The sequence below is a fragment of the Phyllostomus hastatus genome, unplaced genomic scaffold, assembly GCF_019186645.2.
Source record: "Phyllostomus hastatus isolate PE091 unplaced genomic scaffold, TTU_PhHast_1.1 phas_contig_113, whole genome shotgun sequence".
NCBI classification, from domain to species: Eukaryota; Metazoa; Chordata; class Mammalia; order Chiroptera; family Phyllostomidae; genus Phyllostomus; species Phyllostomus hastatus.
The window spans coordinates 9,788,457-9,902,911 of NW_025333530.1; the positions used below are offsets into that span (position 1 = coordinate 9,788,457).

The window sequence follows — 114,455 nt, forward strand, 5'->3', positions numbered from 1 at the left end:
GGGCCCACCCCCAAACAGATATCCAAGGGGAAAGGAGGGCTTTCCCCCACCCCATTATCTTGGAGCCTGGCTTGTGCTCAGCGCAATACTTCCTCCTGCCGCCATCTTGCCTGCGGGCGGGAAATCTGCAGCGCGAAAAGGACGCTCCCCAGAAGGGGAGCGGTGGGGGTGGGGCGTTCACTGCGTTACCCGGGCACAGTGGCCTGGCCCGCTGCCCCTCGGGGTTCACGGTCTCCTTCAGGGGTAGCTCCCCTCCTCTGCCCTCTGCCTGCTCCCAGTGGCCTGGCCAGGCTATTGGTATCATGACTGCACTTAATCATTATATATTGTGATACATTTAGTTCTTTTAACATGTGGCCTTGATAATTTCTGTACATCTCAAGAATATCTAACTTTAAACATTTATGAAATAATAGTTTTTTATGTAATTATTTTTTATGACGCAAATATGCTTTCGGATCTATGTCATAATAGGTTATTTTCCTGAAAAGTGGACTCTGATATAAATATGTGCCCTTTAATATATTCTTGACATTTAATTTAGAATTAGTAAAATGACTTTATAAAATAGTGAATAAAATTATCTGATTCTCCTTGAAGTATCTAATCTATCACCCCAAAAATGTAATACTTTAAAGATGTAAATAAATATAACTAATTAAATGTGCTCTAAGATATTTAGATTTAAACTTATTCTCTTAAAAGCCTAATTTTGTGATCTTGGAGACGTTATGAATATTTCTGAAAATTAAATATTTTCATCTCTCTAACAAGGGTATTGTAAACAATATCTAAAATGATGTTATGAGAATTGTATATAGATGACATAGAGTGTGTTTTTAGAAAATGTTAGTTTTTAACTAATAACAGAGTACCTATAGCTTCCCTTAGAATATCTTATACCAACAAATCTAAAAGAATTTACAAAGAGTTAATTCTGGAATGTCTAACCTAAACTTCATATTTAGATTTTGAGATTGCTATATGAAATTTTCTGTTGCTAAAAACATTTATATTTGTGAGAACAAATTGCCCTCTCTAAGATAATCAAATAGGTATTTTGATTATGTCATTCTACTTTTGGAAAAAATGAATATTTATGGAGAGTAACTGACTTGCAGAAAAATATCTCTAGTGGTTTATTAACCCCATTGTAGTTTGCTTTTAGAATATTAGTGCTGTTTGAAAGCAGAACAACAGAGTAAATGTTTCATAAATTTGCAATAAAAGATTAAATAATTACTATTCATGAAACAAAGTGTTTGAACTTGATTGTTGACAGCTTTTGTTTTATGTGTTAAACTGTTTTAATACTTTAGTCTGCTTCACTAAAAGCCATCTCAATTTTTTGGTGGGAGGGGCAACATGCCTAGTATAAACAAATGATTGTGTATAATCTTGAATCCTTGCCTTACTCAGATTTTAACTGCCTCAGCATTCCTATAATGATGATGTATTACTCTCTAGGTGGAATTTCATGTCAGGTTGATGTGTGTGTACCTTTTAAAGAGAGATTGTAGAATCACAGCCAAGTTATAACAGATTTGTTATACTCTTCCTCAGGGATCAAGAAAATTTTTAGAAATTGTGAATTTTTTATTTCACAAGAATTTCAGTATGTTACTCCAAAAATTATTTATACAAATAACTTGTTATGAAGTTATTGAACCATATCAATTTCCACAATATTTTTGTATTCTCTACTCCCTTGAAATAGACATAATTCATATTTTCATATAAAACAACTTTTGCCTTAAAATGTAATGGAATATATAATGATGTTGTATATTACATAACTCTTTATATTCGTCCCATATGAGGGGGCATCCCCCCAAAACTGGAACTATCTTCTGGAGGGCAGGCTCCTTATAGTACAGGCTTCCCCTGCAGGTGAGTGTTCTAGGAACCCATGTGTGTTAGTGTATGCGCTGGCATTGTTGTGTGAAGCTGCATTCAGTTTCAGTGAAGTTTTCTGAAGGCTCTTTCAACACATTTGCCCACTTCACAATGAGTGATTTATGAGCACACCTACCCATACCACACTGAATGTTGATCAATTTTTGACCCAAAATGGCATGACCCCCAAAGCCCCACCTTCCATGTTCACCTGATCTTGCACTGAATGACTTTTTTTTTGTTTGTTTCCTGGGATGAAAAAAGTCCTCAAAGGGAAACATTTTACCGATGTGGAAGAGATGAAACAAAAAAGACAGGAGCAATAAAAGGCATCAGAATCAACAAATTCAAAAATTGTTTTGCACAGTGGTAAGAAGTCTCGATAGGTGTGTTGCATCAAATGGAGAGTATTTTGAAGGTGACTGAAGATTAAACATTTAAGAATAAACATACAATTTTTATATATAGATTCTGTTTTTGGAGGGTCTCCCTTGTACAACTCATTGGTGTTCATTGTATTTACAGGGTTGTGTAGCCATCACCACAATATATTTTAGGACATTTGTCACCTCTCAATATAGATGCTACTTTCATATAATTGAAGCCAGGAAATTCATAGTCCTGTGTTACTATTTCACTGTTTCACTGTATTCTTAGTTGTTTTTAAGGTCCATCCATGCTGTGGTGTGGACTGGTAATTCATTTCTTTATTAGTAAGTCACAATCCATTTTATAGAGATACCAGATTCTGTTGTTCCATTCATCCCACAATAAACATTTGGGTTTTCATCTAGTGTGTATTATGTGTAACTCTGCTAGGAACATTTGCATAAACATCTTTGTTTTATTTTTTTATTCTTTGTAGAATCATGTTTTAATTTTGGGGAGACATATAGGAAGGCAATTGCTGAGTCATATGGAAACTTTATATTGTGTTATTTGAGGAACTGTCAGATGTTTTCCAATATGGCTGCACTGGTTTACATTCCTACAACAGTGTATGAAGATTCAAGTTCTCCTCATCTTTACAAACAAATGTTATTCTCTCTCATTTTTATCACAACCCTTCTAGTCTGGGTGAAGTTATATCTCATTGCAATTTTGAGTTGCATTTCCCTAGAGATCAATGATGTTGAACATCTTTCCATTGCTGTATTGCTTTTTCCAAGTTGTAAGCAGCTAAGGCTCTAGGCACTCTCACCATTGACTTTAAGAAATTGTAGACTTAGCTATTGGTGAAATAACACACTCAACCTTCTCAACCTCAAAACAGCATAATATCCTTGTTCAGGATCAGAACTCCTCTCAGAGACAGTGAATGGACAGCATGAAGCCAACCTAATCATGTGAGGACCATAAGACAGGAGAGTCCTGTGGATTCAACCTGTGACAGGGACTGCAGCCTCAAGGCTCACAGAATATTTTCTGGGATAGTTCTAGAGTGTCCTTGTGAGCATGTCTCTTCCTCAGTCATCCATTTATACAATACCAAGCTCAGCCTGTGTCTTCTGATGCCTAGCCAAGGCCACTTCCCTGGGAACCAGGACTTGGATGGAGCCTGGCTGTAGCACCCTCCACTGCGGTGCATCTTCACTAACCTCACTGCCCACTTGGACTCCTGACAACCACATGACAAAGAATGCAAGTGGACATTTTATGATAAAATCCCTGCAAAGGGGAAGAAACAAACCCAAATAAATGTAGAAATAGAAGCGCTGATGCAAAAGACTGATTAATATCCAAAAAAGTCTGAAACTTTTCTTATTTGTCAATACTAAAAATTTATTTTAACAAAACAAGTCAGAATTTTTGGGAAATATGACATTTTTTTCAAACATTTAAATGGAAAATTTTATGTCCAGGAATACTGGTTGCAAATATAGTCATCCCTCACTATATCACAGCTCATGTATTGCAGCTTCACTGTATCATGAGTATTTAAAATATATATATATCTGGACTTCTGGCCCAGATGGAGGCATAGGTAGACACACTGTGCCTCCTTGCACAACCAAAACAAGGACAACAAAAATTTAGAAACAAAGTAACAACCAGTACTGACAGAAAATTGAACTGTATGGAAGTCCAACAACCAAGGAGTTAAAGTAGACACATTCATCCAGATTGGTAGGAGGGGTTGAGTCAGGCAGCTGGGTGGAGAGGGGTCGGGGCAAAGAAAAAAATGGTGCCTGGTGGACCCCTGGGGTGCAAGGTGGCAGCTGGCAGACCCAGCAAAGCAGCAGATTGTGGACGGGTGTGGCGCACAAGGCAGCTGGCAGACCTGGGTGGTCCCATTTACGTTCAGATAAACCAGGCAAAACTGGGGAACAAGACAGACCGTACAACCCAGGATCCCAGCGGGGGGAAATAAAGCCTCAAAATACTGTTTGAAAACACCTGTGGGGCTTGAGGTGCTGGGAGAGACTCCCAGCCTCACAGGATAGTTCATTGGAGAGACCCACAGGGTCCTAGAATGTACACAAACCCACCCACATGGGAATCAGCACCAGAAGGGCCCAGTTTGCTTAGGAGTGGTGGCAAGAAGTGACTGAAATCCAACAGAGAGCAGAGCAAGGGCCACCATTCCTCTCGAACCACCCCCCCTCCACATACAGGGTCACAACCCAGTGACTGGGTTGCCCCCCACTGGTGAACACCTAAGACTCAGCCCCTCACTATGTCACAGATGCATCAAGACAAAAAAAAAAATGGCCCAAACAAAACAACAGAGCAAAGCTCCAGAAAAAAAAATAAAACTAAGCAATGAAGAGATAGCCAACCTATCAGATGCACAGTTCAAAGCACTGGTGATCAAAATGCTCACAGAATTGGTTGAATTTGGTTGCAAATTGGATGAAAAAATGAAGACTATGCTAAGTGAAATAAAGGAAAATGGAATGGACCAGAAGGAAGAACGAAACAACCAAACAGAAAGGAATGAAGAAACAAGAATTCAAAAAAATGAGGAGAGGCTTAGGAACCCCCAGGACATCTTTAAACATTCCAGCATCCAAATTATAGGAGTACCAGAAGGAGAAGAGGAAGAGCAACAAGTGGAAAGGTTATTTGAACAAATAATAAAGGAGAACTTCCCCAATCTGGCAAAGGACATAGACTTCCAGGAAGTCCAGGAAGCTCAGAGAGTCCCAAAGAAGTTGGACCCAAGGAGGAACACACCAAGGCACATCATAATTACATTAGCCAAGGTAAAAATGAAGGAGAGAATCCTAGAAACAGCAAGAGATAAGGAGACAGTTACCTACAAAGGAGTTCCCATCAGACTGTCAGCTGATTTCTCAAAAGAGACCTTCCAGGCAAGAAGGAGCTGGAAAGAAGTATATGAAGTCATGAAAGACAAGGACCTACATCCAAGATTGCTCTATCCAGCAAAGCTTTGATTTAGAATGGAGGGGCAGATAAAGTGCTTCTCAGATAGGGTCAAGTTAAAGGAGTTCATCATCACCAAGCCCTTATTATATGAAATGTTAAAGGGACATTTAAGTATCTTAGCTAAGTATCTAAGAAAAAGAAGATAAAAAATATGAACAGTAAAATGATGACAAACTCACAGTTATTAACAACCACACCTAAAACAAAAACTAATGAAGCAAATAAGTAGAACAGAAACAGAACCACAGAAATGGAAATCACATGGAGGGTTAGCAACACGGGAGTGGGAGGAGGAGAGAGGGGAAAAGGTATAGAGAATAAGTATCATAGATGGTAGGTAGAAAATAGACAGGGGGAGGGTAAGAGTGGTATGGGAAATGTAGAAGTTAAAGAACTTATAAGTATGACACATGGAAATGAACTAAAGGAGGGGAATGAAGGGGGCAAAATGGGACAACTGTAATAGCATAATCAATAAATATATTAAAAAATAAAAAATATATCTAATTCTGCATCATGGAGTTTTCACTCTATCATGGGATTTTGTGGTATATAGGTATTTATATAATATTTTTGATTTTAATTATTTTTGCCTAAAATACAAAAATATAAAAAATGCTAATTCAAACATATTAAAAGAATATTAAATTGAAATAAAATACAGTATGTATTTCATCAGCAGATGAATACCTAACTGTACACAATGGCAATGCAGGACACCACTACTGCTTGCGCAAGATCGTTCACAGCACACTATTGGCCGATGGAATGGAAGGTGACCAACCACAGCACTGTGTTCCGTATCCTGGGTGCTGATTGCCTCAGTGACCGTAGGATCAGTCTGTTTGCTCTCCTTCACTGTGCCCATACGTTCTGCATCTCTCCTGGTTCACTTCACATCGACCTGATTGCTGTGCATAGTGTTGCTCTGTGATGTTTCGTTTTTGTGAAATTTTCATAAAAGTTTGAATTTATTTCAAACCCTATGATGCCACCCAAATGTTCTGCACCTTCTAAGTCTTGTGGCAATGAACCCAAGCACCAGAAGAATATGCTTACCATCAAAGAAAAGGTGGAACTTCTCGACATGTTAAAGGAAGGCAAGAGCTACGCGGCTGTAGGCCACCATTATGGGATCAACGAATGTACTGCTCACTACATAAAGAAAGACGAGAAGAATATTAGGTCTATGGCAACAATGACTTTTAACAAGACTGCAAAAAGGGTGGTCACTTCCCTCAATAAGGTGATTGTGAGGATGAAGTCTGCATTGGTCCTGTGGATAAATGACTATAAGAAGAAGAATATCTCACTGGATACCAACACCATCCCGATGAAGGCCAAGAAACTTTATGACAGTTTTGTGGAAAGCACAGATGTTCACGACAGTGATGAGAATGAAGATGAGGACGACGATGCAGAAGCAGGACTGTTGAGTGCTTCTCCCACCACACCAACCCTATTCAGTGCCAGCAAGGGCTGGTTTGACAAATTTCAGAGATGCTTGGACTCAAGAGTGTTTCTCTGCATGGAGAAGCTGCCTCTGTGGATAAAAAGCAGCGCCAGCAACTCCCCATAACTATGTTCACCACTTGGACAAAGAGATCAGTTACACCTATGCCTTTAGCGGAAGTAGAAGTTACAGCCCAGGGCAAAGATACTGCACCACCTGATGAAGCGCCTGATGAATTGGTGCCTTCAGAAGAGCTGTACTGCTTTTCTCGGCTGTGCAGTACATTCATCTCATCATCATCGGTACTGCACAGCTACATAATTCATGATCTTCATCATTCAAGTTGTAGTATACTTCACTGGTGAGTACCCATATAGAATTTTCTATGTTGTTAAAATTACGTAGCTTTAAGAGTGTAGAAAGTGTTTAAGGGCATATGAAGTATTTATAAGAGTGTGGGAAAAGTTAATAAGAGAGTTGGAAAGGTTTATAGGAGTGTGGGAAGGGTTTATAAAGCCTTAAAATATACATAAATAATAAAATAAATATAACGCCACTACTTCGTGGATTTTCACCTATTGTGGGGGTCTCTGGAATATAACTCCCGAGATAGGTGAGGGATCACTGTACATTTTGCATATGAGCAAAAAAGAAGTAAAAATATATAACATACTGAGATATATTTTAAAACAAAAACAAATTAAAGGTGTTAAGACAGTTTCAGAAACCAAACAGAACAGCCAAAAAATTCAATGTACAGTGAATGACAATCATAGTATCAAGGAGTCAGTCCATAGGTGTGTGAATAGAAACAGCAGAAAATAACTGGGCTTCCAGAGCTTAGAACCTGGGGAAGTGTGTGCCCTGTGACCCCTACGGGGTACTGTGAGAATGCCCTTCAGTTCCTACACAGGTGCTCAGTGAGGATTTTTCATTCAAAGGAGCCTGGTCTAGGGGCTGGACCAGGTGCCCACAAACGACTCAGTAGATGTGGCTTCTCTAGCCTAGCAGAGTGCCTTGAGCAGGTTCTTCCTCCCACAACTCTCCCTGGGGTAAAGCTGACCTCCATCCTCCTCAGTCTGGGTGTGAGCTGAGCTCCAGCATCAGAGCTCAGGGACAGGCTGGTGGTCCCTAGAGGGACACATATTTGCATGGAAAGCCCCTCCTCTGGCAGAGGCCTGGGACAGCCAAGCCCAACTGTGGGTCTCAGGGTCTGCACATCCTGTGGTCTGGTCTCTGCTCCACCTTATGCTTCTCTCTCACTGCATAGGCCTCAGGGACAAGGTCTTAATTCTCCATTTTATTTCTTACATGCTTATTTTCCCAAGAAACTTTACCCTGGTTCCTGCTCCATCTCTGACAAGTGTCTTTGTTGGCAGTTTCCTCTTTCAGTCTGTGCTGCCTCAGTCCCCCTTCCCCTCTGTATCTATGGGAGCAACAGCCAGGCTCACATGCACCATGAACACCGGTGTCAGTGTTTGTGACTTTGCTGGAAAGTGGTTTAAGCAGAAGCCTGGGAGCCCTTCCCAGTATCTTCTGTCACTTAAATCAGACTCAGATAAGCAGTTGGTCTCCAGGGTCCCTAGCCAATTCTCTGGATCCAAAGACACCTCAACTAACTCAGGTGTTCTGCACACCACTGGGCTGCAGGCTGAGGATGAGGCTGACTATTATTTTGATATATGGATTGGCAACTCTAAGACCCAACAGTGTTTTAGATACACAGAAAAGTGACAAAACCTCCTCTCTGCTTTCTGTTTTATGTGCAGGTGCACTTGCTTGTGGCTCTGACCAAGTCAAGCTCAGCAGTGACTTGTGTTGTCAAGATCTTCATTCAGGATCTGTTTTTCCATGGACCAGCAGGTCCTGACAGTGTGACACCCTTTACTTTAGTCCAACTTTTAGGTTGATTTATTACTCATGTATTGTCACTTTGTTCATGTTTGCACAGGCAAAATTTTGTTGCTCAAACAAATTTCCAGTGGAGACATTGTATTTGAAGAAGTCAAAGCAGCTTGTTTCAGGACATGCCCACTCTGATTTTATTACCACTTTTCTTCTACTCATTTTGGGCTGTTTGTTGTTTTTTTAGATCCATTAGGTATAAGGTTAGATTGTTTATTTCAGATTTTTCTTGTTTCTGAGGTATGCCTGTATTGCTATGAATTTCCCTCTTAGGACTGCTTTTGCTGTGTCCCATTGACTTTTGGGTTATGTTTTCATTTTCATTCGTCTCAAGGTATTTTTTATTTGTTCCTTGATTTCATTGATAACCCATTCGTTGTTTAGTAACATGTTATTTAGCCTCCATGTGTTTGTGTGTTTCTCAGCGTTCTTCTTATAACTGATTTCTAGTTTCATGTCTTTGTGGTCAGAGAAGATGCTTGATATGATTTCAATCTTCTAAAGTGTATTAGTTTATTATTGATCAGTAGGTGACTTGTTTTATGGCCTAACGTGTGGTCTATCCTAGAAAATGTTCCATGTGCACTTGAAAAAATGTATATTGTGCTACTTTGTGAGGAACTGCTCTAAAAACATCAATTAAATCTATCTGGTCTAATATGTCATTTAATGCCACTGTTTCCTTATTGATTTCTGTCTGGAAGATCCATCCATTGATATCAATGGGGTACTAAAGTCCCCTACCATGACTGCATTATTGTTGATCTCTCCCTTTATATCAACCAATATTTGCTTTATATATTTAGGTGCTCCTATGTTGGGTACATACATGTTTTTACAAGGGTTATATCCTCTTGTTGGATTGATCCCTTTATCATTATGTAATGTCTTTGTTTGGTTCTTATTATAGCCTTTGTCTTAAAGGCCATTTTGTTAAGTATTGCTACCTCAGTTTTTTTTTTCCATTTGTTTCCACTTGCATGAAGTATCTTTTTTATTGAATTTATTGGGGTGACATTCACACCACCATGCAGATTTCAAGTGTAGAACCGAACAAAACATCATCTGCAGACTGCATTGTGCATCCACTGTACAAAGCAAAGTCTTCTGTCCCCATTTATGCCCCCTTTCCCCACCTCCACTTCCCCCCACCCTGTTTCCCTCTGGCTATCACCACCCTGTTGTCTATGTCTATGTAGTACATATATGTGGGTTTTTTTGTGCATAATCTCTACACCTTTTTTCATCTAGCCCCTTAACCTCCTCCCCTCTGATAGCTGTCAGTTTGTCCCATGAATCCATGCCTCTATTTTGTCAGTTTATATTGTTCATTCAATGCTACATAAAAATGAGATTATATGGTATTTGTCTTTCTCTAACTGGCTTCCTTTTGAACCAGCAACCCTACTTCTGGGAATGTATCTGAAGAAACGCAAAACACTAATTCTGAATATATGCATGAAATATATTTATCTTTTTGCATCCCTTTACTTTCTGTCTGTTTGAACTATCTGAAGTGTTTCTTGTAGTCAGCATATGAGTTGTTTACTAATCCATTCAGCTACCCTGTGTCTTTTGACTGGAGCATAGTGCATTAACATTTAAAGTGATTATTGATAGGTACATAGTTATTGCCATTTTATTATTCGTATTTCCTTTTTTTTCCTTTTAAAGAATTCCCTTTAATATTTGTTATAATACTGCTTTGGTGGTGGTGAACTCCCAATTTTTTCTTGTCTGGGAAACTGTTTACCCTTTGATTCTAAATGATGGATTTGCTGGGTTATCTTGGCTGTAGGTCCTTGCTTTTTACCATTTTGAATATTTTGTGTCAATCCCTTCAGGCCTGCAAAAGCTTCTGTTGAGAAATCAGCTGACAGTCTTATGGGAGCTCCCTTGTTGGTAACTGTCTTTCTCTTGATGCTCTTAAGATTCTTTGTCTTTAAATTTTACCATCTTAATCATGATGTTTTGCAAGGGCCTCTTTGGGTTCATCTTGTTTGGGACTCTCTGTTCTTCCTGGACTTTTATTGTATGTCTATTTCCTTTGCCAGGTTGGGAAGTTTTATTCAAATAGGTTCTCAATTTCTTACTTTCTTCTTCTGGTTACCCTATGATGTGAATGTTGTTATGCGTGATGTTGTCCCAGAGTTTCCTAAACTAACCTTATTAGTGACATTGAGCATCTTTTCATCTATTGGTCATCTGTATGTACTCTTTGGAGAAGTGTCTATTCAAGTACTCTGCCCATTTTTAAATAGTATTGTTTATTCTTTTGGTGTTGAGTTGTATTAATTTTTAAAAATAAATTTGGATATTAACCCCTTATTGAATGTGTCATTGACAAGTATCTTCTCCCAATCAGTAGGTTGTCTTTGCATTTTGTTGACAGTTCAGGGAAAAGTAATGTTAATGACTGAACAGCTGAGAAGTTGAGCTGTGAGCAAACTTTAGGAAAATGTTGTATTTATGGAAACTAAAGGAAAGGTTAATTATACAAAAATATTTTTCTACACTTTATCAAAGTTAACATGAGCCATGTGTCAAAGATAAAACATTAATTCAGAGAGCATGGAAGCCTGTAAACTATTATTGAAGAAGGTTCTACAGTCTTTTCATAAAACCACAGAAGTCAGCGTGTTGATGACAATGTAAAAGCCACCTTCTTAGTGGGCATAAAAGTTTTATGAAGTAGTTCTCAGTCCTGACTATCAGAATCATCTGTGATGTTTCCTAAGCATGAAAGCAGCAGGGCCCCAGCCCAAACCTAACAAGGCCTTGCAACTGTTTTTTAAAAGGGAGATAGCTGATTCTGGATTGGTGGCCCAGGTTAATAATCACTTAAGTGCTTTGAATTAAAACAGGTGGGGAAAATAAAAACTGAGAATAAACATAGTTCTTTGAAAACACCAATTAAAACCATTCCTACAAAACACACAAACAATTCTAGGCTCAGATGGCTTCAATGCTGAATTCTTCCAGACATTAAGGAAGAAATAGCTATATTTTATCTAAACTCTTTCAGAGAACAGAAAATGGGAGAGCAGTTCCCAAGTCAATAAGGCCAGAATAATCCTGATGCCAACCTTGACAAGGACAATATAAAAAAAAAAATTAAACACTAATATTTCATGAATATACATGCACAAATTATAAACATGTGAAAAATAAATCCCATATACATATAAATTATATCATGATCAAATCGTTTACTCTGGCAATGCACAGTTTAACATTTAAAATTAATAAATATAATTCATACATGAACAGGAGGAAAAGGCCCATATAATCATTTCAAGATAGAAAAACATTGGATAAATTTCAACATCCATTCATAATTTTAAAACCTTTTGCAAACTAGAAATAGAATTAGTCTTTATCTAATAAGTGGGATTTACAAAAAGCCTATAGTATACTTACTAGTAAAATATTGAAAACTTTTAGCCTGATATTAGGAGACAAGGAAGCCCACTATAACCACTTCTACTCAGCATTTTATCAGCATTTTATAGGAAGTGTGATCAGGCAAGAAAAATGAATGTTATATAAGAACTTGAAAGAAATAAAAGTAATTCACAAATAACATAATTGGGTATATAGATAATCTAAAAAACTACTGATAAACTAGTATAATTAATAAGTGAACTCATCAGTCTTTGGATACAGAGTTGTTATAAAAACATCACTTTGTTTTTACATACTAGCAACAAAAACTAAAATGGAATTTTAAAAGCAACATTTACAAAAGTTTGAAAACATCCAGAAATAAATTTTATGGAAGGTATAGACAACTTTTAGCAGAAGTTGAAGAAAACCTAAATAAATAGAATATACCATGTTCATAGATCAGAGGATGGTGATTCTCTCCAAATTATCTATAGTCATGTAAGAATCTCTGGAGATTTGTGTGTGCATGTATGAAATTGACAAAATGATTCTAAAATTTATATGGAAATATGAAAGACAAAGACTAGCCAAGATGATCTAGGAGATGTTCAAAACTGGATTAATTTATTGTACTGGAAATCAAGACATACAAAGCTTCTCTAGTTAAGACACTGTGATACTGGTACACGCAGACAAATGGGCCAATGGAACAGACATGACAGCCCAGGAACAGACCCCTCCGTAGACGCTTGATCTGTGACAAGGGCATAGCACTGGGAACTGGACAATGTTTTTAATAAATGGTGTGGGTCAACTAGCTAATTGTGAAATGTAAAACAGTAAAACTTCTTCATGACCTTGGTAATAATTTCCTCAATGGGGCACAGTAGGCACTATGAAGGAAAATATTCATAAATTGGACTACCTTAACAATAAAAACTTGTTTTCATCAAACTATATCAAAAGTAAAAAACCAGAGTGGGAGAAGATATATGCAATGCATATAACCAAAAGTTTACATAACCAGAATATATTTTTTATTCTTATAAATCAGTAAGACAGTAAATCCAACAAAAAAAAAGTGGGCAAAAGATTTAGACAATAGCCAAAGGCCACTTAGTATAAAAAGAGATGCTCAGCATCACTAGCACCTGGGAAGTACAAATTAAAACAATACCATCACACATTTACCAGAAAGATAAATTTAAAAATATTGACAAAAGACATCTGGTCAAGATGGAGGCATAGGTAAGCATGCCTCTTGCCTCCTCATACCACTACAGCAAAAATTACTACTAGACTATAAAACATGTATCATCCAAAATTGTCAGAAAAGTGAGCTGTATGGAAGTCTGATTACCAAGGATTTAAAGAAGCCACATTCATCCAAACAGGTAGGAGGGGTAGAGAAGCAAGATGCACAGAGACAGGAACTGGGCAGTCCCACATCCATGTATAGTACATAAAAATAAGGAGGGATGCCTCAAGAGCGAGGGATTCCAGCCCCAGACCAGACCACCCCTGAGGATTCCAGCCCAGGAAGGTAAGTCCCCATACTTCTGACTGTAAAAACCAGTTGAGGGTTGGGGCACCAGAAGAAACTGCCGTATTCTGAAGAGATTCTTCTTCAAGGGCCCACAATGGACTTAGGACTCACACAAACCCACCCCCTCTGGGATTCAGCACCAGGGCAACAGCTGGAAGGGCATGTGAAGAGAAATGCCACTTTAAGTGACTGGCAACAGGGTGAGTGTTGAGAGAGAGCTTCCTCCCGGGCAAAACTCCACAGGCCAGGCAGTGGCACTGTCCTCCGAGCTCTCCCCCATACAAAACCACAGAGCAGTGACACAAGGTACCATGCTCTGGCGATTACCTAAGGCTCAACCCCATACAACTTAGAGGTATACTTTTCTACAATAGGCCACACTACTAAGACAGGAAGTCAAAGCAGCTCTACCTAGTACACAGAAACAAACACAGGGAGGCTGCCAAAATGAGAAGACAAAGAAATATGGCCTAAAAGAAAGAACAAAACAAAACTCCAGAAAAAGAACTAAATGAAATGGGGATAAACAACTTACCAGATGCAAAGTTCAAAACAGTTACCAAGATGCTCCAGGAACTCACTGGGTACTTAACAGCATAAAAAAGACCCAGGCAAAAATGAAGGTTACACTAAGTGAAATGAAAAATTTACATGGAACCAACAGTGGAGGGGATGAAGCCAAGAATCAAATTAACGATTTGGAACACAAGGAAGAAAAAGCATTAAATCAGAACAGTAAGAAGAAAAGAGAATCCAAAATAAACAAGGATAGGCTAAGGAGCCTCTGGGACATCTCTAAATGTACCAACATCCAAATTATAGGGGTACCAGAAGAAGAAGAACAGCAAGATTGAAAAAATAATGAAAGAAAACTTCCCTAATTTGGTGAAGGAAATAGATATGCAAGCCCAGGAAGCAGAGAGTCCCAAACAAGATGGATGCAAAGAGGCCCACACCAAGACACATCATTAATTAAAATGCCAAAAGCTAAAGATAGAATCTTAAAAGCAGCAAGAGAAAAGCAGTTACCTACAAAGGAGTTCCCATAAAAATTTCAGCTGACTCCTGAAAAGAAACTTTGCAGGCTAGAAGGGACTGGCAAGGAGTATTCAAAGTGATGAAAAGCAAGGACCTACAACCTAGATTACTCTATCCAGCAAAGCTATCATTTAGAATTGAAAGGCAGATAAAGTGCTTCCCAGATAAGGTAAACTAAAGGAGTTCCTCATCACTGAGCCATTATTATATGAAATGCTAAAGGGAATTATGTAAGAAAAAGATCAAAACGATGAACACTAAAATGGCAATAAATTCACAACTATCAACAACTGAATCTAAATAACTAAGCAAACAAGCAGAACAGGAACAGAATCATAGAATATGGAGATCATTTGAAGAGTTATCAGTTGGGGGAGAAGGGGGAGAATGGGGGGCAAAGGTGTAGGGATTAAAAATCATCAATGGTAGGTACAAAATAGACAGGGAAAAGTTAAGAATAGTATAGGAAATGGAGAAGCCAAAGAATTTATATGCACAACCCATGGACATGAACTAAGGGGGGGGGGTGGCTGCTGGAGGGAGTGGGGGTACTGGGTGAAGGGGACAAAAGGGGGAAATTGGGACAACTATAATAGCATAATCAATAAAATATTTTTTTAAATAAAAATATTGACAAATCTTGACATGAATATGGGCAACTGGGACTCTTATAAACCATTGATGGGAGTTTAAATTGGTATAAGTGCTTTGGAAAACTGTTTGGCAGTAGCCAATAAAGACATATCTATCTATTCCCATGATCCAGTAATTTCACTCACAGTTACATACCAACAGAAATGCATTCCTGTGTGCATCAAAAGACACATATATAAATGTTCCTGGTAGCAGTGTGGGTTGTGCCAAAAACCGGAAACAAACAACTAGTGAATAAATTCTAAGGTTATTCATACAATAAACTACAATAAACTAAGCAGTGAAAATTATAAACTACAGCTACAACTAATTTCTCTTTCTGTCCTATCCCTGTTACATCCCAGCCCTTCATTCAATACTAGCCTTTAGATCACTCGTTATTTAAATTGTTCTGTTCTATGTATCCACTTCACACCTCCTTCTTGAAGTGGGTAGGGTAAAAATGAGCTTATATGCCTCATAGTTAAGAGGACTGAAATTCCAGTTAAGCACAGAGAGTCTAAACCCAGTCTCAAGAGAATTTATTCTAAGGTCAAGTACCCTGCCCAAACTCTTTAATCACTTTAGGTAATCATCACATGGGTTTCTTCCCCCTCCACCACTTCCTCCTCCAGCCCTCCTTCTTTTTACATCCTTTAAACACGTAAAAGCCCTTCTTAACCTGAGGCAGTTTGCGAACTCTGTAAGAAACCAGACTACCTAAGGCAGCCAGCTGACTTGAGGAAAAAGAAATTACTTCTCAGTACTCCCCCTGGTGGTTTCAGTGAATCTCAACCTTATAAACTACTCAAGCACGGAACACTAGATGCCCATCTGTTCCTGTCTTGGCCAACCGTACATTTCCAGGAGGTGACCAGGAAATAACTAATGTGGAAAGGCACAAAGCAAAAGACTTTACAAGACTATCAAGTACAGCAAAGCAGTTGTTAAATGCACAAGTGAGACCACCAAGGGTTAGTGTCCTAGCTCCACTACTTAGGACACCTATGACCTTGGACAGACCACAGTCCTCATCATCCCAGCGGTGTTGCAGTAAGTAAAATAATATACTGTGCACAGTGCTCAACAATGACAGGGATTTAAGAGAGACAAATGGTCTATAATTTTAAACAGTAAAAGGTAAAATGGGTAAGAAAATTGATCAATTTCCCATGAAACAAATCTCTGCAGTGAATTTTAAAACACAAACATACCTCTGAATATGTGGGAAAGATCACCAAACCATTAATTTAACCAAAACATAAAAAATTTAGTTAAAGCCCTGGCTGGCATAGCTCAGTGGATTGAGTGCGGGCTGCAAACCAAAGTGTTGCAGGTTTGATTCCCAGTCAGGGTACATTCCTGGGTTGCAGGCCATGACCCCCAGCAACCACACATTGATGTTTCTCTCTCTCTTTTTCTCCCTCCCTTCCCTCTCTAAAAACAAATAAATAAAACCTTAAAAAAATTTAGTTAAAATTTCTTTTTGTCTTCTAAATTTGACAGATTACAAAGTGGTTACATGCAATACAACTAGCAAATGACATAAAAATTGGTCCCCTCTAGGTACCACTCAAGGACTGACTGGTGCTGCTCTCATTCCATCCCTCCCCATTAAGCTTCTGACCCTTTAATCTAACCCTTGTTTCTTTTAAAAAAGAAAAACTGAAATATGGCAAATGCTTACCGAATTCATTCATTTCCAAAATAGAAAAGGTGTATTTAAATAAAGGCCATACTGCACACCAAAGGTGAAACAAATACTTTTATTGCACATTTATAAAATCTGCATAGTTGTATCAAGTATTCTTCCCTCCCACACTTCCCTCATTCATTGTAAAATTTCATTAAAACACCCAAGCTGCAGCCAAAAATGGTCAACGGGATATTCCTCTCTCTACATACACATATGTAGAGGGTTTTTTTTTTTCTTTTTACAAACCCATATCCCTTATTCTTTCAAAACAAAAAGGGAAAGGGCAACCAAATGTTCTTTCGGGCTAGCAGTAGCCTCTGACAATTTTCACACCCTAGAAAATTTTACCTAAATGATTAATGACAAAATGCAGTATCATTAACCATAACTTTGATCTGTTTCTATGAGTCTGTTTCTGTTTTGTTTGATTGGGTGGTAGTGGGAGGGATGGGTGAAGAAGGAAAAGGGAAATACAGTCAATAACATTGGGGTAAGTTTATATGGTGACAGATGGGTACTAGACTTAGTCTGGTGATTACTTCGTAAGGTACAAAAATGCCATATCACTATATTGTACACCTGAAACTAATATAGTATTATACACCAACTAAACTTAAATTAAAAAAATAAAATAAAGGCTCCCCCACCAAAAAAAACAAAAACAAAAAAACACACTACCTTTAGTCAAGTTTCACAATGTTATTCCATCTAAAGTCCTTAATGCTTTCCTTTCTTTCACTCAGGACTGAGCATGAGGTTTTTCTGGTTTATTTTAAAATATAAAATAAAAGAGAGAGAAGAAAGACAGGAGAGGCAGCTTTCATTTGACTTTTCAGCATCTTACTGCCACATGACTTTAGTCTATCCAATGCAAAGGGCAGTGGTGTGTCGGCACCCTGGTCTGTCATCTCCTGCCCAGGGCCAGGCGAGGTTTACGTTTTTCATCTCTTGCAGTTAAGAATTTTCAAATGTCATCTGTATTAACTAGTAGCTATTCATCTGGTTCAGGTTATGATGAATCACCCTTTTACTTTGCTGTCAAAAATATTTGTGCCTGAAGGATAATTTAAAATGTGGTAAAAGGCTAAGAAAAGCCCAAGCATTCTGGTAGGTACAAGAGGACATTTCAGGTCTTCTGCATAACTCAATACTTTCATACACTGGCTCCTGCTTTTTCCAGTAAAATTGCTTTAGTGATTCTGTTCCTAAAAAGTGCAATTTTATTTTCAATCCTTTGTTACACACACAGCATGGCTGGGGTCTAGATCTGAATCTTACTTTTTCACCTAATACCTTTCCCAAGGTAAACACCATGATAACAGACTTCTGTCCAACAGGGAGGCAATCAAAGGACCAGGATGGTCCTTGAACATATGCCGGCTTATTTCACTGTCACAGCTGAAATCCCTTGAATTGACTCCATGACAGCGGCAAATCGGCTGCAAAGGTCATAGGGAGAATTGGGTCGAATAGTTGGAGGCTCCTTCAAGACAATGATTTCTGCAGAAGGATCTAGAAGCCTGGGTAGAAACTCCCCTAAGCACAGCTGCAGATTTTCTGTGGAGAGAAAACAGATGGTTACATATACAGCGCGACAGAAGTCTGAGTAAAAGCTAAGTCTGCAACTGTATGGGAAAGCCTTCCATATAGCTGATTGCCAAACTCAAAGCATTATTCTGGTCAGCTAACAAGTGATGACTCCTCCAGACCAAATCGGGAGCAAAGACCTACTTGCCAAATATACCAAACCTTTATTTTAGGCCATTGCTTTAAACCATCTGACATATGGCAGACTAACACTATATACTGACTTCATTATGGACAGGTCTTCTAATCAATCATCCTTTTAAACTTTGAGAAAGTATATTTAATGCTCTGTGTCATAAATATAATGGTGCTATGTTCTTTCAAGTGATTATAATACAGTGTGTACACAGAGCATTAAGTAAAGCTATACATCACACATGGTCTAAACAAAAACTGAAGACATTAAAAAGAAGTTCATACCTATTAATTATAATAGAATTTTTAAATAACTATAAACTTGAACACTTGAACAGGTCAATGAAATATCTTTACATCAGTGAGACTCTAATGAAAAGATTATATTAGAATATACACCAACTTTCTAAGTCTACCAAACTCACTTAAAAATAACTAGTTTTAGGCTCCCTCCCTAAAATATGTTGAACAAGGAAGAATATTCCATTTACTAATTTATTCATCTCAAAGGCATCATATGACTATGTCATGCTACTTCATGCCAGAGGAAAATTTAGTGATGGCACCATAATCAAGCTACATAAACAGATTTTGATTATCTTTTTTGATCTTCACCTGAGGACATGCTTATTGATTTTTAGAGAGAGAGTAAGGGAACGAGAGAGAAACAGAGAGAAAGATCAACTGGTTGCCTCCTGTACACACTCCAACCAGGGATGAACCTACTACCCAGACACGTACCCTGATTGGGCATCAAACTCATGACCTTTCAGTTTACAGGACAATGCCACACCAGCCAGAGCTAGATTTTGATTTTTAAACTATAAAAAGAGACTTCAGATTTTGGCAAATGAAATTCCTGGAGAGCAGTGGTGTTTTCAAACAGCATTTCCTGGTCTTCTGTGAAGATGCTTCAGCAGCCACCAAAGAGGTAAGGGGTTGTGGCGGGGGTGAAGAGGAACAGAGGCCCAGTCTCCCATCCTTTGTTTTAATAGAGCAGATCCACTTTTAACTCACTTATATCCCAGGGGGTTCCAATAACCCCTTTAAAAATCTTGGCAACCAGTGCTAAAAAGTGCTACAATTCTCAGAAGCCTTAAACAATATACCTGCAATATCCTGCCCAAGGTAAGAGCACCAATGCTTTCTCATGATCTCAATAGCATCCAGGTCATCCTTGGAGATGTCATTATTGATGATAAGGTGAATACAGGGAATGATCAACTCATTCATAACATTAATACCCTCTGTTACAGAGTGGTCATCATTTGTTTCAAAGAGAGAAGCCGCTTTGGCATTCAGCTCCTACAAATAAAAGCAAAAAAAAAAAAAAGTCTGAAAAAGATAAGTATCTATTTTAGAAGATCCTAGCAAGTGTTGCCAAACTTTACTGCACATTAGGGTTGCCTAGGGAATGTCTTTAAAAATCACTTTGTACCCAGGTCCCATTCTATAAGCTGATGTAACTGGTATGCAGGGAACCTGGGCACTGGGATTTTTTTCAAAGTTCCCAAGGTGATTCCCATGCAGCTAAGCCTCTAACCCACTGGCTTAAACTTACAAGATTGTGCCTAACACCTGCTTCCACTAAAAGGCCTATTCAATGGTTCTCAATCTCCACTGAGCATCAGAATCACCTGCAGAAGACATGCAGATGCCCAGCAGCCAGTTTACCTGCCTGGGGAGGGTCTGTGCATCATCACTGTGTGGATGTTCCCTAGGGGATTCTGACCCACACTGAGGGTAGAGAGCAAGCAATGGAAATTACCTAAATCACTACTGCTGCCTACCTGCGGAAACTGAGCAGGATATTCCACAGTAATCTGCATTTGGTGATTTAAAAAATAAAAGTATGACTCTAATAAAATTCAGATCCATCAAATATATAAGCCCCTTTTCTTCAACTTCAAAACGCCCTGCCACACCTATAACTAATACAGAAATCAAAGTATAAATCAGAAAATGAAGCTCTTAAGGTCACTGCATGTCATGACTTCATCTCCTCCATTCACAATAAGGCAGCGGGGGGAATGGGGGTAAACGCTGGCCTGGCTGCCCCCGTGAGGCCAGTGCTGCTGGTGTCAGGGAAGGTGAACACAAGTACACTCCAAGGACAAGCCCCCTCTTCACAGTTTTCAGAAGGACAAGCACCTCTTTAAGCCTGTGGGTCAGCAGAGGGGATATGGGTCTCCTCTCCCATGTGGCTGTCAAATGCAAAACAGGCCAGGAGGCCTCCAGTGGTGTATGACAATGATAATAACAGAATGGCCAGACCAATTCTTGTGGTTCATACCTTAAAAAAACCTGGAGTCTCTTTAGAAGTCACTAAAGCTCTCATCCACTAGTAAGAACGCATAAAAAAATACTGTATTCCTTCTACACACATTTATTATGTGCTTACTATCTTTCAGACACAGAGGAAACAGCTAAGAAAACTTGTGCTCCAGGAACTCACAATCTAATAGGAACTCACGATGTGACAAAATGCAGGCATACATAAAAGGCACAAAAAAAGGAACAACATTTACATCCTAACTTCTATCAGGGATTGAAGAAGAATGATATTCACTTAAGTAATTGAAAATCATCTGTTTCAATGTTAAAATCCTCTTGAGAGTTTGGAAAAATCTAAAACCTGTTGGAGATTATGTTGTTTTTTCAAATTATATTTCTTCATGGCTTCAAGGAGCAGAGGTAAAGACAAAACAATAAAGACAGCAAGGCCTTACAAACAGTACAAACCAGAAGGCATTTTCTCCGGTACAAAGCAATCACAGATTCCTTCACCCCCCGGCGGGGCCCTTTTGTCAGCAGAGTCGTGTTGCTCTGGTAAGCGTACACCAAGTAGGAAAGGGCCTCTTGGTACCTTAGAAAATGGCAGATAAATGACAGCTGAGTGCTCCTTCTCCAGAATCCAAACCCAGACTTCACTGTTCCCCCAGACAAGCATTCATGTGGCTGCAGTTCTGGAAAAGTCTTAAAGGTGGAGGTGGTGCTGGGAAAAGCCTGAGAATCTGAAAAACTGCAACCAGTCTCAGCTCTCCTACAAATTGGCCCAAAGCCCAAAACAAATCATAAAATCTCCCTGGGCTTCAGTTTTTCTTAACTCTAAAACAAAGAAGTTGACTAGATGCTCACTAACTCTGAAACTCATTTTCTGAATGAGTTTTCTGATGTCATTTATCACAAAGAAAATCTGGCCATTATCTCTCTCTACTAAAAAATCTATTCTTATGTAAAGGATGAAAAAACAAGTGTGACATCCAGAGCAAAACTAAGTGCAACACTGGGAAAAGTAGAGGCACAGTAACATGTGTGATAGTGGAGGTGATACATGCCTGTGGTTCTCAGTACTCCTTGATGGGTATCGATCAATAACAGGGTCCCGACCCATAACCTTACTGACATAAAAGGTCAACATACTTTCCTTTCTGATAGAGTTCCAGGCCTGTTAGGAGATACACAGACACCTTTCGAAACAAACTATAATCTTCATGCCACTTCTGAAAAGGAATAACTAACTATTAGTGATTATGACCACAATAAACTATTTCTCTACTTTCCACCACAGTATGTTTTAAACTCTATACAAATATTGAGCACACATGGCCAGGCACAAAAGCAGTAAACACAAAAACTTTCAGATAAAAGCATATTCAACATTTAGAGTAAGTCTACTATTGACCTCAACTTTTAGTGTCTTGTTCCTTCCACTGAAGAACAGAAATATGAGGGCAGACCCAAAACCCCCCAGAATTTATTTATAAAAAATTGTGTATTTATTCTTACATATTTTTCAACTTCAGTCATCTTCAAAGAACTCTCCATTTGATGCAATACACCTATCGAGATGTTTTTTCTACTGGTCACACAGTTTTTGAATTTGTTGATTTTGATGCCTTTTAGTGCTTTTGCTGTTTCTTGTTTCACCTTTTCCATGTTGGCAAAGCATTTCCCTTTCAGGACTTTTTTCATCCAGGTAAACCAAAAAAAGTCACTCAGGGCAAGATTGGGTGAATAGGGAGGACGGGGCACGGGGGTCACACTGTTTTTCATCAAAAACTGCTAAACATTCAGAGCTGTGTGGGCAGGTGCACTCATAAATCACCCATCGTGCAATGGGCAAACATGTTGGAAGAGTCTTCCGAAAACTTCACTGAGGCCTAACACAGCCTCTCACAACAACACCAGCTAGTACACTCACACTGATGGGTTCCTAGAACATTCACCTAGTCAGGGGACACCTGTACTACAAGGGGCCTGCCCTCCAGAGGATAATTCCAGTTTTGGGGGATCTCCCCCTCATATGTATTTCATACGAACTTCAGAATTTATCATCTGAATTGCCAGCACACATGTCACAGTCATTCGGCTCTGGTGTAAATGGATGATCTCTCCAGCTCTGATGAAACCATTCAGGTGTGAGGAAGATAGAAGGACAAGGCCACCCCAATCACACAGGACCACACTCAAACTCAGTAAGTGTGATGGGCACCCCTAAGGTGGTAGGTGACACTGTTTTATGTACAACACATTTTTTTAAAAATGGTGTGGTTATATGTGCATTTTTAATGCAGAGAAATTTAATCTCCAATAGAAATATTAGAAAACTATATTATTTAAAACAAACCCAAACCATGAATTAAGAGTTTTGTTGCGTAGAATCAGGCTAAAGTACATATTTAAGAAAATGAAGTTTTGATTCACTCTAACAGAAGAATGGAATGAAGAAACCTGCTACTTTGAAGGTAAGAAAAGATCATTTATCCATTCTTACCCAGTTTTTTTTTTTTGGGGGGGGGGTGGGGTGGGAAAGAATCACAGAATTGTTAATTTTGCCTCAGAAATTAATGTTTGTGGCTTTGTAGATTTAAAGGAAAGACTTCACCTTGTACTCCTCCATATTCATGTCATCTGGACCGATCTCCTTCAGTTTAGCTTGGGCCACCTTCATGATGCTGATTGATCTATGCGACAAAGTTCAGAAAGCAATGAAAGGACACAGTGTGCAGCTTCCCTACCAGGGAGTGAGTCGAGCCAGACCTAGGAGTGGGGGCTCCTCTGGGGATTCCCTTCTCACCTTTCATCATAGCTGAGGTTTTTATCTGCAAACTGTTCCAAAAGGGTCCGCTCTACTACCCTTTTGGGAGCTTCATTTTGGAAAAAGTAGACCAGCACATGCTGCAGTCGAGGATCACTATGCGAGGTGGGGCTCTCTTTGGCAAGCTGGTAGAGCCTGGAGTATTCCTCATGGAATGCCTGTCAGAGACAACTGCTGGTTAGAAAAGGGTGCACTCTGGGCTTCTGTGCACAGAAATTGATCCCTGAGGGCTACAGAGGTTTTTGTAACTCTAAAAAGACTTCTAAGAAATTCTTATTGAGAGATTACAGAGGCAACTATGGCATCTGTAAGGTGTTTGCACATCGTGAAGGATGAAATTCCTCTAGCATTCTGGCACCAAAGACATACTATATTCATAAGAAACATTTTTCCATAAAGTTCTCAGAAAAAAAACAAACACCGAATTTTCATTATTTCAGGCAATCCTTGAGTCACCCAGACCCGAATTTTTAAAATCCACATAAATGCAATTTATTCATGTACTTTGAATTTTATACAAGTACCTTAAAAAGCAAGGCCTACTTTCTTATATTACAGCCCCAAATTACAAAGGCAACATCTCAATAATGGCTTTATTAACAGACATTTCCGAAGAACACAGGCCCTCCAGTGCGGGTGGGACACAGGACGGCACTGCTCCTCAAGCCACATCAGTGCCAGCAGGGGAGGTACGGTCACGTGATGGGGCAGCTTATTCATCAGTTGGACAGGGAAGGGAGTTTTATGCTTTACTTCAGTGAAGAACATTTTTAATCCTATTGTTTAGCATCTAATAGAATTACTGCCTCACTATTATGACACCAGTGGTATAAGAATGAGAAATTAAAAAACAGGCCTGGCTGGTGTAGCTCAGTGGATTGAGTGATGGCCTGAAAACCAAGGGTCACTGGTTCAACTCCCAGTCAGGGCACATGCCTGGGTTGCCAGCCAGGTCCCCAGTAGGGGGCGTGCGAGAAGCAACCACACATTGATGTTTCTCTCCCTCTCTTTCTTCTTCCCTTCTCCTTCCTCTAAAAATAAATAAAATCTTTTAAAAAACAAACAAAACAAAACAAAACAAAAACAAACAAACAAACCCCCCACGCTGAAATACCTTTATAAGCCCTGCTTCAGACCCATCTCGGTCAAAGGTCTGACGGGCTTTAGCTATGGCCAGGATGACCCCCTGCATGGCAGGGCTCAGCATCACCTACCACAAGAGGGCACAAAACACAGAGAAGAGGAGAGAAAAGGTTCAAAAGAAGAGTGTATGACAGATAAGTGAGCAGACTGTTAAAGGGCAGCATGGCTACACTGCAAGTCAGGTTACACACACTCCTACACACACCACTCCCATACACACTCACTCCTACACACACTTGCAACCCTGCCCTCGACACAATGCCTCAGACCTGCTATTTCGAGATAGGCCCCATAATTTAGCAGATGAATAACTATGTATGTCTAAAGATATCTATTATGGCACTGCTAAAGAATCAAGTAAATTAGAGCTCTCAGTGGGGGAATGTCTGAGGTGAGAATTCCAATTTGGTTCTATAATTTGGGAGTATAGCGTCAACACACAATTATTTTAGACTTTTACTAGGACAAACAGCACATTTAAAAGAGTCTGGAACTAGGGAACGCACAAATATAACTTCACAAAATGAAAGCCTTTCAATGATTTAAAAAACATCTCACAGCCAAAGTTAGAAATTGGAGGGACCGGATCCATAACTGGCTGTGTGCGGTGACAAGTGTAAGGAGGACATACAACAACCTGGGATCCACGGCTTCCTCTTAAACTTTAGAATTAAAAACAAGTCCAATTTACATTTGTTTTGCTCACTAGGCATCTGAAAATTTTACGCTTGTTAGAAAAGCATTAATACTACCGAAGACAAAGACTCCTAACTTAAAAGGCAATTTTTTGTTCCTAACACCAGAAAAGGAACTAAATTCTTTCTGGGCCATCTGAACTCTGCAGTGGCCCCCATAAATATAAGCCTGGGTAGACAGACATACACTAGGAGCAGTATACAGTGGGAACAAGGTTATCATTTTAAAAATAGTAACTAAGGTCAAACCAAATAGGCCGTCTTGTCCATTGTTTCAATAAGAAAATATTAACCCTTGCCCAACACCTTAAAGTACCTCCAGTGACAAGGGAAGGGACTGTCAGACTGACAACAAACAACTAACCCCTGCACTCATCTCTGTACCTCCTCATCATATCCATCTGCATCAGATCTAACCAGAATCCTTCCCACACTGGGAATCTCGACTTCAGAGACCTCAGAATTAGGCTGGGCTGCAGACTCAGCATCATTAGCCTTTTGGGGCTGTTCTGACTGCTCTGCAAGGTTTGCTTCCGGGGGCATGGGCTTCTTGGGTTCAGGTTTCTTAGGCTGTGGCAGCAGAATGGAGAGAAAGAGTAAGAAAAAAACAGGAGAAATAAAGGGGAATTGGTTTAATGCAGCAGAGACACAGAATAATAGAAATGTGAGAAAACTGTGGAAATCACTGCTGAAAGCCTGCTCCTCTGGGATCTGGGCTCCTTCAGCCACTCTCACCTCACTCAAGGCTGCTTCCACACCGCTCTTCTCGTAGGCACGCGCGGTGTTTGCAATGGCCTGGGCAGTCTGCTCCTTGACGATCACAGCATGCTCAGATGACAAGCAGCGAACCCCATGAGAAGAGGCTACTGAAGGCTCTGATAAAGAAATGTACACAGGAATTAGCACCTGATGATAATTAACTTTGTAAAAGGCAAGCAGGATGGACACACAGTTTAATATACAACCCTTCTAACAAACCTTTAAAAAAAATCTATGGAAGTTTCCCCTAGGAACTGTGACTAGAAGAAATGGCTACTTCAGCAAAACCCCACTGATGACCCCATGAAATTTAATGTACTCCCAACTTTGTCATATTCCTTTATGCCAAAAAGGCTTCCTACATACAACCATCTGTTAGGAAGATAACCTTTTAAAAAAATATTCACATATATATATATGTATAGACGCACACACAAATTTTAAAGTTCTTGAGCTTTGACACATTTACATATAGCATTATAATCAATGCTGTTATAAATTCTTTTTAAATTAAATTTATCAGGGTAACATTGGTTAATAACATTATAAAATTTTCAGGTGTACAAGATTATAATTAGACATCTGTGTACGCTATTGTGTGCTCCCCAGTCAAACTCTAGTTTCCTTCCATTACCATGTATTTGAACTGGTGGAAGGTCACTTTTGGAGAATCGTTTTCATAAATTCTACCTATTAATCTTATCATAATTTTTCTTACAACCTGGGAAATAAGCAAAAACTAAACAGAGTAAAAGTACAGGTAGCTAGTCTTTCTGCCAGTACTTCTACTCATCAGAAATCACATTCTGAAACCACAAGCCATTCCATCAGGTTGTGCAACACCAGCTACAGGTCAACAATGCTGCAGCTGCACACTGTGGCGGCACTCCCCAGCTGAAGTGCACCGCACTGGCTGTTGGAGTGCAGCGTGACTACCGCTGGATCAGGGGCATACTGCCCTTCTCAAATACCTGGGGATGTAGAGAAATCCTGTGACGTTGAGTTGGTAGAAGATTCCATTTGAGGAATTTTACAAGACTGCTCTTCTTCCCACTCCTCTACTTCCTGTTCAAATCTCCAGTTATCTTCCTGAATATAATGCTTAAGTTCAACAGATAAGGCTTCCAATTCTTCTAACATCTGGTCTGATTCACTTTGGGCTGCCTCTGAGAAAGAACCAAGGTAGAGAAATCAAAAGGTCCTTCCTAATAAAAAATACATAATCGATCAGAAGTATTGATAATATAAGGCCAACAGAGCACATCAATAACGGTGCCTAGTGTATGTAGGTAGGCACACACTTAATATCTGTTAAATGAATATAAGAATGTAGAAATTCAGAATAGATGCCAATCACTGGCAAAATAATAACAGACCAAACATTTCTTGGAAATTCAGAAAAACTATTACATCCAATGAAAATTTCAAGTGAAATAGTTTTGTTGATGTAACCACTTCTTCCATTATTGAAAAGAATATCTACCTCAAGATGGTTAGAGTTGAATTCCAAGACACTTACACTGTGTCAAGTTTATGTGATTAAGTGCTATCACAAAGCAATCTGATACAATATTTAAATGACCGATAATACCTGGTTCATTAAAAGCTATGATGAAAAACAGGATATAAAGCACATATTAATACTTTCATTCCTAACCCTTTTTTGTTTTGACCAACACAAAACAAAACAAAAGGAAAAAACACCTTACAGCAAAACAACACATCCACTTATCGGTTGCCATTAACTAGTCTTTTCACTAAGCAAATGGCAGTTTCCATTTTTGTGTTTATATAATACAAAAATGATTCAAAGAATTAAAGCCTCTCTTTCTCAAACTAGTTCCAAACAATTCAAGAGCAGGGAAGACTCCCAAGCTCATTTTATGAGCCAGCATTATCATATTAAAAAACCAGATAAAGACACTACAAAGAAAGAAAATCACAGGTCAATATCCCTGATGAACTTGGTAAAATCCTCAACAAAATATTAGGAGACCAGATCCAGCAACACATTAAAAGATCATATACCCTATTCAAGTGCTATTTATTCTGAGGACACAAAGTTCATACAATATCCACAAATCAATTAACATGACACACCACATAAACAAAATAAAGAATAAAAACTACATGATCATATCAGTAAGGGCAGAAAAAGCACTTGATAAAATCCAGCAAAATGGTAGAGGGAACATATCTCAATAGAATAAAGACAGTATGTGACACCCACAGCCAACATTATACTCAATGGTCAAAAACTACAAGTGTTTCCTTTAAGATCAGGAACAAGACAGGGATGTCTGCTTTCATCTCTCTTATTCAACATAGTACTGGACATTCTAGCCACAGCAATCAGATAAAAGAAGAAATAGAAGGTATCCAAACAGGAAAAGAAGTAAAACTGTCTTTATTTGCAGATGACATGATACTGTGTACAGAGAACCCTAAAGCTCCCACCTAAAAATTAATAGACTGATAAATGAATTCAGTAAAGTAGCAGGATACAAAGTAAATATTCAAAAATAACCAATAATGAACTATCAAAAAGGGAAAATAAGAAAACAATCCCATTCATAATTGCTTAAATAGCAATAAATTTAAACTAGGATGTAAAAGAACTGTACTCAGAAAACTATGACACTGAATAAAGAAATTGAAAAAGGTACAAATAAGTGGAAGAAGCTTACACTGTGTACATGAATAAGTAGAATTAACATCATGAAAATGTTCATACTACCCAAAGCAATCCACAGATTTGACACAATTTCTATCAAGATACCAACAGCATATTTCACAGAACTAGAATATTCCAAAAACTTATATGGAACCACAAAAGACCCCAAAGAGCCACAGCAATCTTGAGAAAGAAAAACAAAGGTGGAAGAATCACACTACCTGATATCAAACTATACTACAAGGGCATAGTAATCAAAACAGCATGGTACTGGCATAAAAGCAGACACATAGATCAATGGAACAGAACAGAGAGCCCAGAAAAAAACACATGCCTTTATAGTCAATTAATATTTGGCAAAGGATGTGAAAACATAACATGGGGTAAAGACAGTCTAGTCAATAAATGGTGTTGGGGAAATTGGACAGATATGTGAAAAAAAGTGAAACGACCACCTTCTTACATCATAAACAATAAATTCAACATGGATCAAAGACTTAAATGTTAGACTCAAAACCACAGAAGTCCTAGAAAAAAAACATATTCAGCAAAATCTCAAACATTGCTAGTAAAAATATTTTTTCTAATATATCTCTTCCAGCAAGGGAAACAAAAGAAAAAATAAACAAATAAGCTACATCAAACTAAAAAGTTTTGCATAGCAAAGGAAATCATCAACAAAATGGAAAGAAACTCACCAGAGTTCCAGTCAAGATGGAGGCACAGGTAGAAACGCTTCACTTCCTTGCACAACCAAAGGAAGGACAACAACCAATTTAAAAACAATAAACTAGAACTGCCAGAAAATGAAACTGCACAGAACTCTGACAACCAAGGAATTTAAGAAACATTCACCCAGACCGGTAGGAGGGGTGGGGATGTGAGAGGGCAACCTAGGGGAGAGCATACGTGGCAAGGCGGCAAACCACGTGGGCAAGGCAGGGCTGGGTGAACGGAAAACTAAAGACTCAAAGCTAGCTGTAAAATACTGCAAGTTGCCACAGGGGGAGAAACTCCCAGTCTCACCGGACAGTTAGTTGGTAAGTAGGGCTAGAGTGGAGCAAGTTAGCTGCATTGTTCCTTCTCTGATCCCCACAGATAGTGTCAAAATGCAGCAAAGAGGGTTGCCCTGCCCTGGAAAATATCTAAGGCTCTGCCTCTTACAACATAACAGGTGCACTGAGACACAGAAACATGGTCCAAATGAAAGAACAGGTCAAAACTCGAGAAAAAGAGCTAAGTGACGAGGAGACAGACAACCTATCTGATGCAGAGTTAAAAACACTGGTAATCAGGATGCTCACAAAACTAATTGAGGTCAGTTGCAAAATAAAGGAAGAAATGAAGGCTACTCAAAGTGAAATAAACCAAAATATACAGGGAACCAACAGTGAAGGGAAGGAAACCAGGACTCAAATCCACAAGTTGGAACAAAAGGAAGAAATAAATATCTAACCAGAAAAGAATGAAGAAACAAGAATTCAAAAAATTGAGGAAAGGCTTAGGAACCTCTGGGACAACTTTAAGTGCTCAAACGTCCAAATCATAGGGGTGTCAGAAGAAGAACAAGAGCAAGAAATTAAAAACTTATTTGAACAAATAATGAAGGAAAACTTCCCCATTCTGGTGAAGGAAGGAAGGAAGACCTCCAGGAAGTCCAGGAAGCTCAGAGAGTCCCAAAGAAGTTGGACCCAAGGAAGCACACACCAAGGCATATCATCATTTAGTTACCCAAGATTAAAGATGAGGGAAGAATCTTAAAAGCAGCAAGAGAAAAAGACACAGTTGCCTATAAAGGAGTTCCCATAAGTCTAGCTGCTGATTTCTCAAAAGAAACCTTACAGGCAAGAAGGGGCTGGAAAGAAGTATTCTAAGTCATGAAAGGCAAGGACCTAACATCCAAGATTACTCTATCCAGCAAAGCTTTCATTTAGAATGGAGAGCAGATAAATTGCTTCCCAGATAAGGTCAAGTTAAAGGAGTTCATCATCACCAATCTATTATTATAGCTTATTAATGTTAAAGGGACTTATCTAAGAAATAGATCAAAAACTGTGAGCAGGAAGAGGACAACAAACTCATAACTATCATCAATTGAACCTAAAAAACAAAAATAAAAACTAAGCAAACAATTAGAACAGGAACAGAATTAGAGAAATGGAGATCACATGGAGGGTTTTCAGTGGGAAGTACGGGGAGAAGGTACAGGGAATAAGAAGCATAATTGGTAGGCATAAAATAGATGGGGAGAGGTAAAGAATAGTATAGGAAATGGAGAAGCCAAAGAACTTATATGTACAACTCATGGACATGAACTAAGGTGGGGGAGGGTAATGCTGGAGGGTGAGGGGGTACACAGTGGAGAAGAGATAAAGGGGAGAAAAAAACTGGGACAATTGTAATGGCATAATCAGTAAAATATACTTAAAAAAGAAACCTATTAAATGGGAGAACATATATGCCAATGACATATCTAGAATTTATAAAGAACTTACAAAACTACAACAAAAAAACAAAATAATCCACTTAAAGAATCTTAATAGATGCTTCTCCAAAGAGGATATACAGATAGTTGGCCAACAAACATAAGAAAAGATGCTCGAAGTCACTAATTATCAGAAAAATGCAAATTAAAACTTCACACCTGTTAGAATGGCTATCATTAATAAATCAACAAACAAGTGCTGGTGAGGATGTGGTGAAAAGGGAACCCTCGTGAACTGCTGGTGGGAATACAGAGTGGTGTAGCCACTGTGGAAAACAGTACAGAGTTACCTCAGGAAATTAAAAATGGAACTGCCTTATGATCCAGTGATTCCACTTCTTGGAATATATCTGAAGACACGTGAAACGCCAATTCAAAAGAATGTGTACACTCTTATGTTCACTGCAGCCTTATCTATAACAGCTAAAATTTGGAAGCAGTCCAAGTGCCCATCAGTGATGAATGGATAAAAAATTATAGACATTTACACAATGGAGTACTACTCAGCCACAAAAGAGGAAATTCTACCCTTTGAAACAGCATGGATGGACCTGGAGAGCACTATGCTAAGTAAAATAAGCCAGTCAGAGAAAGACAAGTGCCATACCAGTTCACTTATACATGGAATCTAACGAACAAAATAAACTAACAAAATAAAAGCAGACTCACAGATGGAGAACAGAATGACAACTGTCAAGAGGGGAGCCAGGTTGCAGAACTGGGTAGAAAAGGTGAAGGAATTAAGCAAAAAAAACAAACAAACAAAAAACAAACTCTAGACATAGACAATCATATGGTGATTAAAAAATACAAAAGAGCCCTGGCTGGTGCAGCTACATGGATTGAGCGTCGGCCTACAAACCGAAAGGTCACTGGTTCGATTCCCAGTCAGGGCACATGCCTGTGTTGTGAGCCAGGTCCCCAGTTGGGGCACATGAGAGGCAACCAGTCGATGTTTCTCTCACACATCAATGTTTCTCTCCCTTTCGTTCTCCCTCACACCCCTCTCTAAAAATAAATAAATAAAAATTTTATAAGATAAATAAAAATGAACCCTACATGTAATATCAAGGCTCTCATACACTACCAACAGCCAGTACCCATTATTTGTACAATAACTTCCACAAGCAGCTGTTCGTGCTTTCACACTGCAAATATGAAATTATGAAGATCAATTACTATTAAGTGACCATTACTTCACCTCCCCGCCCTCCCACCCCTGACACTCTCATTACCAAATCAGAAAGACAACATGCTGCCTGGGCAAAAGGCCTCACGTGTCTTCTTACCTATCAAACACAGTGAAGTTTGAGCACTGTAAGAAAAGCCTTCTATGATCTTAGATGTGAAATGCTGGCCATAAGACCTCTCAGAGAAGATGTGAAAGAAAGAGAGAATAATATAAATGGAAAATAGTACAGAATTTGGAGTCAGAACTGATTTGAATCATTTGCCTGCCATTTACTTACTGGGCAGCTAGAGAATCTCATCTAGAAAAGATGGATAATAAGAATTTCTACCCTTCGTACCTCCCTTTTAAAGTTATGTTATTAGAAAAATAAAAATGAAAGCATGCAGTAAAGAGTAAAGTACCAATATAAATATGACTGCTCTTAACATTAATAATAGTATTATAAGAAGTATGAAATTATTCAGGCAAATCCACTTGTAAAATTTAGCTATTTTCCAAAGGGTACAAAACTATGTATACAAAAATGTCACTAAAAAAGAAAAAAAACTAGACTATTTAAAATTTTATTAATGGAAAGGTGGTTTAATAAACTATATATAGTTTCCATTCAATGGAATTATTATGGAAACTTAAAAACTTAAACTTAAAAACTTAAAAAGAATGAGTCAATTTTATTTATGAAAATATAGATCACTAAGACACACAATTAACGAAAAGGATGCAGACCAAAATGGAAAAATATCCCATGTGGGGAAGAACATGGGAAGGGGGAGAGATGTCCATAAATAAATGCAGCATCTGTAGAGAGCACATTTGAACACCACATAAGAAACCTAACAATGGATACTTGTTGGGCTCAAGGATGGAAGCTGGGGAGCAAACTTACTCTTCCTCTTTATTCTCTTTTGTACTGTTTGTATTTTTAAAAATGCATTATTACTTTATAATACATTCTAGGTTAAAAAAAAGTTTAAACTGTTTCCCCTTCCCTGATTAGTACGTATTCCCCTTTCTTTGCTATCTGCCAACATATTTTTACCTGTATTACAGTGGGGGAGCTTGTCGTTAATGTACATCAGACAGTAAGCACTAACGTTTCTCAGGCCTCCATAGGAATCTCTTTCAAGTTCTTCCCAGGAAGATTCGGTAACAGAGATGTCATTGTACTTGAGCCAGACTTGTCGGGGTTGATTATAGACATAGGCCCAGTAGTGTCCTGCATTTGCTTGTCCCTCATGAACAAGAACTGCGTGCAAGCGATAAGGTACCTGCAAATCAGAAAGCATATTTCTGAGTTAGATTAAGCAAAGTAATCTGACAAAGTTTAGTTTACTAAAATTAAAATTTGTGCCCAACTATCAGACATAAGAAAACTAACTATACATGTATTTGTTATAGGGTTTACATTGAAACACCTTGGTGATACACAGCCTTGGAATCTACCAACTATGTCTCAGTTCCCAAATCTTTAAAACCAGACAGCTGAACTAGGTAACCACCTCCAAGACCTCGTTCAACTCTAAACTCTTATGGTTACAGATCGAAAACCAAAGATAACCCAGGCTTACTTATCCCACAATCCCAAACTCAGTTTATGTAAAAGCAGAATCACCCTGACCACTTTTGTTGAGAAATGCTTATCACATTGGGACCTACAGCAAGATTAGTGGCTATCTTGTTCTGTGCCTATTTTATTCGGTACCAAAATTAAGTTAGCATATTTCATTATGAACCAGTCACACAGTCCCTACATTTCTTCTTGGAATTGTATACCTATCTGAGGTGAAGACCCTTTTAGCTACTTACTTGTTTGTTTCAACATTTGAAAAGCATTTCTTGTCACAATAAGCAGAAAATAAAGCAATACTTAAGTGTCAAGTAACTACTGGTGGAAAAAAGGAAAGTCAGCCATAGAATCAAGTTAAACTTACATTTCGTCAGTACTTTGGCATGTTTTTACTAGTGGAGAGAAGTTTGAAATACTCAAAGGAGAAAACGGGGAAGAGCTAAGACTGACATGATGCACTCCTGCCCTGCAACCCTGGGAACAGAGCTCTTCTCCTCCCACCAGGTACAGAGAGCCACTAAGAGGTCACCCAGACTGGAACCTCTTTTCTCTCCATGCCCAGAATGTTATTCTAAACAAAACTCTGTGGGGATAATTAGAATTTCTGCCCTGCCTACCTCCCTTTTATAGTCATCACATAAAGAACCTTGAAGGTATGCTGGTAAACAAAGGGTCGTGGGACTTTGGAAATGACAGGTAACTGGTCCCCAGTTCACATTTCCCCACTATACTACTTAAATTACCATTATATGAGAAATTTTCATTAACATTTGAGAGCAACCAATTTAATATATCAAAAAATAACACATGGCAGAATCAAAACAAATATATTTTGGTTTATACTGACGGCAGAAGAAATATCACTTTTTTTTAGCCTAAAATAAAAAAACAAAACACTATCAATTTTTTCCCTAAGTTTGTATCTTATATTTCAGGGAGGTTCCCATCCACTTTCAAATAAAACCATCCAATTTTCTTTTTGTATCTACCATTAGAACCACTAGAACACGCCTTAGCTACTTTCCGTCAATTTCATTCTACCTGACAAAGGAGAGGATCACAGTACATCTGTTCAACAGTCTGGGTAGTGCTTGCAATACAATTCTTTAAATCTGTTAAAAAAAAAAAAGGATACTTAGTTAAAATGATTCCATTCCATGACGTGGCTCCAACTAAACAAAGAGTGTTCTTATCTGTGCCCAGGGTTCCAACAATTTTAACTTCACTCTATGAACCACACAGTTAGTGCTTTAGGTTATGAAGGCCTTTATTTAATTATGTTAAGATTTAAAAAAATTATCTCTCATCATTGGCACCAAAGTTTCTTAAAGAAAAAACAATCTACTTAGAAAAGGACTGTAATGGGTCACTTGGGTATAAAATAAGTGTCCCAGAGACAAGGCCTGAAAGAAGGTGGCAGGGCAGGGCTAAACTTCTGTGAATAAGAACTTGGCAGAAATCTGACTTACTTTATTGTTAGCTCCCCAGATAAAAGGATAAAGTAAGGGGAGGAAGGAGAAAAGTCTGAGCACCAGGACCACGACCACACAGAAACACCCTAGCCAAAGGTGATCACGAGTACCTAGGCCACCCCAGAACCCGCCGAAATGTGTAGGAGGGAATCCAGGAACGATCTTTCCATGGTTGTATAATGGGTGTGTGATCCAATAGGGAACTAAAGAAGGAAGTCATAATCCCCGTGCCCAAATTCCACAGTATATATGGCAATGCAGCAAGTGTGCCCAAGGTGCCTAACTTCCAAATAGTCAAACAAAGAGAAGGGGCCAAGAGTAGTTGTTTGACAAGTTTTAAAAGAGCCAACCTTGTATATCTTGTTCAATCTCACTCCTCCACCTCTGAAGACAGGTCTTAACAGAGTTTATCTCCTCATCTGTGACTGTTCGAGGAGCTGGGTGTGCAGGCATTTCCATAGGAGACCGAGAAGATGTAAGGGGCTTACTCACTATCGTAGACTTGTGTACACAATCTTCAGAAAAGGTACTTTCAACATCCTGAGAAGAGCTTTCTTTACTTGTACTGAAGGAAAACAAATCATGCTTGTATGGTAATTTTCAAAATACACTTGGCCTAAATTAATATGCTTTGTAAGGTAAACTGCTATGTGGAAAAGTACAACTGTAAGTTGGTACTTACTCTGTACATGTATTGAGCCAAATCCTTCCTTTATATGCAACATCTCATTAAATACAACTTGCATATGTGAAAGATACTATTACTATAGAGATACTATCTCTATTAACCAATTACGAACCTAAGGTTTAGAAAAATTAAGAAACTAGGACCCAAGTTCACCCAGTTAGTAAATGGTGGAGAGGTATTAAACCTAGATCTGTCTGAGTCTATGGCTCATGCTCTCTCACCACTTGTTGTAAGGCCTTCTTGTGAAGAAGGGAGAAACCTGAAAAAGGGAAGAATTGAGGCATCAACTGCAGTTTCTAAGATGCAACCTACCAAAGTGGGATGGACAGGTGAATATAGGAACAAAATAAACAGAGCAAGAAAAATGAAGTATCAGCTGAACATCTGATTCACAGGAACACAAACTAGGTGGTACTGTGGGAGAGTGACAGGGGGCTTGACTTAAAGGCAGGCAACCCCAGATCTACTGCTGTGGCGACATTCCCAAGCGAAACTTAGTAGCCTCAGGTAAGTTTCTAATACTCAGCTCTAAATCTGAATGTTCACTTCTGCACTGTACCATTGTCCTAAACTAACTGAGAACAAAGCATGTAAAGTAAAAGTTTACTACTATTGTCAAACAAACTACACATAGATAAACCAGCAGGAATAGAAACGAAGTTTCTAACTGTGCTTAGGTTTCTGTTCCCCATTAAAAGTAAGTAACATAAACTTCCTTCAGCTTTGACTTACAAGAAACCCAAGAGGTACGTTGGGTATGTTCTATCCAGATGTGCACTTATATGCATACATAATTATTAATATGGGGAAATGGTAAGTTTTTAAACATAAAAACCTAACCTTTTTTAGTCAGTAACCAGGAGGCTGCAGAGTGGGGTTGGAGCTTCTAAGGATGCCATGGCCTGGATGACTGCTTACCCAACCCCACCCCACCTGCCCCAACCATGGTTCCCTTGCTTCCTTAGCAGGTGTCATGCGACTTTCCTTGGGAGCTGCTGTATTAGTGGAGATGCTTTCACTGGTAGAGAATGGAATGGATCCCCAGGCTGCCACCCTGGTCAGTCATCAAGAAGCAGCTAGCAGGATCCATGGAGGAGCTGCAAGAACAGTATGCACCTTTGGATACAGTGATCACTACTGAAGACAAAGATGCCACACTGTGTGCAGCACCCTGGTGGCTGTTTATCCAGGGCGTGATGCCAAGCACATTCAAGTGGAGGCCGGGTATAGTGGGTAGGAGAAGTGCCCACCAGAAACCTCTGCCTCAGCCTGTCTTCTGGCCCCTCTTGAAAGCTGTCACCCAACAAACTCAGGATTGGAGCACCTGGTCTTTGCCAGCAGGAACAATGGCCCAATAAAGTGCTACCTGAAGCTGCTCTTCCAGGAGCAGGCTTATCTGTGTGAGTACTATCTGCCCACCTCCCTGCTTCAGGTGCTGAGGAGGGTGAGCTCCTCAGCTTCCTATAGGGACTAGCAACCTTATCCCACGATCTCTCCTATAAGTCTGCCCTCTTAAACACGCAGATGCTCACCCCACTGGCCCTCTCTGGGCTGTGCCCACTCTCTGAGCTCAACCCTGTCACTACCTCCGGTACAGAACTACAGTGGACGAAGTATCTGGATTCTGCTTCCCGTTCCTCAGGCTCAGAGGACATCAAAGTTCAGCACTTGGGCCATAAGACCTGATGGAACAGGAAGCACATTGCCTCCTCCCTCAGCCTGGACATGGCTAGTTCATCCCAGCTGTCCTATAGCCTAATCTCTGAGAGCTCTCTACTTCAAGAGAATGGGTCCAAGAGTCCAGATCATTTTGAGAAGCCCACATTGTACAACACAGACCTGGGGACAGCAAATGCTCATGACTCAGACCCATCTCTGCAGGTGGTGGTGTTGGAGTTCAGCAACACCCAGGTAAACTCTGTGCCAACCAACAGACTGAGCCGAGAATGAAGATTCCCACACTGCAGACCTCACTCTCCCTCCATGGCCTCTGCCTCCACACCAGCACGCACCTGCACTTTGATGTGCATGCGAAGCCCCTCCCTGCCCCGCAGTCCCTGTGACTCGAGATGGTACACAGAAGCAGGAGCCACTTTCCAAGGCACCTGGCACTATGGGCTTGTCAGCATCGGGGCACTGCCTAAGCTGTCACTTTGGGGAGCACTTCAGACCAGCATCCTAATCCCGTGAGAGCAGTCAGCCAAGGGAATGGCCAGTAGAAGCCTTTGGTGGATGATGGAGCTAGACTGAGCCTTGCAGTTTCCTCACCCAGCAGTTTGAAAATGAAGAGCTGGATTTCAGAACATGACTTCTACTGGCCACTGCAGGAAGAGCCAAGCCCCAGGGAGTCCTGTACTTCTTCCAGAGGTACTCCAGAGTCCAGAACTGGTCTCCTTAGGCATTTTTCTCAGGACCGAGAAAAAGCTCCTCCATGGGGGCCTTAGACAAAGCTTGTGTGTCTTCTCCAGAAAGCAGGAAAAGCAAGGCAACTGCAGCGCAGGAGCGTTAAGAACTTCAGAGTGGTGCACTGCACTACAGGCAGATGGGCTGGTGCCTGCAGAGTTCCAGGCAGCCTCACTGCTGGGGTGCTGTCTTTCAGAGAGCAGTTCTGAAGTCATCTTTTCCACTACCAATTGGGTGATGTCTTCTCACAAGAAAAACCTTCATCCCAGAATGTAATAAGGAGTACCTTTGCTGAGTAATTCAAGAAAGCATTGCAGGAAAAGTACTGTATTTTCTCATATAATATTAATAAAGCAATGCCTAAAATTGCCTACAGAGTACAAAAATACTGATTCCCCAACACTACCCTATATATCTTGTTATACGGAACTCTTGATTCTTGTAGCCCAGTGCAAGCCCTGCCTCTTGAAGGCCTGGGAGTTTCCAGTGCTCCTTCCCAAGGCCTCTGTCTCAGATGGTTTATTTACCAGCTGCTTGTGTAGTGTACTCCATGTGCCGTTTCCAATGAGGCCAGCTTGACCCCTCCCCACCACCCTGTGAAATGCAAAAGGGGTTAAATAACCATCACTGAATTTTTCTGTAATTCTCATACATGAGTTTCCACTTTCAAACAAACAAAAAAATGTGCCCTAGAGTCAGTCTCTTTCTCTCATTTTCTGTTTGCAGTGACCCAGCAGAGAATTTGGGCCAGGTTCCTGGGCCCTGGTTACGCAGTACGGGTTTTTCTGTCAGCCCACGTGATGGCTATAGCCATGGTGGAGGTGTCCTTTGCTGGGTCCAGGCTGAGAGAGAGAGAATTTTATGTCCTTTGGATCTCCTAGTTGGTGGCAGACCCCTGGGGAGCAGAGGGCATTGGGCAGTGTGTGGCACATCCTGTACTCCTGTACTCACTCACTGACTCACTCAGCAAATATTTACTGAGCGCCTGTGATGTCCCAGGCCCTGTTCTAGGTTCTAGGGACATAGCAGTAAACAAAGCCAAATCCCTGTCTTCATGGGATTTATATTCTAGCGGACAGATGGTAAATAAGAAAATTAACAAGAAAACACACGGTTATAGGCAGGTGACCGTAATTGCTATGGATAACAATAACTTGGGGAGTGCTACGGTGGGGATGTACTGTTTCACACAGGATGGCCAAGGGAGTCACACAGATCAGGAGACATTTGAGGAGATGTAAAGGGAAGAAGGAAGGCATAAGGCAAGGTCTGTGGTTCAAGCAAGAAGACCAGAGGCAAAGACGCTGTTATGGGTCTGTTGAAGCATCCAGAAAATAGCAGAGACCAGAGTAGCTGGAAGACAGGAGTGGAGAGGAGGCAGTTAGAGATGAGGTCACATTGATGGAGGGCCTGTGGACTACAGAAGGGACACTGAATTTTGGTTTGAAGGAAATAGCAGCCACTGCAGGGTTTCAGGCAAAAGGACGTGATCTGACAGATTTTAAATGCGGGAGTCATTCTGGCTCATATGTTGAAGGACTCGAGGGGGCTTCTGCCATAACCCAGGCCGGGGACGTCGGAAGGCTGAACCAGGAGGTGGTGAGAAGTGGAAGACTCTGGATATGCCAACAGCATATGCTGACAGATTTGATGTGTAGTATGAAAGAAAGAAAATCCAGGATAGCTCCTTATCCCCATCCTATCCCCCCACAGCAGCATTAATGCTCCACCACAAACACAGCCCAAATTACCCCAGATCCCTGAGTAGGCAGGAGCCCAGCCTGGGATAGGCAGCGCAGCCTGAGCCTGACCCTGTTCTCCTCAGGCCCATGAGTATATTCTATATTCCAGAAGGTGCTTAGGAGGCAGTAGGAGTGAGGCCCTGGAGGCACTTACTTCAGTCCACCCACCCCGGCCCTCTCAGAGATTAGTAGCATTAGAGCTGGCCCTCTCCCCATCACCAAAAGCTGCTGATGCTGTCAGATGAGCTGACTTTTACCCCTCATCTCCAACGGAAAGCTGATGTGAACCTCAGTAATGGCCACATTATTTTTTAAATGTCATATTATGCAAAAAAAACTGTTTGCCATGTAGGGTTCTGGCTCTGAGCAGTGCTTTGCAATGTACTGAAGGAAGTGCTGCTGTTGATTTAACAATTTTGCAGTGAAGACTTGATCTTTCTTTTTTTTTTAATCCCCACCTGAGCATATGTTTATTGCTTTTAGAGAGAAAAACATTAATGTGAGAGAGAAACATCACTCAACTGCCTTCTGTACATGCCCAACTGGGAATCAAACTTGCAACCTAGGTATGTGCCCTGACTGGGAATCAAATCTGTGACCTTTTGGTGTATGGGATGACACTCTAACCAACTGAGCCACCTGGCCAGGGCAAGATGCTCTTTCTTTAAATAAAAAAAAAATATCTAACCTTTTAAATAGGTTCTAGTGGTTTTTGTTTGTTTGATTTTTAAATGAGGGCATGTAACAGGGTACAGCCAAGCGAGGGGTGGGGGGGGCCCCAAATAGGGATTTGGAATGGAGCCCAGAACTCAAGGTGTTCAGGAAATATTAGGATGTCTTCACCCCACCTCCCCCCACAGGTGTGGGTTGGGGGAAGGGACAAGTGGAGCAGGGCCATTGAGGGCTGTTTTGCATAGCAACAGCTTTGTAGCTAACCTCTGGTGTGGTCATTTAACGTATCTATAACCTGTAACTGGTTGCATAGATATGTTAAAATAGCTGTAGCCAAGCTCTGAACCAGGGGAATGGAAGTAACTTCCCCACCAAGATGTAACTGGGAGGCAGGTCCCAAGTTACAGCGCCTGTGTGGGAGCTTGGAGAAGACTGGCTCCGTGACAAGGGGCCATGCCTGCCCAGACTCACGATGGCAGCCCAGTAAAGCTGGAAGGATATGAGTGCTGGCAGGTGAGGCTGTGTGGGAGGAGTCGGAAATGGGGCTGCAGAGGAAGACTGGCACAGGGATTTAAACCCAGATGCAGCAGCCATTGAGGGGAGAACCATGCGGTTTTGGGTGAGTGGAGACTCCCACGGCCCTGGGAGAGAGAACCACAAGGCCTTGTCAGAGTGGGGACTCCCGCAGCCATTGTGCAGAGAGGACCACATGGCTAGAGCAGTGGAAAGAGAACCTAGCGGCTTTACTAGAGTGGGGACCCCTGCAGCATTCATTAGTAGGGGGAACCACCACTCGGCTTTAGCAGAGATCCCGGCGACACAGCTTATGGTGCCGGGAACCGAGGGAGGCCTACCAGCTGAGATGGATTACTGAGAAGAACTGGGGGCTGCCTGAGCCACGGACTTCTATTTCTTTTCCTGGGACATGGTACCCCAGACTGGGCAAAGTGCAAAGGAAGGACTGTGTGTGTTTGTGGGCGTTTTAAGGGACTTTGGGATTTTGATGAAGACATTAGGTCCCTACTTTAAGTCTGTATAGCATTAAATAAACATTTCCTTTCCTTGTCACGAATCTCTGGCATCGAGAGACGTCTTTCCTCTGGCGGACATAACAAACCTGGGGGGCTTCCTTTCGGGTGACAGTATATTGTCCCAGGCCCCCAGCTTGTTGTTCTGTAGCAGACACACACAACAAATCTAATGCAAGCTGACCCTCCAGGCTACGGAGGGTGTTGACTGTGCCTCAGCCAGAGCAGAACCAGAGGGCTCACGAGACTTGGTTTCCCTGCTTTTTCCCTGGATAAGCCCCTCTAGGCCATCCTCTTCAATTGCTAGCCAGTTCTTTTCATGTTCTAATTTTCTATTTGTGAATAAGCCGCCCTTTCCTTGAGATTTACTTAGTCATGCATACTTTTAGTAGGGAGATTAAGATGCTTAGAAAAGCAAGAGCTGAGGTCTCCTCTCATTCCAGCAGGAACACCATTCCAGACAGTTCGGGGAGCATCTGAACCCCAACCATCCCATGGGCAAGGTGAGTGCCCTGGTGGGAAATTGAACATTCTCCCAAGTGACAGTTGGCAAAACCCTTCTTTTGAAGACAGAACGCTCATAGACCTTGAGATCATATGGGGCGAGTGTTAATCAGCTGGAAAGATGGCACATGGTTCAAATTAAACACAAAAAATATGTACATATTATTAAAGAAATTCATTACCTTTCCATGGATGTCAGGTCAGAGACTGGGCAGTGCACTGGAGAAAGTGGTAATGGCACACTTGTGTCACTCTGAGATGTAGAGTTCTCCGAGCATGGTTTTGTACTAGCAAATTCAATCACATACTTCAGCATGTCTGGGAGTGGGAACCGAGCTGGGCCTGAGCCATACTTCACATACCTAAGAGGCAAAGACAGTGGTACTCTACTGGCCATGTCTGTCTTACATTTTGTGTGAAGAGTCAGTGGAAAGGGTATTGCTAAAGCCTACACAATATTTAATATGTTACTCAAAAAATTTTAGGGCAAAAAAAACCCTCTAACTACAAAAGTAAAAATTCTTAACCTAAATTTCTATACCTGGCAGAAAACATTTCAAATGGGCTCCTAATCAAAGTCATGCCAGTTACTCTTTCTCCTATCATATCACATTTAGGCTCTGATCCTAAAAGTAAATGCTATTTCTTAAAAGAAAATAGAAATATTAGCAGTACTCAAATCTGAAAATAATGCTGGTGAATTAGTACCCATGGGTTTTCCTTGCTGTCCTTTACATTGACCACTTTGCAATTATTAGGAAAAAAAGGAAAGAAAGCTGGAGAGGGGAGATGGGCACTGGTAAAGGTCAAAGTCTGAGAAAACTGGCAGATCTCTCTTTGGCAGAGCCCTGAGTTCCCTGTTACTCACATGCTCAACAGCACAGACCAGGCATGAGTTGTTCCAGACTTCTTTGGGATTAGTAAATCATAAATATCTGAAGAGTGTAAGCAAAATAGCTAGCAAATTTTAATAATACCCAATATTCTGCCATTATTAGCACGTTAGACTCAGTAAAGAAATTTACTTTAATGAATTCTACAGTTCACTGGAGTAGACATAGTTTAAATGGTACAATAATTAAGTTGACCAACTAGTACAAGTAAACTCTGTAATTCTGAGATTCTATTAACATAGAGTCACTTCACATTTTTCTTCTCTGAATAAAGCAAAAAAAGAAAAAAAAAAGAAACAGCTATAGAACTAGGAAGAAGGAAAATTGCCTGTTTCTGTATCAAAAAGGATGCTATGAAATGAAAACACCACTGGAAAGTAAGTATAGTGCAACTCAAAGTCAACCACATGTTAGAAGATATGTAGCAAATACACTTCATCTTCACTAATAAAGGAGAAATACAATGATTGCTGCTGTGGATCTGGATACTGCAGAGAGTTACAAGTTTCATTAAAAGAAGATGTTGAATACGCAAAGCTACAGGAATCTTAACGAACTGTTCTATTCCTTAGTATATTTCCTTGCCTTAATTTCTGCTATTATCAGCTTATCTAAACGCTTTCTTTCACGATCTACTTTCTCCATGAAATCTTTCCCAATATTTTATCCTCCCAATGCTGGAAAAAAACATCTTTTGTCTCTGAACTCCTACAGTATACAAACTAAACTTCTCATCTCTCCAATAATGTATCTTCTTAAGCCCTAAGTGTTTGCTGAATTAATTAACACACTACTGGCCTAGGCTAAAGGAAACATTTTCTTATTAGCAATGCAACATTAATGATCTGCCACAGGATTTTAAGCTATCTTTTTATATCTGTAACTCTTTGCCGGTTTGCTGTATTTTAATATGATACCCATATAAAATTTCAGGAAAAATTTTTCTCTAAGAAACTTCTCTTCAGCCCTGGCTGGTGTGGCTCAGTGGTTGAGTGCTGGCCTATGAACCAAAGGGTCGTCAATTTGATTCCCAGTCAGGGCACATGCCTGGGTTGTGGGCCAGGTCCCCAGCAGGGGGCACACAAGAAGTAATCACACACTGATGTTTTTCTCCCTCTCTTTTTCCTCTCCCTTCACCTCTCTTTAAAAATAAAATTTAAAAAAAAGAAGAAAAGAAACTTATCTTCAATTTTATATTATTTTCCTGTTTTTTTAATTGAATTCCTTCATACCAACTACTTCATACAATGCAGCATCTGCATTAACTTAGTAAAATTGGAGCAAAGGTGCTTTTAAAGAAGATATGTACACTGTACGTTAAAAAAAAATCTCACTTTTAATTTTTTAAAAAGATTTTACTTATTTTTAGAGAGGGGAAGGGAAGGAGAAAAAGAGAGAGAAACATCACTGTCTGGTTGCCTCCTGCACACCCTCTCTTGGGGACCTGGCCCACAACCAAGGCATGTGCCCTGACTGGGAATCAAACCAGTGACCCTTTTGTGTGCAGGGCAAAACTCAATTCATTGAACCACATGAGACAGGGCTTATTTTTAACTTCACATCAAGGTATCTTAGAGAAGAAATGGTGAACTTGTTTTTTAATGATAAAAGTAATACAACAACATAGTAAGAAAATTCAAATACAAAATAGTATAAACAGAAACCATAAAAGTCACCCACCTCCATCTCAGTCCCACTACCTAATAGCATTCATGAACAGTGTCTTGTATATTTTCCCTGGAGTAGGTCACACATAAACAAGTACTTTTTAAAAAAATTACCCAAGTTATATTATCTGAAATTTAAAAAGTCATTTTATTTATAAAAGAGCAATATCATACTACAGAAAATGCTCTGATACACTGTTTTAAAATCTAAATAAACCTGAATGTCTTGTTGGTTACTGGTAAACCGAGTTATTTTGAGCTATAATACATCAGGTATATTGGTTCTATAAAAACAATTAAAACTTTCCAGTCTTACAAAGTATCATTAAAACCTTAAAAATGAAATATTGTTGCAAGGAGAGTCCTGTAAATCATTCTCAGGACAGAATTTGAGGAATCAGTCCTCAGCTTAAGCACTAAGACAAACAGATGATCCATCATAGTCGTTTTGGATAAGTTCTCCCTAAGTGAGCGAGAGGGAGCTAGAGCAGAGGGAACTACAGGAGCTGGGTCTACCATGGACTGGTATGCAAAGTGCTGCCTTTCAGAGAAATTAATGACCAGGCAATGAAGCGGGTAGAGGTGGGGTGGTGATAGCAGCAAAACTGTTAAGCAGATAAAGGGGAAAAAAACCACTGACAGTGTATGGGATTCCTTCCTAAATGCTAAATCAACAGACTCTGCTTGATTAGAAAATTACATTGACTCCTCCCTTAGGAAATCATAGGGGTGATTCCACAAAAAGAGTATAAAATAAACAAACAAGAGGGACTGATTCCTCTAAAAGACAAAAAACTTGGTATGTATCAGAAATATTAGCCCTTTTAATCAGTTAGCACTGGTCTAGGTAGAACAGTACTGGTTTTTTTTTGTCTTTTACATTTCCCAGACACTTCAGAAACTGCTTTCCCAAGACAGAGGGAGAGAAGTACTGTGACAATTACCTCCCTCATGCTTGTGAAAAAGATGGCAAGGTGGGTAGCAAAAGTGAAAGGCTGTGGAATCAGAAGGTGCAATCTCTGCAACGCACTGCCAATAACTAACTGCGCGGTTCAGGGTCGCTTAAGTCCCTGGGACTATGTGAAGACTGCTACACACTTAGAAAAAAATTTTCTTAATTTATAAAATACACTAGCTAAGACTTAAACTCTGAATTAATTTTATAAACAAATTATCTGAATTTAATGTTCCACTCCCGTACCTCTAAGCACAGTTGTCCTGGACTTACCTTTCCAGTTTTTGCTGTAGGACTTTTACTTCCTCCTTCAACTTCCGAATACACTCTCTCTTACTTCGAACAAGCTCTTTGTTCCTGTACATGTACCTAAAAAAACAAGCCCCAGAACACAGTTTATATTTAAAAACATTGATAACACTAAGTCTCAGCAAACTAGGACACATGGAAACTCTCAATTAGACAAAGGGCATCTATGAAAACACAGTTAACGTCATATTTAAAGGTGAAAACTGAAAGCTTTACCCAGGAGGCATAGCCTGAAGCCAATGAGGTTAAAAAATTCAATTACAATAAAATTAAACATGAATTTAGGGATAAACAATTAAATATGTGCAAGAACTGTACAATAAAAATCACAAAACAGTGTTGAGAGAAATTCACAAAGCATTAAATAATGGACCTTTCCTACTACATTCATGGATTAAAGGACTAAAACTTGTTAAATCCATTTCCTCAAATTGATCTACAGATTCAATGCAATCCAATCAAAATCTCAATTGCTATCAGGTAGAAACTGACAATCTGATTCTAACTTTTATACAGAAATGCAAAGGACCTGGGTAACCGAAGCAATTTGGAAAAAAGGAAAACAAACTTGGAGAACTTACACTGAGGTCAAGATTTATAATAAAACCACAGTAATCAAGATAATGTGGCACTGACATAAGATTAGACCACAGACAGAATTGAGACTCTATAAACAGACCCACAAATGTAAGTTGAATTAATTTTGACAAAAGTCCTGAAGCAATTCAATGGGGGACAGGGGAGTCTTTTCAACAAACGGTGTGAGAATAACTGCACAGCCACAGGCCGCCTTTCCCTCTCCTGGAAAAAAAAAACCCTTTACCTCCCACTGCATATGAATATAAACTCTGAAAGGGTCACAGACATGAATCTAAGAATTAAAATTATACAATTTTTAGAAAAAAGAAGAAAATCTTTGTGACCTTGGCTTGCCAAAGATTTCTTAGTGAGAAGATAAAAAACACAAACTATAAAAGAAAAAACTGGTATATTATACTGCTCTTCAAAAACACTGGAAAAAAAATAGAAGACACAAGCATACAGGATACATTTGAATTTGTATCTAAAATATATTTTTTAAAAAATCTTAAAACTCAATAGGAATACAATAAATCCAGATAGAGAAGTAGACAAACTATTTGAACAGACACTTCTCCAAATAAAATATACAAATGACCATTAATTACATATGTAAAAATATGTTCAACATCATATCAGGGAAATGAATTAAAAATAAGACAGTCCTAGAAACCCACTATAATGGCTAACGCTAAAAAGACTGGTAATTCCACATATTGGCAAGAATTTGGAGCAAATGGAGCTCCCATATACTGCTGGCAGAAATGTAAAATTATATGGCCACTTCAGAAAACAGTGGAAATTTCTTATGAACATGTGCTTTTCATACAACCCAGCAATCTCACTCCTGGGTAGAGTACCCAAAAGCACTAAAACCCATACCAAGACTTTTACGTGAATGTTGACAGCAACTCTACTCATAATAGCCTAAAAGTGGATACATCTGAAATGTCTGCCAACTGGTGAATGGAAAAAATACTGTGGAATATTCATGCAAAGGAACACTAAGTAATACTAAGGAACAAATTAGTGATACAGGCAACAACATGGATGAATCTCAAAATCATAATCATAAATGAAAGAAGATAGCCACACCAAGGTATATATTAAATATTACTGTTCTTAATTATAACATTCTAGAACTACGTAACTAAAGGGCCAGAAAACAAGTGGCAGAGCAAAGGGATGGACTGCAAAGGGGCACACATAACCTTTTGGGTGATGGAATCGCTCTACATCTTGAAAGTGATGGTAGTTATTTGGCTACATACATTTGTCAAAACTCACTGGCTGTACACCTAAAAATGGTAACTTTTTTCATATAGAAACTATACATCAATAAACTAGAATAGAAAGAAATAGACTATGGGTACTCCACATACTGTTCTTCACCCTCAAATTTGCAGGGCTTCACCTAAAACCTGGCTCCCCAAATTGTGGTACAGAAATCAGAAGCATCATTAGCACCATCTTGAGAGCTTCTCAAAAATGCAAATGCTTGTCCTATCCTGGTAGTTCAGTTGGTTGGAGCATCATCCCATATACCAAAAAGGTCTCAGGTTCAATTCCCAATCAGGGCACATACCTAGCTTGCAGGTTCCATCCCGTCAAGACGCATATGGGAAGCAACCAACCTATGTTTCTCTTTCTTTCTCCCTTCCTCTCTCTCTCTAAAATCAATTAAAAAAAAACTTATTCTCTCATAAGGATTTAAAAAATGATTCATATACACAATATACTTAGTATGGGCTCACTTCTGCTACAATATATCAAGAGGACAGACTTCTGGCCAAGATGGAGGCGTAGGTAAACACACTGTGCCTCCTCATACAACCAAAAGGACAACAACAAATTTAAAAACAAACAAAAAACCCCCCAAAACTGACAGAAAATTGAACTATATGGAAGTCTGACAACCAAGGAGTTAAAGAAGAAACATTCATCCAGACCAGTAAGAGAGGGAGAGATGGGCAGCCAGGTGGAGAGGACTCGCAGCAAAGCGGCGGCTGTAGGACTGGGGTAGGCAAGGCTGCTACTCACAGACCCAGCCAGGCAGCTGACTGGGGACTGGATGGGCCTACACTGCCATGTAGATAAGCTGGGAGGAACAACTGGGGAGTGAGACAGACCCCCTACCCAGGGTTCCAGCCCAGGGAAATAAAGCCTCAAACCTCTGATTGAAAACACCTGTGGGGGTTGAGGCAGCAGCGGGAGGAACTCCCAGCCTCACAGGAGAGTTCACTGGAGAGACCCACAAGGTCCTAGAACGTACACAAGCTCACCCACCTAGGAATCAGCACTGGAAGGACCCAATTTGCTTGTGGGTAACAGAGGAAATGACTGAAAACCAGCAGAGAGCAGAGCAAGTGGCATTGTTCCCTAGTGGTACCTTCACCCACATACAGGGTCATAACACAGTAAGTGGGTTGCCCCGCCCTGCTGAGCACCTAAGGCTCCTCCCCTACTACATAAGAGGTGCCCTGGGACAAAAAAATATAGCCCAAATGGAAGAACAGACCAAAGCTTCAGAAAAAATACAACTAAGCGATGAAGAGACAGCCAACCTATCAGATGCACAGTTCAAAACACTGGTCCTCAGGATGCTCACAGAATTGGTTGAACTTGGTCACAAATTAGATGAACAAATGCAGGCTCTGCTAAGTGAAATGAAGGAAAATGCACAGGGAACCGACAGGGATGGGAAGAAAACTGGGACTCAAAGCAACGGAGTGGACCAGAAGGAAGAAACAAATATTCAACCAGAACAGAATGAAGAAATAAGAATTCAAAAAGAAGAGGAGAGGCTTAGGAACCTCCAAGACATCTTTAAACGTTCCAATATCTGAATCATAGGGGTGCCAAAATAAGAAGAGGAAGAGCAAGAAATTGAAAACTTATTTGAATAAATAATGGAGAACTTCTCCAATCTGGGGAAGGAAACAGACTTCCAGGAAGTCCAGGAAGCTCAAGAGAGTGCCAAAGAAGTTAGACCCAAGGAAACACACACCAAGGCACATCATAATTATGTTACCCAAGATTAAACATATGAAGAATATTAAAAGCAGCATGAGAAAAGGAGATAGTTGCCTATAAAGGAGTTCCCACAAGACTGTCAGCTGATTTCTCAAAAGAAACCTTGCAGGCGAGAAGGGGCTGGAAAGAAGTATTACAAGTCATGAAAGGCAAGGACCTACACCCAAGATTAGTCTATCCAACAAAGCTAACATTTAGAATGGAAGAGCAGATAAAGTGCTTCTCAGATAAGGTCAAGTTAAAGGAGTTCATCATCACCAAGCCCTTATTATATGAAATGTTAAAGAGACTTATCTAAGAAAAAGAAGATAAAAAATATGAACAGTAAAATGATGACAAACTCACAGTTATTAACTGAACCTAAAACAAAAACAAAAACAAAAACAAAAACAAAAACAAACTAAGCAAACAACTAGAACAGGAATAGAACCACAGAAATGGAGATCACATGAAGGGTTAGCAACAGGGGAGTGGGAGGGGGAGAGAGGGGGAAAAGGTACAGAGAATAAGTAGCATAAATGGGAGGTAGAAGATAGACAGGGGGAGGTTAAGAATAGTATAGGCAATGTAGAAGCCAACGAAGATATATGTGACCCATGGACATGAACTAAAGGGGGGGAATGTGGGTGGGAGTGCATGTGCAGGGTGGAGCGGAACAAAGGGGGGGAATGGGACAACTATAATAGCATAATCAGTAAAATATATTTTTTAAAAACAAAATAAATGAATAAATAAAATCTTTTTAAAACATCAGTTTGTCAAATTCTGAATAAAAGCCTGCTGAAATTTGGAAAAAACAAAACAAAACAAAAGAAGACAACAATCCACCAGTAGCACTCACCTGTCCATGTAAATGATCTGAGGAAATTCCAGTTTATTATGAATTTTCTCTGGCTGACCAAGGGATTGATTGAACTCGAATCTTGAGAGTTCAAAGGTCAACACTGGAGGTAGTTTTGTAAACCAACACTATGTCAGGAGTAGAAATGTGGGAGAAAGAAGTTTATTTTTAGGAAATGGCAACAGCTAGATTTAAAATACCCCTCATCAAATTTGTTCTTTTGGTATAGAATTTATATTCAAAGCAAACTCATATTAGAGCTTTTATTCAATCTCATATGCTAAAGGAAATGACCACTTAGAATCATGCGAATATTCACCACTGTGAATATGGTTGAACATTCCTCTATACTCCAACTCCACTATCATCCTCAGAAATGACCACCCTTAAATATGTGAACTGCACCAAGCACCTATAGCCCATTCATTAAGCTATCAGTACTCAAGAGATTGAAAACCTGAAGAAAATGGCTAGTCTAACCAAAGAATTAGAAATTGTGATCTAAGTAGCATGTAAGTAAGGAGACAACTGTCTCTATGAATCAACTAAAAAGTCTGGTTTGTGTACATGTATTATAAACTATTTATTTATAGTCCATTAACCATAATTTGAATCTTCTTTATGTCTAAAAGAGAAACCTGAAATAGCTTCATGATTATGAGTTCTCAAGTTTCTGAGAAAACTTCTCAATTCCAACAACTTAAACAGCCTTTTTCTAAGAGACCCTAACAAATGAACCTACAATGTTACCTTGAATTTCAAGAAAAGAAAGCCCTGACTTATAAAAAGATCTCAACTATCACTTTTCATAGATGAGGAACAGCTAAACCTGGAAAGGCATTTCTGTTCAATTCACCTGTATGCCAGAGGTCTTTACAAACAGCTTTAAAATGTTCCCTTCACCAAAGGTACCGACAGCTACATTCCCTTCACATACCCTTGTTGGCACGAGGTGAGCCCAGATGGCCTGTCCGACTACCTCAGGGCTAAGCCTAAACAAGCATAATGGTTTCATATATATTTACCTATTTAAAGAGTTCCCCCCTTGAATAAAGGTCTGCAGAGGGCTGACTAGCTAATAAACATTCCCCATTTTGTAAGCACATTCATCAGCTCCGCTCAATTCTGCCAATCAGGAATTAGTACATGTTAGGCTCCCTACTTTAATTCAAGAAAGTTTTTCTTTCTCCTATAGTAATTACTGAGTTGGACTCATCAATATAAGCTGCAATTTTGTCTCAAAATATATGATGAAAAGAGAATAATCCACCCTGTTTTGGTATTGACAGTAATGCTGCAAATACAACTCACTCATTCTTGACCCAGCTGGAATTTTGAGATATTAATTACCCTTTTTCTCCCTTTAATGTCCCTCTTTCTTTCCAACCCACAAAAATAAATAAATGAATACAAAATTTAAAAAAGAAATTTTAAAGCAAAGGCAGAAGTTACAATTGAAAACAGTAAATACTATAATAGGGAAAATATTCTAAATGGCATACCATAGGAGTTAATCACTGTACTTTTACCCTCCGAAACTATGGAGGCAGTGGGTTCTCCCTACTCAGGTACAGGTAGGCTTCAACAGAAAGAGAGAAACTTGATCATACTTGAAACATCAGAAGCAGCATGCAACCTTTATATGATTTACTCAAATTCCAAATTCATACTTTTGGTAAAGAATTTATTTGTCAAATAGTAAGACTCACTAACTCATATCAACTCATGACAGACTTCAGTCTGTTTAAGCTCTGTTAAGTGTCAAGTTATTTGACATGTGATGGGAAAACAAATGGTCAAAACACTCAGTCCTAATTAACTGGCTTTGTATCGGCAAACCAAATAAAAATAAGCAACTCACCTCTTGTCCATACTTCACTGAATGATCGGAAGGAAGCAGTTCAACGTCACCATCCACCATGGCCCCTTCCAAACATTCGTCTAAGTTGTGATAACCATTTACCTGAAGGGGATACTGGCCGAAGGTCTCATTGTTACAAAAGGGCTTTCCTAGACAAAGAAACAGATTACTTTTTAAAAGACATCACTACCATAGCACTATCTAAAGCCTTTTTTTCTGGTACCACTGGGACATTATCTTTTTAATTCAGCAACATACGGAGAACTGATGTGAAGTGCAAGCTGTATGAACCAGTGAATCCAGGCACTGATCATTAACAGCAGCTAACATTGCAAAAAGAAGGGCAACCAGACAGTAAATGTCTCCAGATCATCCCACCACCTGTAAATTTGGCTAGCCTAAAAAAGCCTTACCTGAATCCAGTCTCTAGATCCAACTACTAATTAATGAAAAGAGGAGTAGAGAAGAACATGTTAAACTATATCACAGGTATGCAGGCAGCAGAATTTCGGAATGTAGTGGATATAAATACTAGAAAACAAACAACCCAGTTTCTTTTAAAAAAATTAAGGAAAAAAGACTGATAGAGGAGGGAGAGTCTATAGATTTTGAAAAGATACTTAAAAAACATATCAACCAATCACAAATGAACCACATTTGGGTCCTAATTAAAAGAAACTGTACCCTGGCCGGCGTGGCTCAGTTGGTTGGAGCGTCGTTCCATACACCAAAAGGCTGAGGGTTCGATACCCGGTCAAGGCACATACCTAGGTTGTGGTTTGATCCCTGGTCAGAGCACGTATGGCAGGCAACTGATCAATGTTTCTCTCTTTCTCTCTCTCTAAAAGCAATGAAAAAATGTCCTCAGGTGAGGATAAAAAAAAGAAAAAGAGAAACTGTAAAAATAAACACTCACACTCTCCTTCCATACATAATTATACAACAAATTAACAATTTGAACACTGACTAGATATTCAATGTAAGAAATGCTATTTTCTTTGGAGTGACAGTGATTGTTTTAAAAAGAGTATCAGAAGAGTAAGAGTAGGCAGAGGTTACATGGGGAACGACTGGCATGGGCTGACAGCTGCTGAGTTAAGGGAGGCTTTTATACTAGTCTATCCATGCATGTTCAAAATTCTCTACAGTTGGGAAACAAAGAAACCTCATGTGTCCAACATGTGGCTTCTTTAGTAGACAAACATTTTTGGCAGTCTAACACAATAAAACCTTTTGAGATTAGAGATTACACTGGAAAACCCAACAGAGAAAATTGAGTTACATCACTGTGTGTCTAAAATTAATACTAGATTTGAGCAATGCAAATGTTTCACAATTTAATATAACAACTCTGAGGTAACGATCAGGCCCGCCTTACAGGTGGAGAGATCAAGGATCCAGGAGCTCACACAATCTATCCACGATAAACACAGATACTAAGAGGCAGAGCCAACGTTCAGACCTGCATTTGTCAGATTCTCAGGCCTTTTCATTACACCGCCTTCCCAAATTGACACAGTAACACAGATTTGGTCAGAGAACCAGCATTAACGTTTAGAGCAGACAATTTACCTTCACGAACCCCTTCAGTGAGGAAAGTACCATAGAATAGCTGCACCATTGGATTTTCAGATTTGTTCCTGGGATTGCTGCTTTTAAAAAAAGAGACAACTTGGTATCACTTGGATTAGGTAAGCACTACACTAAACCCAACCATCATTCAAAAGCAAAAACAGGACATGTTCATTAAACTCCAAAGAGCCATGTATAGTCTAAGATAAGTAATGAATTATTTCAATCCAAACATTCACTGAACAAGTATATGCTAAAATCTGAAAACACAAAGACAATAAGGCATGATCCCTGGCCTTAAAGAGCTGAAAGTCTAATATATGTATTTGTATACATTATATATATATATATCTCTCTCCAAGGTAGACAAAGCATAGAAGTAGTATAAGGATAAGGAGGAGCCCTCTTGTGCAGACTGGCAAACACATAGAAAAAAGTTTTCCCAGTGGCATAATAGTAATGGAATGAAAATACAGCTGACCCTTGAACAATAAAGAGGTTAGGGGAAAAGGTGAAAATCCATGTATATTGCCCTGAGTGGTGTGGCTCAGCGGACTGGGCATCATCCTGCAAACTACAAGGTCGCCAGTTCGATGCCCAGTCAGGGTACATGCCTGGGTTGTGGTCCAGGTCCCCAGCTGGAGGCATGCAAGAGGCAAGTGATCAATGCTTCTCTTGCACATTAATGTTTCTCTCCCTTCTTTCTCTCCCTCTCACTCTCTCTAAAAATAAACAAATAAAATCTTTTAAAAAATCCACATGTAACTCTGATGCCCCCAAAACTTAACTACAAATAACCTACTGCTGACCTGAAGTCTTACTGATAACACACACAGTTGATTAGCACATATTTTGGATGTTATGTATTATATACTTTACTCTTACAAAAAAACCTAGAGAAAATATTATTAAGAAATCATAAAATACATATATATTTTCCACATTCATGACATACCTAAGTTTTTCTTAAATTTCAAAAATATAGGCTATATGGTTCATCTCTAAGTTTTTTCAAACTGTCACAAATCTCCAAAAATTTTTTCTAATATATTCATTGAAAAAAAAATTAATGTGTATATGGACCTACACAGTTCAAACTCGTGTTGTTCTAGGGTCAACTGTAGTTTATATCTATAAGCCCATCTTAAATCGTTATTAGCTATGTATGTTTCTATATGTACAGCTATTTTACAATATACATTTCTTCTACACAGAGTTATAGCAATTCAGAAAACAAATTTCCCAGCACCAGTACTAGGTGAGGGATACCTGTATCTTTGCTCTGAATATTACTTCTTTCAGTGACTGATATGACTAAACACTATTCTCTAACAGTCTACATAGATTCCAAAAGTTGTCTTCGATGAAATATTGTGTATCTGTATTAGACCACCATGTTCACATCCACACATTTTATAGCACAGGCTATGACTTTAACAAGGTTAGTATTTATGGCCCTTTTAGCAAAAACAAAAAAAAATGTGAGTTGACACAATTACTTATATCCTCAAAGAGAAAAACCAAAGGCAATGGGATACACAATGACAAATATATGAGTGGTTACCCCATGAAGTTTTGTAAAAACCAGCAGTTTCTACTTGATATGAGTAATCTTCCCCCTTATCATAATTCTCACTGGACCACTATGAGTAAGTAGGAGGTACAAACAAATCCCTGACACTCACTTAGCAGTAACAGCTAGCTGGAATGCATCCTCTAGCCAATCCAGGAGCTTGTGTGTGAATTCACTGACATCTTGCTATAAGAGAGGAAATAAATTACATATGAGTTAGACTCAACACTACACTTAGGGAAACAAGTATTTGCTCTTACCTCACCAATGACTAAGATTCTATTACCATGAAAGGACTTCTATTTTAGGACCAGGTATCATAAAGATACAAGTAATACTAGAACCTGGCTACTACAGATAAAACAGAAGGCATGTTAGGCAGCCTTAAGTTGTGGCTATAAGGAAACTGGAATTTTGCTACTTCCAGCCACATCTTGTAACAAACTAACAAAATCTTCCAGTTAGGCCTTAAAAAAAAAAAAAGGTCCAAAGAACACACCGTACTCCTCCAGAATTTATGTGAGATCTGGAGACAGGAAACTTGTGAAATATTTTGAGATCTTGTAGAATTATAGGATCTTTGGAGAAAAAATTAATTTTATGAGGAAGAAGCCACTCTAATAGTGAGAGCTTTGTTTTTTAATAGGAGGCAGTGCAAAGAAAGTACTAACATTTAGAAGAGTGCTAAGAAAAGCTGCTGAACTCAGGTTTAAATAGTTTGATAGATAAGATTTTTATTTGCACCATCCCCAGACAAAGGTGCAAAAAAAGGACTTTACTTTTCTCAGTGACCCTTTGCTAGAATTCACTGAGATGTTTTCCAGTCTCCTACTTCAAGAGCCTCCGTATAATCCTATTCTGTCTACTACTACTTCTTCCCTTTAGATTCCTTTGTAGAACCACCAGCCTACCTGCCCCCCAACACACACACACATTCTTTCTCTCCGCCTACCACCGACATGTTCCTGAGACATTATAAAGGGCAAAAGCAGGCACCCATAGGCCTGTTCAGTCATGTTCACAGTTTATTATAGTTAAAATAAAGCAACACTACAGTATTATTAGTTATGATGTTGAATGCCACAAAGTTTAAGGGAAAACATGCAAAAACAGCCTTCTGCACCTGCTGTTCCTCGGGTGATCGGAATGCTCCCTTTAAGAGATCCAGGGCTGCTGAAGGGTCTACAAATTTGCGATTTGATCCCATCATCAGAGCAAACAAATACTGAAGCTCTTGCATAAACATGATATTTCTCTTTTCCTGTAAAAAATATAGCAATGTGCACTCTTACAACCTCTTGGAAAATTAACATATATAAAGCGAAAAGTTGTCAGTGATCATTCCCTAATTTATATTTACCTAGATCTAGAACAGGGGCAGGTCTCAAACTATGTTACAAGTACTCTGATACAGTCTCTGTTGGAGATTATCCTAAACTGAAAGAATGTCAATGTAGAAGCAATAGAGAAAATAGTGTCAGAAAAGCAAACATGTTTGTTTTCTGAAGATGTTGTCCTCCCTCCTGTTAGGAAAATCTATCACCCAAATGAAATGCTGGGAAGGGTTAGATCATTGGCAAGAAACTATGAAAGCCTCTTCTAGGAAGGTCCTGACTTCCAGCATCTGGTCATCTCGTCTGCATCACTGGGTTTGAGTGGCTATGTGAACAGGAGGCAGTGCAAAGAAAGTACTAACATTTAGAAGAGTGCTAAGAAAACCTGCTGAACTCAGGTGAAGGGGGGCCACAGTGAAGAGGGCCATAGACAGAACAGGGATTTCTATATCTCCCAAATGCTGAGACCAGCAGGATGACACATAACTTTCTTGGAGTCATTTTTCTAATTTTATTCCTACCTAACTTTACCTTTGTACAAATCTTTATTTTCTTGTCACAAAGAAGGAAAAAGAACCATTTGAAGTGAAAACAACAAGCCAAAGAACATCACAGCTACTAGCTTTAGCCAAAAAATTAAAAACTTTTGGGACAAAAAGGACTAAACAACAGTGAAGATTCCTCAATAGTGACTTACTGTGTGACTTGGACAATTTTCAAGTACATTCTGTGGCAGACTGTAGCTGAGAACAAGTCTTCGAAATTCAGGTAACTGAAAGAGAGACTGAAATAAAGAAAGAAGTGAATTCATAGTCTTTCTTCACGATAACTTGCAGCAAAAAATACTTCTTTTACTTTAAAAGTATGTATAACTGTCAACATAGTAATTCCACTTCTATTATGTCAAAGGAAATAATAATGGTTATGCATTAAAATTGAGTTGAAGGAATGTTAATCCCTTTAGTAAAAACCTAAAAAGAACCTAATGACTAACAAGAAGAATAGATTAAATAAACTATAGCACATTTATACAATAGACTACTATGCAGTCATTAAAATAATTTTGTACAAACGTTTTCATAAAATGGACAGCTATACAACAGTGAAAATGAATGATCAAGAGCTACAAGAACCAACATGGATAAATCTCAGACACATAAATTATATGAAAAAGTTACAGAAAAAGAGTGTTTTTATATTAATAGAGTATATTGTTTATATTCAGTATCATTAGATATAAATCCATACTACATACTGTTTAGGATTCATACATATGTGATCCTATCTGAGGGGAGGGCAGACAGGACTGGGGGTGGGAACACAGAGATTCAATAGAACAGAGATCTGTAACATTTATTTCTGAAGTTGGGTAGTAAGTATAGAGAAAGAAGCATTCTTTTAATTGTTTTGTAAATCATACATTTTTCTACTATGAGTATCTTTTGAAAGGTAATGTTCTTCAAATTCCTTACATGACTATAACTCTTTATCACAAACTATCCCTTAAATGAAAGCCCCTGCAGCCTGCATACTGAAACTTTTTTGGTGCCAAATGTTTCATTTTTTTGGTATTTATTTTATTTATTTTTTAATTGTTGTTCAAGTAGAGTTTTCTACCTGTTCCCCCCACCTTCCCAGCCCTCCCCACCCCTCTCCCCTCTCCACCCCCCTCCCCCACCTTGGTTTTGTCCATGTGTCCTTTATACTTGTTCCTGCAAACCCTCCCCTTTTCCCCTAAAATTCCCTCCCCTCTCCCCTCTGGTCACTGTCAGCTATTCTCAATTTCAGTGTCTTTGGCTATATTTTCCTTGCTTGTTTGTTTTGTTGATTAGGTTCCTGTTAAATGTTTCATTTTTTAAATGTAAACACATATCCTAGATTGAGTTTTACCAAAAAAAAAAAAAAAAGAAAAAAAAAAAGGTATGACTTCCAAACAGTGTTCAATGTAATGTGGTGTAAGAGCGACAATTAACATAATTCAACTGCTTTGACCTAAACATTTACTGCTTAAGTACATACTACAATAGAACTTGAGAAATGCTAAAAACTGTTTAACAGTTACAGTTTACTCAACTTAGTTACATCCTAGATGAATATTTGTGTTAAAAAATACTAAAACTTAAGTCTTTAAAACATAAGCATAAATCACAAGCTCATATTGCAAAACTGTTAAACTTGTTTTTTTTTAAAATAATGTTGACCAAGAGTCAGTGATAAGGATCAATTACATTCCCCATCCACCACTCACTCTGGACACGCTAGACAGCCCTCCCATTCCGTTCACTCCCACAGATGCATGGCTTCCACTAATGTAGTAGCTGCTGTTCACTGCTCTTTGGCTGCCTAAGCAGCATCCTGGGTAGACAACTGGTCTCTAACTTCCCTCACTCGATCACGAGGCCTAGTGGGATTCAACCACTAGGGTGGGTGTATAACTGGACTGTGAATATCAACTCACTGTCTTCTCCTTCCACCTCAGCTGTCTGCCTAATCCATCTCCATTCCTCCCACTTACACTCCTATTCCACTTGCCACCCTGTAAATCATACATTTTCCAGGACTTCAGTTCTACCATGAGAAAAATGGCTTCACATTTTCAGTCATGTTGCTCCATCTCCTCACATTCACCAAAGTCAAGCTTTCCCAAAAAATACCACTGTTCTTAAAAACCACCAAAAGGTACTCCCATTTCCCAATCCAGTATCTATATGATCCTCCAACATCTGCTTCTCCTGTATTCTCTGTATCACTTAATCACATCCTCTTCCTCCAGTTATCAAAGTTTAGAAATTCCGAGTTACCTGTGAATTCTTTCCTTTTCTTAATCACCCACATCTAATAAGGAAGAAGGCCCTTGGACTCATCCTCTGGGGTGCTACATATAACCACCTCCTCCCTATCGATTGCTCTAATCCAGCTCCCATCACTGCTCACCCGGATCACTGCACATGGTCACCCTGCCTCCAGAAACTCTCCTGTACCATTTACTCGCTACGCAGGTTCTTCTATCTTTCTAAAATGACCAAATAATCTCCTGACTCACTGAAGACCATTACCTAGTAATAGTTCTTACAACCCCCAGTCTTGTCATCCTTCTAAGAGGCTCCAGTCAACATTCAATCCATGGGGCATCCTGTCAGCTCTACCTCCACAATAAATAAAGAGTCCAGCCTCTTCTCTACTTCCACGGCTACCCACCTGGTCCAGGCCACCATCACATCTCATGGAGATGACTGGAGTAGCCTCCTTAACAGGTCTCTCCACTTGTACCTTTGCTCACAGTAGCTAGAGTAAGCTTTTAAAACTTGAGTCAGTTCATCACTCCTCTGTTCAGAGCCCTCAGTGACTTCGCATCTCTCACAGAATAAAAGATGTTACCTCTCCAATTTCATCTCCAATGACTCTCCCTCTGCTCTTCGCATTCCTGCCACTTGGGACTCTCAAGACGTCCTGTGCACATTTGTGTGCACTGGGACTCCTGGACACACCAACCCCATGAACGCACTCCCATTTTAAGGTATTGCTCCATGGTTTCCCCTACTTGGAATGTTCTTCCTCCACAGCCACCTGGCTCACTCCCTGTCCTCCTGTAGAGCTGGTATTTGTTCCTGTCTACTCCATCATGATTTACATTGCAACCTGCTCCCATCTCTCCTGCAGCAAGTGCAATCTCCCTTACCCTGATCTTTTTTCTATCACACTGATCACAGTCTAACATAGTATATAAACGTATTTAAATTTTAATTCCATAAGGGTAAGACTCTGTCATGGTTTTGTCCTCTCCTGGATCTCAAGGGCCTAGAACAGTTCTAGACATACAGTAGGTGTTGAACTATTATTTGCACATGTTCATCCCTTCAGCCTAGGGACCCTCTGTCTTCCTGAGCATCCTCTCTCTAGTGACATATTCCTCCATTCCTTCTCTAAACCCACACCCAAGACCACACCTGGGATATGTCCATGCCTAAAAAACTGCCGATTCTCAGATCACAAATTCAGAAAATTCCACTCTTGAACCATAACCTGTCTTCCAGCTCATTTTTCAATTACCCACAGGACACTTGTCCTCTGATTTCATCAGGAACCCAAGCAAACTAACCTCTCCTTTTCCCCATTAGTTCCTTCCTGTCTTCATTTTTCCTTCTCTAGTTTTGATTCCATGGTCTGTAACCACCCCTAATTAAATTCTCTAACTGCCCTATGTTCTTCATCATACCCAGCAAATCCTTCAACCTAAATGAATTTAATTTTCCACTCAAGAGTTTCAGAGCACTGCTAAAAAGAAGTCCCAATAAAAACAGGACACACTGATATCACCGTATATTCAAGGTCAACAATCTCAAGTAGACTTTCAAGCTTTCAGAAATCTGGTGCAAACTGGTTTCCCACTGCCTGCAACACCTCTTTTAAACTTTTCACTCTGTTACAGGGTGTAGCCAAGAGGAGGGACCCCAAATGGGCATTTGAAATGGGGTCCAGAACTCAAGGCGTCCAGGAGATTTTAAGATGTCTTCACCCCTTCCCCCACAGGTGTGAGTTGGGGGAAGGGGTACACAGAGCAAGAACATGCAGGGCTGTTTTACACAGCAACAGCTTTGCAGCTAATCCATGGCGTGGTCATTTAACATATATATATATATATATATATATATATATATAAATAAAACCTTTGACTGGTTACATAGATATACTAAACAGCTATGGCCATGCTCTGGGCCAGGGGGATGGAAAGGGACCCCCCCAAGACGTAACTGGGGGGCAGGTCCCCTGAGTTACAGCACCTGCGTGGGAGCTTGGAGATGACTGGCTCCATAACATGGGGCTACGCCTGCCCAGACTCACATTGGCAGCCCAGTAAAGCTGGAAGGATATGAGTTCTGGCACGTGAGGCCGAGTGTGGGAGGAGTCGGAAATGGGGCTGCAGAGGAAGATTGGCGCAGGGATTTAAACTCAGATGCAGCAGCCATTGGAGGGAGAACCAGAAGTCTTTAGCAGAGTGGAGACTTCCGCGGCCCTGTGAGAGGATCACCATGCCGCTTTAGCAGAGAACTGCCACTCAGCTTTGGCAGAGTGGTGACCCCCCCTTGCAGCCATTGAGAGGGGAGAACCACATGCCTTTGCCAGAGTGGGGACCCCCGCAGCATCAGTAGGGGGAACCACCACCCGGCTTTAGCAGAGATCCCGGGGACACAGCTGAGGGTGCCAGAAACCGAGGGAGGTCTACCAGCCAAGATGGATTACTGAGAAGAACCAAGGGCTGCCTGAGCCACAGACTTCTATTTCCTTTCCAGAGATACAGTACTCCAGATTGGGCAAAGGGGGAAGGAAGGACTGTGTATGTTTGTGGGTGTTTTAAGAGACTTTAGGATTTTAATGAAGACATTAGGTCACTATGCTAAGTTTGTATAGCATTAAATAAACATTTCCTTTCCTTTTCACGAAGCATTGAGAGACATCTTTCCTTTAGATGGCGGACATAATGGACCTGGGGGTTTTCTTTCGGATGATAGTATATCATCCCAGGCCCCCCTTGTTGCTCTGTAACAACTCCACTTAAAATCTGACTCTATCACTTCTCTACCCTGTCTCCAAAAAAATGGCTGCTTATTTCACCGGAACAAATGATTATTAGGAACTATATCAACTTTAATTTGCAGTCATCATTTCTTCCTTCTTCTTCCCCCTACCACTCTCTTGCCCTTTTCCTACTCCCTCCCTATGTGACCTGTCATGCTTTCACAGAGCTCACTCCCTTATCCCTCTATTTGCTAGTTCTTTTCAGCATCTCTCACAGGAGTGAAGGCTGAAGGGGATGTCGATATAGGAACAGTTCTCAATCTCTGTTTCTAAGAACTGAATGATGCCCTTAATTCTACATTACCTTCCAAATTCTGTTCTCAGCCAGATTTCAGTGATCCTCTTAAAATGGAAGTAGGACAGTATCTCTTCTTTGTCCCAAAGTTTCCAACACTTTCCCATGTCATATATAATCCTAAGTCCTCATCATGAACCTAAGCTCCCCACACCACCGCCACCTTTCTGACTTCATTGCTATCTGTCCCACTCTCCCCTAACGCTCAGTTCTAGACTTTTTCCCTATTTCTCAACTCATTAAGCAAGCTTCTGAACCTGGGTCTTTGACTTGCTTTTCCCTCTGTCTATAGCATGTTTATGTAATTAATTACATGAAATATTCTTTATGGAATTATATAGCTCATTCTCTTGTCTAATGCAGGCCTCTGCTCATGTCCACCTCATCAAAAAGGCCATACCTAACCACCCTACATAAATAGCAGCCCTCCCTCTGTGGCTGAACCATTTCTGGGCCCCTCTTATCCACACTCACTTGTCTGTATGGCACTTATTACCACATGATACGTATTTTGTTTACTGTGTTTCCCACTCTTTTCAAAGTAAACTCCATGAGAGTAATGGTTGTTTAACTCACTGCTGTTTCCCCAGTGCTAAAACAGTGCCTGGCACATGAATGCATGGATTTTGTGTGGAAAGGGAGGGTTCCATTTCTGGCTCAGTCAAGTACGATGATGGAGAAGACTGAAGGGGTAGGATTAAGTGCTGCCTCATGGCCGAGTTAGGTGTAAGATGTCTCAAGACAATTCTAGAGAGGTGACTCTCTCTCTAGAGACTTGCATCTCCAGGACTGTCCAATCTGCCACCTCTGGGCCGCATGTGGCTCAGGATAGCTGTGAATGCAGCCCAACACATCATAAATTTCCTTAAAACACTGTGATTTTTTTTGTGACTACGTGTCACAATGTATTTAATGTGTGGCCCAGAGACACTAAAAGGTTGGATACCCCTAAGAGCCCCTTGGCTTTATTATCACCCATGCTACTGATTCCCAGAACTGTATCCGCAGCCCAGATCTTTTTACTGAACTACATATTTATATATATACAAAAATATATTTATATATCCATATTTAACTCACCACAAGACACCTTCATGGCACCTCAAACTCAGCATGTACACAACTGAACTGATCCCTGAGGCCTGCCTTCACAGGAATCAGTGTTTTGAGGTGCAGAATTGCCAGGACCATCCCAATATCAGAGCGCCCTTGTCACAGCAGCACTTGGGCCACATGACTGGGTTTGGGACTGGAGGCCATGATCACCCTGCAAACCCTCCTGGCTGCACTCTGTCAAGAGGCAGGTGGTTCCAGGAGTGTGATGGCAGCAGACACTAGGGTGATGGGCACATTTGAGTACACACCAGCAGTCCTTTGGGGAATATGTTGTTGGCTAGCTTTTCAAACGGAGCTGGGAAGGATCAAGGGGGCTGCTCTGTGCCTTCTTGCTGGGTTTAATTAAAGCTGGAGGCCTACTGTTAAATTAACCCTAAAGTCACTTTGCAAAGTAATTCCAGATTATCACATAGGAGCATGAAGGTGGCAGAGGAGTCCTGGCCCTCTATGTAGACTCCTAGGGGGAAAATCTGCACGTGTGTATTAGGGAAGATGGGAAACACATCATCAAAAGAAAAACTCAGCTGTTCACCTGGGAAGCTCAATGAAAACGGGGTAGGCAAGGCCATCCACCTGCAGGGACAGCAGCCCAGGTGTGAGTGTTCCCGTCACTGCAGTAAGAGGAGGATGGGGCCAAGTCTGCCCACTCCTCACATGAGGGACTCCAAGGCCATGATGGGGCCACAAGTAAAACCAGCCCTGGAGGGTCATCTGGCTGTATCACATGGTATGTGACCCATTTTCTTTCACCCACTCAATTCACTCATTCATTCATCTATTCAAGAACCCCTGAGAGGTGAATTACACACTGGTTCTGCCTTCAAGGAACCCACTGTCTAGAATGTGACTTCTTTTAAGCATTTAGAAGTATTTTTCATGAAAAGAGCATTATCCATAAATTTAGAAAATATAAAAAGTTCCCCTAAAAGCCTCTGTAATGCTTTTACTTCTCCTCCATGGCTTATGCCACTTCTCTACTCCAGACTAGCTGCCCAGCAATCAACTTCTCCTCATTAACTCTTGCTCTGCTATAACACAATTTTTTCACTAAATGTTGATCCAAAACACCTATTCAACATATTATAACCACAGAAGACTTTGTTTTTAGTACTGTCCAGTTTAGACACCAGAGCATGTGAATCCCAAAACACAAGAAAGCAACCAAACACAATAATGCCATGGGGAAACCTACCCATTTTATATACATGTTTCCATGTTTTTAAAGCTAAGTTTCTCACATTTCAGTTTAATAAATTACAATTTGTTTACAGAAGACACCATTGTCTCTTAAAAAAAACCATACCTGAATAACAGCACTAAACCAACATGTATTGCCAACATTTTTCAGCCCAACCGGCCAGCCATCAGCTCGCCTCCAGTCATTGGGATTGGGGTTTTCTCCCCAGACTTCACAGCGTTTTCTCTTTGAGCGTTTAGTTTCTGCAGCAGTTGCCTCGTGCATCCTACATTGTGCCAACACACCACACATCGAAAAAGGAAAAAGTTAAAGAACAGTATACTATATGAAGGATGTTGATAACCATTCATAGGTAGTTCAAAGTGCCAGATAAACTTTTATTGGGTAATCATTAGCTTCAGAGTAATTATAAGATTATAACCTAAGTGAAAAGTAAGGTTTAAACATAGAGATGTTAATCCTTCCATAACAGAGATTATTATTAATAAGTTCCCTGATGGAACTAAGACTCAAAACTATTTATGGCTATCATATGAAAACTTTTAGATCTCAACAACAGCGTCTTATCTCAGACCACTGTCATTGAAAGAGGCAAGAGAGGCACTCTGCTACAGAGAAGAGCCCCAAAATGTCTAGTACACAAACCATAATCCTGTGTTTCCCTAAAAGAAACAACTCAACACTAAGAGGGAATAAGCACATCTGGAAACTGATGGGCCACCCCACTAGGACTGGATATTTGCGGACAATCCCAATCACCAAATCAGTACCAATTAGTACCAAAAGATATATTCCCTGTTCATTTCTGAGACAAGGTAGTTGAGTTACAATTTCATTTTCAAACAGTCAACATAACCCTCAAAGTTTACAAAGGACATACATATTTATTGGATACTTGTAATAGGATGGGTTTTTTGCCCCCATCAATCAGCAGTTATGAACTACAAAATTTACAGGCTTCTACTCAGACCACAGACTGCAACAAGACACTTATCATATTTGGTTTTTTCAGAAGTGAACCAGAGTAAGTAAGCTAATGTGAATTTCAATTTTCTCCTAAAAATTTTTGATTCAGGTACAATTAAAGGAGCATGGCAGAACTGTTCTTGAATGACACAGAGCTATTGCCTTTGACCTACACACTAACGTGGGGAGCAAAGATTATAAATTAAATCAATTACCTGTTAAGATCTCGTCCATCAGCTTTAACTTTGGGGGACTCCAATAGACTCAAAGCAATGGCAGCTTGAAGATCATCTTTGTTCTCATGAGTAAGGTCTATTACTTCTGTAAGGTACATTGAAATTTAATTAGTCTACATGCAGAAAACACTGTTCTGTCTGTATTGCAGAAAAAAATGTAAAAGCATTCATAAAACTAGATATACTCAAACTCACACGTGGTTATAAATGCAAAAAACCTAAACAAAACATCAGCAAACAGAATCCTGCTAATGTACAAAAAAAGATCACATATTAAGACTAAGCTGAGTTCACTATAGGAAACATTGAGTTAACATTAGAAAACAGACCAGTAAAATTTACTATCTTAACCGTTAAAGGAAAAAATTCTAAGCTCAATAGATAAAAGTAGTTGATAACACTCAACCTCTATTCAAGAATAAAAACTCCAAGCTAACTAGAAAGAGAAGATTCTTAGGCTGAGACAGAGTATACATGAAAAGCTACAGCAAACTTTATACTTAACGGTGAAATGTTAAACATGCTTTCTTTAAAACCAAGACTAAGACAAAAAAGTCTATCAAGGCTTTTATTCACTATAGTTCTAAAAGTTCTGATTAGGTAATAAGAAAATAAAATTAAAAATTCATAAAAATATAAGAATTAGAAAATAAGAAACAAAACTGTCATAACTCACAAATGATGATCACCTACAAGAGAACCCAAAATAATTTACAGAAAATAGTTATAATTAATAAAATGTGGTTAGATAAAAGATCAATATACAAAAGTTAAGTAAATTTCTATACATCAGCAATGAAGAACATTTAATTTAAAAAGAAAAAACCCACAAAACTGTAGTAGTCAAGACTGTGGGCTACTGGCAAAAGGAAAAACATACAGATCAATGGAACAGAAATAAACCCTCATATTTATGGTCAATTGGTTTTCATCACGGATTCCAAGACAATTCAAAAGAGGAAATATCTTTTCAACAGATGGTGCTGAGACAACTAGAAATGCACATGCAAAGGAGTGACTTTTAAACCCCTACCTCACTCCAGTTACAAAATGAACTTACAGAGGATTGTGCCCTCATGATAATAGCTAAAATTATAAAACTCTTAGAACACTGTAAATCTGTGTAACCTTGGATTAAGCAATGGCATCTTGGAGATAACATCCAAAGCACAAACCACCAAAGAAAAAAAATAGATAAATCTGACACCAAATTAAAAACAACAACAACAACAACAACAACAAAACTTTTGGGCTTCACCATCAAGAGAGTGAAAAGATAACCCACAGAATGGGAAAAAAATTTTGTAAATCATGTATCCAGTAAAGGGCCTATATACAGACTATCTAAGGAATTCCTCCAACTAAATAATAAAAAAGGTAAATGGCCCAATTTTTAAAATGGGCAAAGATTTTGGACAGATATTTTCCCAAAGAAGATATACAAGTGACCAATAAGTACATGAAAAGATGTTCAACATCATTAGCTATGCATAGTAATATAAATCAAAATAGCTCACAGCAGCCTTGTTCATAATAGCAAAAAATGTGAAACAACCCCAAAGTCAATAAATACATAAATTGCGGTATATTCCGACCATGAAATACTACACACCAATGAAAATAAATAAACTATAGTTATAACCTTTAACATGGATGAGTTTCCCAAAATATTGATTGAAAAAGTCACTGTATGTGCCATAGACAGATGCAAGAATATTTATATCAGCATTACTCAGAATAGCTCGAAACTGCCAACAGACCAAATATCCCTTAACACCATCCAACCCAGCCAATGGCTCCTTTCTCCTGGAAGCCCCCTTGGCTTCCAAAGTAGCACTCCCTCAGTTCTCTTGGTCTTCCTCCAACCTCCCTGGACATTCCTTATCTCCCAGGCCTCCCTACACTGGGAGTATCCAATGCTTAGTCATTCTATACATACTCCCTTGGAGAATTCACCAATTTCATAACTTTACAAACCACTTACAGGTTTATGATCCCAAGTTTTATCTATCTCCAGCCCAGATCTCTCCCCTCCACCTGAATGGAGTGTTTTTAGCACTCGACCTGATGTCTAACAGATATCCCAAATTTAATATCGCCAAAACCGATTGCTTCATCTTCCACCCCAAATTTGCTACATCTACAGTCATTCCCATGTCAGTTAAGTGCAACTCCATCCTTTCAGCTGCTTACTGGGTGGGGGGCACCCTGAGTCACCTTTAACTCCTCTTTCACAAACCTTATCCCCTCTGTCAACAAATCCTATGAAACAAGCACTTCTCACCCCTCCACCACTACATCCTAGCCCACCCAACATCATCTGCAATACCCTCGTGACTGGTCCTTGGCTCGCTGCTCTGACCCAAGTTCACTAGCCACTCTTCCACATTTGGTTTCCAACACAGCAGCCAGAATGATGTTAGAAAATGGAAACAGTCTGGATCATCCCCCTGCTCCAAATTCTCCACTGGCTAATCCTCGAACTCAAAATAAAAGCCAAGCACTTACAAAGGCTCTGCATGACCTGACTCCTGTTCCCTCTATGGCCTCATCTCTCACTGTCCTCTTCATTCACTAAGTCTCAGCTCTGGCTTCCTTGCTGCTCCTCAAGCAAACCAATGTGTATTCCCATCTTAAGGTATCACGTGACTCATTCACTTACCCCTTCTCAAAAGGCCCATCCTATTTCAAATCTAATCCTCCGAACTCCTTTTGTCATTCCATCCTTTACTTTTTCGTATAGTACTTATCGTGTTCTAATATGCTATATAAATTGTTCATCTTCCCTCAAAAAAAATAAGTGATATGAAGGCAGGGATTCCTGTTTATTTTGTTCATCTTCAGTGCCTAAGAGTGCCTGGCACAGAGTAGGTGCTCATGAAATAAGAGTTGAATGAGGAATCCATGTAAGTCCTTAGAACTGTGCCTGGCATATAGTAATGGTTCAACAATTAGCTATCATTTCCAAAGGGTTCATGTGATTAATAGGAAATCCACACACACTTATATCTTATTTTTGGCTAGTCTGGAGCAGGACTAAGACAGGGTACACTTACTTGCTAATACTTCTTTGTTGGCAGTGCTCCCCTCTCCTTTAGGTGATTCTGTAGCAACTGTGTCTTGACTGGGCTCCTTAACTCTTTCATCAGTGAGAAGACTAACTGCCAGAGTGATGTCACCATTACTTGCCTAAAGAGAGAAAAAAATAAAAACAAAAACTAAAAAGTAAAGCATCAGCCCTGACCTATGTAGCTCAGTTGGTAGGGCATCGTCCCACAAAGCAAAAGGTCACTGGTTCAATTCCCAGACAGGGCACATGCCAGGGTTGCCTGCCAGCCAGTCCTTGGTCTGGGACATGGGAGAGGCAACTGATCAATGTTTCTTTCCCTCTTTTTCTCCCTCTCTTTCTCCCTCTCTTCCCCTCTCTCTAAGAATGAATAAATAAAATCTTTTAAAAAATGAAAAAGTAAAGCATCACAGCATTTAAAATAAGTAGCAAGTTAGTTTTTTGTTTATAACTCTTACTACCCTGGTGACACCCTGAGTAAGTCTAGGCATACATCTAGGGTAGAAAGCAGAAAAAAAAGGGTATAGTGGAAAAGAGTAAGACACTGTGCTTAAAACATGTATCAAACTCCTATGATTGATCACAACATGCAAAAAGGAAAGAAATATTGCTGGGGATTTGTTCTCCCCACTTTGAATGCGACAATACTGCTCCTGATTTCACAGATACAGCATGATGTATCAAAAAAGGGGCAATTAACATAGAGATTCTAAATGAAGTCAGCCCCTACAATAAAAAGGCCAAGCAGTTACCATATGCTATAGTGGTGACCATACTTGTATTTGTTTTTACATTTTTATTAGGAAAACTTTCTAACATTTACGATAGTGGAGGGAATGTATAACTGAACTCCATGTACCCATCACTCAGTGTCAACAATTACCAAGGTGGTCAATCTTGATTTACCTATTCTGCCCTCTCCCAGATGTTTATCTACCCTCTCCCAAGATATTCTGAAACAAATCCTGAGCATCAGTTCATGAATCAACACTTCAGAATGTATCTTTTAAAAAATATAACCCACAATGCTATCATCACACCTTAAGAGCAAACGGCAAGTTTTTAAATAACAACCATTTCAAACTTCCCTGATGCAAATATTTTTTAGTTTGTTTGTTTGAGTCAGGATCCATATAGCCTATACCATGCAACTGGTTGATATTTCCATAAATTTCTTTTACCCAGTAGAAGAAATTTTACCCAGTGGGGGCTCCCCTCATCCCCAGTGCTGGTCTCCCCCTTCCAAAATTCCCCTGTCCTTCTAATTTACATGTTGAAGATCCTGGGTTATTTGACCTGTAGAGCTTCTGTCCCTACACCCATTTTCATTCCAGCATTAAAATAGCTTGTACTGACATAACTATGACATGGACAACTGTTTTAAAGACCACTGACTAACAGAAGCCTTGAAACTAACCTTCAGAGCTTCATGAAGGAAGGAAGGGTCCTGAATGCCCGTGATTTCTCTCAGCTGATTTAACAACATTTGGCAGCTCTATATGTGAGAAACAAACAAAAACCACAGACACATGTCAGTCAGAACATAAATTTGAACACACTTAAAGAATACAAGCATCTTGAATAAACAGGCCTGAGACTTGCATTTTTCACTATTGTGGCAGTAGGGTCTCCTGGAATGTGCCACCTGCCATGCAGAATATTTTGAGCTGAAAACAAAGTGTTAACAAAATAGGAAAAGTTACCTCCCCCTTTCCCACTGAAAGAGATTCAGACAGAAAAACTTGCTTCGGGAAGGGGACCTTAGCATAATCACCTTAGCATATTCACTTGAGCACATGTGAATGAAGTGTGTCCCACTGTTACTTAGTCACCTAGCAAGAATTTACTTGCCACTCTGTCCTCTACCTGTAAATTGCCTATTTCCCCTTGGGAATCCCAAGCTCTTCTTTCTTTTCCAAACTGACATATCTACCTCATACTGCCTCAGTCTTTGGAGTTTTTATGCTTATGTGAATTCTCTGTGACACATTAAAATCTGATTTTCTCTGGTTAACCTGCTGTTTGTCATCTGAATTATTCAATCGGCCAGAAGAACTAAAGGAATGAGGGAAAAGTGTCCCCAGCCCCAACACTGTCCAGACACAGCATGAAATGACAACCTATTACTCGCAAATGCTTTGGCACTTGTGGAAGAAATAGAAGTAAACAGTAAAACTGGAAGAAATAGAAGTAAACAGTGAAACTATGAGTACATAAAACATTTAAATGTAATGTTCTACCCTTAAGGGATGCTTCAAGTGTGTTAGGTCTTTCTTTCTGTGAGTAGTACGTAAGTGAGTAGGTTCTATCTGGAGTCCAGGAAGTTTGCACGGATATGAAGATGTTCTATTTTAAGCTTCACTGCACATGCCATTTCTGTGTGTCATTTTTCACTGACAATAAGTTTCCAACCATGTAATTAACAAATGATTATCATCAACATTATATTTAAAACTTTAGGTTTAATTGCTTAAACTGAAGTATAGATCAAGCTAGAATTTTCTGAATTATAAAATTCCAGGGGGAATATACTATGGAATGCTTTCTCTTCATTGATCTGAATCATGGAAAAATCTATCTCGTACCACAAGATCAGTTTATAAGCCTTTCTGGCCATAATATCTTCACTGGAACATTTTATCCTGTTTTGCATGAAGACAAAAGTTAACAACACAAAACAACTATTTACAAGTAAGCTCATTTTAAACAATTGGCTGTCTAAATGAAGACAATAACTATTTAAATGAACACTGAAAATTAAATAGTTCAAATTTAATTCAGTGAGAAGAAATCTAATTTATACTATTCCTAAGGTTATCCAAGAATTAAGCCTGGATTCAGTACTTGATGGTTCACCATTAACTATCTTTCAGTTAGTAATATGTCCTCAAGAGGCAGTGCACATTCCCTGCCAGCTGTAACAGAAACAGTATCCTATGCTCTTCAACAGCTGATGGTCTGGTGCAACATTTAAGTATCACACAACTAGAAATAACTAAATGAAACATCCCTGTAGTCAGTCTTTCTGTTCTAATCACAGGCCACAGTCGTAGGCTAGAAATGGAACCCGACCCTGCTGAGGCTATGAGTCTTGTCAAAGGAAGTCATTGCCTGTGTCTTGGGAAAGTGACAAACAAGCAGGTGTCCCGATTTAGGTTTGGCAGATGCTGAAAACACAAAGCATGTGACTTTTAGAAAAATAAAATATTAAAAAGTTTTCTCCAAACTAATTCTAATTCCATTTGACTTTTTTGGATATATGAACCTATACATCTCAATCATACACAATTTTCTAAGAAATCAAAATCAATATACCCCGAAAAAAAGGTAGAATAATTAGAAGAGGGAAATGAGTAGCATATGAAATCTAAACAGGAGCCAGAAAGGTAACAATAGGCTAGATAATTACATCTTCACCTCACATTACTCTGTATGTGAACTGATACTTAAGACCCACAAAAAATAATCCCAGTAAAAAAATAATAAGTAACGCAGGCTGCTTACTTTTAGCCAGGTATTCTTCTAAACACTTCACATGTATTAACTAATTTAACCCTCACCACAAACCTGAGATAGACATGATGACCATTTGACAAAAAAACTGACACAGAGAGGTGAAATAACTTACACAAGGTTACCATTAGTAAGGGGTGGGGCTGAGATTTGACCCCCAAGCTGCCTAACTGAGTGCAATATCTGAGAAAACAAAACAGGCAACAGATCCTCTATTAGGCAAAAACAACACAAATATTTCACTCTTGTATCATGACTTTGACCTTTGCATCTTAACAAGTTTCCTATTTCTTTTGTCTATCTTTAAATAATCACGACTTTGATTACTTAAAAGTACAATATGTTCAAACAAGCTATCATCAGGAAATACTATCTTTGACTGAATCTAAGCTGCCATCAGTTATAAAAAGTATTTCATGCACTACTAAGGAGAAAAATTGTTGCCACTTAATCCATGACACAATGCCTCCATAACAGCCCTAGGAGACACATGGATCAGTCATACTAGTTTCTTGTAGCTCTAAAATTTTATTTATGTTGAGAAATACAGCAGTTTTCCCTACTTTCAGGTGCGTAGCCTGGCCTGTGTCAGGCAATTCTTTTGCATGTTTTTCAGTAACAAAACTTAATATACATATGGCATCATCCTTCCTTAAATCCCATAAAGCACTTGATTGTAGCTTTACAAGAAAACATGAAACTGCAGTCATTTTGCTTCTCATAAAATCAAATTTATATCCTGTGGTTCTGTTTCTATGCCTTTCTTTCTTTCTTTCTTTTTTTTTGATTTTTTTTTTTAGAGAAAGAGAAACATGGATTGTTGTTCCATTTGCTTATGCATTCAGTGGTTGAGTCCTGCGTGTACCCTGATCGGGATGGAACCTACAACCCTGGCACAGTGGATAACACTCCAACCAATGGAGCTACTGAAGCAGGACTCCACGCCTTTCTTCATACACTTTTTCCCCTCCTTAAATGTAGTATCACAGTGCGATCTTTTTAAAGACACTTTAAATGGCAAGTAAGTTAACTGTGTACTACCCACAGTTATGTAACTCAACTGCTGAGACAGTGATGGCAGGAACAGCTATGACCAAGCCCACACACGTGCAGACAATGACGACCACATCCTATCTGGATAACAGGGAATGTGAAGAGTATCTCAGCTTCAGAGACCTCAAAATGCCAAGTAAATGCGAATCAATGAAATATGGTATGCAAATGCTAAATAATTTGCTGATCATTACATTTGGCCATGGATTAAAGCCCCATTCCTTTTCTCTACATCATAGGTAGCAGTGAACATCAATTCATCTAGAACAGTACACTCAGGAAAGGAAAATACTCTTAGTTTCCCTTTTTTAAAGCTGTTTGGCAGAGATGACTTTGTAAAATCATTTGTACAGCTCTAAGAACAGTATTCTACACGTTCATTCAAATCCAAATTCCCTATCTTGCTATTATTCAAAGACCATTACCTGATTCTCTCCTTACCCTGCTCAACCTTTTCTCCTACACTATTCCTTACCTCACACTCACCTGCCCTACACCCTCTCATGCCTTTGAAGTGTTACTTCTATTATTTCTAGTAGATTAACCATGGAATGCCAGCCTACCTCAAGGGTTACATTCATCTTACCTCTCCCTTAAAGTCATTCCCAAGAACTCTGGTCCTTACTCCTCTCTCCCCTTTCTACCTTCTCCTGTTGAGGGAACAGATGAGCCTGTGAATGAATGAGGCTGTGTTTACTGGGTATTTCTCATCATTTGGTTGTCTAATTGTTTTAAATATAAAATGGGAATTATAAAACATACTACCTAATTTGAATTCTCTATAGGACAGTGCCCACAACAATGGTAACTAACATTACTGAACACCTTTGCTGTGTCAGCAACCTTAGGTGCTTCACATACATGTAATCCTTATAATAACCCCTAAAGGTAAGAATCATTATCTTCATTGTGGGAATTGGAAACTAAAGTTTACAAAACCTACTCTGTCATCAAATGTCTTGAACTAAAGGGTAAATCAAAGATAGCTATCAAGAGTTTGAATAAGATCAAAAACTATGAATGTAAAATGATAAAAAACCTCACAACTATCAACAAATGAACCTAAAAAACAAAAACAAAAACCAAGCAAACTAGAACAGGAACAGAGTCACAGAAATGGAGATCACATGGAGGGTTTTCAGTGGGGAGGGGGAGAGGAAGAAGTGGGGGGAAGGTACAGGGAAGAAGCATAACTGGTAGGCATAAAATAGACAGGGAGAGGTTAAGAAGAGTGTAGGAAACAGAGAAACCAAAGAAGTTATATGTACAACCCACAGACATGAACTAAGGGGCAGGGTAATGCTGGAGGGTTGGGGGGAGGTGCAAGGTGGAGGGGGTATAAAGAGGAGAAAAAAATTGGGACAATTGTAATAGCATAATCAATAAAATATACTTAAAAAGAGTTGAATAACAAAGGATTAAGCTATGCTGTTGACACAAACAACTGCTATTACATGATTCAATCTTAATAAATATTCATCTAAAGTCTCAAATAGTACCCACAACTAAAATCCTAACAAGTACTAGATACTGAATGTTAATTTTACAGTAACAGACAAACTAAGATAACTAGGATCCTACTGTATTACTAATCCCATAGTTTCTTCTGGAACTCCATAGGAAGCTGATTTAAATATTACTTTCACCACTGCGATGCTGCCTTATACATATTATACACCCAACATGAGATAAGACAAAGCCTGCGCTCCAGTCATAAATCACGTCCAATGACTGGCAAGAGCCAACAGGTTTGCTTTCCCTTAGCTGAATTCACACTGTTTTCACTAAACAAAAAGTACTCTCTTTCCTTGCCCAGAGGCAGTGAAGAAAGAGGCAGGCACTAGAAAGAAGGAACTCAAGCTTTCTGCCTCAGTTACTAGCTGGTCTTGGCGTAATCCAGTTCACTTCTCAGGACAGAGGTTCACTTACAGCAAAGACTCATAATAAGCAGTAACAGGATTATTCAGACAATAAAAGCATTAAGATATCAAGTTTTTGTAATAGACAGTAACTGGTCTAATCCTATTGCAATTAATTAAAACTCTCTTTGATCAGAGGAGGCAAACTTGTGAGATTACTAAAAGTTTTACCTTTAAAATCCCCAGTTTAGTATTCAGACAAGGAGCTATCCAGGTTATTTCATTCTTTCAAACAGGGATGCTATTCTCATCACTCTGACGCACATTTCCTGATCTTAATGGTCTATTCTTACAAAGACATTTTTCTACTTAAAACTCAGTAAATATTGATAAATGTTCCTTTACTCCAAAGAACTTCTAAGGTATGACTAACAAAATTCCCTCAAAAATTAAAGATCTGGTTTTCCAATTCTAAAATAAAACTTAAGTACCCAAGAAAGGCAAAATAATAACTTGACTAGTTGAAGAAAATATATAGCAGCAACTCCAGAAACCCAGTCTGGACAACAGTGTTTTAATTAATGCATTCGAGACTGCCGCCACCCTTTCCAACTTCCACAAGACAAGAACAGTCCACAAGAGCCCTGGCGCTTTTTCAGTTTTTCTTCCAGCAACAACTCTGTGTTGGGCCAATGTACCCATACCGTGAAAACCTAACATATTGACAAGAAAAAAATTCTAAGATAATATAAATGAAAATCACAGTGGATGGAGAGTGAGAGAAAGAGACAGAACACTTAGCCTGATAAAATAGCTGCAGACCAGCTCTGACAAAAAACTGTTCACATTCCAGTATATCTGTTGGAATTTAGAATTAATTTCCAGGTGGCTGTTTCCAAAAGAGAGAATAGCCAGGTGCTACAGAATCCCAGGAAACCTGGCTTCTTATTTATCCATGAAATTCTAATCTGCTGCCCACAGCTAATCCACAGGAGTGGACGTTTGCAGACTCTGTTGCACCTATCCCAGAATTACTCCCATTTCACCATCTCCCATCCCCTTTGTCTATAGCTAACATAAATCCTTTCAGAACAGCTTTCATCTTTCTCTCCCCTCCCCCTTGATATATAAAAAGGCTTGCCAACATCCAGGATGATGGACATGCTGTCTTTCTTATCTAGCCATGCTGCTGTGGTTGGTTTAGACTTCATGTCCTAAGACCTGTCTTCCTTCCTTCTCTTTTCTTTTCTTCTTTTCTTTTCTTTCCTTTTGGGGCTAGCAATGGTCTGATAAACTCTTTCATTTATAAAGACTTTCAGCAGTGGAAGTTGTGATTTTTTGTTTGGCAGTGCCGATCTGTTGTTCCACTTACTTATGCGCACATTGCCTGCTTCTGGTATGTGCCCTGACTGGAGATCAAGCTCACAACCCTTACCCATCAGGAGGATACTCCAACTAACTGAGTTACCATGCCAGGGCCAGGGAAATGCCATTGTTAGCAATATACATATTACTAAGGTTAATTGAGAAACTAGGAAAGTATGGGGAAAGATTTCAGAAATCAGGTTTACATGTTTACATAGTTTTAGAAATTGAAATTTTAAGTTCTTATTAGGTGAACCTCAGTGGGCAGCTTCTATTTTTGATGTGGGATTAGATTAGAAAGGGTTCTAAGTGTCAGAATGAGTTTAGACTTGACCTGATGAACAGTGCAAAACAAATTCCCCAGCAGGAAAGAAATATTAGGGGGGAAAAGCACTGTAAGGGAATTAATTGAGCACACATGAACAACCAGTCAAAAGTGGGATGAGACTAGGGAAAGAAAGCTTAACTAGAGTTACAGGTGAACATGCCAGGTGTGATGCAGCTGGTAGAATGCTGGTCGGAGAAAGGTAGGATATACTCTGAACATTTCAAATATTAATCAAATATTTTAAAATGGATGCCTAAGATAATGTGATTGCCAATGACATAAAATAAAAGCAGTAAGAAAACCAACCAATGAAGGGGAAGGGTCAAGTCAAGGAACATGTATAAAGGGCCCAAGGACAAGGGGTGGGGGAGGATTGAAGGGGAGGCTGGGCAGGGCTGGGGAGAGTAATGGAGGAAAATGGGGACAACTGTAATTGAACAACAATAAAACATCAGTTAAACAACATTTTTTTTAAAGTTTAAATTTCCAGTCCAATTCAACTGTATGCATTTTTTTGTTCAATTAGAAATGCACAAAGAAAAAATATTATTACAACAGATAAATGTTAATAATCTGGACAATAAAAATGGTGGCATTGAGAAAAGAAAATCAATGTAATACCACACTAATAGAATGAAGGGGGGAAAACACATGATCATCTTTTTTAAAATAATTATTTTATTGTCATTCAATTTGATCATCTTGATTGACACAGAAAAAGCATTTGACAAAACCAATCAGAAAAAACAATCAGAAAACTATTTCATCAACACAATAAAGGGCATTTAGTTAAAAAAAAAAACCTCACAATTGATGTCATACTTACTGGTGAGAGATTGAAAGCTTTCCCACTAAACTCAGGAACAAGACAAGGATGCCCACTTTCACCCACCCTATTGAACACTGTACTGGAAACACTAGCCTCAGAGCAATTAGGAAAGAAAAAAAGACATAAAATTGGAAACCATAAAACTATCTCTATTCACAGAGGACATGACATATAAAACCCCAAAGAATCCACACAAAAAGTACTAGAGCTAATAAACAAACCCAGCAATTCTTCAGGAAGCAAAATCAACACATGACAATAAGTTTCTATTTCTATAAAGCAGTAATGAGCAATCTGAAAAAAAGAATTAAGAAAATAATTCCATTTACAATGATATCCAAAAGAATAAAATACCTAGGAATAAATTTAACCAAGGAGGTAAAAGACTTGTACACTGGAAAGTACAAAACACTGAGAAATAAGTTAAGGGAAACCTAAATAAATGGAAAGATATCCAGGACTTCAAGACTGGATGAGTCAAGTTTCTCCAAAGAGTCAGAACCAACAGGGGATGTAGTGTGTGTGTATAAAGGAACCCTACATTGCCAGTTTCCCATGGCGGGTGGGGGAGTAAGTTAATTTATTTTACAGAATTGGCTTTTGCAATTGTGGAGACTGAGAAGTTCCAAGATCTACAGTTAGCAAGCTAGAGGTGCAGGAGAGCAAGTGGTGTAGTTCCAGCCTGAGTTAAAAGCCTGAGAACCAGGAAAGCCAATAGGGTAAGTTCTAGTCTGAGGGCAGAAGAAAACTGATGTTCTAGCTCAGCAGTCAAGTGAGGTTTCCTCTTAATCAGCCTGTTTGTTATTTAGGTCCTCAGTTGATTGGATGAGGCCTACAGACATTAGGGAGGACCACCTGCTTTATGCAATCTCCAGACACCAACATTAATCTCATCCAGAAGGACCCTCACACACAGAATAATGTTTGACCAACTGCCTGGGCACCTCACGGCCCAGTCAAGCTAACACATAAAATTAAACATCACGTAGACTTAACATTGTTAAGACAGCAATACTCCCCAAAGTGATCTATAAATTCAATGCAACCTTATCAAAATTCCAACAGCCTTTTTTTGCAGAAATGGCAAAGCTGATCCTCAAATGCATATGGAATTTCAATGGACCCTGAACAAACAATACAGAAAAAAGAACAGTGTTGAAGAACTCACACTTCTTGATTTCAAATATTACTACAAAGCTACAATAATCACAACAGTGTGGTACTGGCATAAGGAAACACATATAGACCACTGAATTAGGATTAAGAGTTCAGAGAAACCCATGTATCTGTGATTAACTGATTTTTGATAAGGGTACCAAGACCACTTGATGGGGCAAAATAGTCCCTTCAAAAATGATGCTAGGACAACAAGATATCCACATGCAAAAGAATGAAGTTGGACCCCCCACCTCACACAAAAACTCAAAATGGATCAACAACCTAAATATAAGAGCTAATACTGTAAAGCTCTTAGAAGAAAATATAGGTGTAAATCTTCATGATCTTGGATATCTGGCAATAGATTCTTAGATATAATACCAAAAGTATAAGCTACAAAAGAAAAAAATAAGCAGGATTCCATCAAAATTAAAAAATTGTGCATCAATGGTATTACTAACAAAGTGAAATGACAACATATAGGCTGGGCAAAAATATCTTCAAACCATAAGTCTGAGAAGGGTCTAGAATCCAGATTATATTAAAACTCTTATAATTCAAACAACCAAAGACAGACAAAGCCAATTCAAAAATGGGCAAAGGACTGCCCTTCTACTTACTGCAGCAGCCACTGAGGAGCAGCAGCCATGGCTCTGCACTATCCCAGTGCTGTTGACCTCAACAAGTGCCACAAGGTGACCAAGAACATGAGCAAGCCAAGCCACAGCCACTATGCCAGGTGCCTCCCCAAGCACACCAAGTTTATATGGAACATGATCTGAGAGGTGTGTGGCTTTGCCCTCTATCAACAATGTGCAGTGGAGGAACAAGTGGACACTGAAGTTCATTAGGGAAAGCATGCAGCCCTGGTCAGGTGGCTTAGTTGGTTGTAGCATCATCATGTCCATCAAAAGGTTGTGGGTTCAAGTCCCTGTCAGGGCACAGACCTAAGTTGTGGGTTTGAGCCCCAGTGGGGGAGCATATGGGAGGCAACCAAGTGAAGTCTCTCTCTCCTCCTTCCTCTCTCTAAAATCAATGAAAACATATCCTTGAATGAGAATTTTTAAAAAGATGAAAAGGGTGAGACACACATTCACACCAAGAGGAAGAGGATCTGAACAATGTCCTTACAACTATGAGGAATGCAGCAGCCAAGAAGGTGTGAGTCCCAGCCTCTCTGTGTGTAGTAAAACCTGTTCAGAAACTTGGACTTCCTGTGGTAGCACTGGGAGGTGAGGTCACGTCAGGCCCATTATCTGCTTGAGAGCCCCTCCTGAAGCACAGTGATGTGGGGCAGTGGGGCATGGTGGTAGGCACAGAAAGAAACAACAGACAGGTAGTACTGGAAATGTTTTTTTTAATCATAATTAATTCATATGTCAGAAGAAGAGAAGGGCAAAGGACATGAATGGACATTTTTCCAAAAAAGATATATGAATAGACAATAAGCATATGAAAAGATATTTAACAAACATTGTTAGCCATTAGGAAAATGAAAATCAAAACTACAATGAAATACCACTTCTCTCCGCCCCCCCCACACACACACGCACACACGAGGATGATTATTATAAAACAAAACAAAAAAAAATGAAAAATAAAAAGTGTTGGGTAAGGATGTGGAGAAATTAGAACCCTTGTGCATTACTGGCAAGATTATAAAATGATACAGGTCCTGTGGAAAGTAGCTTGGCAGTTCCTGGTACAAAAAGTTAAACAGAGTTACTATATGACCCAGCAATTCTACATCTAGGTATATAGACAAAAGAATCAGAAATAGGTACTCAAACATTGTACATGAGCCCTAACTGGTGTGGCTCAGTTGGTTAGGCGCTGTCCAGCAAAGCAAAAGGTCCCCAGTTCGATTCCCAGACAGGACACATGCCTCGGCTGCAGGTTTGGTCCAAGGTCAGGGTGCATGTGAGAGGCAACCAATCGATGCTTCTCTTCCTTTTTTCTCCCTCCCTACCCCTCTCTTTAAAAGTAAATTAATAAAATCTTTAAAACAATAGTTGTACGTGAGTGTTCATAGCACTATTCATAACAGCCAAAAGGTTAAAAACTCAAATGTCCACCAATGGAAAAATGGGTAAACTATAATAGATACACAGAGTGGAATATTAGTCATTGAAAGTAATAAAGTACTGATACATGCTACAACTTGGATGAACCTCAAAAACATTATACTAAGTAAAAACAGCCGGACACAAAAGGTTACATAGGTTATGACTGCGTTTATATGAAATATCCAGAATGGGTAAATGTAGAAACAGAAACAGATCAAGGTGGCCAGGGGCTGGGGGAATGGGAAGTGACTACTTAGTGATTATGGGTTCTCTTTTGGGGGTGGTGAAAATATGCTGGAACTAAACAGAGGTGGTGGTTGCACAACACTGTGAATACACTAAATGGCACTGAATCATGCACTTCAGTTAATTTTATATGACTTCCTCCCAAATGAATAATTATCAAGAGAAATTTGTTTGCTAATGGGAGTGTGCATGCATGTGCACGCACACACACACACACCAAAAAAGATAAAGAACACCAGGAAAGTACTAACTTGACCAGTAATACTGACAATAGGAAATACTTGTTTAGGACATCTCAAGTTTAAACTGACTACCAAACATCATGTAGCATGCTGCTAGCACCTACTCAGGCAGATCTTTAATATGGCTTTGTGTGTCTAGTGTTTAGGCCTCCCCTTTTATTTAGAATGCCTAAATAATGGAAATAGCACACACTAACCTCTAAGCAACTCTCAACTTTTCTAAGCATCAATTTCCACACTTGTAAGATAAAGTATAGCATCAGCTTTGACCACACTGGTGTTATTATAAATGAAATAATGCATAAAATTGTTAATAAAATTAAAATGCTATATAAATAGAAAATATTGTGACCTGCCCATCCAATGAAATTCATCTAGAGGTTGTAGGAAAACTACTGATGTCCTAGGAGACAATTAACTGTGCTACAGGTTTGGTTTTATCACTTACTAGGTACCCCCCTTTAAAAATTCCATTCCCAGTCACACTAAATTTTTCTTTATGGGGTTGCCATATCAGTTCAGTGACAACATGTTAAAAGTGCTTCATAAATTTCAAGTGGTAGTCAAAATCTTGCTTTTAGAAAGGTGTGTATGGCAGTGGGGGGAAGCTGGATGGCTTTAAGTCCCAGCTCTGCTACTTAAAATTTAATCTTGAGTAAGAGTAAGCCACACTTCTCATCTGCAATATGGAGGCAAAGAGACTCTGGTTTAAAATCTCATATTAGGCCTTTATAAGGTATATTAAATCTGAGTCTGAGTTTCCTCATCAGTAATAAAACATAATTATTCATACCTTGCAGAGGTTTTGTAAGTATTAGAAATGTACAGAAAAATGCTTATGGCAGTAACTAGCATACGGCCAAGGCCATTACTATAAGTATGTATCTCAACTTCCTGCCAAGATGGAGGCGTAGGTAGACACACTGTGCCTCCTCGCACAACCAAGATAGGGACAACAACAATTTAGAAACAGAATAACAACCAGAACTGACAGAAAATTGAACTGTATGGAAGTCGGACAACAAAGGAATTAAAATAGATCCGTTCATCCAGACTGGTAAGAGGGGCGGAGTCGGGCAGCTGGGCAGAGAAGGGTCATGGAATAAAGAGCGTTGGGACCGGCGTAATGCATCCTGGGCACACAAGACCACAGCAGGCAGACCCTGGGTGGGCAAGCAGTAGCTGGCACACCCCGGCCGAGGGGTGGCAAGCGGCAGACCCAGCAAGGCAGCAATTATGAAGAGGCACTTCATGAAAGGCAGCTGGCTGACCAGGCAGTCCCAGGGCCCCAGCACCGGGAAATAGAGCCTCAGGGCACTGACTGAAAACACCTGTGGGGGTTGAGGCACAGGGATAGACTTCCAGCCTCTCAGGAGAGGTCATTGGAAAGTCCCACAGGGTGCACAAGCCCACCCACATGGGAATTAGCACCAGAAAGGCCCAGTTTGCTTGGGGGAAATGGCGGAAGGGACTGAAATCCAACGTAGAGGGGAGCAAGCACCATCGTCCCCTCTAGGACCCTGGCCCCACATACAATGTCACAACCCAGCAACTGGGGTGCCCCGCCCTGGTGAACACCTAAGGCTCTGCCCCTCCTACCTAACAAGTGCAACCAAAAAAAAAAAAAGATGGCTCAAACAGAAGAACTAATGAAAGCCCCAGAACCAATACTTTTAACCTACCAAGAGATAGCCAACCTATCAGATGCACAGTTCAAAACACTGGTGATCAGGATGCTCACAGAACTGGTTGACTTTGGTTGCAAATTAGATGAAAAAATGAAGGCTACAGTAAGTGAAATGAAGAAAAATGTACAGGGAACCAATAGTGATGGAAAGAAAGCTGGGTCTCACATCAATGGAGTGGACCAGAAGGAAGAAAAAAACATACAATCAGAAAAGAAGAAATAAGAATTTAAAAAAATGAGGAGAAGCTTAGGAACCTCCAGGACATCTTTATACTTTACAACATCCAAATTATAGGGGTACCAGAAGGGGAAGAGGAAGAGCAACAAGTGGAAAACTTATTTGAACAAATAATAAAGGAGAAATTCCCCAATCTGGCAAAGGAAATAGACTTCCAGGAAGTCCAAGAAGCTCAGAGAGTCCCAAAGAAGTTGGACCCAAGGAGGAACACACCAAGGCACACCATAATTACATTAGCCAAGATAAAAATGAAGGAGTGAATCCTAGAAGCAGCAAGAGATAAGGAGACAGTTACCTACAAAGGAGTTCCCATCAGACTGTCAGCTGATTTCTCAAGAGACCTTACAGGCAAGAAGGGGCTGGAAAGAATATTCCAAGTCATGAAAGGCAAGGACCTACATCCAAGATTACTCTACCCAGCAAAGCTATCATTTAGAGTGGAAGGGCAGATAAAGTGCTTTTCAGATAAGGTCAAGTTAAAGGAGTTCATCATCACCAAGCCCTTATTGTATGAAATGTTCAAGGGACTTATCTAAGAAAAAGAAGATAAAAGACATGTATAGTAAAATGACAGCAAACTCCCAATTATTAACAACCACACCTAAAACAAAAACAAACTAAGCAAAAAACTAGAACAGGAACAGAACCACAGAAATGGAGATCACAATGGTTAGCAACAGGGGAGTGGGAGGAGGAGAGAGGGGAAAAGGTATGGAGAATAAGTAGCATAGATGGTAGGTAGAAAATAGACAGGGGGAGGGTAAGAATAGTATGGGAAATGAAGAAGCTAAAAAACTTATGACACATGGACATGAACTAAAGCGGGGGAATGTGGGTGGGAGAGGGTGTGCAGGGTGGAAGGGAATTAAGGGGGGAAATGGAACAACTGTAGTAGCATAATCAATATATTTTAAAAAATAAACAAAAAGTATATATCTCCATGCCTATTATAATAAGTGTGGGAAAAGTACCTATGCAGTAAATACAGTCAAGGAGGCTGATATGCAAGTAGAAATGTTCAACAAGCACTTGCAAATAGAGGGGTTAGCAATGCAGACGGGGAAGTGATTAACAAAAGGACAGTAAGAGCCAAGAAAGCAAACACTTTAGCCCATAGCAGAGAAGACAGAAGAACCAGAATACAGGACCCAAAGTCCAAAGGAGGAGGGCTCAGGAAATCAGTAGCTGAAGCGCTGAGGGTGCTAATCAGACACTAAACTGAAAACTGAGGCCAGGGTTCACCTTAAACTGTATGACCAGAGTAACCCAACTGCCTAAACCCACTACTGCCTTATCGAGATGAAGAAGGCTGTATCAGATAAATTCAGACATCTTTTGCAGGGCTAATTTTCATAAGAAAACAGCAAATTAGGTAGCCAATTCAGAAATGAGAGCTAATATGGTACTTCTGTCTGTGATGAAACTATGACAAATGATAAAAATATACACAGAAAATTTTCAGAAAAGAAGTAGAATGGTTGGTAATAAGTAGCAATAAAATCAAATGACAAAATAAATATCAACAAAAAACAATCAATTCAATAAGGGATCATTCTCATGCTTTTAAAAAGCATGAGAATGGGACTTGTGGGTTACCTGAATTACTGAGGTAAAATAGTAAAAATTACTACTACTTCCAGCCAAAATGGAGGCGTAGATAGACACATTGTGCCTCCTCGCACAACCAAAAGGACAATAAAACATTTAAAAACAAAAAACTACTAGAACTGACAGAAAATCAAACTGTATGGAAGTCCGATAACCAAGGAGTTAAAGAAGAAACATTCATCCAGACCTACCAGTAGGAGGGGCGGAGACGGGCAGTTGAGTGGGGAGCACTTGCGGCAAGGCTGCGGCTGGAGGACTGGGTAGTCCCACATTCACGTGCAGATAAACCTGGGTAGCCAGACAGACCTGCAACCCAGGGTCCCAGTTCCTTGAAATAAAGCCTCAAACCTCTGATTGAAAACACCTGTGGGAGTTGAGGTGGCAGTAGGAGAAACTCCCAGCCTCACAGGAAAGTTCATTGGAGAGACCCACAAGGTCCTAGAACATACACAAGCCCACCTACCTGGGAATCAGCACCAGAAGGGCCCACTTTGATTATGGGTAGTGGGGGAAGTGACTGAAAACCAGCAGAGAGCAGAGCAAGTGGCACTGTTCCCTAGCGGTCCCTTCACCCACATACAGGGTCACAACACAGCAAGCGGGTTGCCCCACCCTGGTGAACACCTAAGGCTCCACCCCTTACTATGTAACGGGCATCCAGAGACAATAAATAAATTAATAAATAAATTGCCCAAATGAAAGAACCGATCGAAGCTTCAGAAAAAAAACAGCTAAGTGATGGAAAGATAGCCAACCTATCAGATGTACAGTTCAAAACAATGGTGATCAGGATGCTCACAGAATTGGTTGAATTTGGTCACAAATTAGATGAACAAATGCAGGCTATGCTAAGTGAAATGAAGGAAAATGCAAGGGAACCAATTGTGATGGAAAGAAAACTGGGACTCAAATCAATGCAATGGACCAGAAGGACGGAAGGAACATCCAACCAGAAAAGAATGAAGAAACAATAATTCAAAAAAATGAGGAGAGGCTTAGGAACCTCCAGGACAACTTTAAACATTTGAACATCCAAATCATAGGGGTACGAGAAGGAGAAGAGGAAGAGCAAGAGATTGAAAACTTATTTGAACAAATAATGAAGGAAAACTTCCCCAATCTGGGGAAGGAAATAGACTTCCAGGAAATCCAAGAAGCTCAAGAGAGTCCCAAAGAAGTTGGACCCAAGAAGGAACACACCCAGGTACATCATAATTACATTAGCCAAGATAAAGATATGGAGAGAATCCTAAAAGCAGCAAGAGAAAAAGAGACAGTTGCCTATAAAGGAGCTCCCATAAGTCTAGGAGCTGATTTCTCAAAAGAAACCTTGCAGGCAAGAAGGGGCTGAAAAGAAGTACATGAAGTCATGAAAGGCAAGAACCTCCATCCAAGATTACTCTATCCAGCAAAGCTTTCATTTACAACGGAAGGGCAGATAAAGTGCTTCCCAGATGAGGTCAAGTTAAAGGAGTTCATCATCACCAAACCCTTATTATACGAAATTTTAAAGGGATTTATCTAAGAAAAAGAAGATCAAAATCATGAACAGTAAAATGACAACAAACTCAGTTATTAACAACCACACCTAAAACAAAAACAAACTAAGCAAACAACTAGAACAGGAACAGAATCACAGAAATGGAGATCACATGGAGGATTATCAGCAGGGGAGTAGGACGAGGAGAGAGGGGGAAAAGGCACAGCGAATAAGAAGCATAAATAGTAGGTAGAAAATAGACAAGGGGAGGTTAAGAATAATATAGGAAAAAAAGAAGCCAAAAAACTTGTATATATGACCCATGGACACGAACTAAAGGGGGGGAATATGGGTGGGAGGGGGTGTGCAGGGGGGAGGGAAATAAAGGGGGGAAAATGGGACAACTGTAATAGCATAATCAATAAAATACATTTAATTAATTAATTAATTAATTGCTACTGGACGGCCACTGATTTGATCAGAGGTGGTCAGTCGCTGGTCACTTCCAAAAGATCTGGTTTCATTTGCTAGTGACAAATACTAAAAGCCTTCCATCGGTAAGACTCTCCCTGGGCAATCCGGGGGATGCTGATCACATAAAACTACTCATTGCCCTACAATCTAACCTTCTGCTGCCTGGTCAGTCTCCATGAGCAATCAGCTCTCTTCTTGCTGGAGCATTTGCAGAACCTGTTGCTGCCACCTCAAACTGCTGTGGAATCTGGGAACCTCAGCCTAGGAGCTGTGCCTCCTGTCAGCCAAGATCTAATCTTGTTGCATCTTTGTTTTCCAAGTTTTCTACAGTGAACTGGAATTACACTCTAATTGGAAAAACACTCTAAAAAAGAAACAAGGAGATTTAGAAGCTGTTCAAAAAGTAAACACAATTAAAGAAGGGAGGTGGACAAGGCAACAGCTGAACAGGGCAAAAGAGGATTCTGTGTTCATAGCTTAATGGAAAGTGGGAATTCTGTGGAGTAGGACAGAGCTTCTCCAAGTTTATCACCAGGGATCTTGTCAAACAGCAGATGCTGATTCTCTAGGTCTACAGCAGAAGCCCAAACAGCGGTGTGATGATTTATAGAGCTTGCTTATTTCCTATGGCAAGTTCAAGCTACCAACGTGAGTTCACTAAACAGAGTTGGGAAGACATTTACACAATCAGCTAGAGAGGCTGTAAAAGCTGGCTCTGGCATATCCAAGTTTCCACATTTCTAACAAACTCCTAGGTGATGTAGATGCTGCTGGTCCATGAGCCATATTCTGAGTCTCAAGGGAAAAGACAACAGTAAATGTGTCTAAGTATTAGGCTAGGACAAAGGAGATGTGCAACATTTTAGAAGAATAAGGAAAGACACCTAGGTCAGGGTTTGTCAGGCTCAGTATTGCTGATACATTGGGCCAGACAACTCTGTTTTAGGGGCTGTCCTATACACTACAAGATGTTTAGCGGCACCCCTGGCTTTCACCCATAGATGCCAGGAGCATCCCCCTGCAACAGTCACAGTCAAAAAGGTCTCCAAACACCAGTGATCTAGATTCATCTCTAAGAAATGAAGGAAGATGTGATTGGTACCTCTTGCACTGAGAAAAGAGATGCTGAAGAGGGGACAAAACAAATGAGACAAAGAACTCTCTTTAAATGTTAGCAAGCTAAATTAGGTAGAGAAAAAGATTATCTGTTTAGGAAGAGAGCAAGGAGGACTGAAAATTTAAAATAATAGGAGAGTGCTAGAGAGCAATGGAAAGGTTCTAACCCACACCAATGAGTGGGTGTACTGACTAAGAAGTAGGATCAGGGACATCTTTGGCTCCTGGAGTCACAATTGCCTGGGTTCAATTCTGGCTGTACTACTTACTAGCTGGGTGACCTTAAGCAAGTTATTTAACAAGTATAAGCCTTCTCATAAGAAAACTTTACAGAGTAGTCATTAAGTGCTGAGATAATACTCATATATGTTAAGTTCTGAACACAGAGTCTGGTACACAGTACATGCTCAATGTTAGCTACTTTTATTATCAACATCATTATTTCTCTTGAACTATATCTGCTTCACTTGGCTATTACTTTAAATTTCTTTGATGAAACAAAACACATGGAAAGATCTTGCCTGATGAGGTATTATTTGTCCATATGTCTTATAAATATTGTACTGTGTAGCTGAGGAGGCAGGAGAGTTGTGGAAGGCAACCAGGCACTGACTTGCTGATGCTCCAAAAAATCACAATTCATGAGACAAGGTAAATGAGAATGAAAAGCCAATAAATCAAAGGAAAACAAAAAAGACATTAAATTTTCATTGAAGCTGGCAGGTGTCCACAGGGTTTCAGTGAGCAGAAAGAATGTGTGATGAACCCTAGTACCACTGCCAAGGACAAAAGGTTTCTAAGAACCAACCTGACTTCAAGTTGTTTATCCTACAGTAACAGTAATGTTGCTACTGGTTTTTTATCAAAGTGAAGAGCTGTCTAAAATACAGGACCTCTCTGTAATTTCTTTAGATACTCAATTATCATTCTGCAGTCTGGGGGGTTTAGTATTTCCACAAAGTATCCTCCTTTAAGTTCCAATAGGTACTGAAACCTATTTCAAAAGTAGTACATTTTTCCCTCACAAAAAACCTTGGGAGACTATAGAGGGTCTCATGTACAACTGACCAATAAGAGAAGGGAAGCATTCTAGGTTTTAAACAGCTTCTTGGTGTCTAGGGAGGAGAGCTCTCCTCAACTAGACCAATTGAAGATCCTCTAAGAGAAATGTAGAATGCTACAGAGAATTCAAAACAAATGAGTCCATTCTAACATGAAAGTTATCAAATGAGGGAGAAGTTGATAAAATCTTTCCTCTGAGATGAGAGTTACTTTCTGCATACAAGATTCCTTCACCCTGGCCTGTCAACTTCAAGCATTTTACATTAGCAGAAACTAAAGGGCAAACATTATCAAACATACCAAGCTTATCATCTGTCTGTGTGGAGTGAATCACTGGGAAGAACAGTTAATGTCATCACTCTGCAGGAAGCCAGGAATCGGTTACTCCAGCCAACCACTGCCACCGGACTTCCAAGCTTTCCAAAAATAGTTATGACTTATATACAGTGCCCATCAAACACCTCACATACAAAAGTCTGAAATAGATAGTGGTGAGATAGGGGTCACTACCCAAACTGTAGCAAAGGGTAATGAAGATGCAGCTGATTAACCAGCACATGGTCTCAACTGACAGTCCTGACAAATTTAAATGACTTGCTCTCCCTTAAAATAGTCTCTTCTCTCTAAATCAACATAACTGTCTCAGAACTAAGAGTTTTCCCACCTGTTTTTAGTTACTGTCCTAAAAACTAGTAGAATTGATCTCTGAAACCAGAGAAAATCCTAAGGTTCTAGTAGGTACTGGTGAACACCTAACTGCAATTTCCCTTAGGAATTAGCACATACTTTCATTTCCAGGCCCCTGACCCAGAGGTTATTTTATTTTTACTACAGGAGCTTTAAAAGGAAGTGTGCTCACTTTATACATTATTGGTCTCCTGAGTGCATGAAAACAGTAAAAAAGTATAAAGGGTTTCTCACGTGAAGCTATGTGACAGCTTTGTATTGTAAATATTTTATGACATTTCTCACTTCCAAACTCGAATTTGAATACCTGGCACAAGTTTCCCCTTTTGTATTGAGAAAGTGCAGTGTTTGAGGGGTAATGAGGTAGTGTGAGGTTATAACATTCCAAAGTAACATTAGAAGACATGCTCCAATTGCCCACTTCCTAAGGTTCTCCACACAAGCGTTAGTTAGCCTTTGGATCTTCTTCCAAACCAGTGTTCTTTTACTCTCACCATCTTAGCTCTGAAATCCTCATACTGATTGCAATCAGTTAACATAATAGGAAAACATTATCCACATACCTTCTACTCATCAAGCTGTTCCTTCTCCCTCCTTAAAAAACCTAGAGTGATGAATGCTACTATTAAAACTACTACTGGAGAGGCTGCTCTCTGTTTACAAATAAAAAAACGGCGGTGGGAGGTAGGGGAAGATAGGAAGTCGTAGCTAGGGCCCCTGGTCTTTCACAAGGTGTTGATAAATCCTCACTTTAAGTTAGATAACTTCTCTCTGAGTGAGGCTCTTTAAAGCAACACTGCCATAAAACGGATTTAAAAACAAAAACCACCCAAGTTAACCCTTTGGAAGTTTCTCAAACCTAATTGCGGCCGAGAAGCGCTCTTCTTAGGGATCTCTGATGCAGACAACCCCACGACCAGCCCTCATATTTCTTTTTTCCAAAACATCTAATCACCTCTAACTTCAGCGACTCGAAATCAATCCCCGCAACCCAAGCCTTGCAAAGACTTCGATCCCCTCCCGAAGCCCCTTCCTCAGTCTCGTGGACGCACCGCCCGGACGCCCTCTGCAGCCCCATCCCCCAAAGCCCAGCTTCGCAGGGCCAGCCCGCCCGCGACCCGCGCCACTCCCGCTACAGCCCCGCACCCGCTCCTCTCTCCGGAGCCGAAGCCCGCCCACCCCCGCCCCGTCACCTCCACAGAGCCTACCGAGCCGTGGCGATCTGCTGCTCCCGCCGCGTCGTCCTGCTGGAGCTCCGCAGTCATGGCACAACCCTCCACAGTTCACTAACCTCCCGCCACCAGCCGAACCCAGCAAGCGGTGGAGGCGGAGAAGGAAGCCCCACCCTCGACCTCCATCCCACTCCGGCCCCGCCCCCAAGATCGCCGGAGGTTCAGCCCACACGCCCCGCCTCCGACCTGCGCGCGCACGCAGTGCGCGCAGCCGACTGCTTAGCTGCTCTGCGCGCCCTCTTGCACGCCGGGTTTTGACCCGACGTCGGCCACGTGACCCCAGGCCCGGCCTCAGCTAATCGTTAGGGTCGCCACTGAAGGCTGCCACGTTCTCGTTGCCCAGGAAATGGCTTCCTGGACTGCGATCTTTGTGTCTCCGAGGTTCGTTCTCCGTGTTCTGCTTTCCAAATCTGCTTATTTCTAGGACTCACCACTGGCTCAGTTTTCTCCTTTGAATGAGTTAAAGCTGTTCCCCATTTTGGGACCCTGTCTAGGGACAGTGTAAATAGAGGGTTTCCCATGTGGTCATGTTGCTATTTCGAAGTCCAGTGACAGGTTAAATTATTAATTATCTTTTAATAAGGAGAGGCAGAAGTTGAATGGAGCGTGGTTTTTCTAAACTTAACAAACCTCTGTTCACTAAAGCCAAACGTGGTGCCCTAACACCAACCTGGGCATAGGGAGTGTAGACAGTATCCACTAGTTGTTTTGTCACCAAAAAGGATTAGGGGGTGGGCGGAGAAAGATAGGATTGCAACTCAAGTGCATACAAACTATGCAAGCCACGTGCCCATACTGCTCTGCTGCCAAGATGGAGTGGTATTTTAATAAAGGGGGGGAGGAATTTAAGGAGAGGGGCATTTACAACCATAGAGCTTTGTTGTAAGCACAGAGTTCTGCCAGTAGGGTTCTTTTGATGACCAAGTTAGAGAACTTCTCCCATAAATGCTAGTTTCTCCCACAGGCCCTCCCACTGTTCTTGTCAAAGTCTTTATCAGAAGCAAGAAGGCATTTGGGGTCAAGTACACAAAAACCCTACTGAGACCAAGATCCATAAGTTTAGTGCTTCTCTGAGTGTGTGTGTGTGTGTATGTGTGTGTGTCCGTCCATCCCTGTGTTGTTTCAGGTCTTGTATTTAAGTCTTTAATGCATTTTGAGTTAATTTTAGTGTATGGTGTCAGCAGTATAGTTGCATTCTTCTGCATGTGGCCTTCCAGTTTTCCCAAAACCATTTATTAAACGCACTTTCCTTTCTCCATTGCATGCTTTTGACTCCTTTGTCAAAAATTAGTTGCCCACATAAATACAGGTTTATTTCTGTGCTCTCAATTCTATCCCATTGGTCTGTGTCTCTTTCTGCCAATGCCATACAGTTTTGCTTATTGTACTTTTGTAGTATAGTTTCAAGTCAGGGAGTGTAATACTACCACCTTTGTACTTTTTTTCTCAGGGCTGCTTTGGCTATTCGGAGTGTTCTGTGGTTCCACATAAATTTTAGGATTATTTGTTCTAGTTAGGTGAAAAATTGAGATTTTGATGGGGATTGCATTAAATGGGTATATTGCTTTAGGTAATATGGCCATTTTAACAATGTTAATTCTTTCAATCCATGAACACAGAATACCTTGAGAATATTATATTAAGTGAAATAAATCAGACAAAAAAGTACAAGAACTGTATGGTTACACTTATATGTGGGATATTTAAAAAGCCACAAATGAGCAAATAAACATTTTTTTTAAACCTAGATACAATAGAATAGTGGTTACCAGAAGAGAAGGGTCATGGGGGAAGGACAGAAGGGCAAAGGGGGTCAAATATATGGTGTCAGAAGGAGATTGGGCTTCAAGTGGTGAGTACATGATAGAGTGTACAGATGTCGCATTATGAGACTGTACACCTGAAATTTATATGTTACTAACCAATATTACCCCAATAAATTAAAAAATAATAAAATAAAAAATTGTCCAGTTGCCCCATCTTAGATTTTCTGAAGTTCAAACTAAATTTTGTAGTATTTTGTGAAGTTTGAGCCAGATCCTTATAGCATATCAAGGCTAAGGTGCTCCAAAATGAGTTGTATTTTCAACAATTTGGTGAAAATTGTGACTATTCACATTCATATGAATCACACTGGCAATCTAATTGGCACACTTTTGGCTGTCCTAAATCTATCTGGACTCTAGGTATGGAAGGACCTTTTTCAGGGTTACCGCTTTTACCATTGACTCGGCTTAGCCCTCAATAGCACCTTTGTGAATTTTATATGGATGGTGGCCTTCCTGTGCTCCAGGCATTGTGTCCATGCCATTGTAAGGTTTCACCTGCAGGACTTTCTAGTCTGCATGTGACCACAGCTTGTGGCATAAGGTCACAGGTACAGATCAGGTGCAGCTCCCATGGGAGACCTGATTACTCTCAGGAGCCTGAACCATGACTAGGGATAGATACTTCCTTCACCTAGAGATACAGGAGTCCCCTTTCCCTGGCCCGTAACTTTTGAAGAGTCTTCCACATTCAAAAAGCTGACTGTGTTTGTGTCTAATGGTTGTAGGACTACTTTTTGTGCCTTTGCCTTTTTTTTTTCATGAGTAACCAAAACCTGTGTTCATGGCCTCAAACTGGAGTGTCATTGTAAAAGAAGTTGATTTCTTAGCTTGGTTTATTTGCAGCATTGTATACTTGTATGTTGCTAGAAAGCTCTATTTCTTTGTGTCTTTACTGTGTCCCGGGAACAACTCTTGTTTCATCTTTGCAAATTCATTTAAGGAAATTGGTTATTTAATGTGTGTAAGTGGGAGGAAACCCATTGCCCTCATTTATGAAAATTTCTTTAAAAGACCACCAGAGACTATCTATAGCCATGTTTCTGAAAGAGTTATGTACAGACCATTTGGTAAATACAGGCCCCTGAGTTTTGATTAAGCGGCTTTCTGCTACATGGTTCTAAACAGGGCTCCAGATTATAAATAAATTCAGCCTAATCAATTTGATGGCTATAGTCACATTGGATTTAACTGCCACCTGTTTTTGGACATGGTAATCAGCTAGAGATACCCTGTCCAACCAGTGTATTTAATGAACACTCTACATCAGTGCTCGGCCATCAGTTGGCAAGCTTCATGGTGATCAAATAACAAAAGTGGGTATCATGGAATATACACTGTCATCACAGAAAATCCCCTCTCATTCCTCCTTAAAACCCATACATGAAGGCTCCAAAATAATTACATTATCAACTGATAATCATTTCAAGAGTATTCAAGAAAAATAATATGGATCAATAAGTAGTTAACATGCTAAAAAAGGGGAATCATTTCCAGAGTATTTTCTCAAAGAAAAAATTGAATTATTTTCCTTTCCTAGAAAAATTTTGTCCCAATGCTAGGTTATTTTTCTGAGTCAATGGATTTCTATTTCTACTTCTGATTTACCTCACACCTCAAATATAGTTTATCCCATTTCAATACTATTGAATATGTGTATAGAGCTTGTGTGGGATAAATGTGAAGGAATGGAAGGTGTTGGGAAAAGAAAAGAGAAAATGTATACTTGTATTTCATCTGGACTTTATAAATAGTTTTTGCCACTGGCTTCAGAGCAGCTGGATTTGAAAGCTGATGACTGATTGACAGGTGTGGCTGTTTTTTGAGCCTAGGATCCTTTCCAGGAATGATCTAGTAAGAAATATCCTAAAGGGCCAGCTTCTCAACACTTAGGAAAATGACCTGTCTTAACATAGAGAAACAAGTATGGACATTTCTGTTTTCACCACTAAAGTAGATATTTGGGTGATATATAAGTTTAAACTATAGGTGTTGATAAAGTGTTCCAGAAAAAGCTTTCTCTTATGCTAGTTGAAAAATAAATGGAGCCTTGGGCAGGTATGTCAGTTGGTAGATTGTCATCCTGATATGTAAAGGTTATAGGTTCCATCTCTAGTCAGGTCACATGCAAGAAACAACCAACAAATGCATAAGTGGAATAGCAAGTCAGTGTTTCTCTCTCTCTCTCTCTCTCTCTCTCTCTCCCCCCACCCCCATTCTCTAAAACCAATAAACACAAAAAAATATAAATGGTTTTTCAACCTTCCTGAAATTTGTGCAGTATACAAATGTGGTTTGTGGAGAACTGCAACAACTTTCAGTAAATTTAATGAGTTCATTTTTATTTTAGAAGTATTTGGCCTTGGTATTTAAAATAACAAAGTCATGTCCTCTTCCTTTTGTTACACTAGAAAATATAGAAACAGTAAAAGAAAAAACTCTTAAAATCATGAGTTCTGAAGAATTCATGAAAAACTTAAACACTTGAGATCCAATTTTCCTTTTACAGAAAAGTGAAATAGCCTTAGCCTCCAGATAAAAAGGTAATAATAACAATTGGCTTGGGGGTTAATCCCTCCCATTGACATGCCAAAAGTAATCAAGGTTCAACTACAACAGAAGAGTTCACACAGCCTACATGTGTGTGGGGGGGGTGCACCCAGGGTGCCCAGCTTGGGTGACCAGGGAGGTTGCATTGCTGGGCCCTATAGGATGACAGCTACTCTACCAAGACTGGGAGACATAGCATACCTACCTAATACATAGAAACAAACACAAGGAGGTAGTCAGAATGAGGAAACAAAAAAACATGTGCAAAATTAAAGAACAGGAGACATCCCCAGAACAAGGACTAAATAAATGAGTTAAAGAAATTACTTAACACTGAGTTCAAAATAATGGTTATACAATTGCTCAAGGAACCTAGTGAGAACTTCAACAGCATGAAAAAGGACATAGAACAATTTAAAAAGAACCACTCATAAATGAAAAATACCCTAACTGAAATGAAGAATTCAGTGGAAGGAATCAACTGTAGATTAGAAGAAGCAGAGGATCAAATCAGCAATTTGGAAGGCAAGATAGCAGAAAACAACCAGTCAGAGCAGCGAAAAGAGAAAAGAATCCAAAAACATGAAGATAGTTTAAGGGACATCTGGGACAACATCAAGTGTAACATCTGTAGAAGGAGAAAAGAGAGAGCAAAGAATTGAGAAACTGTTTGAAGAAATAATGACTGAAAAGTCCTAAACAGTGTAAAGAAAGAAGACACACAAGTCCAAGATGTGCAGAGTCCCAAACAAGATAAACCCAAAGAGGTTCACACCAAGACACATAATTAAAATGCTGTTAACTGATGGTCATTGGTGCCAAATCAATACCAACAGGAATTCTCAACTTCGGATGCAGTGTAAAAGCAAACTTTATTTAGTGTAAAACAGCTCTTTTGTGATACAATAGCATGGCTGTGAGGTAATCCTGGGGCCAGGCCACTCTGTAACCAGACTGCTGTGATCTGCTCTATTCTTGTCTACCTTGCACTGTGCTGGTCTGCTCCCCTCTGCTCTGGTGAGACATCAGTTTTCCAACTCAGCCAGGGATACACAGTCTACAGTCTTCAGTCTTCAGTGGAAAGTACACTCTCTGAGCCAAAGGAGAACTGGTTTGTATGGACAGAATTCCCTACCCCTGGTTCCTGATTGGTCTGTCATGCAAATGAAGACTCCAAATCCTCACAGTTTGATTGGTCCAACTGCATTGTTCTGATTCATTAGAATAAACCAGTCTGATTGATTAGAGTTGTGCAGCTCTGATTGAATATGGAAAGTCTCAGTCCTGTTGGTTGAAATAGATTCCAGGAATTCCTTATTAAGGACTAGCTCAGATGTCAGGAACACAGTACAGGTAGTCAGCTGACTGCAGAAGTAGGCAGTCCAGTGCTAGCTTTTCCATGAAGTGCAGTTTGTGTGGGAGGTTCCTGGGCAGAAATGGCTGGTAGGCTCTATTTTTACAAAATTTGAGCCTAGTTAGCCACCAGAGGCCCTTCTTAGTGTATTTTTTTATGCCAGGGTTCACAAAGGTTAAAGACAAAGAAAGAATCTTAAAAGTAGCAAGAGAAAGGCAGTTAGCTACCTACAAGGGAGCTCCCATAAGAATGTCATCTGACATTCAACATAAATTTTGCAGGCCAGAGGGGACAGGCATGAAATATTCAAAGTCATGAGAAACAAGGACTTACAATCAAAAATACATTACCCGTAAAGCCATCATTTAGAATCAAAGGACAGATAAAGAGCTTCCTTGACAAGAAAAAGCTAAGGAAGTTTATCACCACCAAACCTGTATTACAAGGAATGTTAAGTGTCTCCTTTAAGGAGAAAAAAAAAAGATGAAAGGTATGAATAATAAAATGGCAATAAATACATATCTATCAACAATTAACTTTAAATGCAAATGGACTAAATGCTCCAACCAAAAGACATAGGGTGGCTGAATGGATAAGATAACAAGACCTTTATAAGTGCTGCCCACAAGATATTGAATTCAAATGGAAAAATGCACACAGACTGAAAGTAAAGAGATACAAAAATATAATTCATGAAAATGGAAAAAAAAAAACCTGGACTAGCAATACTATACCGGACAAAATAGACTTTAAAACAAAGGCTATAACAAGAGACAAAGAAAGACCCAGCAATTCCACTTCTTGATATTTATCCAAAGAAACCCAAAACACTAAATTGAAAACATTCATAAATTACTAGACATATACATCCATACATTTATTGCAACATTATTTACAATAGCAAAGATATGGAAGCAACCTAAGTGGAAATCAGTAAATGGATGGATAATGAAATAGTGCATATATGCAAGAGAATATATGATTCATCCATAAAAAAGATTGAAATCTTGCCATCTGTAACAACATAGATGGAACTGGAGGGTACTAGACTGAATGAAATAAGCCAGACAGGGAAAGACAAATACCATTTGATTTCACCTATCTGCAGAATCTTAAAAATGAAATAAATGAACAAGCAGAATAGAAACAGACTCATAGAAAAACAGAACGTTTTAATGATTTCCAAATGGGAGGGGAACTGGGGGTATGGGTGAAAAAGGTGAAGGGATTAAGAAGTTTAAATTGGTAATTATAGGAGTTCTGGCCAAGATGGAGGCATAGGCAGAAACCCTTGGCTTTGTCCCACAACCAAAAGGAGGATAACAACCAATCTAAAATCAATAAACAACCAGAAGTGCCAGAAAATCAAACTGCCTGGAACTCTGACAACCACAGAATTAAATAAACAGTCAAACAGAACAACCAGACTGGTAAAGCTGTGAACAGAGAGAAACCAAGGTAAGGCAGCAGACCATGGGGTCGGGGTGAGCTGTGGCAAGGTGGCAGGATGTGGGGGAGGGGCTGACTTAAGGGGAAACTGAGATTCAGAGGTGGCTGTGGACTACCGCAGGGTTGCCATGGTGGGAGAAACTCCCAGTGTCACACGAGAGTTCATTGAAAAGTGCACTAGAGACCAGCAGGCGAGCTCCATTGTCCCCTCTCTGGCCCCTCCTCCACAGGCAGCACAACAGTGCCGCAAAGAGGTTTGCCCTGCCTGGGTGAATACCTAAGGCCCACCCCCTTATAACTTAACAGGGTCCCTGAACAAAGAAATAAGGTCAAAATGCAAGAACAAAACAAAACCTCAGAAAGAGAGCTAAATGATGAGAATATAGCCAACCTATCTGATGGAGTATTTAAAGCTCTGGTAATCAAAATGCTCACAGAACTGATTGAGCTTGGTTAAAAAAATGAAAGAACAAATGAAAGATACCAAAAATGAAATAAAGCAAAATATTCAGGGAACCAACAGTGACAGGAAGAAAACCTGGACTCAAATCAACAGCTTGGAACAAAAGGAAGAAATAAAAATTCAACTGGAACAGAATGAAGAAACAAAAATTCAGAAAAGTGAAGAGTGTCTTATAAACCTCTGAGACAACCTGAAATGTTCCAATGTTTGAAATATAGGAGTGCCAGAAGGAGAAGAACAACAGCAAGAAATTGAAAACTTATTTGAACAAATAATGAAGGAGAACTTCCCCAATCTGGTGAGGAAAATAAATTTCCAGGAAGTCCAGAAAGCCCAGAGAGTCCCAAAGAAGTTGGACCCAAAGAGGAACACACAAAGGCACATTGTCATTAAGTTACAAAGAGTAAAGACAGAGAATCTTTAAAGCAGCAAAAGGAGGCAGTTACCTACAAAGGAGTACCCATAAGACTATCAGCTGGTTTTTCAAAAGAAACCTTGCAGGCAAGAAGGGGCTGGAGAGAAGTATTCCAAGTCATGAAAGACAAGGACCTACATCCAAGAATACTCTATCCAGCAAAGCTATCATTTAGAATGGAAGGGCAGATAAAGTGCTTCCCAGAGAAGGTCAAGTTCAAGGAGTTCATCATCACCGAGCCCTTATTATATGAAATGTTAAAGGGACTTATGTAAGGAATTGAAGAAAATAAAAAACTATGAACAGTAAAATGAAAAACTCACAACTATCAACAAATGAACGAGAGAGAGAGAGAAAGGCAACAAAAACAAAAACTAAGCAAACAACCACAACTGGAACAGAATCAGAGAAATGGATATCACATGAAAGGTTTTCAGTGGGGGGGGAGGGGAGGAATGGGGACAAAAGGTGCAGGGAAGAAGAAGCATAATTGGTAGGCATTAAATAGATAGGGAGAGGTAAGAAATGGTATAGGAAACAGAGAACTTAAAGGACTTACATATACAACCCATGGACATGAACTAAGGCGGAGGGATGCTGGAGGGTTGGGGGTGCAGGAAGGAGGGGGGATAAAGAGAAATTTGGGGAAACTGTAATAGCATAATCAATAAAATATACTTTAAAAAATAAATAAATTGGTAGTTACAGAATACTCACAGGAATGTAAAGTATAGCATAGGGAATATAGCCAATAATGTTGCAATAATTATGTATGGTGATGAGTGGGTGCTGGGTTTATCGAGGTGATCACTTCATGGGTTATATAAATGTCTAATCACTAGATCGGACACCTGAAACTAATGTAATATTCTACATCAACTTTAATTGAACAATAAAAAGGCATTTTTAAAAGTAATGAAGTAGAGAACTAGAAATAAAATCATTTTTGCAACCTTGATTTTTACAGAGGAGCATCGAATACCAGTGGGAATGAGGATGGACTTTTCATAAATGGTGTTCAGAGTGGTAGTTATCCACATAAATATTAATTTTGGATTCTTACCTTACATTATAAACAGAAATCAATTTTATGTATATTAGAGACTTGAATGTAAAGAAAGCAATGTAAAAAACTTGTGAAACATCTTTGGAGAATCCCATGCTTTGGGATAAGGGATCTTTCTTAAACCAGACACAAAAAGCACACTCCATAAAAAAAATAGATTGATAACTTCAATTATGTTAAAATTAGGAATTTCTCTTCATTAAAAGATACCATAAGAAAAATAAAACTATCCAGACGCTGGGAAAAAGTTTTTTAACACATATAACTGATAACATTAGTATCTAGAACACTTTCTCAACTTTGGTATTATTAACATATTGGACCAGATAATTTTTTGTTTTGGTGCCTATCCTTGTATGATGTTTTAGCATCACCTCTGGCCTTTACCTTTTAGATGCCAGTAGCTCTCCCCTACCCAGATGTGACCATCAAAAATATCTCCAGACACTGCCAAATATTTTGTAAAAGGCAAAGTACCCACCTATTGAGAACCACTGATTTAAAGTAGGTGAAACACTCTTTAAAATTAAAAGAAAAAGCCAATGCAGTAAAAAAAAAAAAAATGGCCTAAGGCTTAAGCAGGAACTTCGCAGAAAAGAATCTGGTGTATTCTTTACAAGAAAAGAAAAGGTGCTAAACACACTGGTAATTTGGAACACATGAATCAAAGCCATAATAATAGCATTTTATGCCTACAATTTGCAAACTGTTTTAAATACCACAGTCATATGTTGGTGAGAATGTGGAGCAACAGGAGAACACATACACTGGTAGTATAAATTGGCACAACCACTTTAGAAAACAACTAACATCAACTACTAAAATTTGAAGTTGTACATACTTCATAGCCAACAATTCCTCTCTGAAATAGTATCCTAGAATTTTTTTTACCAGGATATATATATATATATAAATGTTCATAACACTTTTAAGAGCAGACAAGATGGGAAAGAAATCAAATCTATCAACAGTAAAATAGGTCAATTTTGTGTATAGTCATTTAATAAAACATACAGCAGTGAAATGAATGAATTACAGCTGTGCAATACCAGGGACAATTCTCAGGAACATGGCGTTGTGGGATAAAAAGCAAACCACAGAACATAATATATAACATAATTCCTCTATACAAATTACAAAAACAGTATTAAATAATATATTTTCTAGGGAGATAAATGTATGGTTAAACTACAAATAAAAGCAAGAATGTTATAAACACAAAATTCTGAGGGAAGGGAAGGAATGGGGAAAGGGCATACAGGAATTCACAGTTAAGTTATTGGTAATATCCTGTTTTCATAAATCAGGTGGTCGATACATGAGGGTGCATGAAACCCTTTTACATAGGTTTTATAACTACTTAATAAAACAAAAGATTAAATGACACTCTCCTAATAATACAGATTAAAAATATACCATCTTCGCTCTCTAATATTTTTGTACACACAAAAGATACTGAAAAGTATAGTTTCTTCAGTTTACAGAAGATAACTTTTATACCAGCTGATACATTAGGTAAAGATTTAACATTCCTAATAAGTAGAAATTATGATTTTACTGTCTTCAAGGTAAAGCAAATGAAAAATATTACCATTTCATTTTATGCAGTGTGACAAAAATCCAATTTTAGATGATGTGCAAGGAGTTTCTGAAGTCTATTTTGCAAAATATTTCTCTTTTAGCTCCCATAATTTAGGGAAAGATTTCTATAGAAGCCTCCTACAGAAACCAAAAACATGACTTTGGATGAAAACCAGAAAGCTACCCAAAAAAGCAAATAGAAACTTATATAATGCTGCAAGTACTGGAACATAAATTGGGACACCAGGTGACTTAATTTTTTCACCCAGGACAGCATTGAAGTAAAAAATCTTCCTCCTCAAAATTTGAAAGACTAGATGAAGCACAAAAAATAAAGAAAACAAAATTTAAAAAAAAGCTACTGTATTTTTAAGACTATAAGACACCCTTCCATTTTCCTCCCAAATTTAGGGGGGAAAGGTGGGTCTTATGGTACAAGAAATATGGTAATACAAACTTGCCTTTAGAAATGCAAATGTTTTTACTGAGGTTTTATAGATTCCGATACTTGAATCTATAACAAACCAGGGCATTTTTAGAGAATGTAATAGCTAACATTACTGAGCACTTAGAGGTTAAGTAGTGTTCTGGGTGCTTTTCACGTATGAACTAATTTTATCCTCACAATAAACTGGGAAGTGATAAAATATATGGCTGAGATCTTAATCTGATCATAATCAATTGGAGAGACTGTAAAAGGAGATTGTTTACCCTATGACTGAAAAAGTCCTATAGGAAGAAGTCCATGTTTACAACAGAATTCTATCATCATGGCAGCCCTTTCCCTTAACCTCCTCTTCCCCTCTATAAGGTACCTTCTCCTTCCTTGTCCCACAGTGGCTCAACCTGGTTGTGGGCACTAGATTGCAATCTTTTCTAGCTCCTAAATAAACTCTTTTTGGTAATGCAACATCTAATCAATTCCACTTTATGGTCAACAAAAGTAAGTGCAGTTATTACAAACATCTGCTTTGCAAATGAATAAATGACCACAGACAGGTTAAGTAACTTGCCTAAGGTCTTTTTACTAATAAAGGTAGAGCCAGGTTTCTAAGCCAAGCAGTCTGGCTCTATCTATAGTTTGAGGTACAAGATAAGAAGATTCTGGCCTAGAGAAACTCTCACTGGGAAAGATGAATAATCACAGAAGGAGCCTGTAATGACTATTCTAAGATGCCACTTGCACTTTGTGGAGTAAGACAAGGAAAGCTAAGAGGAAGACAGTAGGAGTCTTGGTGTTACAGAACAGACCCAGGGGTGGTGGTGAATGATATACTATTACCCCTTTTTCTCTGCGGGTCCCTACCATACTAGGTTTGCTTAGCCTGCCGCCAGAGGAGAGACATCTCTCAATGCCAGACATTGGTGAAAAGGAAAGGAATTATTTATTTAAAAGTTACACAGACTTAGAGTAATGACCTAATGTCTTCATTAAAATACTAAAGTTATTTAGAATTCCCACAAATGCACACAGTCCTTCCTTCTCCCCTTTGCTCAGTCTGGGGTACCATATCTCAGGAAAAGAAGTAGAAGTCTGTGATTCAGGCTCCTGGCACCATCAGCTTTGTCGCCTCCACGATCTCCAATTAATCCAAAGCCGTGTGATCTCCAGTTAATCCAAAGCCGTGTGACACCTTCTCATGGCCCACCAGTAAGAGTCCTTTTGCCCCTTCCAGGCAAAGTCTTTCCTGCTTCCTAAGCCACATGGCAAAAGGGAACATCCCAGAGCCACGTGGTCCCAACTCTTGCCCAAGCCATGCACGTGGTCCTGACCTCTGCCCAAGCCACATGGTGATTCCAGTTTTGGCTGCCACCTCTGGGTTTAAATCCCTGTGCCAATCTTCCTCTACAGCCCCATTTCCAACTCCTCCCACAATCAGTTACACTTGCCAGCATTCCTGTATCCTTCCAGCTTTACTGGGCTACCATATAAGTCTGGGCAGGCGTGGTCCCATGTCATGGAGCCAATCATCTCCAAGCTCTCACACAGGCACTGTAACCAGGAGGAGTTGCTTCCCAGTTACATCCTGGGTTAAAGTCACTCCTGTCCCCCTGGCTCAAAGCAAGCCCACAGCTATTTAACGTATCTATGAAACCAGTTAAAGGTTTAGAAATATGTTAAAAGACCATTCCAGAGGTTAGCTGCAAAGCTGTTGTACAAAACAGCTTTCAATGGCCCTGCTCCATGTGTCCCATTCCCCTAGCTCAGACTGGTGGGGGTGAGGACATCATATATATTTTTTTCTCTAATATTTTCTGAACACCCTGAGTTCTGGACCCCATTGCAAATCCCTACTTGGGCACCCCTCTTGGCCACACCCTGTTACATTGGCACTCAGTAAGAGGACTAGTTGTACTCAGGATAGTCACAGGTCCCAATTTGCCTGGGGCAATTCTTGTTTATCCCTGTTTTTACAGCACCATTATTAGTAGCTCCTCCTTTTCAAACTTCCAGGTTTGGATAGTAAATTATATGGACACCCTACTTACAGAGTAGTTCATCTTGAATTTAAGAAAGATTTCTAATTTCCCAAAGTCTTTCAGATACAGCTAAAATGCAGAGCCCCCAGCAAAATTTGATAAGCATTCATTATTAAAAAATTGGTTAATCTGTTTCTAAAAACAGAGGTAATAGAAGGAACCCTATTGAAAGTGAGGGGTATTGCTGCCTTCAGTCTTATGCCTTTTAAGAACTGCAGCTTTTTCAATTTTGTAAGCCAACTTTTATTGTCATTTAAGACTCAGGTGCCTCAGGGCAATTTTTGAAGAGATGGGGACCCTGTGGAGTTAGAAGGAAGGAGGTAGAGTGTGGAGTTGATGGTCTCTTCCAGAGGAGCAAAAACTAAAGCCAGAAGAAAATGGAGCTTTATGTCCCCATTGGAAAAGAGAGTTTAGAATTTCAGATTTGGAATGGCAAAGGTATGAACTCTGAAGTTGTAAAACAATAATATTTTGTAATATTTATTGTCTCTTACACCTCCAAATTATCCATAGCAAACAACTTAAAATCAAAGGTGCTAATAGACTGCCTGGACTTCTCAGACATTTTTGTGAAGAGCTGTAACCCTATAACGTGGTTGTCAGTTGGTTTAAGGAGAACAGGTGAAAAACTGCATTCCTGGGGCCAGCAGATTAGAGAATTAGTCTATGCGAATCAAGGAGCTCTAGGACCAAGGAGAAAAAGCTTCAGGAAAGTATTTCAGCTCAAAATTGTTAGCCATGTTAATTCTGTTACCAAACAAAAAGGGATTCAGCTGACTGCCGCCAACGATAGGCAAATTCTGGAGGCAGGGGCTTGGTGAGAAAAGAAAGGAGGTCTTTTATTCAAAGGCTGCACACTCTGGGAGGGTAGCAGCTTCCCGCCTCAAAGCCCAGCCCTCTAGAAAACCCAAACAAAAACCCCACCCGCTCTTCCAGACCAGCCCAAGGCTTCACCCCAAGTTCCTTCTCTTATTAAAAATACTGTCCTTCAGAAATTGCAGGTGGCCACTGAGTCATCCTCCAAGCAGCTCAGCTTCCAACCCCACCACTGGTGGGCCTCAGGCCCCCTTCTTTTCAGAGCGGCCGTTGGCTACGTGGCTTCCAGGGCCAGCCTTGGCAAGCCCCAGCCTGCACACCTGTTAAGTGGGTCCTGCTCCCCTCAGCAGATCGCAGCCTTTTTGCAGACTAAGCTGCGGGACAAGCACCTCCCCCAGCGGCTGTATTGACTTTTTATAGTCACACGTGGCTATGTCCTCTGTACTCGCCCTCACCCAGGAACCCGAAGGGAGTAGAAGGGCTTTTCCCTTAGCTAAATACCTCACTAGTTTTTTGTGTGCTCAATGCAGTGACTTGCTCCAGCACCGCATCTCTACCTGGGTGTACAGGGGGGGTGGGGGCAGTGTTTCCCTCTCTTGGCCCTTCCTCTGCTCTGCTGGCACTCTCGGCACTGGTCAGGTCTGTCTCTATCAATTTGCAGCAGAAGATTCTCAACTTTCATTTCCTCAGCTTTATGAAAAGATGAGCAGTGATCCAAACAACTGTTATTTTATGCTAAATCTCATTGTTTCATTGGCAAGACAAGGATAATGGGATGAGGGTAGAACCAATACTCTGATTTAATTATGGTGAGTAAGTCTCTCAGTGTCTGATCTGGTTATAGGATTCTCTGAAGAACACGATGAAAATATTTTGAACATTTTGCAGTGACACTTGAATAAGTTTTGATTTTTACAGAAACTAAACATGCATTACTCAAATTGTATAAGATAATTAAAGAGCCCCTTTCCCATCACATTGTGGACATTATCAAATAAGTCTACACATTCAGAGCAGATTCTAGAGATGGCTTGAGGGAGGTTGCTTGAAAAAAGGTTGCAAAACAAAAGTGTTTATTTACTTTCATTTTCAGTATTTAACCATACTAGAAAAGCTAAGATACATCTTTTGCCTTTTCCACTTGTTTCAAGTTAGATGGAAAAAAGTGAAAGTTGACTTCAATCTTACATCATATATAACAACTAATTCAAGAGTGGTCATATATATAAATATAAAACCAAAATTTCAATAATTGTAGAGACAAGATAGCATGAGTTATCTTCTCTACCTAAATATACAAGGCAAAGATTAGTTTGATAGGACATAAAGTACACTAAACATATGTAAGAAATTGATAAATTGGCTTAATAAAAATAAAAATTTATGCCCTTTAAAAGAATGTTAATAAAATGGAAAGGTAATCCATAGGCTGGGAGAAAATATAATACATAACCTGAGAAAATTATTCATAACCAGGTATATAAAGCACTCCTATAAATCATTAAGAAAAAGGTAGCTCAATTTAAAAATGGGCAAAAGACTTTAACAGATACTTTACGAAGTAAGATATGTAAATGACCAGTACATCATTAGCTATCAGGGAAATGCAAATTTAAACTATAATGTGATAATACTACACACCAATTAGAATGATTAAAATGTAAAAGACTTTATAAAGTGTTAAAAAGGATGTGCAACAATCAAACCCACATACATTTCTAGTAGGAGTATAAAATGATAAAATCACTTTGGAAAACTTTTAGTTTCTTAAATGTTGAACATACACATCTAATATCCAGCAATCCATCCCCAGGAGCAATGAAAGTGTGCATCCATGGGAATACTTGCTCCAGAATATTCACAGTATCTTTTTTTATAATAGTCCCAAATTCAAAATGACCCAAATGTCCATCAATAGGAGATTAGACAAACAAATTGTATAATATTCATGTTATTCAGCAATCAAAGTCAAAGGATTATTGGTATACATAGCAACATATGTGAATTTCCAAAACCTTACATTGAGAGGAAGAAGCCTGACACAAAAGGTACATAGTGCGTATGATTCTAATTATAGGATATTCTAAAACAGGCAAAGAACATGAAGGAACTTTTTGAAAATGTACTATATCTTGATAGAGATGAATTTATACATGTTTCAAAACTCATCAGACTGTATATTTAAGATCTGTGCATTTAAGTTATTACCTCCTTTGAAGAGCAACACAAGAAAGCACAAAATAGGAGAAAATAAGTTTAAAAAGTAAAAGAATTAAAAAGTAAGCTGGCCAAACTTAGGATGAAAGCTAGAGTAAAAGCCTTTAAAAAACTGTTTCCAAAAATCACATGATCATATGAATAGATGCCAAAAAGTCATATGACAAAACCCAATATTCATTCATCATAAAGACTATCAGTAAACTATGAATAGAGAAGAACTCCCTCAACTTGATAAGGAATATCAGCAAAACCCTACAGTTAACAGTATACTTATTAGTGAGGAACTCTAAGCTTTCCCACTAAGATCAGTAGAAGGCAAGGATGATCCCTCTCACCATTCTTTTTCAACACATTAGCTGGAAGTTCTAGCTAATGCATTAAGACAAGAAAAAGAAACAAAAGGTATAGAGATGAGAAGGTAGAAATAAAGCTGTCTTTGTTCACAGATGACATGACCATCTATGTAGAAAAGCCAGGAGAATTGACAAAAAACAAAAAACAAAAAAAAACTCAACCTGGAACTAATAAGTGTCTATGGCAAAAGGTGTAGGACACAGGCTGATATACAAAGGTCAATTACTGTCCTATATATCAAAATGGAGAAGAGAAATTTAAAATCATAAACATAAAACCATTTATATTACTCCCTCCCATAAAACACTTAGGTATAAATCAAACAAAACATGTACAAAATCTATATGAGGAAGACTATAAAACTGCAATCAGTGAAGTCAAAGAAGTAAATAAATAGAGAGAAACTAAGACAAAATATTGATTGTAAGCTGTAATTGAAAAATCAAAGTTTAAAAAAATAAATAAATAAGTGGAGAGATATCCCATGTTTGCGGATAGGAAGCTCAATGTTGTCAGGATGTCAGTTATTTTCAATTTGATCTATGGGTTCCATGCAATTCCAACCAAAATCTCAGCAAGTTACCCTGTATATATGAACAAACTGACTCTAAAATGTGTGTGGAGAGCTGAAAGACCCAGAACAGCCAACACAATATTGAAGAACAAGTGGGAGGACTGACACTACTCAACCTTCAACTTTCTGTAAAGCTATAGGAATCAACACAGTGTGGCACTGGCAAAAGAACAGACAAACAAAAATGCACAAGTAGACCCACATACATAATCAGCTGATCTTTGACAAACAAGCAAAGGTAATACAATGGAACAAAGTCCTTTCAATAAGTGGTGCTGGGACAATTGGACATCCACATGCAGAGAAAATTAATCCTAATACATACCTTACACCTTCACAAAAATTAACTCAAAATGTAATACAGACATAAATGTAAAACATGACACTCAAAATTTCAGATGACTTTGGGTATGTTGATTTTTTTTAGATAGCAACACCAAAGTTACAATCCATGAAAGATAGAAAGGATAAGCTAGATTTCATTAAAGGTAAAGCTGCTGTTCTGTGAAAGACAATGTCGAGAGAGTGAGAAAATGAACCATAGACTTGAAGAATATGTTTATAAAAGACACATCTGATAAAGGACTATTATCCAAAATCTAAAAAGAATTCTTAAAACTCAACAATAAGAAAATGAACAACTTGATCAAAAAATGAGCCAAAGACCCTAACAGATCCCTCACCAAAAAAGGTAAAGAGATGGCAAATAAGCATATGAAAAGATTCCACATCATTTGTCATCAGGAAAATGCAAATTAAGACAATGATCAGGTACCAGTACACACCTACCAGAATGGCCAAAAATCAGGAATACCTACAGCTCTAACCCTGGGGAGGATGTGAAGCAACAGGAATTCTCATCTCTTGCTGGTGGGAACGAAAAATGGTATAACAGTTTGGAGCACAGTTTGGCAGTTTCTAACAAAACTAAACATCCTCTTACTATGTGATCCCCCTTGGTATCATGCCCCCTTGGTATTTGACCAAAGGGGTTGAAAACTTATATCTATGCTAAAAATTGTACATGGCTGTTTATAGCAGCTTTATTCATAATTGCCAAAACGTGGAAGTAACTAAGATGTACTTCAATAGGGGAATGGATAAATAAATTGTGGTACATCTAAACAATAGAATATTATTCAGCACTAAAAAGAAATGAGATATAAAGTCAGGAAAAGACACAGAGGAAACTTAATAAGTGAAAAAGGCCCATTTAAAATTTCTCGGTCAAATTACATAACATTCTGGAAAAGGTAACACTATAGAAACAGTACAGAGATCTATGGTTGCTAAGAATTATGAGGGGAGGATGGACAGAGCAGAGGATTTTTAGGACAGTGAAAATACTCTGTGTATCATACTCTGTGTGATACCACAGTGACAGATACATGTCATTATACATTTTTTCTAAAACCATAGAATGAATTGCAATGTAAACTATGGTTTTGGGTAATTACAATGTGTCAATGTAGACTTATCAATTGTAACAAATTTATCACTCTGGTGGGGCATGTTGATACTAGAGGAGGCTCTGCATGTGTCGGAGCAGTTGTGTACATGAGAAATTTTTGTACCTTTCCCTTAATTTTGCTGTGAACCCAAAACTGCTCTAAAAAAATAAGGTAAATTTTAAAGAATGAAAATACATCAAAATTTAAAAACTGTATCCATTCTAATTTTAAAATGTGTGCTGGGAACTTACCTTTTTTGTAAGTTTGTAGACTTAGATTTCCTCCAAGGGGTTAATCATGTAATTTGGAGTAACTGAATGTATAAGATACTTTGAAAGTTATAAACTAAGAATATTAAGCAATTGGCACATTTAGCAATGATGGAACACCCAACAGTCTTTAGTTTAGAGGATTACACTAGGTCTGTTTCATTGCAATCGATAAAAGTGTGTGGAATAGCCCTGGCTGATGTGGCTCACTTGGTTGGAGCTTTGTCCTATAAACTGAAAGGTTATGGGTTTGGTCCCTGCTCTGGTCACATGCCTGAGTTGTGGGTTTGATTCCCAGTCGGGACTCAGCAACTGATCAGTGATTCTCTCTCAAATCAATGTTTCTCTTCCTCTCTCTTTCCCTCCCTTCCTCTCTCTCTGAAATCAGCAAACATGTCCTAAGGTAAGGATAAAAAAATAAAACTGTGTGGAATAAATAAATGAATGAACATGCATTTTTATGGGACTAGATTTGCAGATAAAGCCTGTAAAGAGGTAATTAAGTTAAAATGGGGTCATCAAGGGAGGTCCTGAGTACAATATGACTGGGGGTCCCTACAAGAAGAGATTAGGATGAAGAAATACACAGACCAAGGGGCAACCACATGAAGACACAGAAAGAAGACAGCCATCTGCAGGCCAAGGAGCAAGGCTTCAGAAGGAACCAACCCTGCAGACACCTTCATCTTGAACTTCAATGAGAATATAAATTCCTGTTGTTTAAGCCACTCAGTCAATGTGTGGTACTTTGTTATGGCAGCCCTAGCAAACAAATGCATATATATTGTATTTGACAAGCCTAGAAATTGAATTCAACAATTATGTATGTATGTATGTATGTATGTATGTATGTATTTATTTATTTATTTTACTCCTCACCCAAGGACTTTTTTTTTCAATACATAGCTTTTATTGCATCTTTAAAATTACACAAATAAATGTAAGGAATATCTCAAGTAAGTGTGAGGAATCCTTCAGCATTTTGCTGTTTCTGTAGCTGGACAACTTAGATCTTATTAATCAGCCTGCTGAACTGTGCCTTTTTCAGAAACATAGATATTATCCAAAATTTTTCTGATACCCTTGTTTTTAACTGTTGTGGCTTGCTGAATCAAAGCAGCTGAATTTGATACAAGTTCAATGTCATTTCCCTCCAGAATCAACTCATCTTTCTGGGCCTGAGAAACTGAGCAAGCAATACCTGATCTCATCCAAACCCTGCGGATATATTTTTTGCCCAAGGAATTTCTGATTTGAACAAGAGAACTATTCTCCTGAATAACAACATTGATGGGAGGGTGAAGGCAGACAAACCTCATCTTGTAACGGAAGACCAGTGTAATACCCCTGATCACGTTCTGTACATGACTGCAGATTGTGCAAATGGCGGCCAGCTCCTCTCTATTTCCCCTCCATTTGTCCACTCAGAGCCTCTTCTTTTTCTTTCCAAGGAGACTGAGCTCTACGTTGATGTGGTTGAAGTCCCTCTGCAGGGTGCCTCTGGGGCTGTTCCCAATAACTGTGCGCCCCTTCAGAGATGTTGGCATTTTCGGGGATGTTGACAGTCTGATTGCTGAGAATGGTCTTCATCCTCGACGTAGAAGTGGCAAAGAGTCCAAGGACTATTTTTTTCATTGCTTTTTGAGAGAGAGGAAGTGAGAGAGAAAAACACCAATGTAAGAGAGAAACATCGATTGGTTGCCTCCTCTACGCTCCTAGATAGGCCAGGGATTGTATATGCCTGGACTGGGGATCAAATCCACAATCTAGGTATGTGCCCTGACCAGGAATCGAATTTGCAGCCTTTCAATTATGGGACAATGCTCCAACCAACTGAGCCACACCAGCCAGTGGAACAATTATTTATTGAACATCCACTATACCACTGTACTGTACTAGATGATGGCTGGATGATTAAGTGACCTCCAGTGAGGCAGACAAGCATGATACTGAGGAATGATTTTTGCATAGGCTCAGAAATGTATATGCACTATTGTTTTTATTCCTCTATCTATTTTGCCTAAAAGAACGCTATTTTTGGCACAAACTTAGTACCTGGCCAAAGTATCATTGTTTTAACAAAGGCTTTTTAGTTGCAAGTAAGAGAAATCAACAGAAAGTAGCTCTAAGTAAAGAAGTGTAAGGAGGGTAATTTTGTTGTTGTGTTTTTTTTAGAGATCACAGAGTAATCTCTTGGTAATGCAACTGGGCCACATAAGCTCAGAGACCAGTTCTCTAAGAATCATCAGAATCAAAATTACTCCTCTCTGCCACTGCCACCCCCAGTGGTTTCTCATCTTTGATCTCTACAGGTTTGTTTTCTTCTCATTTTCTGCAGTCCAGCCTTCTGTGCTTCTCTGTGGACATGGTGGAAACTGACATTACTCCAGCCTTGGGTCCCCAATACTTCCCCAGCCCCAGCACCACTTATCTTCTGACTAGTGACCTATTGTCCTGGATTCAAGTTCTAGGAGAGAGTCTAGTGGTCCACTTGGACCAAATTCCATGTCCATCCCTTGTCCTGTGGCTTTGATCAGAGATGGTGAGATAACAGGACACACAAGCTACTAGAGCTGGAGAAAAGAGTTCTCCAGCACAAGAAGTGTCAATTGTGCAGATATTCCAACAGTTTCCTCTTATAAGCATCAAAGTAGAATTTAATAATAATTGAAGGAAGGGAAATTTATTCCAATCATCTACAAAAGTCTATTTTCATTGATTTAAACCTGTGGTTTTCAGGCCTGGCTGCACATCAGAGTCACCTGTGGAGTTTAAGAAATATGCCAGTGCCTGGTGCCCACCTCATACCATAACATCAGAATCTGTGGAGGTGGAGCCCAGGTAATTTTTTAAAAGGTTTTTGAACACTGAAGATGATCCTAATGTTTTGCCAGGATTGCAAATTACTTATTTAGACCTCATATCAATATAACTTGAAACTTTAGATTTTATGATTTTGTATCTTATTCTGTTTTTAAAATATATAACCCTTATTATATTTTTTTTCATTACCATTTAGTCCCCTTATAACTCCCTCCCCCCAGCAATCACCACCCTGTTGTCCATGTTGTATCTTATTCTTAAAAAATGTGATCATTCCCTGGCTGGTGTGGCTCAGTGGACTGAGTGCTGGCCTGTGAACCAAAGGGTCACCGGTTCGATTCCCAATCAGGACACATGCCTGGGTTACAGGCCCAGTGTGGGGTAAACTAAAGGCAACCACACATTGATATTTCTTTCCCTCTCTGTCTTCCTTCCTTTCCCTCTGTTTTCCCTTTATTTTTATTTAAAAATAAATAAATTGTTTTTGAAAATGTGATCGAATTAGGAATCATGTGCCTTTGCAAAAATGTATGGCAAAATCAGCATCATCATTGAGTATTTTGAAGAGAGAAGAGCTTCCTTCAGGAAGAATAGTATTAATTTGAAAATAGCCATATATACATATATCTGTATGATTAGGTTCTGAAAAAAATTGGT

The 114,455-nt window shown here is 39.4% G+C and overlaps 1 protein-coding gene and 2 pseudogenes across 6 annotated transcripts; 1 reads left to right on the top strand and 2 right to left on the bottom strand.

The window, feature by feature from the left end:
* Positions 1 to 17,000: 17,000 nt before the first annotated feature.
* Positions 17,001 to 92,214, bottom strand: USP28 (ubiquitin specific peptidase 28). 6 transcript variants are annotated; one of them, XM_045838550.1, is made up of 26 exons: positions 92,083 to 92,214; positions 71,281 to 71,358; positions 69,853 to 69,985; positions 66,776 to 66,881; positions 65,700 to 65,859; positions 58,106 to 58,192; positions 57,198 to 57,335; positions 56,187 to 56,260; positions 54,502 to 54,578; positions 52,930 to 53,078; positions 51,069 to 51,196; positions 46,580 to 46,675; positions 42,974 to 43,153; positions 36,105 to 36,319; positions 35,324 to 35,394; positions 33,755 to 33,983; positions 27,336 to 27,530; positions 26,341 to 26,480; positions 25,990 to 26,175; positions 24,882 to 24,977; positions 23,747 to 23,925; positions 23,555 to 23,633; positions 22,090 to 22,169; positions 21,409 to 21,532; positions 19,776 to 19,971; positions 17,001 to 18,501 (listed from the first exon to the last, which is right to left on the bottom strand). In XM_045838550.1, the coding sequence occupies exons 1-26, from the start codon at positions 92,137 to 92,139 to the stop codon at positions 18,326 to 18,328; spliced, it is 3,429 nt and encodes a 1,142-aa protein (XP_045694506.1). In that variant the 5' UTR covers positions 92,140 to 92,214; the 3' UTR covers positions 17,001 to 18,325. The 6 variants fall into 6 exon arrangements, with proteins under 6 accessions (XP_045694506.1, XP_045694514.1, XP_045694498.1 ...); XM_045838558.1 differs by having other exon boundaries at positions 26,062 to 26,175; positions 54,502 to 54,581; XM_045838542.1 differs by having other exon boundaries at positions 54,502 to 54,581.
* On the top strand, positions 37,452 to 38,951 carry LOC123817394 (annotated as a pseudogene).
* A 19,777-nt stretch (positions 92,215 to 111,991) lies between the features above and the next one.
* On the bottom strand, positions 111,992 to 112,592 carry LOC123819546 (annotated as a pseudogene).
* Positions 112,593 to 114,455: the final 1,863 nt, after the last annotated feature.

What these genes read in the sequence shown, in the direction of transcription:
- USP28 (XM_045838542.1), bottom strand. Translation starts at nt 92,139, where the DNA reads ATGACTGCGGAGCTCCAGCAGGACGACGCGGCGGGAGCAGCAGATCGC. An exon ending in CAGCAGATCGCCACGGCTCG is followed by an intron (nt 71,359 to 92,082) that starts GTAGGCTCTGTG and finishes TCTCACATATAG; the next exon opens with AGCTGCCAAATGTTGTTAAA. An exon ending in CTACAGCAAAAACTGGAAAG is followed by an intron (nt 43,154 to 46,579) that starts GTAAGTCCAGGA and finishes TTTGCCTCTTAG; the next exon opens with GTATGTGAAGTATGGCTCAG.